Raw genomic sequence first — 140,382 nt, forward strand, 5'->3', positions numbered from 1 at the left:
GTCGGCCGCCTTTTTCTCAGTCTTTATGTTCTTCACCTGGTCTGACGGTCCTTTTATGTTCACCTGTATGGAATTGTTATGTGAAGATAAATTGAAACAGCAAAGTCCTTCGAAGTCCTTGTATCCATGGCCATGGGAGAGCAGCAGAAAGTCGATAGCCACTCTATTCTGTAACGTGGCATTGCCTGGTGGTCTCTTCATCCACAAGGAGATCAGACAGTGCAGCGGACGTTGCATTGGCCTGCTTACTAAGCCAACACCCCAAGTGAGAAAGCTCACCGAGGGCCTTCACAGCAGCGACCCAAGGCAGAAAGATAGATAGCGCGACCCTCTTTGTCATTCCCCAATTGTAAATTTGGCTATCACAATCTGCACCGAATTCTTCAAAGGATCTCTTTTGGCAGGCTAATTTGTTATTCTGCTTCCAGTTGTGCAATAGGGTGGTATTTGGGGTGAGGATAGTCAGCTGGCCAAGGCTGCAGGGACCCTCTCTGATGTTGGAGGGGATTCCTGCCCACACCCTATCGCCACAGATAAGAAGCACTCCCTGTGGGAGCTCCCTGGGGTATGACTTGGACTCAGATGGTGTGGTGCTGGTGTAGTTGCACTACTCAGCTATGTACCGCTTATCGTTTGGCGAGGCATCTTTGCTTTGTGGTTTTGTGGTGTGCCAGTTGGGTCTCGCTTGATGTTTGAAGTTAATATGCAGTACTTTGACCTGGCAGAGCCCAGCAGGTCTAGCTCTTGGGGCTCATGTGAGGCATGAGGAAGAATCTTTGTCCATTCATCCCAGGAGTCCACAGAGTTGGGTTTCTTACCTATGAACAGATAATCATTTTCCAACAGGAGGATCCCCACCAGGCACATAGATAACGGATCGTCCACACTTCCCATGGCCATACAAAAGTTGTCCTACTGGAGGGACTTTGCCAAGGTGACCCAGACATTTTGTTCGGGCTGGGGGATGAGCCAGCCTGGGGTCACCTGGTCAGATGCAAGGATGCAGGCCAAGGTGGCCAGACTGGCTGCATAGCTGGGGATACCTGGGATTGTTGCGACGTCAAGCATGTTCCCCTTCTCTTGTCCACACCGGTGTACCTGATCTTCTTGGGGAAACAAAAGACCCATTAGAACATGTCCCTTTTTTCTTGCGACCTCCTTGAAGACACACAGGCACTGCGTGACATTTCTGTGCTTCCTAATAATTCCAGCTCCCTAACTATGCTGAGCTCGTAATGGAGCTCTTTCATGCCCTGATAGGCATTTATAAAACTCCAGTCAGTGGCATCTCAAGTTCGCCAGACCAGTGTAAAGTATGGACCGAGTAGGAGCATGGACCGCAAAAGGTACTTACTACATGAAAACATGCAACCTCAAAAATACCTTTTATATGAAAGCCACGTGACCTTAGAATGTACTTCATACATGAGAAAACACGTGATCTCCAAAAACAGTAACAAGAGGTGTGCGACCTTGCAAGTTACCTGTGCAACCTCAACCAATCTTAAACCTCCCAGATTTCTCCTTGCGACCTCAAGAACAGGGGCCCAAACAACCTCAACCTATCTCAGACTTTCTTGATTTTCCCTGCGACCTCAAAAACAAGGGCCTAGATGACCTCAACCCGTCTCAAGCTTCCCCTGTTTCTCCTTGCAACCTCTGTTCTCATATACCTTCATTGCAAAAGAATGGTCTTTTCCCCTTTGACACCAACCTTATCTCGAACTTCTCTGCAAACTCCCCCTTGTCCCCTCCTCCCACAGATTGATTGGCTCTTGGATGACAGATTGAAACAACACAGCCCCTCAAACTACTGGCATCCATGCCTGTGTGCCAGCAGCAGAAAATCAATAGCTGCCCTGTTTTGCAGGGTCACCCATCTGGTTATCTCCTTGTCTTCTAAGAGGCTGCTTAAGGCCCTAGATGTTAAGTTCACCTGGCAAGTCATCCAGCATTCAAGATTTCCTAGCTCAGAGCTTTCGCAGCTGCTACGCAAGGTAGAAAAATGGACGCAGCAACACGCTTAGATTTGGCCCAGTGATATATTTAACTGTCACAATGCTCATCGAATTGAGTTGCACCCCTTTTGGCAGTCTTTGAGCTTAATTTGGCACTCTGAATCGGAATTTCGGTCATGTTGGGTGATGTAAGGGATAGGCGCCCCAGGGTGCATGGGCCTCCGAGAAGGCAAGAGGGGATTCCTGGATATGCCCTATCTCCACAGATAAGAAAGACCTGGTGTGGTTGAACACAGCTTGTCTTTGGTCTTACTCAGACAGAGTACTCAGATGCTTTGCAGTGTTGCGTTGCTGGGATTCTTCCTAGTGCCTTCATTTCAACCTGGGCCCTTTTCTGCACTGTGCCAAACCCAAGTGAGGCACGCTCTGAGCACATCTGCTGGGAGGGAGCAGGAACCTGGAGCACCTGGAAGCGTCCCCAGAGCTGCTCTGGGCTTCTGTCGCCACACTGGGAGGACTGAGCCCCTGTTCTTTCTCCCTCAGCCCTGGGAACCATGCTCTGTGCAGTTCACATGGGCAGGGCAAGCCAGCAGAGTTGCAGCCACACTGTGATGTGGTTTGAACACAGCTTGTGCCTTGGGTCCTGCTCAGAGAGAGTACTCAGATGCTTTGCAGTGTTGCGTTGCTGGGACTCTTCCTAGTGCCTTCATTTCAACCTGGGCCCTTTTCTGCACTGTGCCAAACCCAAGTGAGGCACGCTCTGAGCAGATCTGGCTGGGAGGGAGCAGGAACCTGGAGCACCTGGAAGTGTCCCCAGAGCCGCTCTGGGCTTTTGCCATGCTGGGAGGACCGAGCCCCTGTTCTTTCTCCGCCAGCCCTGGGAAGCATGCTCTGTGCAGTTCACACAGGCAGGGCAAGCCAGCAGAGTTGCAGCCATGCTCCTGGTGTGGTGGAACACAGCTTGCCTTGGGGTCCTGCTCAGCCAGAGTACTCGGATGCTTTGCAGTGTTGCGTTGCTGGGGTTCTTCCTAGTGCCTTCATTTCAACCAGAGCGCTATTCTGTGCTGCGCCAGCCCAGGTGAGCACACTCCGAGCACATCTGGCTGGGAGGGAGCAGGAACCTGGAGCACCTGGAAGTGTCCCCAGAGCTGCTCTGGGCTTTTGCCATGCTGGGAGGACTGAGCCCCTGTTCTTTCTCCCTCAGCCCTGGGAACCATGCTTTGTGCAGGTCACACAGGCAGGGCAAGCCAGCAGAGTTGCAGCCACACTGTGATGTGGTTGAACACAGCTTGTGCCTTGGGTCCTGCTCGGACAGAGTACTCAGATGCTTTGCAGTGTTGCGTTGCTGGGATTCTTCCTAGTGCCTTCCTTTCAACCCAAGCCCTTTTCTGCACTATGCTGCCACGGCGGTGTCGATGGCTGGAGTGCCATGACCTTCTTGAAGAAGCGCCTTTATAAAGATGTCCCAGGAGCACAGGCACAATCCTGGCAGTCGAGTGATTTCTCAGCTCTCAGCCTGGTGGCGGTGCCAGCGAGGCAAAGAAAGAGACTCGAGTGCTGTGTGGCAGGTTCCACGGAGTTGGAGGCCTTTATTAGAGCAGGGCCTCTGTGAAGGGAGCCAGGGACAGCAGCTCGTGCCTCACAGGGGAAAACAGGGATTTATATAGGGAAGTGGAATGGTGGGGAGAAACAAGGAACGAATGGGATACGTCTAACTTGGAAGAGTGACCTAGAGGAATCAGTGGGATAAAATGCGTTAACATGGAACTGCAAAGGATCATGAGCAGGAGGGTTTCCTCACCCTAAGTGTAGTGTGCTTCATTCAAGGGTTGGCTCTCCAGGGGAGAGCAACCACTCCTTTGCTGGCCGATTCCTTGGCACCCACAGATCCTTTTTCTTTATTTAATACAAAAGCATCTTGTAGAGACTTGTTAAGCAGTTTTTTAAAACATCCAAACATACATACGTAAATAATGATGACTAAGAAAACCCAGAAAACATTTTGAAGGAGGGAACCAACCCAACCCTTGAGTCCCAAGCTTCCAGAGAAGCTCTCAGACCACTGGGGTTCTTTCTCGTTGAATTCTTTGACCGTGTCCTGAATCTTTTGGATGCGGGCATGGATGCCTTCGCTGTGGCTAGATGGATTGAAGCAGCACAGCCTGTCGAATTCCTCACAGCCATGTCTGTGGGCAAGAAGTAAAATCGGATCGCAGCATAATTTTGAAGCATGGCATGACAGGTGGTCTCCTCATTGGTCAGGAGGTCACTTAACACAGCAGATGTTAAGTTGGCTTGCTTACCAAGCCTGCACGCCAGGTGAGAAAGCTCACCGAGGGCTTTGGTGGCAGAAACCCAAGGTAGGAAAATGGACATCACCCCACCAATGTGTATGACCAGTCGATAATTTCATTGTCACAATTTTCATCTAATTGAGTGAGCTCTTGTTCTTGGCGGGCCAATTAGTTCTTTTTCTGCCAATCAGTAATAGTTGTGGATTTTGGAGTGAGGAGATGGTAAACTGCCCAAGCGTGCAAGGACCTCTTTGCAGGAGGGAGGGAATGCTGGCCCACATTCTGTCCCCACAGATCAGGAACATTCCCTGGGGTAACGCTCTGGAATGATGGGTGGAGACAGAAAGTGTGCTGCTGGTGTAATTGCACCTATCAAATTGATTGTATGTTTTGTCATTTGGTGATGCATCTCTCATATAAATAGATTTTTGATATTTTGCAGCAGGCCATGGCTTACCTGGTGGGCGGTAGTAAAGCTTAATACAATATGTGGCATTGAAGGACCCCAAAAGCTCCAATTCTTGGGGCTCCTCTGGTGTATGCGGCAAAATCCTCATCCACTTGTCCCATGTGTCCACCAGACTGGGCTCCTTCCCTGTGAAAGGATATTTGTTGGGCTTCAGGGGAATCCCCACCTGTTGCACGTCCCAGCTGGATGGTGACGGGGTGGGGGCAGGAGGGCAACAGTCCCCCCTCTCTCGGGCTCCACAGAATCCCAGCTACCAGTGGAGGCACAGTGCGGGACAAAAGGACAACAGCACAGACCTGGGGTGGCACTAGGGTGACTTTAATTGATGGTAAAACTCCCCCGAGTCCAGGGTCCCAGGTGCCAAACTGGGGGCAAACGCCAGCTTATAAACTGGGGGAGGTCTCAGGGGAGGATACAATCTCCAGCTAATCAGGAGAGCTGGGGGTGAAATACAAGGCAAGGCATACAGCGTGTAAACCAATGAAGGATCTCAAGGGAGGGCAACAGCTTGGGATAGGGAGGGTTTAACAACTGGATAGGGGGAGGGGGTTTGAAACTTGGCAAGGAAGTAGCTGAGTAACAAACAGATAAACCAACATCTGGCTCAATTAAATAACAAAGGCAGGTCTGTGTCACTCTAAAAACGGGGAGAAAACCACAAAAGGACTATCAAACCACAAATCAATAAACGTGCCAAATAAAAAACCACAGTACAACACCTACTAGGCATGATGCAAGGGGATTGATGGCACTGCCCACGGACAAGCACATGTCGTTCTGTTGGAGAGACTTTGCGAGGGTGATCCATACGTTGTCCTTGGGCTGTGCTGCTAGACAGGCATCCATGGTTGCCATCATGAGAAGCATCCAGTGGGTCAGGAACTGCAAATGGGCTCTGTTTTCCATGGTACCGACTAGTTGGGTCATCTGTGGGAGGGTTGTTTGTCTCTGTCCTGCTGGGAGCCTCTTGGGAACCCCTGGCCAGCCCTGAGTTGGCAGGGAGCGGGGAGGCAACCCCGACATGGCCGACAGTGGGGAGACAGTTGCTCATGCCCCGAGGGTCCTGAGGGCAGCTAGGCCAGTTGCCTTTGCACCACAAGAGACAGCAGAGACATCGGTAGACGATAAAGGGCGGACTCTTAGCAGGGGTTAATCCAAGGTTTTATTCAGGGGCTCCGGTGAGCTCCTACACCTCAGGGGGCTTCCTGCAGAGAGCCCCAGGAGATGTGCCAAGGTTACATGTAAAGGGAGGTGGAAACTGAAAGTAGGTAACATTTTTCTAACCAATAAGTGACCCTGAGGGATGGGTATGGGGGATAGACATTTAGGACAGCGTATGAGACAAGGCTTGGGGGGCTGACTCCTCACCTCTGGCAATCACTCAATGTCCTGGACCGAAGCTTCTAGATGGAGTGATTGACAGAGAGCCAGGGTGGGGATTTGGGGATGATCTCAGCAAGGGAGAGGGATTGCACAGGTAAAGGGAGGGTGGTACAATCTGAGATAAACCATTTGGGAAAAATACAGGAATACAAAAACGAAGCTACTTCAAAATATTACAAAGTATAAAACACACTACAACAGTTGTTAACAACTGTTAGTCTTGAAGGGGGGGGGGGGCTCCTACGTTCAACTCTCCCATTCTCCTCCCTTCTTTTATAAATTTATAACTGAAAAAAACCCGATGTTAGTAATAGGATAACAATTAATGACGTAGATGATGGCTGGTGGGACCATTTTGTTCAGTGGGGGCATATAGTCAAGCATTGGCTGTTGCAGCTTGAAAATGGCTTGCATTGGTGCATTGGCATCATTCATTGGTGGATGAAATGATGAGGGAGTGGAAGAGAATAAGAACAAAGAGGATAGGGAAGGAGGGTAATGACTATATGAATGAGGAATGTAGCAGTGTGTGGCTGCAATGACGAGATCGTGTCCATATAGGCCACAGCTGATGGCAGGAGAAACAGATAAGACAAGTTTCTTCCTTGTTTGGCACAGGAGTCCATTTTATTTCCCCTCCACCCCATGCCTGGGGGAGGAGGGGGCAGGAGGCGGAGGCCTGGGAGCGCAAACAGAGCCCCAGAGAGCCAAGAGCAGAGAGAAAAGAGAGCAAAGCAGACCCATGGCGGGGGTTTTATCAGGTAGCCCATGGGAAGAGTCTTAGTATCAGATTACAGCTGCCTCAGAACAGGAAAGCTCCACAGAGGAATACTGAACTGGGAGAAAGGGTATTAGAGCATTGAGATTTGGAATTGGGATGGGGAGGTGCCACCCTGGTTTTTTAAGATTTTCTAAGCCTTCTGATGGTTGCATTCTTGTAGTGAACTTTCTCACACACTTTCTGTAAATAATTCATTCTTGGGCATTCCTTTATGGAGGAGGAGACAAGTTAATGGACTGTTGGTTTGACCAGTGTCATTGGAGAGGTGGCACTGTCACCCTCCAATCCACTGTCACTTTTTGTCGCTGTCGAGGCGGTCACAACATAAAGCAGAGACCACAAGCAGTCTCAGTTGGCAACACTTTATTATTGAATATGGCTGATTTTTATACACTTCCCAATTGTTTATCCTTCTTCTATCTTTACTATTGGCCACAATAAATCAACATAATACTTACTATTGGTGAGAAGTTATAGTGACTTAATTAACTTTCTAAAAAGGTTTCATCCAGCTGCAAAGTTCTATCTTTCTTCCCTCGGTCTACTTGGCTACAGCCTTGGAGAGAGCTCCTTATCCGTTTCTTCTTACTTCTCAGCTTCTTCTCGCTCCTTTAGCTAAAAGGCCCGCTGTTAGCCCCTTCCACAACTTTTTGAAAACTATAAATGTTGGAGTCAGAAAATAAACTTCCCTTTTTTCCTTCACCTTGAGAATAGCGGTGTGCGCTTGTGTTCTTTTGTGTCCTATAGTGACAGGGAGGGGGTTTCAGGAGCTTTGCTTGTCTTGGGAAGTGTTGGCGTCGTGGTGGCTTGGTCTTGTTTGGGAGCTGGTGACAGGTCCATTGGCTCTCAGGGGCAGTGTTCCCCTGTGGCCCATCCTGACAAACCCCATGCAGGAGAAGATGTTCCCCAGCCAGTCTGCAGTCTCCTGTTTCAAGTCTCGGACCGTATCTTGCATTTTGTCAATCATCTTCTGCACATTCTCGGTCTTGGTGTCAGGTTTAGACAACAAAGAGCTTCAAACTCCTCGCACTGATGGTTGTGCAGTAGGAGAAGAAAATCTATATAGGAATAGGAACAATATAACAAACGTAAGCTTTGGAAGAACCAAGTAATTTAAATTCTAGGGGCTCATTATTAAGTGGGGTTAATTTTCAGACCATGCTTCTCTAGCCAGTCATTGGGTGAGCTACAGAACTTTGACTTCTTGCATCATGAAGGAAGATGCAGCTCTTTGGGGGGACTGGGGAGTCAGGGAATCAGCTAAAAAAGGGGGAAACTCATTCGGTTTAAAAGGGATCCCCACAAGGCAGGTCCACATAGGGTCTTCTACAGAGGCGGTGGCGAGGCAAATGTGGTCCTGGCCGAGGACTGGTGCGAGAATCCTCCAGACATTGGCCTTTGGCTGGGGAACAATCCATTGGTCTGTAGGGTGGATGTTGGACCACAGGATAATGATGAGGGCAAATTCCGCAGTTCAGATCGGGGCCATTGGCTCAGGTCATTGAACAAAAGCACAAGAAGTTAAAAGGGTAACTTAGAAGGACTTGGTTCTGCCACTGTTTAAAGGGATTAGGGTTTGCGCCTCCTTCTCCAGCAGGCCTCTTCTACCTGCACCACAACTCTGATTTCAGGCTGTTTCTTAGAGAGGTACGGTTTGACCCACTTGGAGGGGACCTCCTTCAGTCCTGAGGGGGTGGGCACTCAGGCATACCCCCTCCCCCAGGTAACCAGATCGTAGGACCCCTCTGTCTTCCAAGACTCTGAATCTTTCACCAGGACTGGAGGCCTGGCATTCAGGTGCAACTGAGAATTTTGTTTAAAGTGCTGGGCAATGAGTGGGTTTCAGTTGTCAAAAGAGCAGTTTAGGAAATGTAAAGTGAAAAGTGCTTTGGAGAGCTGGACCTGAGGGGATTCTACTTTGTCTCTTGTTGCTGTTGGAGGGCTCTTTTGAGACTCTGATGAACCCTCTTGACCATGGCTTAGCCTGTTGGGGAATTGGGGATGCCGGTCTTAAGTTCAATTCCCCATTGTTGTAGGAAGCTCTGGAACTCCCTGGACTTGTATGCAGGCTCGTTGTCCGTTTAGATCACCTTGGGACACCCAACATGCAGAAAGCCTGCACAAGATGTTTTTTCATGTCAGCTGCTTTCTCCCCTGCATGGGCTGAGGCATAGACAGCACCAGAGAAGAGTGTCCACTGAGATGTGGACATAGTTGACTGCCAAAAGACAGTGGGTGATGTCTGTTTGCCACACCTCGCAGCTTTGCAGCCCACGGGGGTTCATGCCTGAGCTTAGAGATGGCAACTGGTGGGACTGGCATGAGGGCCATGTGGCTACAGTCACCCTGGCCTGTTCTCAGATTAGGTGGAACTGCCAAACCAGGCCAGGGGCATTCTTGTGGAAAGAGCTGGTGACCAATGTTCGTCTGCTGGAATACCTTGGGGAGTGGGGCCATCTCGACAGGGGCAGCAAAGGCATTGGCTCTGCAATTGCCCTCTGCAGTGATCCTTGGCAGGTCTGTGTGCAACCTGACATGCATTACATCGAATGGTTGCTCTCGGTTGGAGACCAGAGCTACTAGTTTTGAGAGCAACTCAAAAAGAGGCGTGTTTGGAAACCTCCTGCAGTACCGCGTTTTCTGCTCGGGATACTACACCAGCTACATTTGCTGAATCTGTTACCAAATTGAATGGTTCAGAGAACCTCTCGAAGGCCCTGATGACAGTGGCCATCTCAGCTACTTGAGGTGATCCTTCCACCTCGGCAACATCCACTTCCCACAGCTGAGTTTGAGGATCCTTCCAAGTCATTACTGACTTATGGGGTGCTCTGGACGCATCTGTAAAAATTGTCAATGCCTTTAGAGGTGTTCTATTTTGAATGTCTTTTAGAGATAGGGGAAATTGAATATCCGAATCAAAGAATTTGTGGGCTGGCCAATGAAGGGAAATTTCCCTGGTGCAGCTATCCAATGCAAACTGTAGGGCTTCGTTCTCCTGAAGCAAATGTTCCACCATTGCCTTGTTTAGTTGGCCTGAACCTAACTGAAGTGGCAAATGGATGCAGTCAAGGTCACATCCTGCTAACTCCCTGATCCGCGATGTTGCTTTGTGGATCAATTCCGCCACCAGCTCTTGTGGCCATGTCATTCTTTTGGACCAATGGTGGCTGAGGAAAACCCACTCTTTGATTAAGAGTGGATCCCTCTGGCCCTGGACATCCTCGTCCTTGGATGTTGTGTCCCATTGAAAAATCACCCGATGGAGGTGTGGCAATTTCCCCAGTACAATAAACTTGAAAGTTAAGCCTGGCTGATACCAGTGGGCCTACCTGGCAGAGATGGTTTCCTGGACATTCTCCAGTGTGGTCTTTGCCTCCTGGGTAAGTGTCCTAGGAGAACTGAGCTCCTCTTCCCCCTTCAATAAATTGAAAAGGGGAGCTAGGTTGTCAGCGGGTATGCCTAGCCAAGGTCTCACCCAGTTCAAAGACCCACACAGTTGGCAGATGTCCACCAGGGTCTTGATGTTATTTTTGATAGCCAATTTATGCAGAACAATGGTCTGCTTTCCAATTTCAAGGCTAGGTACTTCCAGAGTGGCATCCATTGAATCTTCTCTTCCTGAAGCTCGAACCCTGCAACAACTAACACATTGATTGTGAGGTCAAGCACATGGGTAAGTAGGTTGTCATTCTGAGCACACACCAAGATGTCATCCATGTAATGTAAAATCACGGCATCCTTTGAAGCTGCACGGATGGGAGACAGCAAGGAGGAGACATACCACTGGCAAATCACTGGACTGTTTTTCATCTCTTGTGGGGAGGACTTTTCAGTGGTACCTCTTCCTTGGGGCTTCTCAGTTGATGGTAGGAACCAAGAAGGTGAACCGTGAGGCATCGTCAGGGTGTCGGGGAATTTGGAAAAAACAATCTTTGATATCGAGAACGGCCAAATTCCAGTTTTGGGGGAGCATCGTGGGGGATGGCATCCCAGGTTGGGGAGAGCCCATGTCTTCGATTATGTTGTTAATTTGGTGGAGGTTGTGGAGGAGCCACCACTTTTCTTCATTTGGTTTTTTAATGACGAAAATGGGAGTTCCATGGACTCATGGTCTCCATGATGTTTCCTTTGCGCAGCTGCTCCTCTACAAGCTCCTCAAGTGCCTTTAATTTTTATTTATTGAGTGGCCACTGTTCTACCCATACTTGTATATCGGTCTTCCAATTCAGTTGTTGGGTAGGGTGCGCTCCAGTGGCCACCATCCCAAAAACCTGGGGGGGTCTTAGGTAGGTCACTTCTGGTCCCTCACTGGGTCATGAGGTCTCTCCCCCACAAGGGTTCTGCATAATCTAAAATGGATGTATTTACGGGTGGCCAGAGTAGCTTCCCCAGGCAGGTGCTGTTGCGGTGCCTGCAGCACCGAGAGCGTCTCCACTTCAGGCTGCCTTGACAGCTCCCCCAGCCCACCAGATGCCTGAGCCTGGATGGTGAAATCAAAGCCTTACCAGAGAAAACGAGAGGACTCCTCACATAGCACATCCAGCCGGGTTCATTAAGGGAAAATCCAAGGGTCCAGATGAGGTGAGGGTGACGAGGGAACCAGGAGCAAGCAGGAACACAACCTCTGCTGAAGGGAACCAGGGGTGAAGAGCCAGGAGCAGGGGTGGGGCCAGCTGGAGTATATATCTGGGGGAGGGTAGGAGGGGTCAGGGTACCAATTATCCAATGGGGAAGGGAGTCAGGGTGGAGTTAAGGTGGGGTGACACGGGACGCACCAATGGGAGAGCAGAGTGGGAGGGGTCTCTCAGGGAAAGCCAATGGAAGAACCAGGAGTACAGAACTTTCTGGAACTGGGGGACGAACAGCAGTCGATTGACAACAGCACATTAACATTAACAAGCAAAGAACCATGGAGAATTGTGCCAGTCTGTCACCGTAACTTAAACAGTGATGTCCTCCCATGGCATTCTAGGTTTGTCTTCTCCATGGCTGTCTCCCACATGTATTGATGCCAATTGCCCTTCTGGCCCATCAGTTTTATACGCTGATTTTCAATTGCTTGCTAATTGAATGCCCCTTATACCTTGCACACGACCAGCCACGTTTTGCAGCTCCCAATGTGATGGCCACTCCCAGGAGGGAATGATCATCACATCTGCTCCCATGTCCAAAAGTCCATCTAGGTATCTATGTTCCCCACCCTTCTGCATTCCGCACGTAATGCGGAGCTTCTCCCTCCCCAGCACCTGAGCCCGTGACACAGTGTGATGAATGTTTTGTCGGAGCAGATGGGCTTGCTCTGGATCCCAGGTCAGCTCAGGCACTGGTATGGCTTGCGCTATTATCTGGCCTTCTGGGAGGTAGGTGGGGGGACGGATGCAGTACAGCCCAAGAGAGAATTATTCTGGGTCTGATGTTAGGAGACCTGGAACAATGTTGATTTCTAGAGGTGTGTATTTTGCGTCTCTGATGACAACATACTTAAATCGGATCCGGTTCCAAGTACCTTGAGATTCGGGGGCACACTGACACAAAGTGGAAGTCGGAATTCTGCAGATGAAGCAGCTCCATCAGTTGCAACCTGAAAGGTTCAAAATTAGAGGAGACAAAATGGGTCTATGTTTAGTAGTTGTAAGGTGAGACAAGTCCCGTTGTCATCTTATTGCAAGAGTACCATACCTTCTCGGTGATTTCTCATAGGCACCTCCTCACAGCACTGACTCCTTCACAGCACAGCCAACAAACTCCCAACTCTCTCCTCACCCAGCTAACTCACTCTTTTCTAGCACTTGTCTTCTTGTTGGACACCGCTGTGACCTATTAAGAGCAGGCCTGTTCCTAATCTTTGGTGATTAGTACAGCTGCAACTCCTCAGGTGTGAGACTACCTTCTGCACTATCTTTATTTTCTTACATTCTATCCCTCCACAAAATCTGGTGAAGTTGTGGTCACAGGTAGGCTCTGCTTCTTAACATTTTCTCCTCTGCTCCCCCTCTGTGGTGTAAATGAGCCCACCTCATTTATATCACGGCACAGGGAGGGACTGTGCTCTTTAGTTAGTTTTTTTGTTCGGCCTCCACAGGAGCTTTCTGCCCCCTTTTAAAGTCTAAAAATTGTTGCCTCAGTGGGCAATCAGGCATCCAGTGTCCCTTGTTCCCACACAAATGGCACAGTTTGTCTGGGTCAGTTTCCTGGGAGGTTTTGGGACGCGAGGCTGATGTGCGGCTGGTGTTGGTGCTGAACCAGCAGCAGAGTTGACAGCAGTGACCCTCCAAGGCATCCAAATCTTGTTGTCGTGTTCCTCCAGGTAACTTTGTGAGCACAGACTTCTAACGTGCTGCAGAGTCGGAGGGGGATCCAGGGGCAGACTCTGGATGGCGGCCTTGCATTTTGCATTAGCATTGGCCAGCACCACTTCCACCAGGATCTCCTACCGGATGTCCTCACTCCACACCTGCAACTCAATCGCCCTGCGGAACCTCTCAAGAAAGGTTAGGAAAGATTCAGCTGGTGATTGCATCATTTTAGTGTAACTGCAAGCCGGTGCCTCGGGTCTCAACATGAGAAAAACTTTCTCTGCTGTCTTGGTGCTTTCCCGCAACACCACCCTGGGAATGGATCGCGCCTGTTTGGAACCCTCTGTCCATTCTCCTTGCCCACAAAGACGATCTATCGAGATGGTATCGCCATTAACATCAGAGGCCATGCAAGGATTATCCCATAATGATGGGAGAATTCTCTGCAGTTCTTTTTTCCTTGCTGCTTCCCACATTGGGAACTCGGTGGGGGAGAGCAGGCATGAAAATAATTGTTTTAAGTTGGCTGGAGCGACCTCTGATGCTGATAACGTTGCCCTGAGGAGCCCCTGGAAGTATTCACTCTGCTGGGAAAACTCCTTTTGGGCCTTACACAACTCCCTAGTCATGTGGTAGGGGAATGGGGTCCACTGGGGCCCACAATCTCTCTTCCCTCTCCAGATTGTGTGTGACTGGAGACACAGAGGGAATGGGGCCTGGATTCCTATCTCCTGACACCCCCCCAAAGACACTGAAGAATAGGAACCGGAAGTTGAAGGGGAAGAGGGGTGGCTGGGAACCTGGGAGGGGACACATGATGGACAGGTCCCTAACTTTGGGCGTGGTCAGGAGGCAGGTCTTGGGAGGAGATGGGAGGAGCTGAAGGAGGAGCCGAAGGAGGAAGAGGGACATAGGAAGAGGAGGGTTCACAGGAGGGGTCTGAGGACAGGAAAAGGTTGGCAGACTGACAAAAAAGGGATTGTGGGAAGAAGAAGGGAAAAAGGCGGGAAAAGCCATGTGACCTCTGCCATTTTGAGCTCCATGGGAGCCATTTTGTGGGGAGTTGCGGACTGGGAGACTGAACTGAACAGAGGGTTTTCAGGACTGGTTTCTGCTAACTGGGCAAGTAGGGGAAGGATCCTGAGAAGTCAGGCCCGGACTCCTCGGGCAGGGGGTTTGGAAGGCTTGAAGGGAGCTGGGGAGGTGGTGGCAACCCCGCACTGAGCAGAAGCAGGCAGCTCCTCTCAAGAGCCCAGACTGAGGGGGAGCAGGTGAGGGAAGAGGGCTAGGACAGGGAGAAATGGGGAACAGGTTGTCAGAGGATGGCCGTTTCCTCACTCTCACAGTGGATTTTCAAACAGTTCTAATTTGAAAACTCCAAAATGTTTTGTTCCCTGATTTGCCTAATTCTGCTAACTTATTTCCCACCAAATCCCAGAAATGCAAATCATAAATTTGTTCAGGGGATGCTTTGGAGAGCTTTGGAGACATAAGAAAACAGCCACTGACAAACTGCTTTAGCTCCTTTTTCAAATATGGAACTCTTCCCCCTGCAAGGACACCCACAACTTGGACAAAAATTCCTTTTTGAGCTGCTGACAGCCTACCACCCATGGCTGAGATGATAAATTGAGCAGCCCAAACCAACCTACCACCCTGGAAAAGGAGAAAGAAAATCAAAACCCCACTGCCGGTTACCACCAAGAAAGAGAAAGCTGCGCACCAATGGGCAAGAAAAGGAGAGTTCCTGGCCCTATACACACAAAAAGGCACTAGGACAGATTTCCTCAACAAGAGGAGTTTAAGAAAAGGCAGGGAAAAGACCCACCCCATAGAACGGGGGATTAACAGGGTAAGTCACGTATCCGGCAGTGAGAAAGAAAATCTGAGGGTGATGGCTCCTACCAGGGAACGACTCCTGCGGTGCCTCCAGGAGCTGCCATTCTCATCCCCCAGGACACCACCACCCACTAAAACTGGGTCTGTTCCCACTGGGAGTAGCTTGCTGACCAGGAGGCTTCAAGGGCACTCCAAGGGATAGATCCAAACTCCAAAGCAGTGTCCAGAGTCTCGCCCGTGGGGTATGGTGCTGGCCTCAGGCCCTACGTTGGGCGTCATCTGTCGCTATGCCCCTCCAAGTGTCCCCTTGGAGTCACCCCAGCTCACTCTGGCACGGGGAGTGGTGGGGAACGCTCTCCCATTCCTCAGGAGGCCAGGAGAGCAGCTAAGGCTTTGCCTTGCACGGAAAAGGCTCTTTGCCACGGCAGCAGAAGAAGGAGTGGACTCCTGTTGAGGGTTCAGTCCGGGTTTATTGGAGAAGCACAGGAAAGGGTCCGGTCAACCGAAGAGCCAGGACTGAGCTGTGCACCATTTTATAAAGAGGGGAGTGAACAGGGGAGGGATTTGCCCACGAGCCAACGGGGATATAGGAGCGTGTGGGGAGCCGGGAAACAGGCAGTTAGGGGAACCAATGAGGGTAATCCAGGGGAGGGCCCTGGTGCCTGAACCTATCACTCAGCGCTCTTGGTGTAAGTTTCTAGAGGGAGGGGATGGGCTGTTGAGTGAGGGACAGGACACTGGGGAGGGGTTGGGGGAATGACACAGCAATTTTATGGAATAGGGGAGGAGGCAGGATGACTCACAATGAAAGGGAGAGAAGAGGCAACAGGGGCAGAACCATTACAATGGCAGCGGGGAGGGGTAAACTGGAACAAACCAAGGCATAACTTATTACAATTAAAATATACAAGAACCACAATATAACATCCTTCCACAGCAGGTATTCAGCTGGGGACAGAAGGCGGGAGAACAACTCTTTAGGGCTTCGATCAGTCTCTTAAAATATTCACTTTCACTCCTGAATTATTTTTGGGCCTTTGTGAAAGATAGTCTGAAGTTCCCCTAATCTGTCTCACAACCAAGGGCAGACATCGGGACCCTGAGGACCCCAATTGGAATTCTGGCCTGCTGGTGGTGGATGAACACCAAAAATCCTGGGGCCCCTGAGCCAAGTCCTGGCCTGCCAAGTGATTGTTCACAGCTGTGTCTACAGTGACTGCTTCTACCAGGGCCTGCCAAGGGGCAACGCGCCCTATATGCTTGCACATGCTTTGTGACAATAGCCCAGGAATTTTCCCACCTCTTGGTCAGATGAACTTGCTGGGGCAACTTTGGTAGCCCCCCCCCATGGAAAATCCTTCATCTGCTCGACTACCACCATGATGGATGGAGATTGAAGCCCCCTCCCAAGGACTGAGACCCCCGTAATTCTGATCTAGGGGTGCTGGCCTGAGTGAAACAGGATGCCTGCTAAGTATTGCCTGCAGATGTGTTCCCTGGACCTAGACTGGTTTCCCATGGAAACCAGTGCTGAAACAACGAGTCCCACTCACTGCTGATATTGACTTATCCTTCTGAGAATGTGGACTGTCTGTACCCATCTTCAATACCTTTTTCCCCTCTCAGCAATTTCAATAGACTCATTCTTTTTTGTTTGTGTTTCCCCTCAATGCTTTCAAGATCTGTTCGCCCCTCAGCAATGGACTATAATATGAACTACTGTCTCAAGTGCCTTCAATCCAGACACAGAGAAACCAACAACTGGTACTGCCACACTGCGCAAACCTCCTGGCATAAGGGAAGGCATTCAGGGAGGCAGGGAAAGGGGTAACTGGGGTAGAACTGGGTTGTGGCTGTTTCTCTACTTCCCCCTTCTCAACTAAGGCACTCCCCATTAGCCAAATTAAAAGATAAAATTTTGACACTGAGGTGTCTCCCTGGTTTAACAGAGATGAAGCCTTTGCTCCCACTCTGTCCCAAAAGGGGGCAAAGACAACATCCATGGGAGACACCCGAGGGAAGTGAAGAAACAGCCACCTAAACAGTTTCTTCAACCCACCCTTAGAAAAACATTTACCCCTACCCTTCAGGATTTCCCCAATTTGGAAATAAATCCCCTTTTGTTGTGTGGACAGGCAAGCACCCATTTTCTGCCACAGAACCCTTCACCCACACCCGCACCAAAAGGAAAACTTAGAGAAATTCAAAAAGAAAGGTCTAAGGAGCAGACCAGGGAAGGGCACCACTTTCACACAGGGTCCCCCCAGTCGCACACACACTATCCCCCCACCTGGAGGATACTTGCCTGCTCCAAGGATGAATGCGAATGTGGTCCCATCCTGGAGATGATCCTTGATGCTGCAGGGGTTGCCATCTCCGTCCCCGCGAGCACTGCCAGCTAAAATGCAGCCTGCTGCAACCGGCATAGCCGCCATCCAGAGACTTCTGCTGGCTCCCTCAGAGGAAGTCAGCCAGTCCTTCGTGGGGTCTTGGACCATTTGGGAGACCCCACATTGGGCGCCAGACACTACTGCCTGCCAGAGCCTCGGCGAGCTCTCTATGATTCTGGAGCAGTGATGAGAGTGGGGAACTCCCCTGGCCGGGGTGAAGCCACAGGCTGAACCTTCGAGCTAGCAAAGCTCCAATCAGAGAAGTGGTGCTCCTGCATGGCAAGACAGGGACTGGATAAAGAAGTAAGAGGAGACTCTCCAGTCTTGAAGTTCCAACGAAACTTTAATGAGGTCGGAGGGATCAGGACAAGGAGAGCCCCAAGCACCTCGGTGCACGGCGTTTTAAAGCATAGCAAAGTGGGATGGATACAAAGCGATAACCAGTAGGGCGACAATCGAGGTGGAATTTTGGGGTAACAACCAACCAGGATGGGGGAAGGAGAGAAGGTTCAGTTAGGGATTGGTTCAGAGAATGAATGACAGGGAATGTTCCAGAACAAGGAGCAGGGTTTGCCTTGACAGGGAAAAAGGTGCAGGGTTGCCTTGATAGGCAGGGAAGGGTCTGGAACAGGGGGAGGGGACACCTTGAGGGACAGCTGGAAGGGAGGGCACAACTTAGGAAGAAACCAACTTGGGGAAAATATGGGGGATAACAGAACAGACATTTAACAATCAACTTAATAAAATAAACATAAAACACAAACCACAAACAAGCGCCAACTCTCCAAAGCTTGCCAACAGGCCCCAGTGGGGACCTGACACTTGCTGGTAAGCATCCTTTCTATCTAATTTGATGATGAGTGTGTGCATCAAATACCATCAGGGAAACTTGGATCTCCTGATAGGCTGCTGAGAGACATTTTAATCACTGGAGATTCTCTCAATGGAGTGGACAATTGCCATGTACTCCCAGTCCCAGAAGTCCAGACTGTAGGAGCGAGGGATGAAATCATTGTTAAGGTTGTGTGTCTGGAGTCACCTTAGCACGCCCCCCTCTCACTCGCATGGAAGATGAATGAGCCAGAGTCTGGGTGGGTCGGTGGCCACTGCCAGAAGCAAAGTTAAGGGTGCTCGAGTGCCTTGCACAGGAGCAATTGTCCAAGGGCCACATTTTACCATCTAATAGCCCTTGGAACACCCCTGTCTTTGTCAGAAAAAAACCCAGCAGAGACAGGTGGCGTCTCCTGCACAACCTCTGTAGGATCAATGAGGTCATTGAGGACATGGGTGCCCTGCAGCCTGAGCTGCCCTCACTCTCAATGCTCCCCAGACACTGGAGACTGGCAGTGATGGATATTAAAGATTGCTTTTTTAACACCTCTCTCCATCCCAGAGATGCCCCAAGGTTTGCATTCTCAGTCCCATCCCGGAGCAGGCCTGCCCCTCTGAAGTGGTACCACTGGCGTGTTCTCCTGGAAGGGATGAAGAACTCTCCATCTGTTTGCAAATTATTTGTCACCCCTGTTCCTTAACCCATTTGGAGGAATTTTCCTGACACTGCAATACTTCATTATACAGATGATATTGTATATATTGATTGGATTCTGTATATCAATAGGATTTGACTCCTATTTAAAAACCTTGTTTAAGAGCACCGTCCAAGCCATTAAGAAGCAGGACTTGAAATAGCAACTGAAAAGATACAGCCTGTGGACCTACCTTGGACTCCAGACTGGCAAGCGAAACCAGCAGGTCACCATCAGAGATGACCTGAAGGCCCTCAGGAATCTTCACTAATTATGCAGAAGCATCAGCTGGGTCCATCTGCTGCTGGGAGTCAAAACTGAGGACTTTGTGCTGCTCTTGAACTTCCTACAAGGCTGCGACGACTTCAACTCACTGTGAGCCATCCTGCTGGAGGCCAGGGTAGCTATTGAAAGGGTTTCAGAAGGATTGTCCACAAGTGTCGTAGTGTGTTTTTTATTTGGCATGTTTATTGTTTGATTTGTGGTTTTGTGGTCTGTGTTTTTCTCCCCTTTTTTAGAGTGACACAAGACCTGCTTTTGTCATTCAGTTGGGCTAGGTGTCCGGTTATCTGTTTGTTACTCAGCTACTTCCCTGCCAAGTTTCAAACCCGGTCCCCCCTATTCATTTGTTAACCCCTCCTATCCCAAGCTGTTCCCCTCATTTGAAATCCTTCATCGGTTTACACATTGTATTCCCTGCCTTGTGTTCCCCCTCCCCAGCTCTCCTGATTAGCCAGAGATTGTATCCTCCCCTGAGACCTCCCCCAGTTTATAAGCTGGTGTTTGCCCCCAGTTTGAGGCCTGGGACCCTGGACTTGGGGATTTTTACCATCAAATAAAGTAACCCCAGTTCCAACCCAGGCCTGTGCTGCTGCCTTTTTGTTTCTGCACCAAACCTCCACTGGTAGCTGGGAGTTTGCAGAGCTCGGAAAAGGGGGGCCCTGTCACACTCCCCTTTATCATCTAGCCGGGACTTAGTTTACTGCAACACACGAGGCAAGCCCACCATGCTGGCCTGACTCTACCTTTCCAGTTTGCTGTCTTAGGTAAGTTACCCAAGTTTCATGGACTTCTCTTTCAGTGGGACCCCACTCAGAAAGACCAGCTCCTTAAAATAGAGTGGGTGTTCCAATCCCACCGACCTGTCAAAACTATCCCTACACCTCAGGAGCTGATGGCTCAGCTGATGATTGGTTCCCTCAGATCAGAGTGTATATATTGCTGTGTTTCTCATATTTTTGGGTCATTGGAGGAAACCGTGTATTGTGTACAGCTTATTTACTTATGTTTTCTCATTATTAAAGTTTATTTTTCTGGGCTACTCCATCATTTCCATCCCTATTTCCTTTTGCCACTCCTGGTTGGTCTCATCTCAGGTTGCACAAGTGGCGCCTGAACAGGGACGCTGATATTCAGGGTGCTGTTGGGATCAGATCAGTGGGAAGTGCTGACCAGTAGACAGTCCCTTTCCAAAGCTGGAGTTTTGGAAGCCAGGCCTGGCAATGATGACGTACCTCGACCAAAAGGGGAGAATTTGATGAGGAAAAGCACCCGCGACAGACTGCAAGTGAATGGAAGGTTGGGGACATTGACCCATCACTATTGGGTTTTATAAAAGGGCGTCACAAGTTTTCATCCCAAATTTATCGTTTATGGGTTTATTGGAGTATCCAAAAACCGAAGCTACGATTTGATTTGCCACACTGATAGCAATGCTCATTAATTGGCAGGATCAAAAATGGCTTTGAGGGTGTTTTCAGCTGCAGAGGGACATATATGGATGGTTTAAAGTACTTTTAGTTAATCACAGGAAAGAAGCTCAGAAGTAGGAACTTAAAACTATCTTATAGTGGATTTTTTATGATTCCCCCAACACCACAGAAATTAACATCTTCACAACAGATTTCTGGGACTTGGTGGGGATAAAGCTTTATGATCTAACTGCTAAAAGAGACTCTGTGGTGCCCTGCATGCTCCGTGTTCCAGTGTATTTTTTCTTTCCTCCTCCTCAACTGTCAATCTTGTCCAAACCCTTCCCCCTGTTCTCAAATGTTCCCTGTCACTCCACCTACTCAGCTGTCAATCCCTCCTTGTGCCAACCCCCTGCTTGGACCACCCCTTTGGAAATCCCCTAATCTTTGAGGCTCCATTTGTTTATTTGAACTCATTCCCTCCCCCTGTGGCTCCCCATTGGCTTAAGTATTGCAAACCCTGCCTGCTCCTCCCCATCCCTTTCCCTACTGGTTAAGAATTGTACCCTCCCCCTGTGATGTCCCTGGTATGTAAGTTCATGTGCACCTTGTTCATTGTCTTTCGTTCCTAGACCCCTCAGAGAATAAACTTCTTTGGAACCCACACAAAATATCCCTCCCTCGTCTTTGCCTCTCCCCTCGATGCTTCATGATCGGTGCCGCAGAGCAATCACTCTAAGCTGTATTCCCATGGGTTTTGAGGAACAGCCTGTTGTAGTGTGTTTTTTATTTGGCATGTTTACTGTTCGATTTGTGGTTTTGTAGTGCCTTTGTATTTTTCTCCCCCTGTTTTTAGAGTAGCGCAGACTTGCTTTTGTTATTTAGTTTAGTTAAGTATCGGTTTCTTTGTTTATTACTTAGCTATTCCCTGCCAAGTTTTAAACCCCCAACCCCCCTATTCATTTGTTAACCCCTCCTATCCTAAGCTGTTCCCCTCATTTGAAATCCTTCATTGGTTTACAGGTTGTATTCCCTGCCTTGTGTTTCACCCCCAGCTCTCCTGATTAGCTAGAGATTGTATCCTCCCCTGAGATCTCTCCCAGTTTATAAGCTGGTGTTTGCCCCCAGTTTGAGGCCTGGGACCCTGGCCTCGGAGATTTTTACCATCCAATAAAGTAACCCCAGTTCCAACCCAGGCCCGTGCTGCTGCCTTTTTGTTTCTGCACCAAACCTCCGCTGGTAGCTGGGAGTTTGCAGAGCTCGGAAAAGGGGGCCCTGTCGCGGTCCCCGTTATCATCTAGCTGGGACTTAGTTTACTGTGACAACAGTCGTCCCTTGGCGTGGTGCTGGGAGCTGGCGGGTGGACTCTCGCACAGCATCACTCCCCTTCTTCTGTGGGAATCTAGAAGCACTGAAATCAGAAGCATCATGGTCCTAGATCTGCCACCACTTTTACACAACCTCTTCCTCTTACTTCTCCCTCGGTCTTTCCTGCATGTAGGACATGGGATAAATCTGTAAAGAGACATGGACGAGTTACGACAACTCTGCTATCCTGTGTGCCCCTCTGCCTCCTCCATCTGGGGCCCAAAATAACGACGGCCATGACATCTTGGATCCTTCCCGCTCTGCCCTACTGGTTACCATGCTTTCTCCTTAACCTCCTTCTTCCACCAACCACCATCTTGTTACGCCATCATCCTATGCTGCCATTTTACCTTAAGGCTCCTCCTCCCTTGGCTCCACCCCTTCTTCTTTGGGCCACACCCTTTCCAGAGGAAACTGGAACCACGCCCACCATGGTTCCAGAAGTACCTCCTTCCAATGTGGTGTGGGAGTTGGGCAGCCAGAGTTGGATGGCAGGCTGACCCTGGTTGACAACAAAGTAAACATGAATCTAAGGCATTGAGAAACATCTGTTTAAGTTATGGAGAGGAAAATGGAATTATGGTGTAGTTATGCTGATGTGTTGAAGCCAAGTAAGGTTATGTTCTGGTTTCTGGAAATGATTGATTGGTTAGGTTTTACATATATGGTTACATTATTGTTCATTGGTTCGCTGCCCTCTGGCAGTTCCCTATCAATTGTTGTGTTCACCCATTTTTGGGGTCTTCACAGGACACCCCATACTGCGTGCAACTTATTTTTTTTTTACTCCTTTATTAAAGTTGTTTTCCAGGCTACCTCGTCCATCCCATCCCTATTTATTTAATTCTTCGCCACCCTGGCTGGTGCAAGGATTGTCACAACACTGGTGACAAGGTGGCAGTGCCCTTGCAGGCCGTGCCGATGCCAATGCCGGAGGCCAAACACCATCGTTGATACCCTGTTCATAATAAAATTGTGTTTGTCTCAAGTCATTCCTCCTCAGAGGAAGACCTAAGTCCTTCTAGATCAGTGACTCCAAAGACCCCTGGGAGAGGATCTGGAGGGGGATTGGGAAATGGCATTGAAGTTTACAGTAGCTCTGGTACGGGAGAGAAGGGGGAGGTATGAATCCAAGATGGGAGTCATTGTCCTACGGGGAAGTAAAGGAACTGTGCAAAGCAGCAAAGGACTATGGGAGGGAATCACTTTAAGAGCTTCGTTTGGGGTATCTTCGCCACCCAGGTTTTGATGCCACATGATTTGAAGTACATAATGACTATGTTGTTATCCCCCACACAATACAACCTGTGAGAAGGGGAGTGAAAAAGATTATTAAATCAGTTTATTGTGGAATATGCTGATGTTGGGGTTGAATAAAGGTACCAGGACCAGAACAGAAGGGTGTAGGAAAATCCACCTTAGTTAGAGTGAGAAATGTAGTCCAGGCCCAGCATCCCCTGCACATGTATGTTAATTACCTCCAGAAACTGCCTTCTTCTCTGTTAGATTATTGTTTGTTGCAAAGTTTTACATATTTCTAATCCCTTTTCCATATTGGACCCTCACCCTCAAACTCCTCCACTACCCTACCCTATATAAATTGTATTCACCCTGGCCCTTGGCCCTTTTGGTGCACCCCTTTGTACTGTGTTTGCCTTCGATCAGTTTGTTATTTTTGCATTAATAAACCATTTTCATTTTTGGGTCACCAATTTGTGCCTGTTCCTCATCTATCAGTGCTGAGTTTGGGGATCACTCACAAATCTCCAGGGTTCTGTCCATCTGACCTGGACCCTGAGTGACCACAAGCTGGTGATCAAGCATGGACAGCACTAAAAATTGACCTAAAAGTCGACCCACAGCACTGAAAATCGACCACCTTGGAGGAGAAGGGGCACAAAGCCAACCTGTTGATCAGGCCCCATCACACCTCCCAAGACCTGTATTAGATAATACCAAAAATGCAACCAGAAAAGTACTCATGCAGGTGTGTGACGACAACAGACTGGCACTTCATTTTGTGGGCATAAGACGAGGGTCCAATGAACATTACATGCAGTTCATTGACTGCCTTAAGCAAGCCCTTGAAAAGCAAGTTAAAGATGAAAGGGCAAAAGACAAGTTATTGAGAATGCTGGGAATTTCAAACACCACCCCTGAATGCAGAAAGGTGTTTTGTGCTCTTCCACCAAGGCCTGAGCCAGCATTGATGCAAATGATTGAGGCTCGTAATCGCCTCGGAAGACCAGAACACTCAGCACCTTTACAGGCACAGGTGGTAGGACAAGGGATTGCAGAGGCTTTAACTGGACTGTGAGTCATCCCTCAAGGGCAACAACACGGTCTGAGACCATGTCAGGAATGTGGCAATCAATGTAGGGCATTTTGTAAAGGGCTGCCCCCAGCGAGGAGCGAAACTTGCTCCGAGGACCTGTGGGTGCAAAAGGGATTGCCAACACACTCACCACATTTGCCCAGAGTCGGAAGGTTGCAGCAGGATGCTGCTGGGAACCTTCCTGTGGAGCACAGGATGGCCCCGTGCAATGACACAAATGCCCCAGCCATCCATGACTGCAACCACCAGAGGCCAGGTGGCCCAGAAATTCAGCATCTCATCACAGGGCTACCAAAAACCTGCCTCCAGGTGCCAGGCTGGACTTGGCAAGTGCCCAGCTGGAAATACTGACTGACTTCTCCACTCATAACTGTATCAACAGGACAGCTTGGGCCCAAAGACCAGCCCCGTGAGCTGTTAATTCTTGGGAATTGAAGGTTGAAAACTGAGGGATTTTTTGTTTTACCCTTGGTGCTGTCATTCATATCACAACAGAAAATTACAGAGTTAGCAATGTGTCCTGATCCACCCTGTTTTATTCCCCAAGGATTTATAATCTCACAAGTGATTTTACTCCCTGATTCGACCAATGACAACACGCCAGAATCCTTAGTGAAATAAAAAAAAAAAAAAAAGGGCAAGGAGATTTTTCTCCTTTTTAATGCTTTTATTAAGAGTGACCAGCTTGGGTGGTGCGCAAGCCACCGCTGCTTCCCGGAGTGGCACAGAGGAGGAAGAGTGGCAGAGCCAGGGATTCCATCCTCAGGGGAGCAGCAGGGGATTCCAATGTTCAATTTGACATTTTTGCTCCTCTTTCCAGCCGACATCTCCCTGGGTCAGGGTGAGAGGTCAGCAAGGTCTCAGCAGGCACTGAACTCAGTTGCCCACCCTTAGACGTCCACCTAGACCTTTGAATTCTGTGGCAGCTCGTCATTTTAGGGGTTTTCTTTGGTGAAGTGTTTCTATATTTGCATACAATCTCTGATGTCACTTCCTCCTCACACTCCCGGGTGCCATTTCCTAGGAAGCAGCCAGGGTGAAAACCCAACCCCCTGGAGAGGGATTTCCAACAGGTAATTAACAGGGGATGAACAACAAGTAATTGATTATCAAAGAGGTAACAATAAAGCCTGGTAACAGTGGGTTTAACTTTATCAACTCTGTAACTTTTAATAAATGGGTGATTTCTTATTCCTAACACTTAGTAGTTGTGATGTGTTTCTCTTTAGGTTTACTTAACTTACCTACTGTCTCCTCCCTAATCTCCTCCTCTCCCAAGCTGTCAATCCTCCCTATCACTATCCTTTTCTCCAGAACCTTCCCTGCCAGTTAAAAATTTGTCTCAAGGTGTACTCCCCACCGAGATAAAACATCTCTTGCCCACAAAACTATCGGGGCTCTTACCACAAAGGGTCTGAGACCTGCTGAGCCACTCAGATGCTCACAGGTGTATAGGATTGGATGGGATCCATCCTAGGGGGATGAGGGAGCTGTGGATGAGCTCCCCAGGCTGCTCTCCATCATTTACCATCAGTCCTGGCTCACTGGGGAGTTCCCAGAGCACTGGAGGTGCCAGTGTGAGCCCATCCCCAGGAAGGGCTGGAAGGAGGAGCTGGGGAACTCCAGGCCTGTCAGCCTGATCTGGGTGCCTGGCAAGGAAATGGAACAGATCAGCTTGAGTGCCACCACAGGGCACCCACAGGATGGCCCAGGGATCAGAGCCAGCCAGCAGGGCTTTAGGAGGGGTAGGTCGTGTTTGACCAACCTGGTCTCCTTTCATGGCCAGGTGACCTCCTGATGGATGCAGGAAAGGCTGTGGATGTGTCTGTTCGGCTCCAGCAAGGCCTTTGGCTCTGTCTCCCACAGCTCCCTCCTGGAAAAGCTGCAGCCCAGGGCTGGGGCAGGAGCACTCTGTGCTGGGCTCAGAGCTGGCTGGATGGCCCAGAGAGTGGTGGGGATGGTGCTGCATCCAGCTGGGGCCAGGCACCAGGGGTGTCCCTCAGGGCTCTGTGCTGGGGCCAGCTCTGATCAATGTTCTTATTGATGACATGGACGAGGGGACTGAGCCTTTCATCAGTAAATCTGAGATGACACTGAGCTGGGAGCTGTGTCCATCTGTTGGAGGGTAGGAGGGCTCTGCAGGGAGACCTGGAACGGTTGGATGGATGGGCAGAGTCCATAAGATGAAGTTTAATAAATCCAAGTGCCCAGTGCTGCATTTTGGGCACAGTAACCCTGCAATGCTCTGGGCTGGGGACGGTGTGGCTGGACAGTGGCCAGGCAGGAAGGGACCTGGGGGCACTGAGGGACAGCAGGCTGCACATGAGCCAGCAGAGGGCTCAGGGGGCCAAGAAAGCCAATGGCTCCTGGCCTGGGTCAGGAATGGTGTGGCCAGCAGGAGCAGGGAGGGCATTCTGCCCCTGCACTGGCACTGCTGAGGGCACACCCTGAGTGCTGTGCCCAGCTCTGGGCCCTCAGTTTGGGATAAGGATGATTTGGTTGATAAGGTGGTGTCAGGTCGCAGCTTGGGACTTGATGATCTCCAGGGTCTTTCCCAACCTGATTGATTCTGTGATTCTGTGAAATGTCCCAACCTTTTTTTTCCTTATGTGGAATAATTTAGACTCTTTATGGAGAATGCTAATTTATAACCAATGATCGTTTACCCTATGTAGTTAATCAGGATCAGTCTTTGTTACTTTTTGTTAATAAGATGGCCATTTGAATGTAAAACAAGTCAATTATTTAGGATTAAGCCCCCTTTCAACTGCATTGAAGGAATACTGAGTTTCTCAGATTTGCACAGAAAAGCCTGGAAAGTAAAACTATACTTTTACAATACTGGATTGTAGCTTTTTAAATCTGAAACATTAGACATCTATGATGAATTTTTCTGGGTTTGTATTACAGTCAGTACTGGTAATTTACTTTATTTTCTTCCAGTTATTAAACTGTTCTTATTTCAATCCACGGAGTTTCGTTTCCTCTGTTCCTCCCTGGTACCCACATGGTACCCAGCTGCCAGCTGGGATTAAACCATGAGAGCAAAAATGACATTTCATACACTGCCTGTGCTATTTCAGGATCTCCTGTAGGCAAATGAAAAACAAAGTAAAAAAAAAATAAATCAAAGCACTTCTCATCTTTCATTAGAAACTTTATTGTATTAACCTACAGGGATGTGAAGTGAAGTGAAATATATGGTAGTGAAAGGGAGAATGATGAACATCAGTCATCTTTGGAAAATATATATATGTTTTCACAACAAAACACTTTTTTTTGTTACAACTAAGAAAAAAGAAAGCCAGGCATACTTGATAGGTTTTCTTTAAAAATACAATACAGTTCAATCATATCAAAGTGAAGTGTTGTGGGCTAAAAAACAGCAAAGTTATGTTCAGTGCTCTAGCACTAGCATGAGTGTATCAAATAACATGATTTTCTCTATAGTAATTGATAAACATACACTCATTTCAGTAATTTCAGATACTGTATATACAATCTTTCATATAAAGCATTTTTTGTCAAAACTAGCTCTGTGATGTTCAGTCTGGACTTTGGAGCTTCGGTGTAAGAATTACTATTTGGACACATATTGGATAAAAAATTGCTGTTAGTTTACTTGAAAATCCAAGATATTTAGAGTAACACATTCCTTGCTTTTGATTTTATCCTAACTTCACTTCAGTATGAACGTGCAGATTGTCTCAGCAGAAAGTGTGAGCACTTTCAATGAAATCTTCCTTCCTGTAATCTGCAGGTGCATCTCCAATTAAAGTTAATGGAAGTTCTCTGGGTAGATCAAGATAAGGACAGATTATATGTGTAACAGTGTGTTGTGATTAAAATCTTGGACATAGCAGAAAGCTGTGGGGTTTGTTATGCCTCTAAGTGGTCTGAATTAATAATGCCTACAGTATTTAAATCCTAAAGTTTATACTCACTACTTTAAAGACAGCTATTGACTTGGTGTAGCTTTTTACTGAAATGGTGACACGTTGCTAGGGGAGAGCTACCTCCATTTTCAATGCTACGTTTTGTCCCTACTGAAATGTGAACATACAGAGAGGCAAGGCATCCCTCTCCATTCCTGCCTGCGGTGAAGTGAAGCCACTTCTCTGAGTGCTGCCTAAAGCTGCTCCATCCCCTGGGCCCTTCAGCCCCCTCCAGCCTACAGAATGCACCTCCAGAAATGTCTGGGTTGTGGGAGGACCTCAGGGGGATCTACACCAGAGCTCTCTGGATTTTCACCAGGATTTCTGCTGGGGGCCTCTGGAGCTGAGAGCAGAGAGCACTCCAGGAAATAAATCAGTGTTCTGAGCACCTCACCAGGCATCACCCTCTGAAGTAAATTCACCAGCCATCTGCTGGTTTATGCAGACACTGCTGCTGCTGGCTACACGGCAGGAGTTGCACCCACATGCAGGAAGGCAGACCTCAGTCATGTGCACATTTAGAACACACACAATGAGCAAAATCGCAGTACACTCATCTACTTTCATTAATATTTGACTGAGTATTTTACTTGAGGATATGCGACGTGTTGGAAATTTAAAAAAACCTCCCAACATTGATTCAGCTCTTCCCTTTTCCGTGTGAAAAGAATTGTTTATATGATGAAGATAGTTTACCTAGTGGTCTTCAAAAAGAGCAAGAAGTTTCTGTGAACTCCCAGTTGCTAAATGCAGTATTTTCTATTCGTGGCTTTAGAGAAGAAAGGTTTTATTTTAAAGTCTGTTTCACACAATACAAAATAGAAAGTATATACCAGTAGCTCTACATTTCACCTAGATGCATACAAAGCCAATCAATACTTCATTTTAGACAGGGATTAAATGGCAAGGAGCCTTAGAAATCTCCTAGCTAATATCTGTACTTTCCAAATCCAAAGGTAATGGAAATCTTTATTCCAAGGATGTACCAGGAATGCCCAGGGAACTGCAGAACAGCCAGGATCCTTCTCCCCATCCATCAGTGACACAGCAGCCCTCAGTGCTGCAGAGGCACTGCCAGGTCACATTAAATGCTGGCACCTCACTCTTAGCTTCCTAAAAATATCTTTTCTCTGGGAGAGGATATCTCACCTATAACAACCATGCAATCTTCAGGTTGATGTGTTTGGGGAAAATTCTGTCCAATGGACGGATCCCTTGCTGAATTTAATTTCCACCGAATTGTGCAGCTCATAATAGATTATTTTGGAAGGACTGAAAGCCTTTTATGGGAAAAGGGGCTGTTTTGGGAAGATGATCTCCATCCACACGATCAGCAGAAGAAGCTAAACTTCAAGGAGGAACTGGTTTTTACTTTGTTTCTGAGTTCCTGTTGTCATTCTCAACAAAAAACACCTTGATTTTCTTCCCCCAAATGAATGAATCAGTCTGAACTGTTGGGTATTTTTTAATCACCCCTGATTGACATCACTGTGAATTCTTACTTTGATCCTCTTGCCCTGCCCAGAGGTCCCCTTGAACCGGACAAACAAAAGGCCAGTTGGCAAAAATGCATAAGAAATGGACACACACACACTAGAATATTTTTTTTTTTCAGTTACAAGCTAGCTCACTAAAAACACAGACACACAGCGTAAAAATGGAGAGAGAGAAGTTAATGAAGGTGAGGGGGGTACATGTGTCACATTATTAGCAATGCAAAAGACCAGCTTAAGCATGTGTTTCCCTACATCAACTATAAAAAAAGAAAAGGTGCCTTTTTAGCAAGTATGCACAGAGTTTGCTTAGTTATTTCGAAGAAAAAAAAAAGAACACTTGACTATCTTTATCCTATATTACAGTAAGTATTACTACCTTTTTATAAAATGTAAACCCTTCCTTAGAGTTAAGATTTACAGAAGTCATCACCTTTGTCCACTCCTTATGTAATCAGTCTGTGGTGACAAAAATAAACTGATTCAATTTACATATTTTTTGAAGTAATAACTGATATGTTTTGGATTATTAGTTTGTGTGTGGCAGAAACAGTGGTCAGAACTGCAATGCATGAAGCTGAACTGTAGCAAAATACTTGTTGAAGACTGGTGCTGGGTCTACAGTGCTAAGAGATCTTGAAGCATCATGTAAATATTGATGTATGCAATCATTTTATCTCCAGAACTATTCAAGCCAAGATACATCCACCACCTGCAATGGACAGCAAAGCTTGATGGTGGATTTCCCAAACAACTGCAACACTGTGCTTTCCTTATCCCCATCACATCTTGTTTCTTGTAATATGTCTTGACTAAATATAAGAATGGAAGGTAAAGTTTGGCAAGGCAGTTTTTCCTTCTACTAGTGAGTAACTGGTGAATCAGATCACCTGTACAAAGTGGTATTTGGTAAATTGCACTGTCCTGGGAGTATTACTACTCTGGAACGTGACAGACATGAAGCCTATATTTGAAGTTGCTAAAATGTGATGTTATCAATACTAATCCGCAAACTACTATTTTTTTTTAAGCCAGTATACTACAGTATAAATGTGCTGCATACCTGTTTCTATAAAATTTACTGCCATGAAAAAGAGAAAAAGAAGAAGAATCAGGATCCCCAGAGTGTGGCATTTGTCCATCTGTCACTTGTATACACAATACAGACCTCGTGCTGAGATTCTGCTTAAGGTACAGCAATTATCTGCAGGACAGATCAGGAGCCGAGAGCGATGGTAAACGAGAGAGGAAGGAGCACGACCGTGCCACTCTGCCCCTTGAGAGAGTCCCAGGGCTGCAGGAATCGGCTCCTTGCGGGGTCATTTGCTGCTGACCCCCTCTGTGGAGGGCGTGGGGCTCTCTCTGACGGGGAGCAGGTCGTAGTGGCAGGGAATGTGGCTGTTTTTTGGCAGGTCGTAGGGATCCTGGCCGAGGCGCCCGCCGCCGAACGCGCCCTGGACGATGCTCACCGTGGGCTCTGTGAGGAGAGAGAGCATGCACTCAACGCTGGGCAAAACACTGAGATTTTATTTCAGTTTCTGCTTCAGCAGGAAGGTTCCTCATCGTACTGAGTCCTGAAATGCAGCTGTAGAAGCACAGGTTGGTGTTTTTGCCTCACGCTTGCAGCAGGGCGCTGCCATGAGTTTACTGACAGAAACAAGACAGCATCTCTTCTTTATGTGCTTTTAATTTCAGCAAATTAAAAAAAACCCAAACCAAACAACAACCTGAATTTGAAGGTTTCAATCAAGAACTTTGTAGCAGTCCTTAAAAGCAGAATGGGTATGTTGATGGATTTCAGTGATCTCTAATTGCACGCAGAAAAGGAAAATACATCCCGTGACACAGGACACAATTTATTACAGCCCAGAGATGATCAGGATAGCTACCACTCCACAGGACCCCAAAGTTCTCTGTAATTAGAGAAATATAGCAGCTAGGTAGGGCCCATATTAGTGGAATACTGTGTCTGTGGGTGAAGATGCTATTTTATTCTCATCAAGAGAAGGAAACAGAACTTCAACCCTCCCATGGATAATTCTTCAGTCTAACCTAGAGCTGGACTACATTGCAATCAAATGCTGAACTTACGCTGTTGGTTAAAGGAAAGCTTTCACACCAGAGTAATTCAGAGGCACCTGCAGGTGACAGAACAGAGGTGAAGGTACTTCACACCCTGTTTGTGTGAATTACACCCAATAAGTAAAAACACTTTTTTACAGCTTTTGGGCAGAACACGGAATCTGAACGCGTAGCTTTGTTCTCCCGGTGGTTTTCACGCGTTTCGATGAAACTGAATCGAAGGTTAAAAAAGCCCTCTGCGCTCTTTGCTCCTGACCCCCAGCATCCAGAGGTGGATTTTGTACCTACCAACTTCGTAGACGTTCCTGCTGGCTGTGGCAGAGCCGGGGATCTCGGCGTAGGGGGAGTCGCGGCGCGCCGGGGACTTCATCTCCACGTAGCCACATTCCGAGGTCTTTGGCACCAGAACTGGTGGGTCCTTGATGGTAGCATAGGGGTTCTCAGAGCTGCTCAGTGAGCAGTTACTTAGGTTGTACTCCGAGTTCTTCACCAGGTCTGCAAAGAGAAAAACATGTTACTGTCTCGGGCATGCTGTGTGCCATGGACATGGCTACCAAAAAAAAAGAGGGTTTTTGTTTCATGCTGAGTTCTAAAAAGTGACTCAGAAGTGAATATTTAAATGGAAACCAGTTGTAATGCCTCAAAATCATCTGCAACAATCAATGAGAACTTCTCAGCTGCTATGCCCTTTAATAGACTTCATTTTGTCACCAGCAAATTACTGTTGCAAAATCCGAGCATCTTCAATTCTGGTTAAAATAGTGCCTGGCATTATACAGAGATAAGCTGAAGAATCAGTTCTTAACAAGCACTTCAGAACAGTTCCTTCCCCTCCAGGTGCTGAACTCAGGACACTTAAAATCTGTTCCCAAGAGCAATGTCTGGGTGAATATTCATGATTTATTTATAGGGATGGCTTGGGTGGCGCAAAGTTTGGGTATCTGAGTACACAAAAAGAATAACCAGCTTCTTCTAAGTTTCTGTAAAGCACATACAGGAAAACTGGCAAAGAAACATCAGGTGGCTTGTGATGTCAGGATTAGACTGAAGGATGAATAACTGGTTTCAGAGATGCATTTGCTTGTGCTGGGAAGCAATTTTGTGGTGTTTGTGTTACTTTTTGTTATGTTATTTAACATGAGACTTCTTCTTAGCTCATTCCTGACTCCATATCCAACATGAGACTGACCTGGTGGACCTGTCAGTGGATGGGTGCTCATGATTTTTGTGACTATTTTGAACTGGGCTTTCTGTAAGCACAGAAGAGTAGAATTGTTTAGGTAATAAAAAACCTTTCAAATCATTGAGTCCAGCCATTTCTGCAACACTGCCAAATCCATCCCTTAACCACATTCCTAAGTGCCCAATGCCAGCAGGGTGGTACAATGTAAATAAAGTCTTGTGAGAAAAGTGGGTAATTCAGAAGATCAAGATACCAGATCGCTACCCTGAATTTCGGAAGCTTTTCACTCCTGTCTGTATTTTGATATCCTTTCCAGGGGCCTGCAGTGGATGTGGTGAAGGTTTGTGGTCATGCAGACCAGGACCAGCTGGAATTGCCTTTTAAAGCCTTTCAGCAGAGGCAGCATGTGTTCTGCAGTCTAGAATTGAGCTGTGCTCTGACTTTAGAATGACAAAAACCATTTGATCCGTGTGACACACAGGGGACTTGAAATGGCTTGGTTTGTGGTTTTCTTGGTTAAAAAAAAAAAAAATCCAACAACCTCCCTTCAAAAAAGATAAAAAACCCACATCAGCAAACAAACCAATCATGCATTTGATTCAGTGTCCAGGAAAAATTTAGTTCTAGAATGATTTTTTTATATTTTCTTCACCTATAAACCAAAGGTAATTTGGAAGAATAAAAGGCATGTCTATGTAGTTCCATATAAATACATCAGAAAACAACCTCACCTTTCAGGGACTTCCCCACATATCCCCTATCAAGTCCAAATGCACCTGAGGAGAAAATGATACCAAAAAGAACAGAGTAGTTTTAAAATCAAAGAAAACAAAAGTGATTAGACAACAGCTTGTAAATGTTTAAGAATTGCCTTGGGACTCATTTCTGCCCTAGCTGAATAATTCTCTCATAAGGGCTGTGGAACTGCCCAGGATGGGGGTACAGAAGCACTTGTGCTATTTGCTTCCACATTTTCCAACAGGAACAGGGGAGGTGGGTCATAAGGGACCATTAAATGATCTGAATTTATCTGAAGTTTGACCTCACATAACACCAGTTACTCATCTTGCTCCAGTTCTCATTCCTCTGCTTCCAAATTTAATCACTCCCAAATCAGCCTGTTCCAGCCCCAGTGGCCTGAACACCTTGCACCTGAATCTACAGCTCTGCAATTACCTGTTACTCTCTGATTTCCCTCAATTAAAGTAAACAGCTGAGCACAACAGCTGTCTTCAGAGACCTGGCACTTTCCTGCTTACTGATCTATTCAAACAGCTTTCATTGATACTGTGGAGAGCTCATTTTTAATTAGGCTGTATTGTGGTACTATGCTGGAAGCATTATAAAAGCCTAAAATGGTTTTATCCATGCACCATCTAAACAAAATGAGTAGTTTTCAAGAGTTAAGTGGTATTATTTTAAGGAGGCCTAAACATAATTAATTTTATTCCTACCCCATCTTTATTTACTAGATCTCATGTCACCTGTGCTGTTGTTTTCACAAGTTTAATGCCCAGGTCACCAGCCTTGAGTGACCCAAGTAATTCCATTTTATTTTCTAGCAAACAGACACAATATCAGCATTCATCCACTCCTCTGGAACCTCCCTGTTGCTCAAGATCTCCTGCCTTGGGTTAACCACAGCAAGGGTCACTTGGGAGCATTTAGTGCAAGTTCAGATGCTCTAAGAAAATACAAAGCTGAATGTTGAGCATTATGACTGAAATCCCTTCCTGAAAAAAAAAAACCCAAAAACCAACAAACAAAAAATAAACCAAATCCCAAACCAAACACAACAGATCTGAGCCTGAACTGTGGTTTAACCAAGGTTGGGGAAGAGCAGTGAAAAAAACAAACGGTGCTGCAAACATTTGTTCTGAATCCCAGGGTCTGATATGTGTAAACACCAGAAATGAAGGAAATTAATTTTTTTTAATTATACTGCCACTGAAAGCCCTTTTTAAGGCTTTCACTGGGCAGTGCAGTCCAGCATTTTTGAAATGCATGAGAGTGGAAAAGGGTGAAAGGCAGGATGTAGCAACTCCCTCACCATTTCTTGGGAATTTCTCTTCTTAAAGACAATTCTCTTTTAGCAAACAGGAGGCTTAGCTGGGAAGATCTACTATTTACACCTGAAGTGGCTCAGGTAATGAAAAAATACTTTTTAAATCATTGCATCTTGTGGTGATTTAAAAAAAAAAAAAAAAGAATATGTGCAATCTTCCCTTTATTTAATAGGAATTTGTAATTTTGTCCAAGCAGATCCTTGCTATAAAAACCCCATTTGTCAATGAAACTAGTGAATAAGCAAATCTTTTAATAAAAATGAGATATTTTACACGCCATGTCTGCACTGGGCATCAAAAACTGTTCCATCATTCCTCACAAGGGGTCACTTTTTAATCTCTTCCTGCCTTAAAGGATGCATCCCACATACAGTGAATAACATTCTCATTCTCCTCCTCCCTTTTTTATTTTTTTTAATTTTATTTTTACCAAACTCATTGAGGTAGCCACCGTGTTTCCAGTCTGCTGGCAGTGTTCCTGTGTAGTCCATGATAACGCTTCGTTTTCCAGGCTCTGCATTTTTCAGGTTCACAAACAGCTGGCTGGTTTTTGCCTGTTCCAAAGAAAGAGAGGCAATAAAACTGAAATTGCAGGGAAGATGCTGAATTTCCAGGTGGTAATCAGGAAGAGCAAAAACAAGCCAGACAGGAGAGATGAGGGAACAATGTAAAATAAACTAAAGCAGTTTCCGTGTTTTCCTTGCTTTACCTTTGCCAAGGTCAGTCTCTCCATGTTGGTGACATGGGGTGGGCTGGAGCACTGGGTCAGAGTGTGGTAACTGGGGTTAGAGAAATAGCGGCTGTTGACATTTCCACCATTGGTATGAGGGATGGTATCTGGAAAGAAAAAGAAAGGAAAATCAACAAAAATATGGAATTCCTTTCATAAGACACGTTTTTGGCAGAGCTGCACTGATTTCCAAATCTGACCTAGGGATCCCTAAAAAAAAAAACCCAACAAACACAAAGCTAAGCATTTTTCATTCATTCCAGGAAATGAGAGATGCAGGGCAGTGAGTGAGAAGTCATTTCTTCACTTTCAGCAAGGAGCATTCACAAGTGTAACCTGCTAACTTAACTCCTCTCTCAGAGCTGTGGTCCCTTGCTCTGTTTTTCCTTTCTAGCCACCATTGCAGTCACTTGTACCATCAGGTCTGCATCCACATTTTCTGGTGCTCCAAGAACACCAGGACCTTTGCTGATTTGCTTTTCCTTGACTCTGACAAGTCTTCCTGCTGCCTTCTTCAGCTGCTGCTTTCCTTGACAGTGGTGTTCAGAAGGCACAATTGCCCCAGGTTTCATGTACCCATTGAATCCCAACTCACAGGCACTACAGTAGGCCAAGAACTCTTGTTTGTTCCATTGCTCCTTCCCTTAGTCAGTTTCAAACCTTTTTCTGTCTGTTTCTCTGCAGAATCTTGCTACTGATAGCACGAAATCCTGATTTGCTAAACTCTTCCTCTATTCAAGCTGTTGGCATTGAATTTGAAGTCCCTTGTAGAAACCAGATTTTCCCACATTCCAGCTGTATATAAAAGCAGGCACAGAGGACAGAAACGTCCATGTTTAATGCAGAAAAAAATTTTCAGGGTGTGAAATGTTGCACAGGAAGGCGAAGTAAATGGTCACTTTTCTTTAGAATGAAGACATTTTGCCAGGGTGTGCCACCTTCATGCTATCAAAGAGCAGAAATATGTGAATTCAAGCCCTGTTAGGGGCAGATCTGAGCACAAAGACAAGAGATGGAGGGGAAAAAAAAAAAGCCAAAAAAACCCAAGTATTCTAAACATGACATACCTGAAATGGTGTAATCTGCATTGATGACCCTCATAGCAGGGGTGTAGGTCACGGTGGGCATGTGTGTCTCCTTCCCTTTCTGCTTCTGCCTGTAAATGATGAACAGCACCAGCAGGAAGAGCACAACCAGGACGAGAATGATGATGCCAGCTATGGCTCCTATCTGGTAGGAGTCAGCAGGGAGGGCAGTGCTGGTACGGCTCAGGCTGTTCAGGTTGCCCACTATAACCACACCAGCTGGAATAGAAGAAGAAAATGGAAATAAATGGCATAAACCCGGGGGGGGGGTGACGTGTAAGGAGCAGGAGACAAAATTTCACTTCAAAATATGACTGTATTTAGTAAGGATAGAACAGAACTCTGTCAGGAATCAATCCTAAATTTAAGGAAGAACACTTAGAATCTTCACAGAAAGGAAAAACACTCAGAATTTTCACAGAAAGGAGATGTTTTCATGAATTTGAAAAAGTAAGAACATTTTCTGGGCAAAGGAACAGGGCTGGTAAAGCCCATGCTCCATCAGCACCTTTGAGCAGCACTGCCCTGTAATTTCATGCAAATCTAAACTCCACTTACTTTGCTCCGGTTAATTATCACTAATCTAATTTAAAGCCTCAAAAACTTACGTGAATTAACAGAATGGGCTACATAAAAAACGACCCCACTTGTCAGATTTATTTAATGAATGACACCAGAGATGGTGTTCAACAGGTGAAGCCAGTTTCTGTGTGAAAAGGTGACAATAAAATTTGATTATGTCTGGGCTTTACCTTGATCACACCTGGCCCCTTTCCAGCCTGGGCTGCAGTAGCAGGTCCCTGTGATGTGGTCACAGGTGGAGTTGTTCAGGCAGTCACAGATCTGACGGCATCCATACCCGTATGTGCCCTGGGGACACTCTGCAAAAAGGACAAAAAGCAAGAAAAAATCTCATTAAAGTTTGGAGTTCCGGGTCTGCAGCACCACGGGAGCCCAACCCCACACGTTCCTGTCCCTGGGCAGCAGGTGGCAATGTGTCATCAGCATCAGATCTCTCCTGGAGATGCTCCCAAGAGGAGCATCCTTCCTCCTCGGTGTGCAGGAGGGAGAGAAATTGTGCTCAGATGTGTATTCATGCTTCACCTGCAATGCCACCAAGGCAGTGCAGCGAGGAATCAAGGGGGGGAAAAATAAAGGCAAAAAAAAGGATAAATTTTTAGAAATTAGAAGGCAGTGAAGAAATGGGCAAGGTGTGAGTAAAGAGCCAGAAGACTCAGATCCCAGTGCCTGAAAAATCTCATTATCATCCAGGTGGAACCAGACACCTGGATGGTGTCCTGTGGTGTGCTGGTGCAAAACAGCAAAAGGAAAGGGCCCTAACAGTGAGTCTAAAATGCACCACACATTTACAGAGAAATACAACTGCTGCCCATTGCATGCTCTGATACTGCAATGTATACACTGAGAAACTACCAACAGGAGAAAAATGCTAAATTATGGAGAATAAGGTGACTGGGGAAGTTGCACTTAATTATGAATTACTTGAACGTAATACTTAATTACTGATCAAAGTGTCTCCCATGTTATGTAGGTGTCCTTGTAGAGAATTACCCTACACTGATAAAAATTATTTCTTTTATCCTGCCAGCTCTTGGTACAGCGTGGCCTGGCACATTACAGTAATTCTGATGGTTTTAGCAAGTGTAGTGTTTCTTCATTTTTTCTGAAATTTCTTGAGAGTTCTGCACCTATATTTACTTCCTTTTGTCTTTTTAAAAGAATCTAACTCATCTTTCATGCATTCCTAATTTGGAAAAATTTAAAAAATAAAGTAAAACAAAGTGTGCCAGAGAAGAGTCTAGCAGTCTTAACAAATGTCAACTCAAGTAAAAAAATTCATGTTTATGTACCTCCTCCTTCTCTTGATTACACTCAATAAAACAAGGTTATAAATACTGAGGTAAATGGGTGGCCAAAACCCATCATGTCGCAATCTATTTTTGCATTTCAAGATGTGAATTAGAATGAATACCAAAACATGTAGCTTAGCATTGCTAAATCATTATCGTCAACTTGTAGGATAAAATACAAAATCCGTAACAGAGTTAGATTTGCCAAATTATTCAAAGCGATGTTTTGACATCAAGAGACTATCTTAAAAAGTTATCTTTTCCTGAACATCAGTGATGTTTTGAGGAGAAACACAGATGTCATTTGAATGCACAAATTTGGAAGCAGAGCCCTGTAAAGTCAGCAAAGGTTGGACAAACAGTCCTGTGCTCATGAGCCTGATTGTTCTTTCAATGTTGCAAAACATTACACCACCAGTGATGTCAGTGGTGTTATCTCTGATCTTCCTGAGGAGAGAACCATACGTGTGTGTGAAAACATGAAAACAAAATGCCACCTACGACGCTTTTACAAACCAGCTGCGCCTTGAAACCACACTGCGAAGGTTAATTTCATCCACCAGCACTGATGCGTTAATTCCTGCCTCCAGTTTTCCAACCCTTAGCTGTCACTGTGGTTTGTACTAATGGATACATTTCATTACTTTCACAGGATTCTAATGACAATTCCTTGGATTCATTTTGTTGCTTTTACACAACGGAGTAAGCTGGGTGTTCCTTTAGCGCTACGCCCAAGGCGACCAAAACGCAGTGCAAAGGAACAGACACCACAATTGTGACAGCTTAATTCTGTGGGGTTTTGAACAGTTTGGAAAAGCCTGTGGCCAGCTCTGTGCCCACCAGAAGGGGCCCTGGAGGCCAGAGGCTGTGTCCCAAGGCAGAGGGAGGGGTGTGCTCACTGTGCTCGCAGTGCCGCCCCATGAAGCCCGTCCGGCACGTGCACTGCCCGCTGATGTGGTCGCAGTCGGCTCCGTTCTGGCACTGGCAGATCAAGGCACAGTCCTTCCCAAAAAAGCCCAGGGGACACCCTGCAACACAAGCAGAGGGAGGGGGGAGAGGGGTGAAGCAGCTGCTCTGGGAGTGGAAGGCAAACATTCTGGTTTGGGGTGTTGCTGAGGGCTGCTCCTGCAGCTCATGAAATGGAGAGTTCCGTCAGCGCAAGGCAGCGAGGCAAGACTTGCCTCGTGTGGAGTGGTCTAAAACACACACCAGGCAAAAATGAATTTGGGAAATGGTGCTGGCAGCAGAGGTTCTGAAAAGACAGCTCCTTGAAGAAATGGGCTTCTGAAGAGATTTGAGGGCACTTTGGGAGTCTGCCCATCAGTCAGTGACTCTCTGGCTGTATTTCCTTCGTGGTTTGTACTGAAGCATTAAAAAAGCCAAAACAGCAACATATTGTACCTGAGCTACTCACAAAGAAACCATTTCAGTATGAAGAAGACACACCACTGCAAAGAGATCATTATTCACCAGCAGGAAGCAAAAAACCCCTGATAGCTGACAGCTGAACCAGCATAGTGAATGTCTCCCAGAACTGCATCCATATGGTCCTGTAATGTATCTGTTATTTCCTGCCACTATGACATTACTCATTTGAAACAGCGAAGTTCTGATTTTATGAAAAAACATGTATTTGAACACTGAATGCAAAACACAGTCAGCAGTCCAATTTTTCTTGAGGTTAAATGCAGGGGTTGTGGCCAGGATCACAGTCAGTGATGGCAACCTGAATTGAAGGTAAACCAAACCAAAAGTGTAATAGGAAAAAGATAAGAAGTCAGCTTTACCCATATTTATTTCTAACAAATGTTTATTTATCAAAGTTTGTATGAACTCTTAGCCTGCATGTAATGAATGACACATATCTACACCCAGTCACTGCACAGCTATTTTACTTTAACAAAAACCTCTTAGAAGAAAGAAACCCAAACAGTATTAATGTATTATTACATGAAAAAAAATCCAGAAGAAATTATGTTACAGTCTAGTGAAATACTCTTTCAAGGCTCCGAATAAAAACATCTTCTGTATCAGCATTTGAATTCCAGGTTCAAGCTGTTCTGGAGGATAACTGTGTCACCGATGTTCAGACTAAGGACGAGCACAAAATTCACTTACTCTGTGTGCAGTAAAGGCCAGTCCAGCCCGGGGTGCACTTGCACTCCCCATCGTAGGCACTGCAGAAAGCTCCATTGTGGCAGTTGCACGTGTGGATGCAGTTTGGTCCCCAGTGGGAAGGTGGGCAAGCTGCAACAACCCAGAGCAATTAATTAACCTCAGATGACAAAGGTTCCTTGATGCACATGAATAGAGCTGCTTCCATTCACACACCAGCACTGCTTTGTTTGCTGTTCGCTGTTTTTTCTCCCGAGTTCATGTTTTGGGTTGCTCTGTTCTGAGCAAACAGCCATAGATTTATTCATTTATTTCAGCTAAGGAATCATTTTACTGCAGGTAAAAAGTGCTTAAAAATATTAAATGGGTGAAGAATGCATACTCAGTACTCAGTAAATAGGGCATTCACAGAAGCTTTCTCACAGAGAAAGCCATTAGGTTTCCTTTCTTATTTTTTACTCTGCAAACAGTCAAGGTGATACAGCTTTTAAACTTCAAAAAGTGAAGGAAAACAGAGAAGGTGGAAACTCCTATATAGCCTAGAGCTTTAGATCCTATACTGAGCCTGCTTCTTGTGCTTCCACTGTTAAATTTCATGTATTTGCCTAAACATGGTGAAGATAATCAGGTCTGTACCTTAATCTGGTTAACTCAGTTGCTTCCGTGGGTCCAATAATCAATAAAATATTTTTAAACACCAAGTAATTATCCAATAATCAATATAATATTTCTAAACACCAAGTAATTATCCACAGAATGGAGATTATTTTTTGCACAATCATGTAGACTCATTACGAGACAGAATTTACTGGCTGCTTTGCAAATGTCATGATGGATGAATCTGATGCTATGTGCTGCCACTAGAACTGTGAAGTGGTTCCAAAATACTAATTACTATTCAGAGACAGCAAATGATAATTTTCTTCATGGTAGATATCACTAAGTGAAGAGGGTACTCTAAGAATAGACCCTTTCTGTTGAGTAGGATTCTCATCTTGAGGAGTTTCTTCCTTTAGTAAAGAAAGCAGTACTTTAAGTAGTAGTTAGTATTTTAAAAATAAATAGTAAAAGAAATAATTCTTTCGTACTTTAAAAATATTGTTATTGAAGTACAGTGTCAGTATTTTGTAGGAGAGAAGCAGGAGGTCAGACACTGAAGCCTTGGTTTTATTCCTGTGTAAATTTAAAAGAGTAACTCCTTATGGTTTTGTACTGATCTGGTTTCCTGAGACCAATAAAACTCTTGAATTCTTTAAACATTTGCATAATCATTCATGCATAAGTCAGCTGTACTTTTCCAAAGTATCACGTTTTTTCCCCAAATTTCAGTTCATTAACAATTATACTATGATGAATTAAAAAACACCCACTAAGTTTGTTTTTTTATTACTTTCACACTTTAGTTGTGCCTTGTAATTATTTTTTTGTTATTTTTTTGTGTTTGAAATTAGTGGTCAGCTAGGAAGGAATGTAAATCACATACAGGCAAAAGGTTAGAAGTTTAAAAAAGGTCGCTGGTTCTGAAAGAAATTAATGGAATCATTATTTTCCATGTGAACGAAAGGCCTTTATACAAAGCAAATAAACTTCCTCTGTTATGGTCTCTGAGCACAGCCTCAATAAACACTTCCATTCATATTGCTGGCACCATTTTCTTGATATTGATGCAGTGAGTAAGTCCCTCCTCTTCCTAAATACCCCTATTCTGCTACTCTCCCAACTACCTACTTATTTTACCATAAAAACAGGGACCTTTGTAGCCACTGGCTTCTACAGGAATGGGCCCAAGATTTATTTTGGTATCATAGTGGGCTGTGCATGCTAATCACTTCACAGAATTTAGCCAGGAAAGTTGTTTTTTGGGTTCTTTTCCCAAACTGACCAGATGTTACCCTGCACTTGTGCAGAGCCTGGTAACCTGGGCCAGTCAAACCGTAAATGATATAAACCAATGAGCCATGTCATTAAAAAATGCACTTCCCTGGAAACCCCAGCACAATGTCTGACATTTCAGGGTATGGTACAGCAGCTTCTTTTAGTCACAAAAGTGGGTTGAGTGAAATTTTGGCATGTGTGTGTTTCAGACTGCGTGGATTTTAGCACCTTATGGGATTGGATATGCTTCTTGTGAGAGTCTTCCTTAAAACAATTATTTCCTCTAATTAGTAAATCTCATAGACCCATGCAGGCATACGGGGAGTGACTACTTAATAAAGTAACTTTACAAAAAAACAGTAAAATTAGGACCTTCCCTTCTCCTTTTTTAGGCAGTAATGAAGAGTCCAGTGAGTTCAGCACAGGAAGACAATACTCACTGAGTGAGGCAGAATTACACTAAAAATGTCTATCTGTGAAAACACTTATAAAAGGAAGAAAGAGGAAAATCCATCACAGAGTTACAAGCACTTAAAAAAAAAAAAAAAAAGGCATAGTGAAAAATTTCTTAACAAAATGTTCAAATGCTTAGTGAGAACAAGGATGGTTGTGCAGCCAGAGCACTAACCTATGTGTGAGAAATTTTCAGCTTTGTTCTTGGCCTGGCCAGAGAAGTTTAGGATTATTTATCTCTCCATTATTTTACCATGAAGTCCTAATTTCTGACTTAAGAGAGTGTTTCTTTACCAAAAAAAAAAAAAAAAAGTGTTTTAAGTAGCTGCACCCTGACTGTTTGTCCTAAAATTAAAGGTGAAGAAAATCCAGGTACTTACGCTGAGAGCAATCACTACCAATCCATCCAGGGTAGCACTGACAGGATCTATCAATAGGATTACAAGTCCCATTATTGGTGCAGGTGCATATTCCAGCACAGTTCTTCCCAAATCTGCCACTGGGACATACTGAGAAAACATTGTCAGAATTAGAACTCCTTAGTGATCAGAACAAGATTTCATTTTCTTCATTTCAGGAGAAAACGACTAATATTTGGATTGAGAGAGGTGTAAGGGTAAAGTGAGGTATTGTAAATTACAGTGACCACAATATCCATATTCACTACACAAACAATTAAGAGTACAGAGAGTCTCACACTGAAGGATGAAACAACCCAAGACTTCTGATTTATAAATGAACACTCCACCAACAGAAAGTGTCTTTGTTTTGACAGCCCCCAAGTGATGGAATGGAAACCATCCCATGGGGGGTCTCTATGGCCAGCTGTACCTTCATTGCAGAGGGCTCCTGTGAATCCAGGCAGGCAGTCACACAGGCCAGTGATGTGGTGGCAGGGGCCACTGCTGTGCACGCACTGGGGGCAGGTCTGGCTGCAGCGGTGGCCGTAGAACCCCGGCGAGCAGACTGGAAAACCAGAGAGGAGACAAGCTGTCCCTGCTGCTTCTCCTGCCACCAGCCACCCTGCAGGCCTGGCTTGGAGCTGGCTCTGCTCTCTCCAGCCCCACAGGTGGTCGTTGTTATCTGTGCAGCTCAGTGATTTACACTCCCAAAACAAGATCTGCTCCCTCTCCTCAAGGATTTGGCGTAATTCCGCTTCATCGCGACTTTGTTGACATTCCGTTACATGTCAAGCCACCCTGAACTTGGATAATGTTTGGAATGCATAGATGCTTTTATTTTTTTGGCTAAACAAGGACATCTTTTGAAGCACATCTGAAGCAACAGAGAGAATAGTTTTATCTCCAGATGTGTAAGGTCATCTTAGACCTTGATTCCTGATGTGTTTTCTAGCTTGGAATTCAAATAGCCACAACTTCGCTGGATAAAAAGCACAGATGTTTTCCAATCAGCCTTTCTTTTACATGGTACAGGGTCACTCTAACTTTCAGGGAACCTGAGACCAGAAATACAGAGTTGTGCAGTTAATTGTGATGCTAAAAGCACGAGTTCTCAAGAAGTAAAAGTAAAAAAGGGGAGGAAGAAAGGCTGCTTCTCCTTCTTTGTTGATCTAATCCCTTTTGGCATTTATTTCCTGATAAATTAGAATATTAGGTAAGAGATCAAGAGAAATACCTGAACAGCTGCAATTAGCACTGACTAAACTACCTTGGAATCTTTTCAATATTTCGATTTCATTCAAGGTTCAGTCTTTTAATTACACACTTGATACAAGTTATATGGCCAGGATCTCTCCAGAGAGATTAACTTCTCCAAGTGAAACAGTGCCAGAAGGTCTTCCTGTTTACTGAAAAGGCAGTTTCTGACCAGGATCCAAATTATTCCTATGACCTTTGTCTTCCCAGCCTGCAGACCGTGCCTCAGAGGGGCACTGGGCTGGGAGCCCCTTGTCCAGGTTATAGGCACAGTTCCAAAACACCAGGGAACATTTTTCCATGGCAGTGCTACACTTTGGATGCACTGATTGACTGCAGGGCCCTCGGAGATTAGATAGTGAGAATAATTAGTGCTCACAGTCAGGAATGCTCAAGGAATACTAATGCCACACTGATGTGGGATTTAGCAGTGCCACGACACAGCCTTCAGCTGGAAATGTTGCTGTTCCTGGACTGACAGAACTTCACCTTCCTTTGGTTTTCCTTCTCCTGACAGTGACCATTTCAGGTAATCTCCTGCCTTTTAAGCTTCTTTTGGAAGAGCCAGGAGCATCTTTGCTTGTCTTTAGCCCACCGGCTCCTGGATCCTGTTTCTGGGAGACCTACTCTGGAAACTGGGCTCCCCTCCAGTTCCAGACAAATCACATTTCTCTTCCCTGAACACCTTTCCCTCACAGCTTCAGAGGTTCAAACTGAAGACAGCTGAACCGCTGGCAAACTGTGACAAATCTTGGGAGGGCAGACTTATTATTTACCTCCCTAATTCTGGCACGATTTTCCTTAGTTCATCTGTATCTCTCTTTGTGAAATTTGTATTTTACCCAGACAAGTTTTTCAAAAGGAGCCATGGGTACATTTGACATTCTCTGCTCATTGTGGGGCCTGATCCCACTGACTATTCTTACAAAACAAGTGTTAAAGCCCCAAATATTAACTAAGCTATTGGTTCCTAGCAGACAATGGGAAGGCTTTTAGTTTCTGAAACTCAAGTATGTTTTATTTACCTGTATTACAAACTTAACACTCATCAATGCTTTAGAATGGAATCCCCTATGACACGTCTTGGAAAGTCATGTTCATAACAGTGCCACAGGACAGACAATAAATAATAATAATGAATAAAGGGAAAGCTGTACCATAACAAGAAGAGCACTACTAGATGGACACATCTGTTAATTTCAGGTAACCCTTTTTTTTTTCTGAATATTCATGTGTTTTGACAAAATGTCCAATCAAGGAGGGTGCCCTAGCCTTTCAGACTGCAATTAGCAAAGCATTAGGATGTTGTATGATATGTTTTCCAAGCAACTGGGGAGAAACAGAGATTTTTGAAGTATTTATGTTGTCCTTACTTCTCTGGCAAGTGGCGCCTCTGTATCCTGGTGCACACTCACAGATCCCGTCATCTGGAGAGCAGGATGCTCCATTTTTGCAGTAACAAGGCAAGGAACAGTTTGGACCCCACTGTCCCTCAGCACACACACTGTCACAGTGAATACCTGCAACCACAAACAAACAAAACATCTGTGAAGAGCTCTCGTGCACAGTTAGGTTAAACCTTTGCTGAACTTTAATACACAGCTCACAAACCTGTTTATCAAAACATCACTAACGTGAGGAAAGTACAAGATAAACCTGCATCTCTGTTCCTGCCTTCCCCAGAACAGTGAATTTCCCTCATATTCCAGTTTTGGTGAGAGGTACATAAATGGCTTTTGCTTCCTCCATAATGGCTGCTTCAAAACAGCAGAAGGTTTTTGGTTTCAGATTTTATGTTTGGGAAAAGCACGACAGAAGGTATTGCAGGAACTTTTCCCTCTGAGCATTCTTTGTGTCTGATATAACTTGTGTATAATAATGGGGTGCGGGACACGGAATGATTTCTAATTAGTGGTGAGCTGATTACTGCTCAGCCTCGTACTGAATGGAAAAATGTAGCGCACACAAAGGGTTTCCAAACACACCACGTGAGCATTCCAAAATGCTGAGCTGCCACAGTGTTAAGGATGCTGGTCAGCCAGTGCTTTGTTTAACCTGTTTCAGTATAAAATTGATTGTAAAATGGCCACAACTTGAATCTCTCTACACATAGATCCTAATACACACCACCCATTACAATCATCCAATCAGAGTTTGTTTGCTGGGTTCTTTTGTTTGTTTGCCTGTCATTTTTCTTCACAATGCAGCAGCATTAAATATAATTTCCCTGCTTTTTAAGAAGCACTGTGCATGTTAAATGCCAGCAGGCACCACCGTGGAACTCAGACCCTATTGTGTCTGCAGCACTTTGCATTAACAATAAAGTTTTATTGTAATGCCTCCACTGAATGAACTCTCCACTAAGGGAAAAGTGGACTGGATCCAACCACAAGCATGTCTTGCTTTGTAAGTACTTCCAGCAAAATATGCCACAGGTTCAATGGCTGCCAGGGTCCTACAAAAAGCAAAACAGTTTTACATGTGACAAGGAAAAAAAAATCTTTTAACTTTGAACCCACAGCTTGTAAAAATCCTGAGAAATAATTACATGGTTTGCTGATAGAGCAGACTAAGAGGTGATTCCTCAACACCCCCAGCATGTGCCTTGCAAAGCTGCCCATATCTAAAAACCAACTCTCTAATTAGAGGAAAGGTAGAACTCCAGACTCTTGAACTGTTTTTCTCTGCAGGACAATCAACAGACTGAAGAGTCAAATATGTGTTTCAACAGATTGCACCAACCTGTGCCAGCACGATAGAAGAACACCTGGCTTTAAAAATCCAGATACTGACAGACTGTACCCAGGCTACCTCAAAGCCCCAACTGCACAATGGTCATCAGTACTGACCTAAACCAAACCTATTGTCAGAAAATGAAAGGCTGCTTACATCACTCCTTCTTCACTTTCTGCCTGCCTAGAGAGCGTCTGTCGTTCTTCTGTCTCCATCTACATTTGAGCGTCAGTGCTGACTCGTTTCCCAGCAGCCTACTTCAAACTTTTCATCAACTCATTTAAGCAAATTAAAGAGAGAGGTTTGATTTTGAGAGGTGCTGGTGCACAAGGGCAGTTGTGACATCAATGCATTTAACTATTTTTTTTTTTTTTTTTCCCCAGAAACAAGACCACTACTACTTCCAGCTGCTGCTTTTCCTGGTGTTCCCAAACTTGAGAATTTGGGTCTCCAAGTCTGTGAAAACACAGGCAGAGCCCCTCAGAGGGTTATCTGCCATATCACACATAGCTGCAGAAAAGACATTTTTCCACAGCCTCAATGGGGTGTCAGCGGTGCCCAGTGTATAATGGTCACTATTAACAAGCCAGTGGTTGCCAAGAGCTACCAAAGTGCATTATCTGAGATTATGTAGACCAGTGACATACAATAACACCAGGCTCAATTATACTGCCTTGATCTGTGCACAGAGGATGCTTTATGACAGCAGAGTGTCCGAGGGTGATGCGGGCACGCTGGGATGGGGAAGACAATGGGTCCCATGCTGCACAGAGCCACGGGGCTTAAAACAGAAAATACCACTAAAAATGGAAAAAGGGGGGGAAAAAGGCTCCTTCAGTACACACCAGGGAAAACCATCCCTTAGGGAAACTGAAAAAAACCTGCTTTTTATCTCCCACTCCCATCCCTTACGAGGAGGTGAAGAATGGCATCATTCTACTTAGCAAATAAACAGTGTGCACTAAATGTCACTGGGTAACAGTGATGACAACATAACACACTGAAAGACTGCTGAACACAATTCTGTTTCACTGTAATTTTATTATATTCACTCTTGATCATTAGGAAAATCAGTTTTACTCCTCTGAGTGTAAAGAACCAATGCAGCAAGGCCGAAATAATTTAGTTATTTACTGCGTCTCTACTTATTAAGATAGTTTTCAGTCTCACTCACTATTTATTTATTTAGGTAAGTTCCCAAGGCACTTAAAAATAACAAGGTGAGTTTTGAATCTTATGGTTGTAAAAACCAAATGTGTATTTTTGAGAAAGAACAGGTTAGAAATATTAAAGCATTGAAAAAAAAATTTAAAAATTAATTTCCAGAGTGATGCTTTCTATGAAATTTCGGCAAAGAAAGCTATGCTTTGATAAAAAAGCCACAAATTATTCAGGGGAAAAAAAGCATTTTTACTAGAACTTGCAAAGCAAGATTAGACTCACTTTTTACAACAGTGTTACCAACTGGTTGATGACTGCCAGAGTTTCGTGCAAGTATTAATCTCCTGACACAATAAAATTGTTTTTATTAAGTTTTCATGTTGGTTCTGATACTGATAAGGATATCTGCGAGAAAATGTTTTTGCCAGAGCTATGGACAAAGAGCTCTTTGATGGCCTTCACAAGTTGCTAGGCAATAGCTGAATGGTCATGATAAACTTCAGCTAAGCTGCTCTGAAGAAATGCTCGTGCATTTAATGCCCAGTGCTTTATGCTGGGGGCCTCACATCCAAATCAGCATTCCCCCAGCATTCGTAATTGCATGAATGAAGTGAAGAATTCTTCAGGGATACCACTCCTTCTGCCCATGCTAGCAGAGCATTTGCACACTCCCCATGCTGTGTTTTTAAGCTGAGACTCGGTGATCCACCCGAGTCAGATCAACAAAGAGCTGATTTGCTTTAGCACTTGAAGCGGGGGGAAAAAAAATTACCAATTATTTCTTACTATCTTCCCAGGCAAATTTACTATTGGAGTAAGTGCTGTTTTACACCTTATTATGTTTCCATTAGTCTGATAAAAGGTTATCCAAACTTTAAGAAGAGTATTTTTTTTTTTGTAAAGAACTTGTATTTGCAGTGCAATTTATGTTAACACACATGGAGCTTTCCAGTATAACCCCTCAGCATTAAAAACTATTTATATACTGTGTACTTCCCACATGCCAGTGCAAAACTGGGTATGTAGCAGCCCAAACTAAAGAAGGAACAAGACTTTCAAAGGCTGGAGGAATCCTGGTGTCATTAAAGCAAATGATGCTTTCTCATTATGGTCCAAGAGCTTGCCCTTCATATTTGAGAAAAACTAACATTTCTTTTCAAGGCAGCTGCAACTTCTGATGGGTGAGAATTACTTTCCTAATTTCTCTGTCAAATAACGGGCAGCCTAAAGAAAGAGAGGTGGTGAAAAATGTCCCAGGCACTATTTTAAAGCACCCTCACTGTCTTTGAGGGAGGGTGGCACCTCACTCCACTGCTGAAGGTAGCAAGAGGAATTAATTTAAGAGTCCCAAACTGAGGAGCTAATGAGAGGATCAGAGATTTTTCTCTAGAAGTTCAGATTTCAGCTGCTTCCCTGCAGCAGCAGGAGAGTCATGGCTGGAAATTTTGGTAGGAAGCCAGCTAGAAAAGGCTGTCAACAAGGACATCTGAGTTTGAAGGCAGAAATCCTTATCTGCAAATTTTAGTAGCAGAGTCCCTTTTGAAGTATTTGCGGTATCCTTCTGAAGGCCACGCTCTTGCTACATACTGTTATCCACTCCAGAGGTGCTCTTCTTTTCATCTATCAATCCCTAGGTAGCCACCAGGAAATAAGACTTCTCCCTTTTTCAACTTCTTCTAGGCAGAAAACAGGTCCACCTAATCAGTGATTTAAAGCTATTTTTTTTTTCTAAAAGGGTGGTATTTCTTCTGCATAAAAATCCACCACAGCAGAGAACAGACACAGAGAACAGCCATACAGACACAGTGAAACCCAGATGTAAGGTGGAACCCAACCTCTTATTGGAGAATTCCTCTCCCCAAGCTTGAAAAGCAAATTTCTAATTTATCATGAGAGAGTGCCCAGAAGTAATTTCATTTTGCAGCTCACTGAGTATTCCTTCCAATGGGGCCTCATCCTTCAGGAGGCTGGGTGGAACTGGTGGCAGTGGAGGGAAAATTATGTTTTCACAAGAGAATCCTGGCTTGGGTGCACTCGTGCTACAGCAGCAGCTCATTTTTGCTCCAAAGGTGAGCAACACCCACAAAAGAACCCTTCCAATTCTGGGTTTTTTTTTTTTGCTTTGTAGGACAGGTTAAAATGCACACTCATGGAAAGCTGAGGGTGAAGGCAGAGCTGCAGACCTGGGTGTTTCCACCAGCGGGGTGGGTGTCAGATGGCAGACCTCCCCTTTATAATCCAGCAACAAATGTGCCTCTCAGGAATACTGTCAGAGGCACATGGAAGGACACAGAAACAACACATCTGGTGATGGCTGAGCTGAGTAATGCCAGCAGGTGTCCAGCACAGAAAAAGTCACTGACACCCCTCCTGCTGCAGCCTGTGGGTGAACGCCCTGCCTGCTGGTCAAATGTGGGCTGGTATTACTGCATCTGTCTTTTCCACAAACCACTGCCATTGTTTTGGTACTAGATAGCAGACTGGTGGTATTTCATAATCCCTGGCATCACGTAGCCTTTAAATCGATTTTGAGAGTAACAAATGTCGCGCCACCCTGACGTGACATCTCCTCACACATGCAAAGGTGCTGCACCAGGGGGAGCAGAGCAGTGATGTCTGATCAGGAACACCCACAACACTGCAATTACACTAATAAACTGTCTGGAGGGAAAATGCTTTTGCCATTTTAATTAATTAATCATATTGCTTTACTTAACTTAATTGATTAATGCTTTAATGCATTTAAAACCTCTGCAAGAATATGAGTTCCTTAATCTTTCAGGAAATTTGGGAGAAATTTGACAGCTGCTTGCAGAACAGGTAAGATTAAGGGATGAAACTATCACGGTGCTTGCTGGTTTGCTTGTTGAGAGAAGTGTTAGATATACCTTTGTAGTGGAAGTTAACCAAAAGTTTTGGTATCATTTAATAGGAGAATTATCATTAACTATTAGGAGAGTATATTTTCTGTGTGTTTCTTCTGCTTTCCATTTTAATAGTTCTTACTCTTTTCCACTCTCTGGCTACTGAGAAATGAAAAAGAATTTTCCCTCCAAATGAAAAAGAAGCTATTTATAAGATGCAGTGAAAATGTCAAGGGATGAGGGAGTTTGGGGCAGACATCATCCTCTGTGTGGGCGGATGTTTCTCATTTGTGCCATCCCGTCATGTGGCTCCTGGAACGTGACGGAATGGTCAGGCTGCCAGGAAAAAAGCATCACCCTTAACTCTTCCTTCCCTAAGCAGAATTAAGCTGCTGCAGAGGGAAAACATTTTGCGAACTACAAAAGGGCACAGGATTTCTAACAGGGGCCCTGTAAAACCTAAGTCGCTTTTGTTTAGCACAAAACAGAACCCCAATGAAAACCAGCAACCCCAAATAAAAACAGAGATCTAATGAAAGTTAATTTTAACTGTTTCTTGACTATTTTTAACACGATAATAGTGTTAAAACTATTTTAACAAAAAATAGTTGTGTCAAAAACCGAACTTTTACTCCTATGTAAGTAACCTAATAAGGTTACTAATATTGTTAACCTAATAAGGAGAACACCCTGGGCATGCTCAAAAAGACACTAAAAACTACTTAACAAAACTAAACCTTAGAGCATCTCTGTGCTGACCCAGTGGGGAGGCTGAGGCCAAGCCCTTGTGCCCACGTCAGCAGCCCAGAGCTCCCTCACACCCCAAGGTCACCAACCCACCCTCCCCATGCAGTGTTTCCTGCTCCCCAGCCTTGTGGGACAACTGTGTCACTCCATTTGCTTCTAAAAAGTTACATAAACTATTCCCTCTAAAGAAATTCCCCGGGGGAAATGCAGATAGCTGTTCTGTTCACAGGGCTGAGGAAAATGCTGCGTTTAAAGCACCCTCTTGGAAAGTCTGCGTTATTTTGATGGCATCAAAACATTTTGGGAAGTTCACCTGGGCATCATGGATTTATCTGTGCTTAAAACCAAAAAATGCTCACAAGCTGACGTTTTTAAGCTTCCTCAAAATGTATTTATTTTTAAAACTGGTTTAACACCAATGGTTTTAAACAACTAAATCCTTCATTTGGGTTAGATAAGCATTAAACTGACCCAAAATCTGGTTTTCCCTCTCTTTGTTTTTCAACTAGGTAGGTAACACTACCCACCCAAAACTAGTATGTCTGATGGTTACTTTCACAAACCCAACCCAAAACCAAAACAAAACCAAAGGCCAAGCCACATAATTTCTTTCATTTTAGAAGCTCCTGGATTTTCCACACATCCTCCACCTGCTTCTCCACACAACCCTATGCACAACCTCCCCTCTTAATCCTAAAGTAGTCTTCTGCTATTCCTGCAATGCACTGTTACAGCACAGCCATTTGAGAGCCCTTTCCTTAAGTATTCCCTCCTTTTTTTTAATCATTCCAAATATAAGCATCTGCACAAAGCCTGGATTCCTCTCTGGGTATTGCTCTGACATGCGAAGTGTGGGAGGAGGATTTTTTTTTTTCCAGACACTGAGTATAAAGTGAGCTATGCTGTGGATGTTGTAAAGTGTGTCTAGACATCACCAACATGTCAAAACTAGTCTGTCACACACATGCTGTTCTGGTGACATCATCCAGGGATGGGGGGCTCCATTTTATCAATAATTAGGCCTCAAGTCTCCTTCTTGTGAAGTATTTTTCCTTTTAAGAACAAAGGTGAAGTAAGATTTCACTACACAAAGTTACTGTATTATGTCTTTATCTTATTATATATTATACAATCTATATTATTGATATATTATCCTTTTCCACACCTGAATCCAAGCACAGTCAAGGCGCACTTGAAGCCTCTGTCACACCCTGGGTTAGTTATATCACACTGGCCAGGTCATTTTTATAACCTGTTATAAAAAATGCTGCTAGATTTTTAATCTGGCCTTTCAAAACTGCCTGTTTTAACCTGGATCCATTCATTAACACATTCTGACCCTGATTGTCTGTCTCAATTTTAGAAGACTCACAGGATGTACTTCAAGCTGTGCCCTTAGGACTTGTGAACCTACCTGCACCATTATGGATCAGCAACTCTTCACATCTTTTTATGGTGGGTATTCTTTGATTAGTACATTTAGTAATTTACAAGATCACATTTTGAGCAGATTCAAATGTAAGTTCGTGGAAATGTGTCCAAACACACACACAAAATTACCTGAAAACTACCTGAAAGTTAAGGACATTGACATCTTAACAAAATAAACATGAAGTAGTGTCTGAAAAAACAGCAATAGCTGGTATAAGGCTAATAGTATTTTTTTGTAATTTACTCAGGTAGCTTCTACTATTTTCTGCATTCCTGAGGCATCTGAGTGGCTGATGGCAAGTCACACTGCAGCCTGTGGGAAGAGAATTGAACCAAAAGTCCTGCCTTAGTTAAGTGAGTGCTGGCTCCTAAAGCTCCTCTCACTCACACTTACAGGAAATGGTGAGACAGGCCTTCTCAAAGAGATAATAAACAGAAAAAATGAGTAAATAGCAGAGAGGTTTGGTCTTCCAGAGCAAAGCAGGAGCTCTTTGTGCCACCTACGTATCTGTATCCCCTAGAGATTTCCACTTCCTACCCCCAGTAATCATAAAAGTCATGTTCATCTGAACAGAAAGGAGAAAAAACAGCAGGTAAGCTGTAATCAGCTACAGTTAATCAACCTGAATAGTAGACACCAAGTATTATGTACTTCAAACAAGATGCTGGCAATCCATCCACAGAGCTAGGAAGAAAGAGCATAGAAAAATAAAGGTTTGGGAAAAAAGCAATAGCAAGACTGTACCTATCTGAGGAGGTTATAAGCTCACCTCTACCTACTTTGTCTAAAAGCACCATTTAAAAAAAGAAAACAATTCTATCATGAACGTACAAGTCAGTTAGGCTAAACATTAGTTTATAGAAGAGTGGAATAGGTCTAAAGTCACAAATGAAACACAAATCACTGATTTTCAGAGCACAAACATGCTTTGCTCATTTAAGGTTTGCTTTTCATGCTGACTCTTCATTACTAAATGGAAGGAGCCCACACAGACAGGTGATGTGAGACCTGTGTGATCCTTGTAACATTGCAGCATCACAGAGAGGCAGCTGGAACACTCCAAGGGGGGAAAACTTACACTGTTAATTAAACTTTACAGAAGATCAAAGGGCTCTTCCAAATTTAAAGCTTAGGAATCCTTGTGAGACCCAAAACTCCCTCCTAGAGATAAAGGGAACATTTCATGATAGCTGCCTTTCTGCACAGCTCCACCACGTTTTCAAAAAAAATCTCTCTCCCCACTAGCAAGAGGGTGCAACAGCAGTGCCCAACAAAAATTTTGGTGAATGATTCAACTGACAATAATCCTTAAAATCACAACGTTAAAAAAAAAAAAAAAAATTGTGAGAAAATTTTTGTAGAGGACGAAGTATCTGCAGAGAAACTTAAAAATGTTTTGAGACACTGAAATGGCAGCACAGTTGTCTTGGTTTGAGACAAGTTAGGAGGTTGACAAGTTGGGACAATGGTTCGTTCTCTTCTTGGCTGCCTGAACGAAGCTTCCTGAGTTCCTGTACACAATGCTTTACCCCAAAGCTGCCAGAACAACCTTGGATATGTACAGCTCATCACCACTTTTGTAAGGAATTGTGTAGTGGAGGTGCCCAAGCTTTAAAGTTTCCCTTTCCATTCCCAGTTTTCTGCAGATCACACTGGACAAAACTTCCCCGCCCGTGAGTCACAGGAGGGACACAGTGGCTACAGAACGGGGGGCTCTTTCCCCTTCCAACCTCATAAACTCTTCCTTTGCCCGCAAAACCAAGTCCCCCTGGGGGGGAAACTCTTGTTTTCGTGCTTCCCAAGGGTGTGTGCTGTACCTGACCATCCCGGGAGGCAGCGGCAGTGGCCCGTGACGGGGTGGCAGCCGTCGGCGTGGCTGCAGTCACAGCGCTCGGCGCAGTCCAGGCCGTAGGTACCATCCTGTGGCAACACAAAAAACAAAACACAACACCCCGGAGATGATGGCAGCTGGGAGTTAGAGGAGAGACAAGGTAGGGTCAGCCCAGCCTCAAAAAGCAGCCACGGACCTCTCCTGAATCTCCAGGCTGTAAATAATGTAAAATATTTGCGGTGTTTGGAACGTGTCAGCATCCTACACTTTCGTTTTTTCATTACAAGGGGGAAGATAAAGAATGAATTATGCTCTCTTGAAAACTCCCAGACTAAAGGAATTAAGTCTCCCTTCTGCATCAAACTCTGAGATCTCTGCTTATGGGTCAAAATGGGTACCACACAGAGGTATAATTTTAAAGGAAATGAGTGAAAACCATTAAATTACAAGATACCTTCAGTGTGAGGTTCACTGCATAAATCAAGCAAACTATCACTTTCTTTTAATTAGAAACATTTCCCTTGATTAAAAACATTTCTCTCTCCATTACAACATATACTCTATCAAAAAGAGATAATCTTTGGCTATGGAACAGTGCACAAAATCAAACTTTTATTTTTACCTATGCAACGTTTTTTGGACCAAAAAGAGATTAAAGTCACAAGTTGGATCACCCTGTTGGTGTATTTCTTTTTTCATGGGAAACATCCAAACATTTGATTTTGCTTTTCCTGCTTCTTCCATAGAAGCTGGCACACAGATTTGTGGATAATTTCACACAAAATCAACCCAAGAAACTGAGAAGAGCAGATGCTTTACAATCTCCAAACAAGGCAAAGTATAACAATCAACTAGTCTTGAATAAAAAGTCAAAACCAAATTAAAAAAAAAAAAAAAGGCATGGAAAAAAGGCCAGTATAATTTACAGTAATACTTCAGGGTTACCCACAGCAAAGGCAAAAAAAAGAAAAAATGTCAGGTTTAAACCCCAATAATTTACATTCAAAGCTAAAAATTTGTGTCAGTCACATTAAAAATCTGAATAAAACCTATATGAAAATTAATCTGCTGTGCTTTGATGTTCATGCATACATTTCAACTGAGTGCCACAGGATTTAGCTATTCAACTGCCAGTCTTTCAAGTCTAAAGTAGAACAAAATCTTACATTTCTTCACTGTAAGGAGCCTTTCACTCATCTCAACAATACATTTTTATATACAGAAAAGAAAAGATTAAGCATTTCCTTTGCATATAATCAGATTTGGAATGAAAGGAAATCCTCAAATATGCTGTTGAAAAGCAGTATTTTTAGCCTGCTATGTACTTGGACTGAAGTCCAAACTGTAGTTCAAATCTTGAACAACAATCTGAGCAGTGATAATAATGTTCTGAAGTTACTGAAACAAACTGAAATACATTGATTTAAATAAAGTCCCTGCTCAGACATGAGAAACATTTCAGACAACTGGAAGTATTTGAACTATTTTTTAATCAATTATTATATTTATTATTATTTGAATAAACAATTTCTGTTTATTCCCCTGTTCTGGAATTTTGAAGCAGAATTTGCATTTGAAACAGGTAAATGCTTATGGACATTGTTTGATACAGATGGAGAGAGGGAGAGGAAGACAGTGAGCTTGGGCGTGCTGAATTATCTGATACAGAAATACTTTTAAGCTTTATTTTACTAAGTTTGGGATAGAGATGCAATTGCTCTGAAATGATGCATCTATTTTTTAAATGTCAGTTTTGGAAGAGCTAATGCAGCTTGGGAGGTCCCATCGCCCTTCAGAATCAGGCACTAAGTGATAAACACAGCTGCTTGAGGAAACAGAAAAATCAGTCTTCTGATGGAGATGCATTGCTGGAAACACTGCACACAGGTGGTACTGCCATCAGCTTTCCAGAATATATTCCATTTTCTTTGCCACTTTACTCACTACAGGAGTGCTTCATCTTAAAGCCAAAAGCGAAGACCCAAAAAATCACTCCTGAGCGTTCCTAGTGCAGTCCAGCAGAAAAAATTTTCATTGAAAATGAGGTGATTTCTGGTTTTCTGCTGTAGTTCAGCTACTCTCATCATGTCATTGCTCAGTAGAGCTTGTCCAAACTGAAAGAAGCCTAAATGTGATATTTACAGGGTGTGTGCTCCTTTCAGGTGATTCCTTTGTAGTTACACCAAACCAACAACCTGCCCTGCAGATACATTGCAAAAATTAACAATTGACAGGGGAAAGAAAAAGAAGGGCAGAGAGCATTTATTTTATTAGTTTTGTTAGAAGTTTCCCAGAGAATTTAAGCCCATCACTGAAAACAGTGGACCCTGGAAAAACCCACTTTTTATAAAATATTCTTTTCAGCTTATAAAATATAATTGAAACTAAAAACTTACACAATAAAACAAATCCACTTGGAATTTTACGATTTAAAAGCTTCTGAAATTACGTATTTGAATTTGTGTATTTTATTTCCCCAAAGCTGCAGATTACAAGGTGGAACAGAACTGATAGGGAGCATGCCATTGTCCTCACAATGATTTCTGATTTTCCAAAGTCTGGGAGAGAGCAGAAGCCAAAGCCCCAGCAGAAAAGCAAAGACCTGGGATGGAACTGGGTGTAAGAGCAGCTTCTCACTTTTGACTGAGAGGGAATAAAAATTCTTTGTTCATGTTGTAACACAGACATAAGGAAAAAAGTAATTAAAATTACATTATTTGATTTGGGGTGTATTTTTTTTGTATTTTTCTCTAATTATTTACGCTTAAAAGTAGCAGTCTGATAGCATTTGATGAAGAAATGTTATAAGAATTTTTAGGGCCTGTCCTTGACCCAGCACCCCATCCTGTGTGCTCCAAAAGGACTCATCCCCATGGAGACAAAGAATGGCAGATGCCCCTCCCTGCCCAATATTCTCCTACAAAAAAACCCTCAAAATTCAGTGGAATTATTAAACTACCTGGCAAGGGAGTTCACATTTCTCTCCCCTCCATCCTGGGGCACAGGTACAGGTTCCATCCAGAGCATTGCAAGCCCCTCCATTAAGACACTGGCAGGTCAGGTTACAGCCCAGTCCCCACGTGCCACTGGGGCAATTTATGGAGCAATCCACACCATGCCAACCTGCCAAAGAAATGGGATTAAAGTCAGAAATTAATCAGGTTTTCCCCCATTCCTCTCAGAGGATGTTTCACGTCTCTAAGATGGGCAATACTGGGGTAAAATTCGCTGCAGGATTTATCAGCTGCTTCAGCTGAGGGCCTCTCCAGGCTGGAACAAAGGTGTTCAAGGGCACCTTGTAACATCTGTGCACAGCACACATCTGCAGATGGGTGCCAACAAGCAAAAGAGACTGATGGAAGATCTGAAATGGAAATAGAGACACCTTGACATTTCACTGAGAAGCTCTAAACTACACTGAGAGTGTTAAGCTGTAGCCTGAAAATAATTAGGAATATTTTCCCTAGGCTCAAGCTGCTGCTTTTGTAATTGTTCCACCAGCATTCAACTCAGACAGTCTGCAACATGGTTTTAACATGTATGTAACCACACAAAAGGAGAAAAAATAAAAGTATTGCATAAACTAGATCCTTTGAGGAAACACAGAAGACCTTTTAGATGATTTTTGTACTTCTCTCCAAATACAAAAAGAAATGTAATGGAAAATAGCTGTAAAATGCAGCATTCACCACTGATCGTGCCCAATAGCAATGGTTTGCAGACTGGATAGACTGGGATGCGAATAGATTTTTTAAAATGTGATCATCCATCAGATTCAAGAGGAACAGTGTGAGGCAGTCAGTCACATATTACCATCACCAGTGACACAGGCCAAGTTTCTAATTTTGTACCTTGTTTACAGTAAGTGGAGGGAAAAATAATTCTGCACTGAGACTGATCAATAGGCTATGCAAAACACATGCACAGCAATCAGGCTGCCTCGTGCTTCATTGATAACTTCAAATTCAGGGGTCATTTCAGGAAAAAATGTAGTTTTTGTAATTTGACTAGGAAATTGAGACACTCTCCCTCTGCTGCCTTCCCAGGATTTACTATCTTCCTTTGTTTACATGACAAGTACCTAGGTTCAGTTTAATTTTACTTTTTGCTGTCCTCTTTCACTGTAGTGTGATTAAAAGTCCATGGGGTACAGGAAGATAGGATTCTGCATTGCCCAAGGAATATTTTTATCCTCACGACCTAGCTGCTTTGCAGTATCAACCTGAACAGGGTTAAAGTAGCCATACTGCCTCTGGAAAGGGCAGAAGTTCCACATTTGCTGCATAACTGATGTAACAGTTATCAGTCTCTGAAAAATTTAGTGGCTGTTTTTCTAGCAAACTCTATTTAGATGGGATATTGGGAATTAGAAATTGTTCTCTGGTAGGGTGGGCAGGCCCTGGCTCTGGGGCTGCCCCTGGATCCCTTTCAGTGCCCAAGGCCAGGCTGGACACTGGGGCTTGGAGCAGCCTGGGACAGTGGAAAGTGTCCCTGCCATGGCAGAGGGTGGAATAATGATCTTCCAACCCAAACTGTTACCAAATCCTCCAAAATCATTGTTATAAATAAACCCCTCTAACACTGTTCTGTGTCAGCAAGTCAGGCATTGGTCTATTCCTGGTCAGGGTCTGTGTGTGTGTGGCTGACAAAATTCTGGCCTCTACACAGATGCAGACACTAAACTTTTTCACTTATTTATCCGTTTTTAGCAAACAAAAGAAATTATTATTCATTGGTTCTAAATTACGTAATTCTCTTTCATTATGTAGCATTCTATCCTCCATTGGTGATAGATTCCTCACTTCTCAGGCTAATCAATCTGTATTTTTTACTCTTTTTATTATCTTTTCCACAGGTAGGGAGCTTCCAACACACATGTATGGAGCGTTAGTTATCTTGCTGTCTTCCTCATCTTCTGGTTTCTGCGAAATGTCTTTGTAGCCCATAAATTCTGCACTTCTTGTATTCATTTTAAACAACACATCTCTCTCCCCCTTCCCCAGGCTTTGTTCATTGAAGCACATCAAAATTAGCTAAGGAAAACTTTAAGTTTCAGTAACTTTTCCCAAGTATTCCCACAACAGCTGCTTATGAAAAACTTTGCTAAATTGTGGCTAGAAGTGATTCAAAACTAACACACTGCTTGTAGTCAACATGCGGGTTATGACTAATTAAAAACAAATTATTAAAAGTTAATGAAAACCATTAATTAAAAAAAAAAAAAAAGAAAAGTTATGTAATTCCAACAAAACCGTTCTGGGATTCTGTATGATTTTGATTAGGAATGCTGACATCAGATAGAGGGTACATCCCACAGACCTCCTGACAGAGCAGAGAACAAATTTTCTTCCCTGAGAATACATTTTCCTTGTTTTCACCTCCCAGAGCAGCAGAAGCATCAAGTGTCTGCTTCTCATTAAGTTTCCTCTTCTCTACTTCAAAAACCCAATTTCATTTTACAGTTACAGGGAAATGAAATCCATCTGAGGAGACACTTACCTGCTTTGCAGGCACAAGAGCCATCCACAGGAGAACAAGCGGCCCCGTTTTTGCAGCTGCACACGGAGGAGCAGTTCACTCCGTATGTCCCAGGGAGACAAGGGGTACCACAAGATGCACCCTGAATTATAAAAGAAGTGTCTAAAAAGAGTCTAAAAACCAATTGAGGAGGCTCAGAAAATACAACTGACTCAAGTGATATAAAAGCCAGCAAAAATACAGACCATGCATGTCCTAGGCTGTCATTTTCTTTAATTTAGGGGAGAAGGACACTTTTTGTGCTTTTGAAGTATTTTAAAGTCTTTTCAATCTTTTCAAGTATTAGTTTTCTATTGCTTGCTGTGAGAGCTCAACTCACATAGCACCTGGTTAGATCAGGTGGATCAGAGGACAGTAATAAAGAAGCTCTTTATGAAGTCAAAACACAGTAAGAAAGAAGTCTAATGGTAAATTATGTGGGTATGTAAAATATTTTTAAGAGCTAATTTGGCTGACGTTTTCAGTTATTACTTTCACAAGAACAGTCGTACTGTAAAATGTTAGATTAGCATCCAAAGCACATGTAACAGCAAATGTGTGTAAAAGTTGCAGAATAATCTGTCCTGAAGTATAAAAAGAAGTGCTTTTGGCTGAAGTTTCTGTGGATGGAGCGTGAGGAGTTGATGACTGAAACCCATCATTCCTGCCTTTACTTACACCTCAACAGCACGCCCTCATTCTTACCAACATCTCAGAAATCAAATTAACTTCTCCTCCTAAAAACGTTCTTACCAACATCTTATAAAGCATATAACTTCTCCTTCTAAAAACGCCTCCATTGCAGCAGTGAGAACCCACCAGAAATGCTGATTTCTCAGCGTCCTACAGCACAAGCAGTGCTACCCAAACGCCCTCGCTTCCCTTGCACCGCAGCGGAGGAGAAAGGGACGGGGTGGCACCCTCAAGAATTTCCTGCACAACTGGGGCTGGAAACTGTGAAACTGTGAAAGTGAGACCCCTTTTACCTTAAATCCGGGGGCACAGGTGCAGGTCCCAGTGACGCTGTCGCAGTCGGCCCCGTTCTGGCAGCTGCAGATCTGCTGACACGACTCCCCGTAGAAGCCCGGCGAACACGTCTCGTTGCAGTACAGCCCAGACCAGCCTGGCTTGCAGGAGCATTCCCCAGACATGGGGTGACAGCTGCCCCGGCAGGGGGATGAAAGGTTAACTCAGTAATTCAGGACTAAACGTGGCGTAAGTATTGTTTTCTCTACATGTGACAAAAAAAAACCCCAAAAAAACCCCCAAAAAACCCCCCAAAAAACCCCAAAACCCCCCCAAAAACATACAAAACCCCAAAAACCCAAACAAACAAACAAACAAACAAAAACCAAACAAACCAAAACAAAAAAAAAAAACCAAAAAAAACCCCCAAAAAAACTAAAACAAAACACCCAAACTGCCCCCCCTGTTGCAGATGGGTTGCGTGAAGGGCCTTGCGTGAGATGATCTTACTTTCCACAATTTGGTGTATTCATATAAAAATATGTTCCAATTAAGATAGGAAATGTAACATTACGCAACATACAGACATTTTGGGATGACACGGAAAGAAATAAAGGGGTATAATTTTTCTCTATGAGAGCAGAAACCTTGCTGAAACACAGTTTTTACCATAAGATAGATATCCACGGATCATGGATACGAACACTAAGAGGATGAAACCATTAAACTCCCCAACCATTGTTGTTAGATTCCCACTCCACCAGGATAATTTCTGTAACCCTGCAGAAGCTCAGCAGCATATTGTCTGAGAAACATGATCAAGAAGAAAAATAGCGTGGCATCCAACAGGAAATAAAAACACAGCACCCCATCAGCAAAGCAAGAACGTTCTCTTCATTAAACTACTTTGGAGGAGGACAACTGAGAATGGTAAAAAACCACCAGCACTGGGCAGAAGCCAGCTATAGCATGAGAGCAGTGACCTTTTGGGGAGAATCTCCCCTCTCTGCTGGCCATACCTGGTGGCAGAGCAGCTGCCTCTATACCTGGAACAGCAGTTTCATTGAAGGGCCACGCAGGCAGCTGCTGCCTGGTAACAAATGGACATCATCAGCTGTGCAAGGATATATAGGCTGGGAGAGGGGACACAATGGGGAGCTCTGTAGCACTCTGGCAGACAAAGCATTTGCTTAATTCTCACCAAAGGAAAGCCTTAGTATCCAAATCCAATGTATTTACAATGGGAAGACTGTTTGGAGATATTTGCCTCCCTTCACTGATTGAAGTGAAGCTCCTTTAAGAGTGCTAGAAGGACCAAAAAAAGAAAAAAAAAAAGAAAAGCCTTCCTCCAGACAAATTAAATGACCCATGACAAGAGCCTGGTTTTGCAAGACTTGCTGACTTTGTGTGTGGGGGTGTTATGGAAACTGAGTATTTTTCTGACCATTTGAAAGTCTGAAAAAATACCTGCTGCACGTTTATAACATTACAACAGCAATCTTTGAAAGAGCTGCAGTGTAACATAGGAGGACAACATTAGTTGCAACTGCTTTTGGACTTGAGGGCTGCTCTTGTCCAAGTAAGAGTTTAAAATTGCTGAAAACAACCACTGCTCATCAGGGAAGGCATGGATTGTGAAAGCTTGGAACATATACATGGAATACATGGAATACATGGAACATCACCATGTATTCTGCTTTCTGCATATTTAACGCACACACTATGGCACCATAAGAATTTGTGGGTCTCCAGAGTATTAAAATACCTTTGACAGCGTTGACATGAAGTGAGAGGAAAGGCCTTTTCCTGCAGAAATGGTTCAAAACTCCTGGTGTTCATACTGAACAGCCCTGGTTATTTGTTAGTTATGTGCATGCCAGCCATGAAACAAGATGAAATTGAGATATTCTCATATAAAACACGGGCAAAACTAAGATGGATGGAGCAAGATAATCAGGTTTGTCTCCTGTCCTAAATTCCTGCAGGACCCCAGAGCTCTCACTAGTGGAAGAATACAGAGCAGGGAAGATTAAAAAAAAACCAAAAAAAAAATCAATTCACAACTAGAGAGTTGTTAGGATAAGAACCAGAATACAATCATAACATAAACTCAGTAGCACTGACACCTGACGACAAGAATCCCAGCGATCACTGGGAATCCTGTAAATTCCCGACCGGAAGCGTGGTTTGTTGTTGGGCTTTTCTTTTCTATTTTTTTCCCCCCTCCCAGGAGAGGGGGAGCCCACACGCATGAGGGAGTGCTGGATATGAGGCAGAGGCATTGATATTCTGTGCCCCCCAGTGAGTGTCACCGAGGCGCCCTTGCCCACGTATTGATTGGCGCTGAAATTAGTACTCCGTGATTTGTAATTAGATGTAGGAAGCCAAAGCACTTCTGGAGGCTTTTGATGGGTTCTCATGCAGTTGTCTTAATTGGCAATAATGTTTAAATATTAAGGTAGGGATATAAAGAGATGCTGGAAGATACTTTCAGTATATCCTCTTTTATTCCTGGTTGTCGGCTCACAGTTGCTGAAAATACAACCCTACTCTGTACAGACAAAAAAAAATTACTGTGCGTAGTTCATTTTATGTATCTGAAGGACTTAGGTGAAAAGAATTATTTCTATATGCTTCATTTACATGTTTTGCTTTCAAAGTATCCAACCAAATTGTGTAGTACTCTAAAAAATAAATATAAACATAAATATGAATAAATAAAAAATTTCCATTAAAAGCTCTTGCACCTGTACATACAGACCCATCAGAAAAACGGAAATTTAAAAAGCCCTAATCTTTACTTTAAAAACAGAGCCAAACTACATGAATCAAACATGAATTCCACCAATAAAACTACACAGGTATCTCAGAAAGGGCATGAGACAAGAAAAAAACCCCCACTAGTGCTCAAGTCATGAATAAATCTTAATTGCAGGCTGAACTGCACCAATGTTATTGGTACAAGAAAGTCTTTACCTGTTGCTGTCCTCTGGGCCCCTCAAACAGATTAAAATCTCTCAAGTATAGCTATTTTTATGCTCTACAGAGCATTTAATAAAGGCTGCTGGTACAACCAAGAGCAAGGAAGGGCTTGCCTTTCATCTCCCGGAGCTGCCATCAAGCAACAGCAGCAGCAAAATCCCTACAGCTCAGCCTACCCAAAATGCAAATAATGAATTATTGTCAGAGCTGTTTTGATGCAATTTTCTGGCAATCATAAAACAGTAATAAAAAACAAAGAATGTGCATTTTTCAACTATGTATATGGAGAAATGTATGAAGAAAACAGTTGTATTCTGGAACTTATGCACACTTTCTTTAGAGCAGTATTTTTTGGAGCTAAGCTTTTTTTTTTTTTAATTAACCTTTCTGTTAATTTCTGTATTGATTAATAGCAATAAACTAGAACTCTAAGCCTACCAATAGCTCCTCTTTGATGATATCTAAACCAGTGATCACACCCAGATGAAAAAAAGCTGTTACGGTATCAAGGGCTCCCAAAACAGAACCCCAGACCTACAGACACACAAAGTTTATTTGCAGAAGGAATTCCACCCCTTTTTTTTTTTTTTTTTTGCATGCCCTGAGATTACTTTGCTGCTAAATGAATTAGTGCAGTGCTTGTGGCAGGCAAGAGAGGGTTGAGGGTATTCCCTGACACGATTAAAGAGTTGCGAAGCGAGGACAACCAGGCACAACTGGCTCCTAAAAAGATTTTCAGAAGATACTCAAAAGCCTCAAGTGCCCACAGGGAGTTTTGTCTTCTACATGATTACCCTGATTCCTGATATTTATGGTCTTGGGCACTTCCTGACCCAAGGGGAAGGAACATATATGTAAAATTCACTTGCGATGCAATGAAAATATTTGTTTTTCTCACACATCATGATGCTCTGGCAAATATGCTCCAGCCAGCACCTTCAGGGCTGTTAAGTGCCATTGGATTTGTCATTCAGAGGGGGAAATGTCCAAAAAAAAAAAAAAGACCAGTCAAATGCTGTTGTTTACTTGTGAACATTTGTGATCTGATTTGACCACGAGCTGTCTCTTCCAGTGGTATAAATGAAGGAACAGCTGTGTGGGACATGAATCAGAAGTAATCCCTGTAACATTAGAAATGGTATACAGTGCAGTGCATTCCTGTCAAACCAGGCTGCTGCAACAGTCTGCAGACAGATTTTCTGTAGGGAAGTAGCTAACTATAATTCATAACACAATAGTGTTGGGTGTGCTAGCCTAATCTGAGAGCTGGAGGGCCCTGCATTATAAAGACATTTATTCCTGAACACACTGCACAAATAATAAATTGCTTGATTTTACATCAAAACAACTCCGTATTTTTTTTCAAGGTATTTCAGGCAAATGGGGTGAGCAAAAGCACAAGTACACAGCTGTAGAAGTATAGGACTGGAAGGGGAAAATTATTCAGCTTGTCAACAAAAGGTGTGTTGGACAACTGCAACAAAACACAAAATAATTTTTCACAAAGAATTAACAGAGTAGCTATTTCCATGCATGGATTTAACATCGCTGCTAAATTCTGACTAAAGGCTTTTGTTTTGTCTATGAGAAGAAGTGCCTCTTATATTAATGCAGAGCAGCATTCTATGTGACACTCAGTAGTTCCTGCAAATTACCCTCACAGCTACTTTCAATAGCAAAAATTTAAATTGTGCTCATGACCCTTCTCCAAGGTACTGTTATTAGCAATGCAATTAAGTGTGAGTGAATGCACACAATGACCACAGTATCTAATCAGAAGAACTGTTTTGTAACAAGAGAAAGCTGTCCACAATTGTTCTATAAATATGCTGGCTTGCCTCAACTGACATCTGACATCCCTCCCTCACAGCTGAAACTCTGCCTGCAAATTACTAGTTTTTATATTTTCATAACAATACACTCAGATGCTGTCAAAATCTGCAAAACCTCATAAAACAGTGCTCATCACTTCCTGAATGAGGAGAGATGTGTAAAAGCTAAGCTAATGGGAAAAATATTTTCATTTGATTTCCAGGGATTGGATTTTACCTGCTCGCTCAAAAAAGCTCTTAAATGACAATAAATGTACTTTTCCCAGATTTACAATATGTAAGACTTCTGGAATTTTGTACTAAAATCAGGCACCCACAGAAATTCTTATATAAAGAGACTGAGAGAAATGTCCAAGCTTCTCATGTCCTCACCAGAAGACCTTAAACATCCATTGATTTAAATCCAGTTATTTCTCATCTACAGTAAACCAGAGTATGTAAGAGGCAGCCCATGTGCACTGACTTTATTCAGTCACAGGGAACAACATAATGATTTATTCAGGTGGCAAACATAGATAAAGGTCATGCTTTGTCTTAATATTTATTTCATGGGTCACAGACCAAACACAGCAGTGGATATCACGATCAAACACGCTTGCAGGTAAAAATTCAAAGCATCTTTTAGGATGGTATTTTCTTTCTCATTGCAGTCAGAGAATACCAAATACTTACAAGCCTTTAGCTGCTTCAGTGTGCATGAAAGTATTAGAAAAATCAGGAAATACTCCTTTTCAGGTTGTATTTGGATTTCTGTGTCCTGTTCAGGAAGAAAAACACAAAGCAGGGCAGAGGGTGCAAAGCCTACCTCCAGGTGTTGGGCATGTGGCAGGGACACTTTTTATCACACTTGAGGCCATAAATCCCCTCGGGGCAGAGCCTGGTTTCACAGTGTTGCCCTGTGTAGCCTGGCTCACAGAGACAGGCACCATTGATGTGGTAGCACTTCCCACCATTCACACACTTGCAGGTCTCTGCACAAAGCAGCCCGTAGCTCCCCACTGGGCACTCATCCTGGCACCTGGGAGGTTAAAAAAAAACAAAACAACAAACAAACAAACAATAAACAAACAGAAAAATTGTTATATTTCCCATAAACGGCAGCTTCTGGAGGTTTAAGGGAAATTTGGTTTATGAGGAATGTCTTCTACTGGTCAAAAGTGCCACTTAAATAAGAGCGAAGATCTGTGTAACTTGGAGAAACCTTCAGGAGATCAAACCCCTCCTTTTCATCTCATTTTTCTGACAGATGAAAATGAAAATCAGTAAAAATTTGAGTTTAACCCACATGGGGGGAAGTAGCAATGATTTTTGTTGCTGCTTAAGGAAAATATATCTTAAGAAAGAGACTTCTTCACCAAACTTTTCCTCTCTCATCCACAGAGTCTTGAGAAGATAGACACTTTAGCCAGATTTATCTCCTTAATTTTTCATAGATGGTACACATTGTTTAACCTAAAAATCAGTCTGTATCATTAATCTGACTACTAGAAAATAAAATTTCAGTATCCTGCTTCTCAAATTTGCAATTCATTAACTGATGATTTTCTGGATAGAAATTTCATTTGGCTATGTCTTATGAGTTGGATGTTTTCAGCTTTGTCTTTCATGTGTTCTAAAAATGAACTGTTAAATACTGAATTCCAGTCAAGTTACATGTTGTAAAAAAATACTATTGATAAGTATCTGTTCTGTTTTCCTTCTTTCTTTCTTCTGTTTTCCTTATAGATTTGGGGTTTATTTTGTTTTGGTTTGTTTTCAGGTATGACTAGTAGTTCATTGCATTAAAATTTCAAAGACACATGATACAAGGAACTGCAAAATGTAACAGAAATTAGCAAAAGCCCTCTGACTGAAGTAAAATGAGTAGACATGTTTGTTTCATGCTTCTACAGTACTTTTCTCAATCTGATGCAGATACCCAGAAGCTTCAAGGTATTTGTAACTCTGTCCTAACTTTTTATCAATAAAATCTTCTTTTCTCCAGAGGTGTAATATAAAAGTAGAGCTAACAGCATAACAATAGAGCAAATTACCCTGTATCAATGTGTCCTGATGAAGTTATACAAATAAAGCTGTGAAAGAATTTTCCTCAAATGGCAAACAGGAACCTCAGCCAAAGTAGACAAAATTTAACCCAGATTTTTTTTTTCCTTTAAATTTAACTTGCAAAACCCATCTCTTTGGAGGAGGTGTGTATGGGCTACCTCAGACAGCGCACACGCAGCTCTCTAACATGAAATAAGGACCAAGTCCTTATTTAAATAATAACCTTGCCACTGACTCCTTCCTGCCCTTGGAACCATCTCGAAAAATGAAAGAATTGAAAATACAGCCTCTTTTGAAGGAAAAGAAGGAGGCTAAGATCTGCAAAAGTGATCACAGTGCTGCAAACTGTAAGGCATTTCAGATGAAAGTCAGATTTAAATTATTACAATACGAAAAATTTAATTACTTTAGAAACACCAATGTGTAGACACTTGTGTGGTAACTCTTTTGATTTTCCCTGGAGCCCCTGTCTATGTCTGCCTAAATGCATCTACCACCTTCTGCACTGTTTCCTCACAGACACAAATATAACTTTGGCATGAAAATGGCTCTGGGCTAATTATTCCTCTTCTTCTTGAGGTCTTTTTCCATATTATGTCTAGCAGAGCACTTCCCACGTCCTGTGAACGCTGGTGTGGAGAGTGCACATGGTTACAAAACCCACAGCTGCTGGCAGGGATCCCCTGGACTGACCCCAGTGATCAGGCTGCTGATGACTCCTGAAAATGAGTTGTGTGCTGCTTAAAATACACGCAGGAAAATGTTCTTTCATCACTTTCCACTGCCTTCAAAAGTGATGTCTCACTCTAGTATCTTGCCAATCTGCCAAAGCTGACATAACAGCCATCAGGAGATGAAATGTTTCATTTCATTTGAGCGGAGCATTTTTAGGAGACAGCTCTCCAGCCTGCAGCCTTTGAAGAGGGATTGAACGAGCCTCCCTCGCTGCCGTGAGTGCCAGACATCTGCACAAACCCACGAGCCTCCCTCCTCACCCCTCCACCTCGGCCCAGGATGCACCATTCTGCACGACTCTCCAAGGGAGGAAGACTCACGGGAAGTGCCAGGGAAACAGTGAAACCCAGCAGTTCCTTCATAGGAAGTGTTCTCTCACATGGACTTTCAACTCGCAACACGGCATCAGCTGAGTGACGCGGCTAACGTTTCATCACCAAAATCAGCACTTTCAATCATATCTCAGATGCTTCCACTGCTCCTTCTACCAGCTTCTGAAGTGGCCCTGCTGTGGCAGAGCCCTCCAGGCTGAGCAGCCTGGCAGGAATGGGTTTTCCTTACCGTTCCCCTGTGTAGCCTGGGCTGCAGTGGCAGTGGCCCGTCACCGAGTCGCAGGTGCCTCCGTTGTGGCACTGGCACTCCTGGGAGCAGTTCTTCCCAAAACGACCCTCAGGACAAGGCTGACCACAGACCAAGCCCTGGGAGTGCAGAAGAGAAATCTTAAGAGTTGGGACGGCAGCTTGAATGGACAAGGAAGAAGTGAGGGAAGATCAAGGACATGCTGTATTACTCTCCCAGTGCTGATCTTGGAAATGCCAGACCCTTTTCCAGCTTTAAATGTGGGGCATGTTCCAGCACTGGAGGAATAATCTTCTAGGGTTTGCATGTTGGAAGTACAATACTCACAAAAAACACTGTCTCTAAGCACCTGTGAAAACACTTACACATAAAAGACTAACTGATGTCAATCTCTTCCCAATTTATTTACCAGGAGTGCTATATATCAATAAACCCAGGAATGCCCTCCAGTGAATAGAGGTGTAAGAATCAGCAGCTGCTCTAATGCCCCAATTATTCCACTTTATGGTAAGTTGGGGTTTGTTTTTTTTTTTTTGATGAATGATAAAGCTGTTTGCAATTTCACTTAAAGCAGCACATCCGAAAAGCTTAAGGAGCATGATTGCTCCTTTCAATGGGTTTTGAATTTCTGCACTGCCTTTTGCATCCTTGGAATTAATTGCACCTGGGTGGTAAAGGAAACATCAGAACCTAAGACTTTTAAGAACCCATTTCAAGAAAAAGGTATTTACAGGCAATTCAACAGACAAAAGACATCCAGGTATTTCATCTAATGTAAGACACTGCAGAATTTGCACCTGGCTACCTTAAACCTCCCTTACACAAAAAAGCAAATAAAAAAGGTTACACTGACAAAATAGTGTTTCACAAAACCGAAAATTCTAAAATTAAAACGTCTACTTAAATAATTACTTGGAATGGAAAATTAGTCAAAGGTCTAAATAGTCATGTATTAATTAACACACCTACTAGTTTTCCTCACTGCTTCTTGTGCTATATCTCATTTTTAGTAGCTCTGTTTAGGCAGATAAAGGGGAGTCAAGAATTTATGCAAACATTTGTATTCCATGACCAATAATTTTGCTCTTCTAGCATGAAATGCAATAGAAAGTAAAAATGGCCATATTACAAGCTGGGTGTGCTACGGGTGTGCTACAGAATCTCACAACTAGAGATTGTATTTTATTACATGCTCTCTAGTTGGTGAAAAACTGGCCTCTACCACAGCTTATTCTCAGTATAATATAATATGTAATTAAATGATCAGTAAATATGAATTTTCACACAAAAGAAACATTTAAATGAAAAATATTATCAAATGCTCACGATCAGTATTATCAGCAAATGCACTTAAAGAATTTATTTGGGCCTTGATCACCTTCCAATTGCATTATTTTCCAACTCAGAGCAGGGAGCCTGATAGCAAGGGAAGGTAATTTGCAGCTGCAAGGTCAGGTCCTAATTCCCTATCCTCTGATAAAAGGGAAAGAAGCCTAAAGATAATGTCAAGGATCTGATGTCCCATCTCCTCCCCAACAGTGAACACACTAGGCAAAGGTTTTGGACTTTTTTTCCATGCACATTGGACATGGAAAAACACTATTTTTTCCACTATTATTAAACACATTGGTGTTATTAAACACAATGGTGTCATCTCCCTATAATATCAACCTACACGCACAAACCAAAGACTCCCAGGCAAGACCTAAAGGATATTGCCTTGTCACAGCACAACTCATGTCTTTTGCTCCCCAGAATCTGATACAGTTAAAAAGGCAGTGCAGAACTGGAGCTTTTTCAGTAACAGATGGTTTCGCAAGCATTTTATTTCAGTCCCCTATGCTAAAATATGTTTCTCATTACTCCTGGCTACAAGCAGACCACATTTGCTATCCTCGTTTGCTACCCTGTTTTTTTTTTCCCCCCCTGTTGAGATGTACAAATATGGAAGTTTTGGGGGGGTTGTGGGGGTTTCAGGGAGCATTTTTTTTTACCATCCATCCCGGCGGGCAGGAGCACTCCCCGGTGATGTGGTGACAGACGCCTCCGTTCTGGCAGGGGCACCTCTCCTCGCACTGTGGGCCGTGCTTCCCGGGGGGACACAGGTCCTCACAGCTGTGCACAGGGTGGGGACAGCACAGACACCCGTTAGCACAGGCCCCAGCTTGGCTTCCAGCGCTATCATCACCAGCTCTTCCAGCCAAAAAGCGTGGAGCACACATCTCAGAGCAGAGAGATGCGCCCTGAGTGCTGTGTGGCACCCACACAATGGATCTAAGGAAACAGACCTGGCATTCCAGGAATTACTCCTTCCTTCCCAAGGCATCTCTTTACACGCAGTTTGGCACTCATTCCCTGCTGCTCACGCAGCTCTGGAGTGACCCAAGGCCAAACAACTCCACAATTCAATGCCATTTCCCAAACCTGTGGGAAGTGGCATTGAATTATGGCCAGATTGCGACGGCCACAAAGAACCCTCTGCTGCTCCTTTTTGTGCGTTTTTACCCATCTGCGTCAAAGACTTTTTTTTCCTCTTGGCCACACACCTGAATGCACCCTCCTCAACACGGCTCTGCCCGAGCCTGCTAGCTCAGAACGCAGAGTCTAAATGGAATCTAAACTCCCCAACACCCCAAAAAAAACCAAAAACCCCACAACACGGGCACTGCTTACAAGGCGCCGGTGTATCCGGGAGGACACTTGCACTCGCCGGTGACGTGGTCGCAGGTGGCTCTGTTCTGGCACTGGCACTTCTGCTGGCAGTCGTTGCCGTAGGAGCCGGGGTCGCAGCGCTCCTCGCAGCGCCAGCCCTTGAAGCCTGCAGAGCAGTGGCAGGCCCCCGTGATGGGGTTGCACAGGGCCCCGTTCTTGCACTGGCAGCGGCTGCTGCAGTGGGGTCCCCAGTGGTCGCTGTCGCACGCTGGATTGGGGGTGGAGGGGAGAAAAAAGTTTTAAAAGGAGTTTTTTGTGGTTACGGCGCTGGAGGTGCTGTGAGATGGCGGTGCAGCGATAGGAAAGAAGCGTAGGGGGATGCAGTATGGGTAAATGAAGGTGGTATAGAATGTAATCTTACCCCCTAAAGAGTTGCAGCTGAGTTAATTATCAAGGATGAGGAGTAGGCCTGATGTTAACAGGCCACAGCTGCAGCCAACAGGAAGAGTGTTATAAAAGAGTAGATTGGTTTGTTAAAGGGGGGCTGGAGTCAGTTGGCTGCTGTGAGGAGAAGGAAGAGTCAGTGCCTAGAGGAGCTGCCTACAAGAAACATCAAGGAGGTACAAAACTCTAGCAATGTGGAACCCTTGCAATGTAATGACAGTAGAACTCCTGCACTATAACGACAACAAGAAATTATGGAAGGGAAATGGTTATTCCTTCTTGGTCCTTAAGGGTTGTGGCAGGCAGATCAGACTTGGTTTATGTGGTTTATGCAACTGATTCTTCTCGAGAAAAGCCAATGTTATAAACACAAGGCGGAAAACTAAATACAAGTTCAAATCTCTTAATTCTCAAAACTCTTCAGTGTGATTGTGTTCACAGGGGTCCGAGGATGAGGGAAGAGATGAGGATCTGACTCCATGTTTCAGAAGGCTTGATTTATTATTTTATGATATATATTATATTAAAACTATACTAAAAGAATAGAAGAAAGGATTTCATCAGAAGGCTCAGAATAGAAAAAGAAAGAATGAATAACAAAGGCTTCTGTCTCAGACAGTCTGAGTCAGGTGACTGTGATTGGCCATTAATTAGAAACAACTCTATGAGACCAATCACAGATGCACCTGTTGTGTTCCACAGCAGCAGATAATCATTGTTTACATTTTGTTCCTGGGGCTTCTGAGGAGGAAATATCCTAAGGAAAGGATTTTTCATAAAAGATGTCTGTGACGCTTCATTATAACTCTTCACCATCAAGCCACGAGCTTCCTTTACAGAGGGAAGTCTAACTAACTTAAAAAATGTACTCTAAATTCACCAACAACTCTCTTAGTCCCACAAGGAACTTGCAAAGCTTGCTCAAGTGTAGACTCATGATTTTGGGCAAATCAAAGAATTCCTACTTGTTCACGCAATTGCAAATATTTCCTTTGCAATCTTCAAATATACTGACAGGGCAAAAGAAAACACAAGAAGTACTTCACCAAGCAATAGGAAATTAACCACTACGGGGTTAAGCTTCATCTGGATGTTACAAATTTGATTATCCAATGTGTCTTTACAATCATTCAAATCCATCTTTTCTTGTTCTTGTCTGCCCCAATGCATCCCATTAAAGCCCTCTAAGCAAACCATTCAGAGGGTATTTCAGCATCAAAAGAAGATCTCAATGTAAAGGAAGAAATTTTATCCTAACAAACACAGGAGGTTCTGTAGAGAGCCAGGAGATTAGGGTCACCTGGAGTTCAACAGGAATGTGTTAATCATATGGTCAAATGATCTGATTTTATCTTTATGTTCTGTTGATAACAGCAGCACAATGGGAAGGCTTCAATTGCAGGGACTGTAAGCCCAGGCTCTCCTCTTGGAGACTGACAACCATTGTTCTCCCAGTCTTCTCCTGGGGCAAAAAAGCCAGGCAGAGAACAGCCACACTTTCCTAGACTAATGCAAAGTAATTCAAGAATGCTCCTCGGGGTAGGAATTATTCAGCTGTAAGAGCTGTTCACCCAGGCTACACTAATAAAAAGAAATTAGGGTCTTTTCAAGAATCTACTCCTCAAGGTTGTTTTGGTTTTTTGTTGTTTTGTTTTTTTTTTTTCTTTTCCCAGTATAGGTCACTAGAACATGCATCCATAAATGGAGATACTGTGAGCACTCACACAATGAAACAGAGAGCCACACAAAGTAGTGTTATGTATTATGAACACCCAGCAGTGCTGCTGGGCTGTAAGGACAACTACCCATCTTATTATTGGCCTCTGTCTTTAAAGATGTGTGGGTTTTGTTGTGGACAAACAACAGGCCTACAACAGTTCTGTAACACACTGCTGCCTACACTGCATCTCTCCAATTGCCTTTTGCCACGATAACTTTAAACATTTTCAACATGTCTGCATAGAGTAGAACGTGTAATCCTCCTGTTCAACTGGGCAGGAAACTAGCTATTTTGGGTATAAAAAATACATGTATGGCTGTCAAGATGCCTGAGACAGTCACGCGTTCTATCATGACAGAGCAGAAACCCCGAATTTTTTTACATATATATATATATATTTAACATATCAGTCTGCATTCAGATGAAAGTCTTCTTCGTTTCAGACAAAATTTCAATTTTTACCATTCCTCATGGAAATATTAATTAATAAATCAAACAAATAATAATAATAGTAAAACCAAAACCCAAAAAGCCCTGTCCAGACACGTCTGATAAACAGGAAAATTCAGACTGTTTGCCACATCACAGCTGTTCCAGTGCAGAGCTCAGGCAAGGATGGAGGCAGCCAGAACGTGCCCTTGCTACAAAGATGGGTCTGGCAAGAGATTTATTCTTGGTGGTGGTGTTCTTTCACCAGCTGCTGGGAATGGGGTATTTGGTGCAGCCAGCAACATTCCTGCAGCTTCCTGAAGACTCAGTGCAACGAGCCTGAGAGCCACGGGGCCCAGAAACTGCTCCTACCAAGCATCTGCCCCTACATCCAGCACCCAGCCTCACTTGGGCAGGATGCACTGCCCAGTGCACAACCATTAATCAGTTTCTTGGCACGGCTTTCTCATTATGCTTGCAGGAAATCATTAAAATAAAAGCACATCCTATGGCTGGCAAACACCTAGCCTCAGGACCACTCTCCCAGCAACGATCAGGGGAATAACAAATATTGATTTTGCAATCTTTCATGACATTCCAGAGGTGGCCCCAGCACGGTGCAGTTTTGCCACAGCCCTTCACACTGGGTCTGTCACCAGCCTTCCATCCACCTGTGACTTACGGGAGAAATGCGCAGGATTAAGGGGAATAAATAATAATACTGAACAAGATGGATAAATCATGTACTTTACCTCTATTCCTCTATTTCCCCTGACTGATCATCAATAAAACTCTCCATAGGAAATCACAGTGATTTGTCAGAAACTGATGCTGAGTTTATTGCTATAAAAGAAGGCAAAGGGTAGAAATATTTCCTGTGGCAAGTTTGGCTTACTTTTATACAATTACTGCATCGGACTAGTTCTAGGATTCAAACACTGAGAAAGCTGGGCTGGAGGTCACACGTATCTGCCAGTTTGGTGGAATGGGATATTCCTGGAGTTAGTTAATGACTACTGCCACGCTACAGGGTGTCAGCAGGAGTTCAATGAGCAGAGCTGTGCTGGCTGCACCCAGGTCACAGGCACACATGCACAGGGCACACACCACCAAGCAGGCATCTGAAAAATCCTCATACACTGATTTTCTAACAGATCCAGAGCTGCGATACCATCTCTCTCATCACAAGGGGAAAGGGGAGTAACACACAGAGACAAGGGAATGTTCAGATTTATTTCAGCACAAGGACAGTGCATCTCAGCCCCAATCAAAGAACCACTCAGAGGTGCCAAACCCAGCCAGGAAACCAGTATTAATTTTCTGTGTTGATCCTGGAGAACTGGCTTATTGTTGCTCTGTCTTACACAGAACACCTGCTTGACAAAAGGCCTCCATTGCCTTTCACACATTATATTCACCCTCAGGTATTTTTTATGTTTTAAACTGAACTAATTAGTTAGTCTCCCTGTCAGCTCTTGTATCAGATTCACAGGGTCCTCTCTGCCCTCACCTTATGCTGTAGGGGAAAAACAAAATACACATAAACACCACTTTTAATATTGTCGTATTAATGTCACATCTTCTCATAATCTTTTCCTTTTATTAGTCATCTGGGAATACCTTTTTTTCTCACCACAGTATGCACTGTGCACGTCACACAATGCCACAGACACCTGAAGGAGAACTTTGCTCTCTGCTTTGTTGAGCAAAAGCAGGAAATGGAATAAGATAAATTCTATTTAAATAAAATTAAATTTAAATAAAATAAATTCTATAAATAGAATTTATAAATAAATAAAATCAATTTAACATGAACACTGTGGTAAGAATCTCCAAGACTATGCAGGTCTACCATAACAAAAATTCTTGGTGACACTGAGGGCCAAGTGACTCGAGAAAGAGGGAGAAGATTAAGGAGTCAATGGTAAAAGAACAATCTTTGAGAAAAAACTGAAAACTCTGATGGAAACTGCTACCAGTTTGGGACCTTTTGTAGCATCTTTGAAGATGTAAAGTACTCCTGTATACCATATGATTTCCTTGTAAAATAATGGTAATGCACATTGTTATTGTGCTGGGCTAAATGTGGTTTTGTGCAAATAGTTTTTCTAATTTACAAACTGGGGTGGTAGGAGCTCTGATATTTAATTTATCCTTTTTTATGATTTTTTTTCTAACAATCTTGAACACATGGGCAGAATTTGGCAACTACTTTATTGTTCTTCATAAACAAAAAACACTTTTAACTAAATATGGTCACACTCTTGTAAGGTTTTTTCCTGCTTCTTAAAAACATTGATTTCATTAAAGGGCAACAAAAAAACTTCAAACAATTCCCAGTCCATCCTGATAAACCCACCCCGATCACCTAAAACTCTGCACTTCTCTAAAAGCTGACCTATAATAAACAAATAAGGCTATTTGTTTATAAAACTAACTCTAACTTGCAACTACCTTTTAACTATGCCAATAGCTAACAATTTCCCTTATAACTTCATACTCAAGCCAGACAATGTTTATTGCAATGCTATTTTTAAAGAAAACTTCTTTTTGTGCCATTGGGGAGGGAGAAGAACGACAGCAAAACTAAGATTTACAGTCCTTGTTGTCAGTTTCTTGCAGGTGTCTCATATGCAGTACCAAGACAACTAAATGAGATTTTAGTCTATCTTGCCCATCTTTCTGCAAGACACATTGCAGTGTGTTCCTGGAAATACATACCACTGTTTGAAAACAGAGGAGATTCTTATCACTTCATTAGGCTTATGTATTTTTATAGCCCTTAAAAAAACTGAAAACAAAACTCCCTACCACAGACAGCAGGGAATAAATACTCCCTCCCTTGGAATGCAATATTGTGAAGTATAAATTTAAAATAACCTAACACTGGCACATATACATATTCCTGTCTCTCTGCCTTCAAAAGTCCCAACACAGTTTCTTCAGAAAGTTTCAAGCAATTGCAGCCTTTAGTAAGTGAAAGGTGATTTCCCTTGCTTCAAGCATGTAAAACAAACTGAAGCTGCCCATAGCTTCAACATCCTTCCCTGTTCTTCCCTTCCCTGTTCTTCCCTTCCCTGTTCTTCCCTTCCCTCACAAATGGCCAACCACAGACAGTGTGTGTAAAAAAAGGAATAATACTGAGAAAACTTTGATTTATCCAAAAGAGCACTCCACTGACAGTCTTGTTACTACAAACAAGATTGCTAATCCCTGGACATACCCCAAGGCATGACTTCCAAAAGTCAACAGAAGGGAAATCTGTTGATTTTATAAGCAAAAAATGACAAAAATATGGATGTTACCGCTGATCTATACTCACATCACACCTATTGGAAAGTTTGGAGAGTATTCCACCCTCTGCTATTTCCATCTGCAGATCTAAACGGATTGCACTTGTTCCCCTTAGGCTATTTCTGCAGGGTAGGAAACAGATATTAATTCTCCCAACTGGAATTAAATCCAAGCAAAAGTAAATTCCTGCTGATTTTGAAAACTATAAGTACTCAAAGCATGTTTTAAATTTGACAAGATGCATTAAGCCCCCAGTGACATCAGCCTGTCTGTCAGCCTGGACAGCAAATGTGGAACATGGCAAACAGAAACCTCAAGATGAGTCAAAAAAGCCAGGAAACAAAGCCAGCTACCCTGAAAACTAGAATAAAAACATCCTGTAGAAAAACTTCAACGTGTTATTTCATTTATTTCATGGATTATTCTCCATGTAATTCTTTTTTATTTTGCTCTGATCTAGTAATCTCAAAATGCTATGAGAATGACACATGCATATTAATAAAAACCCCCATTTTTCCTTCAGATAATCACTCGTAATAATTATAAAATACCAATGTCTTTTAGTGAAAGACCTACTTTACCTACATCCCAGACGCAAAAATGCATGGAATTTTTGGGTTTTTTTTCAGAATGCCATTTCTATTGGATGTGGAATTTTCTTTCAGTCCTTTGTTTCTCTCTGATTGCATTTGTTATACTGTAGGCCTTTTAGCCTGTGGCGTATTTTTCATTGTTACTTTTTGTTTTGTGTATAAGAAAGGATTTTTATTCAAAACGCTAAGCTTAAACTTAATTCAGGGTTTTTTCTTGTTTACTTTATAAAAGCCTTTTGATCCGTGAAGTGGAAGAACAATGAAAATGTGTTTTTCAGATCTTATGAAAGACTGGAACTATATGCCTTTCACATGCCATAAATTTCCAAGACTCTTTAAAGTGCTTTGGACAGCAGAACACAAGGATGGATAATTGATAAGGAAAACACACACAGATGGTTGTTGGTGTTCATTTTATCATGTTACTGAGATAAAACCTGTTAAAAATAATTGTTATTATAGGAAAAATTTTAAGAACTTGCCGGTACTACATCCTTCCCATGACCCTGATTTTGCACAGATATCCATAAGTTAGCTTTTTTCCCTTTTTTTTTTTTTGCAATGACTTGAAGGTCATCTTAATTGGTTTGCTTTTTTTTTAAATTGGCTGCAAATGGTATCCCTCACATCCTTGAAAACCTACTAAGCGAGGCACTGAAAATATATAAGCTCACCAATATATATGGCATATTGAAATGAAATGAGCCCTAAAAATACTTAGGCACTGTTAGTGGAGAGGAAAAAAAAACAACACAGAACTTAGTCAAAAAATCAGCTTAGGCAAACAGTATGAATTACTGGGTTTCCAAAACGTTGAAAAGCAGAAATGAAAAGTTTCTCTGGTCCAGAAAAAATTTACAAAGCAATAAAACTATCACCATTTACTGGAATGCCTTCCTTTAAGTATATCTCAATATAAGTAAATTTAATAACTCTGCTTTGTAGAAAGCAATTTTTTTTGTTTCTGCTTTTGCTTAAAGAGTGATACTGTAATTAAGCAAAATTTTGACACATTGCCATAAAACTTATTAATTTCCCTAGGACTTCCAGGCCAGAACGGTTCACAGCACCAAATATATACTAAACATAAAAATATCATTATTTCAAATGCATAGTTGTACTGAACCTCAAGACAAGCAGAGGTGCTATGTAGCCCTGGAAATTTTGATGCTACCTACCACAGTGACACTGCAGTGACTGTTAAAATTGAAGGTGATGGCAACTGCCATTAATACCTGTTTTTCCTATTTGCACCTCATCTGACTTGCTGGTGGGTTAGTTTCTCAACTCAAAGATATTCAGCCTCCTTAAAGGGGAAAATGAAGTGTTCAGCTGGAAAAACTGAGGAGAAGTCAGTCAGGGAAGTTACAGCAGCAATAATTACAGAAGAATTATGGGCAGTGAACATAGGGAAGACACAATAAATATGAAATTTAAGATTGTCTATGACCTGCTGGCACTTTTGTTTGGGAGCTGGGCTGGGGGGCAGTTCTGCATTACTTGAACAAGCTATTTCTCTACATTTTCCATAAAAGTAAAATAGCTGTCTGCCAGGACACTCTGCAGTTTTGCCTGTGTGTTTACCAGCTCCCCAGTTCTGGGAACCAAGCCTTCCTAATGCAAGGATGTGGTTAAAAACCAGAACTTATTTCTGCAGCCTGCTGGATGGCCTGGAAAACTCAGGGATGAGCTAACTCCCTAAGCGTATCTTGCAAGCTGCATTAGTCAAAAAAAAAAAAAAAAAGAAAAAAAAAGAAAAAGGAAAAATAAAGAAAAATAAAAAGGGAAAGCAATGCCCTGGCCCAGAAAAATCTCAGTTTAGGAGGACTCTGTGCCATCAAAGTGTGGAAGGTGGCTCCAGGCAGGTTCCACGGGGGCCGTCTCACTTGGAAAAGTCACACATCCACCTCTGCAGGGTTAAAGGAAATCCAGGGCTGCACTGGGAAACTGGCACTGCCCGTGGCTCACGTGAGTGTCTCACACACAGCAGTGCCAAGGGATCCAGTTTCTGCCATGGCCTGCCTCTGCCAAGTCCCATGAAGAAAACAGCGAGATTTGCACGGAATTTGCGAACTTTACAAAACACCCACGGCTGTGAAGGAAACCTGATAGTAGCAGAGCTACTGTGGTTTAAAAGTTACCTTAATAATACCCATTTAAAGGTAAAGTTTTCTCTGAGGTGCAAGCCTTAGGCCTGCAGCTTAATGTATTAAGGAAAAATCCTATTTTCTTCTCATGCTTCACAAAACCCTGGAGACAAATTATGTCTTCATGCCACTTTTTCTACTCCCGTGACTTCAGACTATAGTCCCAATAAAGCTCTGCTAATCACCAACAGAATCAAATTACAAATTAAAAGCCAGTGATTCAAACAAATATCAAGATTACTTCAGCACAATAAATATTTAAGAATCCCACTCCCCTTGTCACAAACCAAAGACATGTCACTCCCTTTTTTGCTTTACCACTCATGCCAGCTGGGGGGGATCACAAGGCTATAACCATTTCAGACTAGTCAGTGTAATACTGATTTTTGCCTCTGCTCCAGCTTATCCAGAAAGTGTCCTATTGATTTTGAAGGAATTATCTGCGGACTGCTAGGCATGAGAAGAAAAACAAAGTGGATGTCCTGGTTGTGGACAGGACACCCAGTGAACTGCACACCCACTCAAAACTGACAATCAGGTCCATGTATTACCCATTATAATATAGATAATAATATAAATAATAGCATATATATATATATATATGTAATATAAATAAATAAAATTTATAAATAGATATAACGGAAATTAATCTGAACTTCACACTCACCCAAAAGTGCCAATCAGGTTCATGTATTATCCATTATAATACAGATAACAGTATAAATACTACCATATAAAATATAAATAAATAACATTTATAAATAGAGGTAGTGTTGTAGGAGTGTGAGCAGAAAACATAAATTACAAATGTACAATAGGGTTTGATCATCTCCACATCTACACGGACATTAGCACATAATTCAACTATTAGCACAACTTCTACAGAAGACTATTCTATTCTCAACCTGTACTCAAAAGCATTCTTAAAAACAACCCAATCAGACACGTGCCAGTTAAAAATTTGAGAAAACAGTAATTTAGTTTGGGAGGGAAATGTTGTGTCAGTTTGTTTGTTCTTCAAAAAAATCTATTTGTTTAACCTACATTTAGCTCTCTGTGCACTTTTGTTAGTACTGCACTTGTCCCTAGCCCAGAAATGACCAACTTATATTCCTGGAATTCACAAGTATTTCTTCAAAGGGGAGCTGATAACTTATGGATTGTGCTGATTGACTTGCCTCCCTCACTCAACACATCTTCTGTCCACTCCCTTGTCCTGACTAATGTGTTCAGTCAATAAATCTGTATTAGAATAAATTGTTTTGCATGCCTGTCATCTCTCCCACCAGAATGCAATGTTCTGCAAAGGAGTGATCTCTTAATCCAAGTGGTGTTTCTCTCAGATATATCCACATTATCATCACCACTTTCTTGACCCACCTCACACTGACTTTCAGTGCAAGCAAACACTGCCTAACACACTCTATTTTCTTTAAATAAAAAGAAAATACCTGAAGAAAAATTACACCTTGTGCAGGAAATGTTTCCCAAGGAAACATTATTTAATTAAAACAAAACTCCTAGGCCACAACTCAGGTTTTCCTTGCTGAAGAATAGATCCAATCCTGTGTCCCACTCAGCTGGGATGTAAATTTTTCAGAAAGGCAGAGGATGTGGTGAGGAGCAGAGTTATAGTCTGGGTTAGAATTGAGCACTGAAAAAAGACAGGCTCAGCACTCTGGCCAAACCTTAGGCCTCCTCTGCCTAAACTGAGAGCAGCCACTAGCCTAAACCATTCAGGAATTGGCAAGGAGTCACAGCAATAAGGAGGTAATATTTGCTACAAAAGCAAATGGGAGTCACCCAAAAAATTTATTCCCTCCTGAGAAACAACAGATAACAATCAGTTTGGGGGTTGGCAGACGCTGTAACAGCAGTAAATCTGTTCTCAGATACGTGCAGATAAAATTCCTTTGTAAAGAGAATAAACAATTCCAATAGAGATAGGACAGCAATTTGGAAGAAAATGTTTAGTTTTGCAGTTTTACAAAATGTTTGGTCCCGAGGTAGAACAGTTCCTTCCCATATGTGTGAATCCATGAAAATGAACAGATGACTACATCTGGAAGTTGGCCTAATACCTCACACTTTGAGGATAGTATCTTCTTTTGAGACAGGACATTTTATCTGGTCATCAGAAGCCATAAAATCCCTGAACCTTTGCCTTACAAAGACAATGGCCTGTCTTTCAAACATGGTTCCACCATTCAGTTAAGTAATGAAAATGATTACTTGATAGACATTATTACAGTAGGGCAACTGCAATATGCATATATTCTACTGAATTAATAACTTGCTGTATTAAAAAAGTTATTAAAAAAAAAGCACATATCTTTACTTTGTATCATTGTAGCTTTCTGTGACTAAAACTAAAACCAAGCTGGGGATCATGCAGAAAACACAACTGAAGACAGAAATCAAAATCTTTTACATAGGGCAAGCAACAAGAAAGCTCAGAAAGCCAAGCTCCTCTCGCTTTCTGTTATTTCCATCACTATCCATTATTCCTCAATTCAGTTTGACCTGTGCTGTTGCTCTTCAGATAAGGAAATCATGGACAGATAGCAGCAAATGTCAGCTCTCAAGCTCAGAAGGACAATTTCTCAGAGTGAAATCAGCAACTTTCTTAGGTTTGTCTATGCAGAAGGGGATAAATCCCAGAACAAATGCTCCTGTAGCACATGCACAGAAATATCCCCTTCCTCAGCCTACCCCCTTCTCCTATGGCTACACCAGTAATCCCTAACAAATTTTGGCAGTTCCAGGTAGCCCTAAGGTCACCCAGGAGCCTTCAGGGGATCACCAGCCTCTCCAGAGGTCACTGTTCAAAGGTAACACAAAAGGCAACCAGCTGAGGAAGAAGCAGAGGAATAGAGCTGGAGGTGTACCCAGAGTGAATTATACCAGACAGAAATCCTGTGAGAGGAAGGGTTACTTCCAAAGACACATTTAGATGTTCCTATCTCATCTAAAGCACACTTTCAGGCTTGAAAATCTCAGTAAATAACAGTATTTTTGCAATCTGTGCTGTCTAATGATTCACATTTCTTCTGCATGTTTGATTAGTTACAGAAGAGCTTAATGCATAAGGTTTTCAGAAAGAAAGATAGCATGTTTTGACAATTTATTTTGACAATTCAGTACATTAGATTAAGACCAGTCTTACAGCAACACTCTGTTGTGAAAGAACAATGGCTCTTTCAGTTTGAAGCCTTATGCAAAACTTGGGTGTTTCTTTGGAGCTATACATGAATCCCATGTAAGCATACACAAAAACTACACAACAAATGTAGTAGTTAATTTTAAAATAGTTAAATTCTTCCTCATGCCAACAAATATGCTGCTGGAACAACAGATCAGTTCCAGATGAATTATGATAGCAACATGTTTGAAAACTGAAGAACATTTCCCTTTTTTAAAAAGAAAGATAATGGGAGTTGTTAATTTTATAGGAATCACGTACTAAGTAAATTAGCAGTGTAGCATCTTTGCAATTTATTTGTTAAGAGATTTACAAGGTCTGTGGACTTTAACTTGTAAATACAGTTGTTTTTATTGTTGATTAAAATACGTTTCTTTCAACTGCACAATCACTAGCAGAGACCCACCTTGAACTTGACTGTAAAAAAATATGTGGTTTTATGTTAGCCTCAAAAATACATTTTTAAAGATCTTAAAAAGATAGCCATAAGGCTGGAATAAATAAAGATTTATAATTAATTGGAAAATTACTCTGAGAAACTGTATTTCAACAAAAGGGAAGAAAAGATAATGATTTGTGTTTTGCACAATTCTCCTCTCCTCATCTCCTGCTCATGCAAATGGAATGGAGAAGGAAGTAGGAGAATTTTGACCAGAGTACAATGGAAAGACATTGAGAGTTCAGGGAGTGAAGAGTGAAGGGAAAAATGGTTGAGTCAGTGTCAGAGTGAAAAAGGAGGACAGAGTTGCTAGGAAGGCTTTCCTCATAGCTTTTAAATGTGAACTGGCACCATCAAACTTCACACATTAGTAAAATAAAAACTGTGAGATTTTCTTACATGTAAAATAAAACTATGTCTTTACTCCAGATACTGTGCAATCTGCATGTCTCTGAGCACAAAGAAGCCAAAAAAAGAAAAAAGCTCATTAGTGCTGCTACGTGGGAACAGTGTTTGCAAGTAAATGAAGAAAAATCAGGTTACACAGAGTAACCTGATAACTCAGAAAAAAGCCCTGATCAGAGAGCAGAAGCCCAAGCACAGAAATGATGATTATCTGTCCAAAAGAGAGGACAACACCACGGAAAGAGTAGAAGACAGGCAGAAGCAGGTGAAAACTCACCACTGGAGCAGTTGGGTCCTCCCCAGCCAGGCTCACACTGACAGGTGTTGGGAGCAATGCAACGGCCATGGACACATTTATCAGCACAGTGAGCTGTCAGAGAAGAGAATAAAACAAACAATTACAACTCCTGCCACTAGGAAAAATGTTCTTTAAAATACTCTAAAACAGTCCTAACCCAGTTCTTTCATGTCTCAAGTACCTCTTAAAAGCACAATAAACACCGGTGTATTTGGTGGCATCTATTAAAAATATATTTTACTTCAGTCTCTTCTATTTCCCCTAAGCTTGAAGATTCCAACTAAAATTGTGTTAGTACTACTCAAATACTCCTGAGGAAATGGTCCCAATTTAATGAAAAAAGAGCCAAAGTATGATCCAAGTTGGGAACCCATCTGACCATGGTCCTGGGCAAGAGGCTCTGGTTGGCCCTGCCTGAAACTTGGATGGGATGACTTCCACAGGTCCCTTCCAACCTCAGCCATCCCGTGACTCTCTGCAGCAAACCCTCACACCAAGAAAAAAGAGGGGAACTTCAGCAGGCATCCAAAGAAATGCTCTTTTGCAACAGCATGGATGAAATAAGATTTGCAGCACACTGATATTTTAGTATCAACTTTTCCAAATGATTGCACAGTTCAACTGAAGAATAAACAAACAGTGACAGCGACTGAAGTAAAGCATGACATACAAACCTCACGAATCACTGCAACCTTTTTTCTAAGTGCCAAATGGGTGCACTTATTTTCTTTTCTTTTTTATGATTCGCAAACATGTTTCTAAGGTAAGTCTTGCTTTGAAACAGACCTTTTGTTTGAAACATCTAAGAAAAAACTGAAATGACTTTGATATCCAGCATTATCAATGACAGAATATAATACGCTCAAGAGGGAAAACCTCTGACCAGCAACAATTTGCTGTCATCATATGAATCACAAAGTACCCCTAATTTTCCAAAATACATGTGCTGTAATAATTTCCTTCCACTTTAAACAACAATAAAACTTAGAAAATGTGTACAGGATGGGATTTTTCTTTGTACCAACATTTCCAGAGAAACTGGAAATCTGATTGATTGCTATACAAATGGATGTAAAGTTATCAAAAGGAAAAAGACAAAGCGGATGTTAAAAAGAAGTTTAATGGGGCTACATATGAATCACTGTGGTTCTGAATGACTGAAAATGTTCTGGAGAATTAGGTATTTAGGTAAAACACTTGCAACTTCTGGGTTTTTCTCAGTTAAAGATGATGGAGCACATTGGTCATCTTTACATTTAGTGTGTCCAAGAAAAAGGAAAACCATACAAAGATCAAAAAAATAAAAAATTTTGATTATACGGGATCCCAGCCACTAACTGCTTATTTTTATAGCCTTTAGTTTTCATTCTCAACTATTTCTAACAAGCTGCTTTTCAGATGTACATTAAAATGATCTTCATTAGAAATCAACAGGGACAATAATAATTTTTAAACATTTGATGAAGCAAGGCATTAACACAGAGCGTTGTTGCCTATTTATGTGTTATGGAAAGACTGAGTTTAAATAATACATCACAGCTTTCCATTAGTCTTGTAACTTGACGTGAATCGCTTGTATCTTCGAAGATTCCTTCCTAGTTAGTGCTGCCTTGGGCACTGAGGCTCTCCACAAACCAAATGTGTGAAAAACCTTGCCAGCAAGCTGTGAGGCAGCAGCAGGTCACTGTAAACACGCAGTGTGAGGCCTTGCAGGAACAACCCAGGGAATGCAAACATCCCCAGCCCAAATTTCTGACCACTGAGCCTTAAATACAATGAGGCAACGCTCCACCACCTCCTCTGTGAGGCAGCTGGAGCAGAACAGAAAAACAAAGAACTTGCAAGAAACCAGACCTATCTCCTTGCCCTGCCCCTCATGCCGCGCTCTGAACATGGATCCACATTCTGGATAGACATAAAAAACCTATTCTCTGACCAAAAGAAATTATTCTTTTGGAAAGACACCTTCTGGGATGACTCTTGGCAAGTGAATCCTACAGCTGTAAGAGACAGAACATGTTTAAAAAGAATATTGCAGTGGACACGGGGATGAGAGAACCAAAATTTACCACACAGAGCTACAAAGAGGTGAGGACAACAGAAATATCACCCAGAAGAAGCTGAAAAGACATGAATAACACCAGGAACAGATAAACTACTTTCTCTTGGTTTTCCATGGAATTGTTGGGCCTGGTATTAAAGAAATGCTTATATGCAGGTGTAGGTGAAAAACTTAACATCAAGGGTCTTCTTTTTTTACTGATGAGTGTGTAGAAGCACCAAAAACTCCCTGGCAGAAATTGACATGTCTTCTTTTTTTTTGCAAGAAAAAGCTCAATTACTGTATGAAAAGCAATCTGGGTTTACTCTTGCACATTGGCCTTTACATCTTATTTGCCCTTATTTTTGTGCCTTATTGTTCTTTCAAGATCTTTTCTACACTCTTGCCTTCATTATCTGATGTTAAAAGAAAACTTGAACAAATGTATTTTTATCTTTGATGTAAGTTTATGCACGCATTTTAGGATCTGCTGCTTTTTCACGTCAAAAAGCCAGCCATAAACCAGTTAACATAAAATTGAAACAATTTGGATGTGATTATGCACATAAATTAAATGACTGCAAGGTTTAACTCGAACTTCCTCCAAATTAATTGAAACGAGCATTTGTCATGGGAAAAAATAAATTATCTATTAAACTACACTATAAACATTTTTTTTTCAAATAAATCCTTCATTTTTACACTGTATGCTAGAACATACCCCTTGTTTGATCTTTGTTTCCTGTGTTTGATGGCTATTTGCTAGGAAAGTGAGTGATATATCCAGTTATACCTTAAGATGGATGGTGCATTTTCTATTTCATGTTTTGAGGAAATTCAACAGGCATAGTTCTCCACTAAGGTTCTTAAAAATATACTACAGTGTTAGAAACTAAGTGAGGTAAATGTTCAAGCTGTCAGGAACAACCAACCTTTGCTTGTGTGTCCATCCTCAAGAAAGCCACTAGAAAATGTCTTAAAACCTTTGAAATCTTCCTTTTCAGAAACATGCTAAAAAAAAATTTTGCACTTTTTGGAAAAGTTTCTTGCCTGTACCTGATCCTAGCATTCATATGCCAAATCTCCTAGGGATTGCCACTCATAGTAGCAGACAAGTGGCAGGAAATCCTTCGGAATAAATAAGAAATTTAGTCAATCACTCAGCCTGGGGTGGAGCTGCCAGGAGTCAGCTCCTTAACAGAACTTCACAGAATTACTGTTCTGCCTTTGTATGTGCCTATAAACTGCATTTAGATTATCTCAGAAAGTGCATCAGGTCTAAACATAAGAGTAAAAACAACAGCTTGAGGTCCAGTTAACCTACTGCTCTACAGAGGTGCTGGCAATAGTGGAGACAGAGGTGAGAAATTTGTGTATTATTTATACCCTCTATGAACAGGAGTTTCATGAGGACAGCACAAAGCACATTTTTTTAGTGAATTAGTACTCACTAACAAGATATCTACACTCCTACAAACAGTCCAAGTACTGACCCCATAAAATGCTGGAATTAAAATTAAAATACACTTTCTTGTCAACCCACCTAAAGACAAAATGGCACAGATTCCTATTATTTTCGAGAAGCAGCAATGAAATTTCAATTCACGCAATGTTGAGTCACACCAAAACCATCTAACAGTGGACTTTTCTAATTTACTTTTCTAAATTGAGAAGTCAAATAAAGGAACAGACAAACAACAAAATATCAACAGCAACACAAGGATTTTAGCCTTTTAGAGGCATCTTACATCCTTCCACTAGGTAAAAAAATAATCCACCCAGCATGGAAATAAAATTGCAGTAATGGAAATGCTCCAGCTGGAGATTCTGAAGGTCTCTTTCTTCCAAGGTCAAATAAATGCAAACTCAGCTACACTGAAGGACCTGAATTTTCACATAATTTAAAGTCTAAGGCATTCCACAATCACTTCAGAAGTCAGAGCAGATATGTCCTGAGTATCATTATTAGGCATATTTTCATGTAGTAACAGAAAAAAATTAGCATGTCCAATGGTATTTTAACTTATTTAACTTTTCATGTTCTGAATATCATTGTGTTAACACAATGAATTTACTACATGTGCTATAGCTCTGTAAAAGCTGCTGTCACATAAGAGAATCACCATCACACCTGTCATCACATCACAAGTCAAACTGTAACACACTTCAAAAAATATTCTACCTAATACAACCTACTAAAAAAAATTAAATATCATCATTCACACATGCTGTATAATAACCAAATGTAGTCAGAAATTGGTTCTTGTAAGTCTAATGTGTACAAAATATTACAAAAAAAAGTTAAAATCATTGCCAATCTGCTATCAGATATATTAGTTTTCTAAAAAATATTTTGACCTTGCTTTTGCACAAGCAGAAAATGTTTTGGATCAAAGCTTTTTTGTTTTTCAAATTCCAGGACATAAAAACTGTTCTTATCAAACACCATTTTAAGACCTCCCTAGGTCTGCACAAGGACAAATGAGAGAGAGAAAGAACTGAGCCAAGGTTGCCTCCAGACTCCCCGGACACAAATTTTTCCAGATTTGGGTTAGATGAGGAGACAGAGGAATGTGCCACCCAGAAAAGGTGCTGAGACCTCCCAAGAGCTGTTACAAGCCCCTGTATGCCCAAGAGAGGTTCAGCATGAGGATCTGCTGGGGTCTGCTCCAAGGAGAAAAGTCTTCCACGTCCCTGGTGGTTTTAAACCTTGTGTTCAAAACACTGATGCTTGCACAGTGCACTTTCCACACGATCATTAGCTGGAACCACATGAAAGCTGGCTGGCCACCTAAGACACCTGAAATCCAACCATTCCTTTCACCTGCATCTGCTCAGCCCCAGCTGGCTCCAACGAGAGCTGCGAACGCATCACTGGCGAGTAACTGAGCTCCTGCAACTCTGGGAGCAGCTCTGGGCAGTCCCACCAGCACAGCGATGGAGTTTCAAAGCCAAAAATGGTGACAACGAGAAGCTGAACTTACGGACACACGCTTCCCTGCTCTCATAGAATCCAGGGCAGCACTGGGATTTGCGCCTGTACATCGTTTTCTCACCGTGTCTGTAGGCGGTGCGGTAACTGATCCTAAAGAGAGGAAGGAGTGCTGGGTCACATGCCTTGGTTCAGAAACAAGACAGGTTGTGTTCTTAGACATTTTAAAAAGCATTCAGGTGTCATAAGAAAGGAAAAGAAGTGCTCCAAGTTGTCTTGATTTATCTGTTGCTAATTTTAAGAGTCCAAGGGTTTCCCTGACATGCCTTAGGTTAATGGGTGCCAGGAAACAGGAAAAAATGGGGACTTTTTCACTTGTCATGGTTCATACCCATGGGCATATTCCTCTGAGGAAAATGCTCTTTACAGATGTCACCAGTTTTTATTCATTCAATCCTTGCTTGCTGCTTTCTGCATGCACAGGAAGTTTCCTTCAACAAATCCTTTTACTTTTCTTTCAAGCAGCATACACTCACTTCCCCCAGAACACAACACTGCAAGCAACAAGGGTTCCGTGTGATATTTCTGAACAAATACACCTTGCGGGGTCTGGAGAATTTAGTTTTTCCCAAGCTGTTTGCTTTCTGTTAGCACTCCATGGGACAGAACACCCCAACCTGCTAATAAAATTTATGTGACATTGCTTGGACAGGCATTTTCCACCTGACACAGATCACAGCAGTTAGACAGGGTTGGACACTACAGCTAAAAAATCCTACATATGATGCTTGATTTTGAGTCAAGAATCTTAAACATGTCAGCAAATTGACAATATTAGGATTTATACATCACCTGTGTCGTGTGCACTTGAACCAGTTTAGGATGTCAGTACAACTGGTGTAGTAAATCTGATCAAAAGGATGTGGATATGACTCTTGCACTGTAACTGAGTAACTGGGGAGAGACAGAAAAAAAAACGGGAGATCATCAAGCAAGTCCTTTTAGTACAGTCTCATTTAATTAGGTCTTTTACAGAATCCTGTTACAGAATGGAAAAAATATAACAAAATACTCACGTCAAAAAAAATGACACAGAAAGCTTGCAAAGAAAAATAAGCATGCAGAGAGTCATCATGTTTATACTGTGTAGCACATTTGATGAAATTCCACTACTCGACATTTAAAGAAATGTAATGTCAGCCTAACTTTTTCTAAGATGAGAACAGCTGTAACTCAAATAGGCAGCAAATGGAAGTAGTGCCTATTAGGTGTTCTATAGAAAATTTTATTAATCAACTGGATAATTGAACAACTAGTTAAGGAGACAGAAAATGAGGTTTCTTCTATTATCATTCAAAATAGAAAAAAAAAGGACTTTTTGAGAAATTTCTTGTAAAAAAACTTGATCCCTATAGGATCAAGAAAAAAAAATGGGCCTATAGGAATACACCCAGTGCACTTATATACTAAGTGAATGTTAACACAGAAATATACCTGAGAAGTAATTACTGAAAAATTACATTACAGGCATACCACCAAACAGTCTATTCAGCAATCAGAAATTAATGAATACTGAAGACCATAATTTCTTCTGCTTACTGGATAATTTTTAACAGAGAACCACCCACACCACACCCCCAGAAATACTATACGAAATCCTACTATTATTTTTTGCCAAGTTACACAATTATACAGTGTCCTAGAAACAAATCCATGCTGAGAGCTTCCAAAGCTGCCAGTAGGACAAGAGGAGCAGAGCCCTGTCTCAAAAGGGGAAAATATTGAATCATCCTAGAAAACTCTTTGAGAGGCTGTTTGTGCTGGCAGCCAGTCCTGGGTTGCGCAAGGGAGCTTGAAAATACAGGAATGCGTGGCAAGCTCCTGCAGCAGGGCTGATTCCCAGGACCAGCCAAAACACTGAACAGCTCACCCAGCTCTCCCTCTCCTCCCCTCACACCCTCTCTGAGCTCTGAGCCCTCGGTGCAGGGTGACAGCCACGGTCTCCTCATCCTGCCGTCACCATCTACGCCTAAGGGGAAGCACATCCAGAGCCGCTCACCCCTAAATGCACACACCCTGCTCCCTGTTTTCCTGCAAGAAGGGAAAGCAGGAATTAGCAGCCCTAATCCACCCAGCTGTCCCAGCCCAACAAAATATCAGTGGGATGCTGGCGCTTGCCTGAGGCTCCGTGCTCTTGCCCTGAGGCAGGGCACTCTCTACCCACCCCTTCTCACCATTTTAGCAGTGACTGAGGTCTGTTTTTTATTTAAAGCATACATCAGTGACAGGGGCAGTCAAGAGCTTCTGTCTGGGGCTTTGCCCTTTCATACTTCTGTCCCTTTGTCACCTGCTTTGGGCAGCAGCGTGAATGTTTCACTGAGTTTATTTGGAGCTCTGCTCTGGTTGTGAGCACAAGAAGGAAAAAAAGTTCATGCAACAAAGTGGGCATGCTCGCTGGATACATTTTTGGGTATATTTTTCCCTCTGCAGACTTTGATTGGCTTGTTTTGAATTATATTATGTAGTGTAAGTAGTTATATTTGGGGTTTTTTTTTCCCATTTTGCTTTCGCTATGTTGTAGCTTCCCCCAAAACCACTTCTATCTACAAAAACTGTAAACAAAGCACACACAATACAGGACAGTACCCAGTAACACTGCAGACAAATTGCTGACTACTGCAAACAGGTATTTAATATGGTGACTACTTCATACACACACAGTTGCATGAACTGCACACAGCAGCTGAGGCAGAGGTGCCAAATCCTTTACATGAAGCTGAGGTAAATTCCCAAGGAATGTTCTTATGTGCTGGGTTTGGGTTTTTTTAATAGAGAGACTTTATTAAAAAGTAAATACAAGTTTCAATTCTCTTTGTAAAGATTCAGCTATAACAATCAAAAATAAATGTACAGTGGCTCAGCAGCACTCCCCATGAGTAAACACACAACACAGTTCACATTAAGTGCAGGAAATACTGATGTCCTCAAGTGAACTGTGAAAATTAAGACCTTCTCATGGACCAGCTGATCAATTACAGGCACAACAGTTATAATGACACCAGAAGTCTTGTTTCCACTATCATAACCTTTACACAAGGAAAGAAGTTCAGCAGATGCTTGAGGCTCAGCCTCTCCCAACTCATTGTGGCTTTTTGCAATTCACATGAAATTGGATGAACAAGCAAGGCCAACTACATTGATGATGAATTTCATTTTGCATGTTATAAATTTTTGAACCTCATCAAAATAATTAAACAACAAATCTTAATTCAGATCCTGTGAGTGCTGAATAGGAAGGAATCAGCATAATCAAATTTGGCCAAATTCCAATATGGTTAATTATATTTTGCATATGTAAAACTCCTTTTCACCTAAATTGGAAAGAGCTATTTTTACTCACTCCTAGTACCTAGATGGTTGTGTAACATTGCTAGTACCACTGTAGTGGTTCTTTGCATCCTGACCCCCAAGGCAAAGATGCATTTCAGCCCACTGTTAAATAGTCTTTTACTTACCCATGAACTCACCTGCCCATGCAGTAAAATGAATTCTTTTCCCTTGTTTTTAAACTCAGCTAAAAGCCTTCAATAATTTGAAGCATGCCAAGCAAAGCAAAGCAAAATTATTACATCAGAATTTACATCACTTATTTTTCCAAAAGGAAAGCATTACCTTTCCCAGTGGCTACACACATTGGGATCTTCCAGATTCAAAGACACAGCCGAACCCATCCAGTGGTACAGGAGGAGTATGACAGGGAGGCCAAAAAGGGAGTTGAAATGAAGAACCATCTTTCCAAAGAGGTGACTGCGAGGAGAAAAAGAAATAGTACATTAGCAATACCATACAGAATTTAAAGAAGACAACAATGTTGATCCACCTATCATTAATCTAAAGGAAGGGGCGCCTCGAGGAACACACGCTGCTTTCCCAGCAGCAGCAACACCGTGCCCACTTTGGAAGGAGAGCCCAAAGGGAGCCGTTCCCCACGAGGTCAGCTGGTGGCAAGCTGCCCCTCAGAGGTGCTGCTGTCCCCTGCAGCTGCAGCCACCCAGGCTGGGAGCGCTCAGCCAGGCCCTGCCCACTCCCAGAGCCAGAGCTGAGGTCTGGAATAAAGGCTGGCACTTGCTCAAGACCACAAGAGTGGAGAGGCTCAGCTGTGACACAGCACCAGGAGCCCTGCACGTCCCCCATTTACAGGAAGGGTTTGTGCCTCGCCACGGCCAGCACAGCCTCACCCTGCTCTGCCACTGCTCCTTAAACTAGAATTCCCCAAAATTTAATTCCCCCTCCTCAGCTGGCTGTACGGTTTCCAAACAGAATAAACATTCATCAAAGGAAGCTGTTGTAGTAACAGGAAGGTCTGAAAAGATTATCCTAACACTTTTACTAAGTAAATTATTTTAATTTGCATGCTGGAAACACTCTTAATCCAACTGGCCATTAATCCACAAATGCCAGAATGAATGCTATTAACATGTAATTTATTTGTAATGACTTAAGCTACATTTCTGTTTCAGTGAACATTTGACCTTATTTCCTCACTTACACACTGATTCTAACAGATGTAACAAAAAATTAGATTCTTGGGTCTAATCTGTAGTAAATGAAAACAATTCAATGTAATAAATGAAAATAATTAGAAAATAATTTCTAATAAGTACGTTTGATTTAATAAAAATATTTTTAACAGTGTAAATTAATGCAGAAATAGCAATTTCTTACTTTAAATATTATGGAACAGAATAAAGCAAGTTATAAGTCAATCACTTTATTATATGAGAAAGAAGACCACAAGACCATGGGAAAAAAAAGAGACAAAACTTACTTTACTTAAATCTTACTTCAGAAGTCAATATAAAAAAAGCTCACAACATGAAATTATTATATTTAAGGTACTGGAGGATACAGAGATGATCCTATTTTGCTGAATTGTTCTTTAAAAATCAGGCTGCTGAAAGGTATTTCATGGTCTGTAACTATTTCTCTGCATGCAGCAAAGCAGTCAATGTGCAGTTATTTCAACAGCAGCTGTATTTTCACCTAATAATTGCAGTGAAGTTGTGATTTCATTGAAAATATTCACTCTGATTAAGCAGACTGTAAATGGTATTTTCCCTTTTTTCTTTCTTTTATTCTTGACTTCAGCAACTTTCCTTTTGCAGGATACATTTAACAAAATTTAAAATAAAAAAAAAATTTGCATGAACCCCCTAGAGTAAAACTTGATTGCATTCCAGATCTTTTGCTTAATTATTAAGGAAAATCAAAACAGAAAATCAGTACAGCTGATTAGCATTGCTGAAGTGTTGATATTAGCAATAAAAGATGTAGATGACTCATTTAACTCTTGCTGCCTATGGTTTGCACCAAGAACAACTGTTCAGAGATTCACTTTTCATACCATATATTGCTCAAATTATCTCACCCAATAAAACATGAGTATTTCAATTATCTACACGTACACAGAACCTGTAGTTTAAGTACTGAAAATGCTCATTTTGAGGAATGCCTTCCCTGTGCAAATTAGTATATACACGACACAGGAAAAAAAAAACCCAACAAATTTAAAATAATCCTTGGTGTTTCACCACCAGGACTTCCTTCCACAACAGAACACTAAAATCTTATTGTTTGTTAGTTTTTTCTACAGCATTTGAGGCAAAACCTCTCGTTGACAAAGCTGTATCTTTATTCCTATTTCAGGCAGGAACTTCAAGGCAGTACCAGTGTCTGTTCAGGTCAGACTTCTCTGTTTCCCTCAACTTTAATCCATACCCATGATTTAAAAATTTTAACAGGAAAGCAGTGTATCTCCATGAAACAACTGTAGAGTACTCTCCTAATCTCCGTCAGCTAATTAAGGAAATTTAACTCATTTTATATTTATTTTATTAAAAAAATCAGATAATCAATAACAGTCATTCTAAAAAAAAATAAACTTGATCACCCCAAGGTTTATTATAATTACTAACAAGCTCATTTTAAAATGGTGTAAAAAGTGTACAAAATATACTCCCATAAATTACAGGTACTCCCCTGAAATACATTTAAACTTGAGCAACTACATAAATTGCATTTGTCTCACTAGTAAGCTGATGCAAAATCATGTATGTGCACTATGTATGTGTAAACACAGACAGTTAACCATTAATACCCAATATCTGAGATTTTTAGGCACTTTCTCTGCCACTAGTAACTGTGTTGGCAGTTTTTATTTGGTTTGAGAGTTTTTTTCCCCCATGGAGATTTCAGGATCAAAACCAGAGAAAGAACAGATGACTAAAAAAAGAGGCAAAAAAATTATCCTTCTTTATGAGGTGAAAATTACAACATGCTCACAGAATTATTCTCTCCACCCACCCAGAGCAGAGCCACAGGCAAAGCTGAGGGTGCACAGATTTCTTGTAATAGAAGGTAAATAAATACAGGTGGAGCTGAGGGGGGCAGGGGAAGATATGATGGACACTGTGGAAGAAGTGAAGGTAGCTCAAGGCTGCAAACAAATATTTTTTGGTCAGCAAAATCAAGTGCTGCCAGAGAATTAACCAGGATTAGAACTGCATGAGCAGCAGAGAATAGTACGACACAGTGGCTAACATGACATAATGGACCCAAGACCAAGGGAAATGCTGATGCAGCTTTCCCATTACTGTTGCAAAAGCATTTTTACCATTGAAACATGAAAAATGCAGCAGGAACGGGCCATTTAGTTAGAGGACAAACTCCAGAGCAGTGAGAGTTTGTGTGGCATCTCAAAGGTTTTACAGCATTCAGTCCTGCCTTTCTGCAGTGGTAGGGCACAGGGACATCAAAATGTTTTCTGGGCTGCAAACCCATGGGCTATTCTTAATTGCACTGACATGGCATCAACCTGCATGTATAGCATGTGCTACTTCAAAAGAAATCTTCTCCTCACAGATTTCTTCAAATTTCAGACTGAATTGTAAACCACACAGTGATCTGTTCAAAGCCCCTTGCCGGTGTCCTTGCCCTCACTCTCTCCAGAGGTGCCCACACAGACTTGGTGACTGCAACTGGAAATTACAGCTCCACATGAGATAAAAGAGTTTTTTAAACCACTTTTGGGTGAAGAATTGTTTGGTCTTTCACTTCCTACAGAGTCTTTTCCACAACACTCATCGCTCCTGAAGCTCAGCTCCTCTACCAGGGACACAATTTGCTTATAAAAACATCTCTCTCACGACTGATGTCAGGCAGAGCAAAATTTGAATCTGACCTAATCTTGTCAATGATGATTAATCCCGTGTTAGCTTCTGTGAAAAAAAAAAAATCCACAACTGATTGCTTTTATCGATTACATTAGAGAATTAATGGATGAAGAGCAGAAGGCGTTTTCCCTTTGGAAATCAGTAAATCAGTTTGACACCTTGTCACATGAAATCTCACTCATAAAGCAAATACAAAATAACCTGAATTAGGAGCATTATCACACAGACCCTAGGCTGGCTGAAGATGTACAGTCACAGCACATGGAAACTGACTGGTCTTTTCCCAAATCCTCAAAACATATCACTCCAAAGGCAGCATTGATTGTCACTGTCACGGGGAGCTCAGGACAGACCAAGCTGGCAGGGCTGACAGAAAATGTGTGGGATCTGCACAGCCAGCATGAGAGTTTGCTAAAGGATAACCCAATAGTGCCCTAAACTGAAGGGCCCTAAACTTTCACACACTCTCCATGGTCAGAGATGATAAGAGCCCTTCTTGATGCAGCCTAATCAGATCTGACCCTCTTCACCTGGGCTGCTTTATTTCAAACCTCACTGTGAAACAGACTGACACATTTGTGGAGTCCAAAGATGTTGAGGATGGGCTAAGCATGGATGTGGGAAAAGCAATTCACTTAGATTGGTGTCTGAAGAATAAACAAATCAAAGGCTGAGTGAGCTGGAACAAGTCTCTTTGATGGAGACAGATATGCTGCTACTTTTTTCAAGTTATGCTGCAAAGAAAAATAAATCAGTAATCAGTGACCATTCTTCTTTGGTTATTAGATTAGGTCATTTTTATTTTTCAGTCTCTCTTTAATTATCAGAGGCTTCTAAGAAAATGAGGTTTATGTAATCACAGTGTTTGTCTGTGTGTTCTGGCCTCGTGCCCAATAACTTGTAAATGTATTGGTCACTTAAACAGGAAGCAAGAGAGTGAAAGAAGTCCTGAATTGTGGAGTTCCAGAGAATCCAGAGATAATGCACAAGTCTGGAGGAGACCAGGCTTTATTTGCCCCTGAGTGATGCAATTACAGTTTTGAAAGCTACAGCATCACAGTCCTTTATTTCATGGTAATGCTATAATTTCACAGAATGAATCTCTCTACCATTCCTAGTAAATATAAATGCAACAATATATTACCTGATCTTAAATAACAGAGAGCAGCCTTCAAACTATTTTAAAACTGGAAACTGGAGTAAATTTTTGAGTTAAACTTCTTTTTCCTTCTTAAACATTTTCTGGTAGAAACCTGGAGAGGTTGGGAGCTGCCACACTGCACATTGTTTTGTAAGCATCAAACAACCTCTTGCATTGCAATTACAAGCACAGAATGAATTAGGATAATTGCAAACATGGGAGGAAACAGGAAACTTTACCACCCAGCAAACATGTGGATTTGCACTAGTAAAGCCACACAGTTCCAGATGCAGTGGGTGGCTGGATAGCATGGATCATGCTGCAGCACAGACCCAAAAGCATGGGAATGTTGCAACAAGGTCCTCAAGCACTCTGTCCTTCCCTGCAGAACACTCAGCAGCATCTTTTACAAGACCTGTTCTTACTGCAAAAGATCGTGAGAGTTTCTTCTAGGAACTGTCCTCTTGAAAAGCAAGATTGTCCTTGGCCTGCTGACTTCACTTGCTGCCATTCAGTGAGAGTTTGTGAAGCTGCTAAGCTGGCAGGGGCCATATATCCACTTACCAGTCCTCTCCTCCCTCAAATTAGCATTAAAAGGGCAGGAAAGGACAGTTCAGTGCAAGTCAAGTCTGCACAAGGCTTGGTAAAGGCACGGTAAAGACAGATGCCAGCATGCCAGATACTTTGCAGATGGACTCATTATTATTCCTCAGAGGAAGGCTGCCAAACATCACAAACATGGGGTCACTTCACTGTAGCTGTCACTGTCTGATAAATTAGGGCCCTTTCACTTGAAAGTATTTCCCTTTTTTCCAGGCAGACAAGTACAGGTGTTGAACCATTAAGGTTACCTATAGACCATGGTATTGTATGTTTAAAGATTACTTCCACAGGCAGCCAGCAGGATGACTTGTTGACAAAAATCTTTTGACTAAATACACTGCTTTTTTTTTTTTTTTCCCACCCAAATGAAAATTTACCAAATAAAGACAGTTAAAACTGTGTAGAATCCAAACCAAAGTTTCTGAAAAGCACACTTTGAGAAGATGAAACAGCACCTTGAACATAAATTCTGATTTGCTTGTTTGACACAAGACATTTCAGGTGAAACATGAAAAACTGTGTCAGGTCCATGCACAGATGGCACCTCTCAGCCCTAGGCATCTTTCCCAGGGTGGATGCTGGGAGTTAAAAGTTCTCAGCAAAAAAAGGCAAATAACATAATTTAATAGACTCTGTACACTATAGGCTTGAGACAAATATCATATCCTCCTCTGCTTCCCCCTCCTTCTTTTTTTAAATCAATATATTTTAAAATGTTTTTTTTTTTTTTTTTTCAAAAAATGTATTCCTTACTGAAACATCTCTTTATTTTAACCCCAAGTCTATTTTAACAGTACAGGGCTAGAAAACTATAGAATTAAGTGAAAATGGTTAAATGCATGTCTTAAAGGAGAATTATTTCTGAAAGAAGCTATTACTACCATGTACGAGAGCTTTATTACTGAGTTACCCAACAAAGATATCTGAGTCAAACTTTTGTCATAGTCCCTCAGCCATACAGCATATAGATTTCTGACAATTTTTTTTTTTTTCCTAATGCAAATAATAAAAAAAGGACATTGCACTCATGGATGTAACTGTGAAAACCTTGTGGTTGCTGACAAGTTGCCTGGGACAATCCTGTGGTTGCCTAAATACACCAATGCCCCGGTTCCACCGCTGTGGAAATTATCATTCATGGTTTTACCCTCTCTTGAACAAAGTTTCTGTGACCCCTCTTTTCCTATTACCAGCCTTCCAGACACCGTGTCACTTCCACTTTATTGCCAGGATATAAAAGAGCACAGTCAAAGGACTCAGATAATTACTTAAGCTTCCTATGCAATTTAGGATCAATTTCAAATGTTCCCACCTTCCTTTAAAAGTCTTCTGCTTTCCAGCCCTCTTCAAAGACAGCCTCTGTTTCCTTCCCTCCCCCATGACATGCACTTTCTGTTTTTCCATACACATTTTCACCATACATTAGATTCCTCCCTTTCCTAGACACAGCCTCTCTTATCACTGACAAAATTCTTCAGTCTGCAGCCTTTCTTGTCACAGCCTTTCACTGGACCCTCTCATTATGAAAATCAGACATCTGAACTCCTGCGTTTGTTTACAACTTCTGGATGCTAAGAAGATGCTATAGTTTGTGGAAAAAAAAAAATTGCTGGCAACTCTGCTTCAGTACGTTTGCCCTTGTTAATCATCCAGTGAAATGCCATTTTGCATGTAATGCCCAGCAGAAAACAAAGTTCTCTTTCCAGCTAGATCCTGTTTTCATGATTTACACCAAGCATTACACTTCTGTAAATCTTTACCACAGCTTAAAAACTTCATGTTTCAAATGATGTGCTTAAAAAAAACCAAAATTAATTAATTCTGATACCATTTCCCCCTAACAGCTTCTGAAACATTTCAATGCATTACGGATCAGTTTTTCCACCTCCAGCAATCAAAGCATCTGTGATTCACTGCACAAAACCTCACATGCCACCACAACCACCACCCTACAAAGAAAATTCAAAACATTTTAGCAGAAGAATGGGGAAGGCAAAAGCATTTCCTTTGACAGTTCATTCACTCAGTTCCATCTTTTATTTTGGTGATTTGCAGAGGTTGGAATGGATGTAGTGCTCCTGCACTCAAAGGGGAAAATGGAAGAACATAATTCAAAACTGAAAGTGACTGGTTAATTCTAGCTTTTTAACAAACCCACAATTAAAGGGATAAATCCTATCTTTAAGTCTTGAAGAACTTCTGTCTTGAAGAACTTTCACAGGGATTACAACAAAACCTCAAGAGGCCTACAGAGTGAGTAATATGCAAAGTATGTGGTTTTCATGGTAAACTGGCTTAAACACATTACATCCTCTGTAAACATCAATACAAATTTAAAACATGTTTGCAGTTGTCTAATTCTAGTACCTAATACTAGTACTCCCTGTGTGCCAGCAGAAGAAAAAATATTTCCTGGGGAGAAATTCAACTTTGCCAGGTGCCAGTGGTGTCTGCAAGTTTTCTGCACACTGAGGATATATAAACATGCAGGTTTAGATGTAGAATGTAAAAAAAGACAAAGAATGTACACAGGCACAAACTGGTTCAATACACCCCTAGAGTACCAGCTGCAGCTTTAGGACAAGATGCTGTGCTTCAGTGAATAAACAAAACCTCCAAGAAATAAAACTGCTACCAACACTTGTGGCAGGCATTAAAAAAGCAGATTCTTTCTAGGAATGAGCAAGTAAACAACTTTGTAATTTTATGCCTTTCACACTATCAGAGTAATTTCATATCAAAGCTTCCTGTTGTGATTTATATCAGTATCAGTCTTCTCTAACCATAAATTTTAGAGCACCTCAAACCATTAAATTCTTTAATTAAGTTTGTATAATGATGAATCAGAGGCCTTTTTAGAAAGAGTGCCCAATACATCAGTAGAAGAAACTGATGATGGCAAATGCCTTCAAAGCTCCAACAATCAGAAGACAACTTTTTCAGGTTGCAATTAATACTGTTCATCAAGAAAATTTCTCTTACTTTAATATGTTAATTTACCTGCATTACACAGATTATCTGAAATCTTTTTAAGTGCCTGCTGCTGATTTCAGTTGAGGGCAGTGTAATTTGAACCCAGAAAAATCAAGACCGTGTTCTTATCAACTTGAACACAAGGCCCTAAATCCCACAAAATATCATCCTTCAGGACACATGTTGACTTCTTTAAGCCTGTACCTCTGCAGTGTGCAAAAGGACAGCAGCAGCACAAGCACATATCTGTCATAGAAAAATGGTCTGTCCATATCATTGTCAGACAAAGCACCTTTCGTAACAAGGCACCCTATTCAGAGATCTAATTTTTGCAGACATTTGTATGCCAAATTAAAAAAAAAAAACAAAAAAAAAACCAACTCTATGATGCTGGGTTTAATGAGGTACTCTGTTATTCTCTGTAATAAAAATTAAGCGAGAGAGACAGAATTCTTCAGCTTAATTGCCACATCTGTTATTAGGCACTTTACTTTGATTGACTGCAGTGTATGTGTCAGAGACTGTGCCAGAAAACAGGGAAACTTTGTAAAGTAGACTTATAACTTATAGCCCAACTGGCACTAGCAGCATCTCTGTTACAGCTTCTGCTGCCTCTCAGTTAAAACTACAGGAACGTTGGCCTTGGTTCAGTCATTCATTAACAATTAAACTAAGTGTTGCAAATTGTGCCTCCTTTTTTCTTCCTTTCTTAAAGATAAATTAAAAGAAGTCCCCATTTTCAGAAGGAAGAGCAGTGGTTACCTCAATGTGTGAATGTGTCGTCTCTCATTAATGGATGAGAGGAAGCCAGAATTTGGAAATTGCACCCTGTGAAATTTCACATGCAGTGGTGCATCTGCTGCCTTACCTTGCCAGCAGATGAGAAAAGGGCTGAGGGGACAGTGACAAACAGCACAGCATTTGCAAAGGGACTGGACCATCACAGTGAGGGAAGAGCAAAAATGGAATGGACACTCTCCTCTGATCTGCATGGAAACTTGGGATGAAACCTGAGCTCAGGAACTGTCTTTCTCTGAAATCCACAGATCATGATACCAGGTGAAAATCCCACCTACCTTGAACTGGCCAATAACTGATTTTATGACCAGCTGATTTTCTTTTGGCTCTAGAACCCAAACTCTTAGCACCTACTGTCCTGACATAGCAAAATGACACTTTCTCCCTCAGCTAACTTCTTCTTTCCAATTTCACACAGGCTTTCTACCAAGAGCACAGAAATGTATGTTGCTATTGTAAGCATGAAGACAGACAGGCCAGCTGCAGTATTGCTGAAAACTACTTTTCATCCACTTCACCCAATAAGGAGCAAGGGATTATTTGACCTTCTCTTACCAATTTTCTCTGCTGCTTCAGAGAGTGCAAAGAAAGGTAAAAGTACGTGTGGAAGAGCAACAAGAACTACACCAATACCCACTGCATCCACTCCTGAAAGGCAGAAGGATGGTTCTGTGCTGGAAGCTGAAGCAAAGCTGTCCACCATGGGCTGGGCAAGCAATGGGCACTCAGCCTGACCCAACCTGTCAGCTGCCCACTGAACTAATCCATGTGTAAATCTGTCCTCTCTCTGGAGGGCAGACTGGGATACTGATTCTCCCCCTCCAGGAGAGCAAGTGACTGTTTTTTTGGAAGGAGTCTGCCCCAATGGGTGAGACAAGCCAGGGCAGATGCTCTTTGTCACTGTTTGAAGGTTTTTGTTGCACTCTCAGCAGTTCAAGGCTGCTCCATGCCACACGGGGGTCCAGAAAGTTTCCACAATGGCACTCTACTTTGAGATCTCTTTTCTTTTGCAAATGTCTGTTTTTCCTCAACCTAGTGAATACAGCAAAAAATAGCACTCACTTAAGCACATTTATTTGAGATACACATTATGTAATAATCTCACATACAGTATTTTAATTGACATAATTCCCTATAAGATCTACAACACTTCTTCCAACACTAGCCTTTTATTCTTGAGGCCACACTGTACATGGAAAGTATTCAGCTCCAGTCTGTCTAAGTTTTAATCTTGTTTCACAAAACAAGTCAACAGCAGGGCTGAAACAGAAACAGAATTTAGGTCTGTTGGTCTCCATTTTCAACCCATGCCCGGGATCCATGCCTCCAGTTTGATATCCTGCCATGATGGCAATGACATGAGCATCGTGCTGATGGTACTAACTGGGTGTAGCAAATCATGAAATACAGACTTCTGGGTCCTAAACATTTACAAAGGAACCACCACCGCACCCAATGTCACAACTGAGAGAATTTCTTTACAGATTTGGGTCATCTCTGAAGAGGCCAATAATTCCCTCTCGTCAGTCTGGTTTTTTGCTTGTTTTTCCCTCTGGTTTTCTTGCTGGAAACAGCAGTGAAGAAAAAACACACACATATAAGCCTAAGAGAAAACATCAGTGTACTAAAGCTTTGCTATTTCCCTGAAGATAGGCCATGAAACACAAAGCAGGGTAATTTTCAAAAGTCAATGTAGAGACTCCCACAAGAGAAGAAGATAAAAGTTTAAAGTGTGTATCTAGAAGGCAGGCTCCAGAAACATCACTCAGTGGCACTGGACATTTTTGGAGTGACTGCAATGGATTTCTCCTTAATTGCCAAAAACCTCCTCGTGCAGACCAAGAGGCAGCAGCAGCAACGTCAGGGTTTCTTCACAACTTGTCTCATTGCTAGATGAGAAAGGGCATTTCCTCCCTGCATCCCCACACAACTTCAGCAAACAAGCCAAACAAAAATCTCTTTTCTGAAGTTGATACACTGTCAAAATACACACAGAAAGTTTGGCAATCTGCAAAAGCACAAAAAAAAAAAAAAAAAATCTTCTCCTGCACATTAGTGGTGCAGACCAGAACCCCAAACCACTGCATCCTTTGAGGTTCACTTACCATGAATGCATATCCTGGCTGTCATTATTCATACATAATGCAAATTGGCATGAACTAGTGTTCAGCAAGAAAGAATGTTGCATTTCTAAAAAGTGCATTAAAGTTGCAGAAGAACAATATTGTTCCAGAGATGAGATTAAGTCTCACAGCTCCCTGAAATGGGTTATGCAGATTGAAAAATCTACTGACAAGCAGTGGGGATACTTAAAACAAGGAAGCTTTTCTCTTGCTGTGTTTTTGTTTTACTCTCTCAACAACTACTCACCCTATCTTCTTATTCAATAATTAAAAATACAGACTTTTGAGGGTTCAGAGTATAAACAGGTTCCCTTGAAGTAGTGATTTTTTCCTTCAGGACCATCTTCTCTTTTAAAGAACCTGCAATGTGCAGTGCCTTTAATCCAAACCAACCCCAAAGCACAGAGAGCAAGCACCCTATGCACTCTCAGCAGAGTCCATCACAGTGATGGCAGTTCCACTTTTTTCTAAAAGAAAACTTAATTATCTATTAAATGAGGCCAGTTGTTCTGGCTTTGGTATATTTGGATGACACAGATGTGTGTGTCTTCACAGATCCTAAGATGCACAAACAATGGGTCTGGCATCATGAACTCCACCTCAGCGACTCTGATCTCACTTGAGTCACTCCTGGCTTACTCAATGCAAGTAAGAAAACTGGACTCTCAGCTTCTCTACAGTTACACCTTTTATTTTGAAAGAAATTAAACTAGGTAAAATAATTTAAAAAAAGAATAAAACAACCTAAACAGAAGTGACATTCTTTGCAGACTGATCAAATCTTCATGAACTCTACCCCTCAATTTAAAATACATATTTCAATCTCATTGGCAGGTACCCTTCAGAAACAGTTGTTATCTGCAACATCAGTCTGGGGAGGGGGGGGAAAAAAAAAAAAAGGACGAAGGACAAAAAAAAAAAAAAAAAAAAAAAGATTAAAAGATCAAGTTACTCTTCACTTCCAAACAAGCCCGGCCACAGCTGTACATCAGCTTCCGAGCAACTGCTCTACAAACACACAACAGGGCTTCTGTCTTCCCACAGGGTTTGCTCGGGTCACCCGCATGTGGCGCGGATTAAAAAGGCAGGAAAGCTCCATTACGGAGCGAGCAGAGCCACGAGTTAAACGGGGGAGCCGCTGGTAAAGATCCTGTCCAGGGCTCCCTCCCGAGGGGGCTCCCCCAGATCCGGAGGAGCCCACACACAGCTCTGGAAAAAAGGGCCCCAAATCATCGTTCTGCCTTCATAGTTTCGCTGTCTAAGCAGGAGGAGGTGGGGAGGGAAGGAGACCAGAGAGTTAAGTGGGGTTTTCACAGGCAAGAGGATATGAAAGAGGCAGCCTCGGGTTTTTGGTGGTGACAGAGTGATAGATTCAGGCAGCCTGTGCAGATTGTGAAATTTTTCTTATGGTAGGAAAACAGTAAAGAGGAAAGTGACATACAGCAGTAGTCAGGGAGTAAGGCCAAACCTCTCTGCAGGGTGTGATCACCACTAACTCCGGCCATCATCAGGTGCCGCCTCCCATCTGATGGATGTGCTGGAGAAGTCAATCCATCCCTCAAAGTTGCAAAGGCAAACCAGCTGTTTTTAAACAAATACTTTTCTAATTGAAGAGCTCTCCACTCCAGCTGCTGTATCCTATTTACTCAGTAGACTTCCAGCCCTGCTGCCTTTGGGACCAAGACTGCCACAGCTCACAACTCATCAGGGTCATTTCTTCATGTATCAAGTGCTCTTGAACCCTTTGAAGAGGGTTTATAAGACACCAAACAGATGCTTCCCACAAACACACATAGTCATTATTTGTGCTTGAGTTCCAGTGATCCTGAGATACGTGTATTGACAGACCAATGCGGTCTAAAATTTTGTAAACACTTCAGAGGAAATTAAAACTCAGCTACAGATGCCCAAAAGCACACAGAAGGAAGCAATGGAGGAAAGAAGCAAAGGAAGTGGAAGATCCACTTGGCCTGTTGGCATACTCCATCTGATTCCCACTCCGTCTGCTCTCAATGCTATGTTACATGTTTTTTGCTGATTCCTGACAGCAGCTTCCAAAAAAACATAAACAAACCAATTATGTCATTTTGTACTTAAAACTCAACCAGGCCTTGGCGGGCACACACACAAACACACATGTTCTTTTCTATTTTTTTTTTTTTAATTTATTTTTTTCTTAACACGCAAGTGCTTCCAGTGTGTTCACATTCTCAGGGTGATCAAGCTTGGTCTGACTATTGGCTTTTGGAGGATCTGATGCCAGTCAGCCGTGCATAATGGTCTCTTTGTCTCACTGTCACATGAGCAGCATTGTGTTACAATCATTGTCACTCCGGGCTCAAACTGCAAGGCATGCTTTCGCACAAAACACTCACTTTGGGGGCTCCTTTTGGCAGAGCCCTGCCATCGAAACTCTTTTGCTGCTCTTTAGTTAATCAGCCCAGCAACGCTGAAACTTTAAAAGTCAGGATTCAAAAGCTCTCATCCAAATCAACCGATTATGAAGCTTCTCTATGGGCCACATGAAGAGCGGGGCAAGTAATGTAACATAGCCATCATTTATTTACATCACTTTGAATCACTTTTCCTAAGCCCTATGACAGCAGAGAATTGTGCTCCAAATAAAAGTGGGGGATGGGAAAAAAAAAATCACAAGTCCAAGTTCTCTCCACCTTGAATATTTGTCTGCAAGATAAAATCAAAACATTTTCACAGGACAAAGACAAGTAACTTGCCAGGTGACAATGTTATTTTACTACTTGCTCTGTAAATCTTTTAAATACACCAAGAACACCCAACCCTTTCCCCTGCCAACAAAATATTCTGAAAAATATATAGAGAAGACTTCTGTATAGAAGAAACTTCAAAAGTTGCTTTAAACATGCTGAACTCATTGAAACCCTGTACGGATGTCTCTGTTTTCATTAATGAAAAGTAGTCTCATAGGGCTGAGACCAAACCATATTAAGAAAAACATCCTCCTGCCCATACTGTCTCTTGAATAATTTTGTACTGGAAACTTTTGTCTTGTACTACTCTTGAAATACAGCACTACTCAGTCTGAAGGGGACTTACAGGACCTACCTCTGAAGAAACAGGCACTGTGTGGGAAGAATTCATGACATAATGCCTGTGATGTGCAGGAAACTTCGGGAAGCAGTGGCTTCTTCCCAAAAGGAATGGGGCAAACAGCAAACTAGCAGCTCACGTACCACCTCCTGTCCAGTTCATTCTTCTTTCCTTTGCAGTCCATCAAAGTAATGTTAACTTCTGAGCCCTGCTTTGGTGTTCCACCCTGGTACTGCTCATAAACATGCCCTAAACACATATTACCCTCCTCTGGATAATTTTTCTTTATTAAGCAGCCTGAGCCAGCCTTCTTCCTTCTCCACACCCTCCACTGCTGCTTTGAGCAGACCCTTCCAGATGAGCACTGCCCCAGAGAAACACCACCACAATGGTTCAGGGCCACCCTGACCCTTGCCTGGACAATTCTACCCAGACCACAAACCCCTGCTGGTCCCCTCTCGTCCAGCCTGACAAAGTCATCCTCTGCATCATCCTAAGGTCATGACTTCTCTGAGATGTCCCCTTGCCTTTCAAGGTCCTTGACCATGCCCAGCATTCCCAGTACTTTACAAGATGCTGGCCCTTTGTTTGGTGAGGCCTTGGTTCTAGCCATCATTGGCAATATATCGGCATTACAGAGAAATAGCTCTTCGCTGTCTTTTATTTGAAGACTCTCATCTAAAAAAGAGCTATTATTAATTCCTTTAAATGTAGGAATTTCTGTTGACTTTTGATGAAAAATAGCATGACTTTAGCTTGACACCTGTCTTCATTATTTCATTGTTCCTCTTGCCTTTTGTCTTGGATGTAGACTATAAAAGGAAAGATATTTTTTTGCTATTGTTCTTGCGCTGTTGTGCATCTCCTGTGGCTGCAGTGGTGGACACTAGAGCCATACAAGCTGCAGCTCTTTGTGCCAGTGATCCTAAGTCTAAAATGACACACCGATACGAAGTCTTTACGTTTCTTTGAAAAAATAATTTTGCACACACTTGCACCTCTGCGTGTTCAACAAAAATTATCTGGTAGACTGAGAAGGGTGTTCTTTTACAGCAACAGAAAAATTATTACATTTCTCTCCTGAGGTCACACAGCAAGTCAATGTCAAAGTCAAAATTATGTTTTCTGCTGTATGTTTTCATTGTCTTGCACATCAAAAGAGCTCAGAATTGGTATCTCACTGCTGACTATAGGCTAATTTCTTTGACAATCAGATACAAAACACTGATAAAACTGGAAGAGATGGCTGTCCACATTTTAATATAAACTTAACGTGTACATCCAAAGGCATGAACCACAAATCCTTCCACAGGCAAAACATCAATTACAGACCAGACAGTTTGAATGGGTTAATTAACATGAATGCTGACACAATCAATAAAGCTATTCCAGTAAAGCAAATCCCAGCCCAGAATATTTCTCCTAGTTTTCTGACAGATGGCTTTAGATGATACATACTCTTTTCACAAGTAAAAAAAACAAAAAAAAAAACCAAAAAAACCCAACATTTGGAATATCAAGACACAGATTTTTCTCACAGATGAAAAAATACTGCACTTATATCTACGTTTATGCTATGCTGACTGGAGCATATGAAGTCAGTACTAATTACTGACAAACTAATCTGTTAGTATTAAAAATCAGGATCAAATTCCTGGCAGTGAGTCAGTAACATAACTACTACATACTGAAATCTGATTCCACTGGCATCATTCATCAAGGAAGACACCACTTAACAGGAGTAAGGATGTAAGAACTTTGTCATTTCACTACACCATTCCTGTCTATACCTAAAGAAACACTACTCATCTACACTGTGTTCCATTAAAATAATTTTTTTTTAAAAATAGGATCACATCCATCTTACAGTACTATCTACATAACTTTGGGTTTTTTAAAGCAACACATCTTTGGTTAGACTAAAACTGTGGCATGTACACAAAGAAGCTGGTTTTTAACTTCCTCAAAAGCCACTTGCTCTCCCTAACAAGAAATTAAAATGCCTAGACAAGAAAAAGCAACATACAGAAACCATGCAAAACTCCTGCCAAGTAATCTGAATATAAATTCAAGGGATCCTTACCAGCTGCAGTCAAAAGCCCACTCCAAACTCTGCTAGATGTTAATCAAACTTAAGTATGGTAATGCACAGTTCCTGTGTTCTTTGCATAGATGAATTAATTGCTTTTGTTAACTGCACTTGCTTCATTATGGGGGGGGTGAGTGTACCCGTACAGCTGAACAGCTGATTGTGGAAAACATGGTTATGCAAGTCACCAAAGGACTGTTCACTTGGTTAAACCCTTCTGCTCACCTCAGGATAGCTCATTTAACACTGAAACCCCTGGACAGGTCCTCCAGGTGCCCACTCCCACCCTACCACTCGCATTCAAAATGACGGCATTAGCTATCCCAGTTTTAAGGAGACATCTCAATGGTGAAATTTATATACAAAGGGCTAAGGCATCTTCCCCTAATGCAAGGGTAGTACAGTTTCCATCTGCGGGGACTGAAACCTGGCGTACACAGCCCTGCCCTCGGAGAGCTGTGCCACCTCTGGACCATTTTACCACCTGATACACCAGAAAAGGGGAACTCTATTTCCAGGGAAAGACACAGCCAGCTGCCTTCACACAGGTCACTGAGCTGCCTGCAGTTTAGAAAAATTTTTTTTTTGCCAGATATGGACTATAATCAGTGAGCAAGAACACAAATTTCATAGCCTGTCCTGTGAACTGCTCTGTCAGAGACTTTTAACACTCCAGTCTCTAAACCACACGCCAAGGAACCACACACAAAGCCAGGGCATCTCCACAGCATATTAACAATCACTACTAATATGATGCCACTGATTCACCCCCTGTGGGAGCAACACACACGCTTAAATTTGATTGTATGACAAGGCCACATGGTTGGCTCTGTAAGAAAATTTAAATAAAATTTATTACATAGGGTGCCATATATTGATGCTGCACAGGTGCATGAGTTACATAGGCAAACAAGTAGAAACCTGGTCCTAAATTAGAGTTTGTCCAGCTTATTAAAAATCTGGAGCACACCTGCCCAGCTGGATTTTCTGATTTGAGATGGGAAATCAAACTAGACATGCTAATACTGCTTCATTTGCCAGGCCAGTAACTAGCAAGCAATAGTTATTTGGCCTAAATAGTTACTTGGCTAAATTCTGTCTCCAACTCAGATGGTTGCACCCCCCACTCCCTCCGCTTCAAGAAGAACACACATACCTAATTACATATGCTTTCCTCCAAGTATTGTGCTGTTGGGGACAAATACCGTTTAGGGATGTTGACAAGGCAACTGAAGCCAGCTTTCAGTTTCAGCCTCACATCAGACATGCTGCTCAATCAAAGAATCTAAGACTTTTCAGCAAAGGTCTGCAGCTTATCTGCTGGGAAACAAATGTTACTCTCCAGACTTGTCTTTTCAGATTTTTTTCCTTTGTTCTTCCAAGATGCTGGAATAAAACATTTTTCCTATACAGAGTCATTATGTTAATCAGCTTTCTAAAAGACTGCTGCCAAAGCTCAGTTACCAACTTGATAAAATAATCTATGAAGCATCTTCTATACCAAAGACACGTTCCAAGTGAGGTTTTAAACTTACTCTATAGTGAGAAGCTGGTACTTTGGAAAAACTTCAGAGCTGTGAGTGATTCTAGGAGATGCATGCTCAATTTGACTACACTTCAGTACTCAATGACTGGCAGCAACATTTAAGTAATTAATAAGATTACTGAAAGTTGTCCATTCCCAGCTCATTCTAGGAAAAGCAGCTGCGTATTTTTCCTAATTGATTTGTGCCTACATTTCCAGATTGAACCTACTCCTTGGCTGAAAGACAAAGTAGGAAATGTTTACGCTACTACTACTGTCGCCAAAAGAAAATCTGTGCAGGATACCACACAACTGAGAATTTCTCTAGGCAGCTTCTGCTGAGGGACATATGCTGGAAGGAAATCAAGGTATCAAACAGATGTGCATTTTCACGTGCGGGTCACGCTAATTTACATCTAAACACAAGCATCCCTCTATTCCAGGGTGTACACTCGCTCCAGTCTCTGCTCAGGACAGCCAAAAAAGCCTTCCTTGTAAACGAAGGACAACCTTTAAAACAGGCACTTTGCGGAAAATAAATAAATAAATAAAAGTACTCTGAGGAGAACCTAAACCGACTCGCCCGGGCTCGGGACCGAGCGAGCGCTCCCGCATCCCGCCCCACCATCCCGGTCACCCCGCACGAACGCGGGGACAAACACGCCGGGATGCTCCGCAAAGGCGGAGGCACCTCGGGCAGTACCGCATCCCAGCGGCTCCCCGGAGGATGCTCCTGACGAGGGCAATCCCCGCTCCGGGAGGGAGCGATACCGCCTCACCCCCGCTGCCGCACCCGGCACCTGCTGCTCGGGACGGGGACGGGACGGGTCCGGTCAGTGCCTACCTGTCCCGCGGGCGCCCTCCCCGTCCGACCGGCCGCCGGGAGCCGCCGCCGCCGGGAGCCCCCGCCGCTGCCGCCAGGAGTAGAGCGAAGGGCGGTGTGAGCGGCGGGGCCGGCGGGGATCGGCCCCACCTCCGCCTGCCCCGGACCGCCCCTGGGCAGACCCACGGACTTTTTTAACCACTTACCCGCGTTCCCAGCGCCACTCTCGCTCCGGGCGCGGTGCTGTGCGGACAGTGCGTTCCCACAGAGCCGGACTCGCCGCTCTTCACTCAAGTGCGAGCTACGTAGGGACCCCAGAGGTCGTTCTATTCGGCCTAGTGAAAGATAGATAGTACCTACCTAGCAGATGATCGAGGAGAGAAATCGTTTTTTCAAAGAACTGAATGCTTAGGTTCCGCAATGAGGGGCTGAGCCTCCCCCCTCTCAGGAGACGCATTTTTAGAGAAAGGGAAACGTCATGTGCTCCTCTCCAGAGCTGCTACGGAGAGGAAGGGCATGGTGACTTTTGCACTTCAATATATTAAAGTATATTGAAGATTTTTGCTCTGCAAGAAGCATTGCTTCTTTTTTCGGTTTATTTTTTCCATATTCGAGCGTAGTGTTGGCAGAGGCGTTAATGGGATCGCTGCTTGGCTCACTCTGGGCCCGCGGCGGGCCCGTTCTGGAGCCGGCGCCATTGGCTCTGCGGGACAGGGAGGAACATTCCAGCACCTTCCCAGAGAAGCTGAGAACTTAAACCAGACCTCACGCTGTTAAACCCGACCATGCCGCCCCATACAGCTTTTCCCCCATGCCCATGAGGCGTGGGGGGGGCTGAGGGTGGTGTGGGGCTCCTGGGATCCGGGCTTTCCCCGGCCCGGGCTGTGGGGAGGCCGAGTGCCCGCGCCTGTGGGCGCTGCCTCGGGGCTGCGAGTGTCCGCTGTGCGGGTGCCTGGGTGCGGCTGCCGCTTACGATCCCCGTCCCGTTCGGGCTGTGGATGGGCACTGCTTGCAGCAGCACGGGGCAGGAGAAGAGGCACAGGCGGGAATCGGAGATGGCCCTTTGAGCTCCAGGCGGGCCTGCACAAGGAGGACCCCGGCAGTGGGAGTCGGTCCCCGCCATGGGACAGTGTGCAGAGGTGCCTGAAAGAGCTGCGACTGTCGATGGCTGGTGCTCGGGGTCAAACCACATCAAACCCGAATGATACTTCTATTTGCCTATGCCGTTCTCCGATCCATCCCAAACAAACTAGGAGGCGTACTAGCCCTAGCTGCCTCGATCCTCGTCCTATTCCTCACTCCATTACCGCATACATCAAAACTGCAATCAATAACTTACCGCCCCCTCTTACAAATGTTACTGTGAACCCTAGTCGTTAATTTCTAACCTGAGAAGGCAGCCAAACAACAAAGGTGCTGGATGTGAAGCACCTTTGCTGGTGCTTCTGGTGCCAGGGTGTGAATCAACGGGCTGAGGCTGAAGCAGCTCTCAGGAGCTTATCTGAGGCAGAATGAGCAGATGCGGTGTCAAGGGAGATGATGGCAGCTACACCATAGAGGTGTGGGGACACCAAGTGGCCGGACGGACTGCATAGGTTTGGGATGGCCGTGGGGTTCAGTTGGCACTGAAGTGTCCTGCATTTTGAGGGGATTGCAGGCACACGGGGATGTTGAGGAAAGTGTTCTGAAGCAGGTTGTAGGTCCCATCCGGGTGCAAAGGGGTTGTGGATCTCCCAAGATTTCTTGCAAGGTTGGGGAGCTTTTCAGAGCTAAGTGTCATTGAGGTCTGTGAGTCCCAGTGCTGCCTGGTAAGGCCAATGGCCATGAGATGGAAACCTGACCACCAAGTCCGTGTTTGCAGATCAGGGGGTGACTGCTGCATCCCCAGTGTCCATTGCTGATGGATTTCTATCCTGAGATAACTCTGACTCTTGTATAGCATTACTGTTTTAAATGACTCGGACACCAAGTGAGAATAAGTTATAAAGGTTTTTATTGAGAACTCACAAAAAGTCAACGAAGCAAATGGGACAGTGTTGGGAGGCTTGTCCACATAATACATAATGGCTGTTCCACCTTTTATAACCATGGTTTTGCATCAGCCTTTAAGGTTTTAATCAAATTACACTAATTGGTACGGCAGTCAGAGTTGGTGTGTCTTGTATTGAGATTTTACTGCCTTTATTTCAGTTTGTAACGGTTTCATCTATGTACCCATTGTCTCCCAAAGATGGCTTACCCCAAGTTGTTTCCCTCCTCCCCTATGTCAAGCCTCTCTACTCTCCAGTTACCACCCCCAATTTTCTGCTGAATTAATTCCCCAATCTCCTCCCTGGGCCTCTCTCAGTCACTTGCCTCCCCCCCCCCCCCCCCCCCCCCCCCCCCCCAATCCCCATCCCCTTTCCAGAACCTTCCATCAGGGTCATAGAGTGATTGGTCAGAGGTCAGGGCCCTCCCTCAAGGTGCTTCCCAATTTGTGCCTCCTGCTATCTATCTCCCCGTTTTCCACCCCCACAGTTTTCCCCATTGGTGGTTGTATGAATCCCTCCTTTGTTTCCACCCCTCTCTAAAACTTGTTTCGAGAGCTCTGCCTGTGCACTCCGTACCTAGTCATGCTGAGGTGTGGAGGAACTCCCCCCCCGGAGTTCCCAATAAACCTTGGATTAAACCCTGTGAAGAGTCAGCTCCTTCCTCCTCCACCATCATCTGACAGTGCCTCCTCTAATTTCTCGCTCACAACCCTAATCCCCCTCCTGTACCCCCTGGGCATGGGGGAGTGTCCCTGCCATCCATCATGTCAGGGCTGATTGGGAGTGACCGGATGGTCTCAAAGAGGACACGGGGACAGGGGTGCCTCCCCCCGCTTTGAAGGGTCCTCCCTCCGCTTTGAGGTCCTCCACCTCCATTTGCTGTGTACACAGCCCCACTGTAACTGGCAGCTCTTCCAAGTTTGAGTGTCCCCCTTTATGCACACCAGGCCCATTTTGGGTTCAGCATCAGAGTACTGTGTGAGACCAGCCTGGAGCAAAGCGCTGAGCAGCATTTTGCTCCTTTGTTGCTGGCTTGGTTGTTTCTGGTTTGGTGGGGATCTATGTGGTGATTCTTTCAGACCATGGGGCACTATTGGATGTCAGAGATATGTTTGTGGGTCTTTGTGGGTTTGGTGGCTGACAAGTTGCAGGTCTGTTGGCTGCTGCTACATTTGTGAAAGATGTCAGGGTGTGTGGATGTTTCTGTGTGTCTCAGGTGTAAAGTGAGTGAGGTGGAGTCAGTGTGCCTCCTGTGTGGAACCAGTGGGGACAGGCGGGGCTGTGGGCACCTGCTGGGCCATCTGTGACTGCCTTGCTGTGCCCTAATCCAGCATGGCAGGGACAGAGCAGGGTTGTGGGATGATCCTGCATGGACACTTGCCTGGCCCTGCAGAGGGACTCAGGCCAGTAGCATTGGCTCTGTTAATTTCTGCATGTCTCCAGTTTGTGTGATGTATTGGTGAGGGGGACGATCTGCTGGGTATTTGTGAGTGCACAGACATGAGGAACAAGCGCTGTGGCCACACCTCCTGCCAGGTGAATTCTCATGGCACTCCCTAAAGCTTTGGGTCGAGAGGGAGCTGGGGCACCAGGCGTGTTTGGGGCTGTGCTGTGGCAGTGCCCCATCCCTGCCCCAGTGCAGAGCTGTGGGGTGGCCATGCAGCCCCGAGCGTGCTGCTGAGGGGCTGCTGTGGTGTCTCCAGCGCTGCTTCGTCGCTGCAAGATGGGTGTGCCCTCGCCTGCAAGATGAGCGGGTGAGGCAACAGCCGCTGCTGCCCTGTGGCTGTCAGGTTGTGGGTGCTCTGCTGGTGTCAAGGGGCTGGGGGTGCCTGAGATTTCTTCCAGGGCTGGGAGCTCTTCTCAGGCCAGATGGTCACTGGGGACTGTGGGACACAGTGCCAGCCTGGTGACCCCAGTGGCCCTGAGATGGAGACCTGGCCTGTGAGTCCCCACTGGGAGATGAAGTGTTGAGTGCTGTATCCCCAGGAACAGGCAGCAGCTGGTGGCAGAGGTCATGTGTGAACTGCAGGTGGAAGGGGATGTGTCCTTGCTGAGGCCCTCTACGGGCAGAGTGGTAGCTGAGGTGCTGATGTAGCAGCAAGAGAGATGCAGTTGGAGATGAAGACGGGATGTATGTAAGGGAGACTCAATGGGAGTGAAGATTTAGTGCAACCATAGTGTGAGTGTAGGTCTAAAAGGGAATGGAATATCATTTTTTCTAGACACAAAATTGAAACATCAACAGTGACAATAAAAGTGATATGAGCTCCTGTGGCCAGGCCATGGCTCCTGGACAGCATCTGTGGTCTCCTGGGCATGGCAGGGGCAAGTGCCAGAGATCTTGGCACTTGTCCTTCCTTTCTGTGTGCCTGCAGGTTCTCGTGGCGGGTGCTGCATTCTCAGCAGCGGGTGCAGGCCTGGCCAGAGCAGGAGAGGGCGTGCATCATGTACCTGGGGCTAGGGGGCAATGCAAGCTCTTTCTAAACCCTGGTGTGCCCAGCACATGGTGATGCCTGGTTCCATCGGAGCTGCAGCCAGGGACAGGCTCTGCATTGTGGCATGCTGCTGGCATGGCATTTTATCTGGGCCATGCCAGTGGCAGGATGAGCGGTTGGTTTGGGCAGTGCTCACCATGGGGATCCGACTCTCTGAGAGCTTGGATTGTTTTTCTTCCAAGTGGTCAGGTGTCAGGCACAAAGGGCAGTGTCAGCCCAGGCCCTGGTGCCTTCTGTGCTGAGGCTCTTGTGCTCTGTTCCATGGAGGAGGTGGAAAGGGGATGTTTAGAGGAGCAGGCAGTGCCTGACTCCGGCTGTTGCTGGGGCACTTGAGGCTGTGTCTCCTCGTTGTCCAGCAGAGCCCCAGCCTGGGAGGGCGCCCAAGTTCAGAGGCATGGCCAGGGCAATGCTGGCACGTGCCTTTGCCAGGGAGGCAGGGAGGAAAAGGAGGGAGAGGGCTGAAATGCCAGATGCAGCAATTTTGGGCTGTACACAGGCTGTGTGTTTGCCCATGGGCTTGGGGAGGAAGGCTGAGCAGAAGGACCCATCTGAGGCACATCTTGCTTGGTGCACTTAGTGCTCACAGCCACTCCCTTGTTAGCTTGTCCTGGGAAGTGCTGCTGTGCTGATGCTGAGGTGCCCAGGTGAGCTGGTGAGGCTGCTCCTGCCTGTTGGATGTTACAGATGTGCCTCTGGGCTTGTGTGCGTTGGTGGTACATTTAAACTGTTCCCCTTGCCTGTGTCTCCCCAGTGACTTAAGTAGTGTAAGCCCTGCCTTGCGTTCCTTCTCCATCTCCTCCCTATTGGTTAAAAAATGGTACCCGCCCGTGTATATAAACACTGTATATATGTGTATATAAACATCCTCTGTATATAAACCCCTTTGCACTCGTATTCTTGGTCTTTCATCCGTGACCTTTTATGAGAATAAACCCCTTTGAAAATCACACCAGAAATACCTCTCTCATCATCACTGCCTCTGTCCTCAGCAGTTGTAGATATTAGTATGCTGTAGAGAGCAAGCTCTGCTCTATGGCTGCTCAGACCAGTCTTGGTCAGAGAGTGGCCACTCTGGGCAGCTTGCCATGAGCTGGCGGGCAGACTTCGGCAGCACAGCAGCTGTCGCCCAACGTGTGGCCCCTCAGGATGGAGGGGCAGTTCCCTGGATTTTTTGGGATTTGAGCCTTTAGGAATGTCAGTGTCCCACGTGTGAGCACAGCACTTTCTGGTTGGGGGTGCTCTCAGGGGTGACGTGTCAAATCTCCGACGCCCAGGAGGGTCACTTGGGGAAGAGAACCTCTCCTGTGGCTTTTAGTTCCAGGGACTGACTGTGGTGAGTTTTTGGAGGGGATGCAGGTACACTGCTCCCAGGGATAGGTACCACGAAGCAACAGGCTACGCAGTTAGCTGCATGTAGCAGCCTGACACCCCAGTCTGGTCCTTGGGCCGTTCTGTTTTGTGTTTACATTTTTCCACAGGAGAGGGCGCATTGTTGCTCTGCAGACAAGGATGGGGGTGTGACCGTCAGTACAGCAGAGGGAGTTTTATGTCCAAGTTGTGGGTTCCCTGGCGGGAGGTGGGAAGAAGTTTTCAAGGCACTGGTTCAAGTGTTTTTTTTCCTTGGCTGTTCCTCTGTTTTCTGGTGTGTCTGCTCAGGATGTGCAGACTACCTCCTTTTGGGACACTCTTAGTAGAAAATTAACTGATATGACAAACTGTGCAGACTACACAGTGGCAGAGTTTTGTGGGAGGGGGGGACCACAGGGAGAATGGGGCAGAGATGCCCTGGGAGGACTCTCCAGTCTGAACGTCAATCAGCTATGGCTCACTCCCCCATTTCCAGACGGTTCACTCATTCCCTCATTGGGTTGTGCTGTGAGACCACCCTCTCCTCCCACTCCCATTGGTGTACCCTTTATCACCCCACCTTGACTTCTCCTCTGATCCCTCTCCCTGTTGGTTGTTCTGTATCCTGGCCCTGCCCACCTTCTTCCTCTTATAAACCCTGGCTCCACTGCTGTTCTGGGCTCTGCCACTGGCTCCCTTTCAGCTCTGGTGTTGTCTCTGCTCCTCTCCCTTGCCGGACCCTCTGACTCTCTTATAATAAACCTAGCTGGACCCTCAGCAGTGTCTGGAGCCCTCCTTCTTCATTTGGTGGGACAGAAGACTATCCATCTGGGCCTGAGTGCAAGGTGGGCTGGGAGGGCTGCTCTCTTGAATCCCGAGGAGGTTGCTCTGACTGCACCTGTCCAGGAACTCCATTGCGGGCAGGACAAATCCTGAAGCTGGCGCCCGAACAGGGACCTGGGTAGTTCTACTCGTCCAGGTCTCGGAGAGCGACTCCTTGGCGCTGCAGCTCTGTGAACGGCAGTGTCAGGAAAACCAAGCGCCGTTTGGATCCAGCCCCAGGAGGAGCTGCGCCTTGATTTTTCAAGGACTGTTCTGCCTGGCTTGCCAACACCCCTCTGCATCTCGCCTCGGATCTGTCTGCAGCTCTGGGGGGAGCTTTGGCGAACTGGAGGGACTGGCAGGAGCCGACCAGCCCCCACGAGGCTCCTTCTTTTTGCCCAGGTCTTCATTGTGTGGTGAGGGACTTGGTGCTGAGAGGCACCCCACCTGGGCTCGTTTGTTTTGCTTTTATCCTTTACTTTGTCAGGGAGAAAAGCAGTGGGCAATGGGGGGAAAATTGTCCCGTGCCCAGAAGGAGTTCTATCTCCAGGTTCAGCGTATCCTTGTTTTGGGGAATGTTTCGTTTTCTAAGAGGTATGTTAAAGCTTTTGATTTCTGTTTAAGCACTTTGCTGAGATTTCTGAGGAAGATGATTTTTCTGTTTCATTTTGGGGGAAAGTAGGGAAATGTATTTACACAGAACAAGTTAAGGGGAATTTTAGGGTGGGAAGATTTAAGTTGGTTAAAGAAAGGGAGAAAGTTGGGGCCCCCAGTTCTCCTTCCCTGTGGTCCTCCCCACCCATTCCTAAGCCCTCTTCCCCTATGAGGAGGACAGGACACAGATCCTGCACAGCAGGATTGCCACCTGCTCCCTGCTGCCTCCTGCCCCATTCAGTCCCTTTCCCGGCTGGACTCTACCCATACCCTCTATCCCAAAACCCCTGTCCCCAGTTCAGACCCCAGTTTATGCCATTGCAAGTCGAATTCCTAAGATGGTGTCAGCTACATGGCACTGCAAAATGGCGCCTTTCCCCCTCTCCCTAGTCCTCCCCATAGTCCTCCCACCTCTCCGTCGGCACCTCCCTCCGCATTGAGTTCTTCCCTGTGTTGGGTCCCTCCCTCTCCTGCGTGATGTCATCACGCGTATCAGGCGCCACCCCTTCCATCCCTCTTGCTCCTTCTCTTTGTGGGCCTTCTGGGGGTGGATCCACTCCCCGAGAAGGCCATGTCCCAGTGCGTGAGGATGGCCTTCCATCAGGCCACGCCCCTCCATCTCCCACACCTTCCAGTTCCCATGATATCGGAACCGGAGGTGGGCGTGGCCGGAAGGCAGCCATCTTGGCCTGCTGGGACCCCAGTCGCTGCGTCCCACCAGTCAACCGGAGACTCCACTCTCTAGCCTGCGCGGTCTCATCCTCCAAGGAGGATGAGATCTGTTGCACCCCCAGCCGTAACATCAAGCCAGGCAGTAGCTGGGTGCGGATCCTGGAGGAGGTGGTCAGGGATGGGGATTTAAAGCCGGCAAGGAACCTTGACTGGATGGTCGCTCTGGTCATCCTAACCCGGAATGGTGATGTGCAGTGGGAGCAAATCCCATACACAGAGATCAAACAGCTGCGAAAGGCAGCCAAGGAGTATGGGAGGGGTTCCCCTATTTTAAAAACTTACTTGACCTAACCTTCACTGGACGTACTTTAATCCTACACGATTTCTGTTATGTAATGATGGCTTTGTTGTCCCCCACTGAATTCCGCTTATGGGAGGCACAGTGGAAGAAGCTGATAAAACCGCTAGTAGAGAAACATCAGGTGGAGGGGTTAGGAGAGGACGCAATGAACGCCTTTTCAGGCAACGAGCTCTTTGACAAGCCTGAGGACCAGGCCATGCTGCCTCTTGATGTGTTAACTGATATCAAACTAGCTGCCAAAACACCATTAATGACAATCCCAGACAGCTCTGTCCCCCTGCAAAGCTTCTCCACCATCCACCAGGGAGTTGATGAGCCTTTCATCAAATTTGTCAACCGCCTGCAAGAAGCCATCGAAAGACAGATCGACAACGTGGAGGCCAGGGATGAACTCTTGTGTAAGATGGCCATGACCAATGCCAACCCCGGTGCCAAGAAAGTGCTCAGGGCCCTTCCCCAAGACCCTGAGTCATCCATCACTCAGATTGTAAGGGCGTGCATCAAAGCTACGTCCATGGAACAAACGGTCACAGTCGCCGTGAGTAAAGGTGTGGTGGAGGCAATGGTCAACTTAACATCCAATGCTTAAATTGTAAGCAGTATGGCCACTTCTACGCAAATTGTCCCTCCCCCGTCCGAAAGCCGCATCACGTCTTCAGTGCCCGCGCCCTCTGCAAGATTGTCCTCCTCCATTGCTCCTTGTCCGCCTCAGTTCCAGCAGTTGCCTCGTCGTCCAGGAAACAGGTGGTCGAGTGCGCCCCAGCCCTGCGCGATGACACCAAATGGCAGGCTGCAGCAGCTCCCTACCATCCTGGAGACCCAGTTCCCAGACGGCACATTTTCAAGGATCGGAGCCACGAGGGCGGTTTCTGATAGTTCCCACCGGACAGGGAATTCAGACCAAAACCTTTGCCGAGTCCTCTGTAGTTCGGTGCGCGTATTGTTACCAGATGAAGATTTAGTCAGCGTCCCAGCTTGCTACATGAGGCCTCTCTTCCATGGTTGGCCCATCGAAGTGCTTTTCTTGGGGGACAATAAACATACACTGTATGAGATCACCATCATACCCGAGGTCATCACTGTGTACCCCCATAATGAAATCACTGTTACAATTTCATGTACCATGCCACCGTACACTCTGTGTAAGCATTCCCTGTTTGCACAGATGTACGTGTTACCCAGACAGGACTATAATTCTAATAACTACGACGTTTATCTTACCCGCTTCAAGCAGCGAAAGTCCTAACATCCACGCCACCATCTCCTGAGAGGAGAAATGCTTTGACCTTAAAATGATGGCAGACATAGGAGCAGACATTACCATCATCCCGAGAGCAAAGTGGTCCCGCGGCTGGGAGTTGGTATCCTCTTGCGGCACAGTCTCCGGCATCAGAGGAGCTGTCAGCTCTCTCAGGAGCAAACATCTTGTGACCATAGAGGCCCAAAGGACAGATTGCTATGGTAAGACCATTCGTTACATCCTGTGACATTGCTCTGTTAGGCAGAGATGTTCTATCACAATTGGGGGCCCGATTAGACATTCCCAATGCCAGCTGGGATTTTTAGCTTGGGACACTGCAGAGTGCACCACCCCACCTCTCACCTGGAAATCCCACGATCCTGTGTGGGTGGAGCAGTAGCCCCTCCCCAAAGAGAAATTAAAAGCACTCAATGAGTTAGTTGAAGAACATTTGCGCCTGGGGCACATTGTTCCATCTGATAGCGCCTGGAACACCCTGATATTTGTTACAAAGAAACCCGGCAAGGACAAGTGGTGCCTGTTCCAAGATTTACGTAAAATCAATGATATCATCAAAGATATGGGCCCCCTACAACCCGGCCTCCCTTCCTCCTCTATGCTCCTTGAGGGATTGGCAGCTCGCAGTCCTTGACATCAAGGACTGCTGTTTTAACATCCCATTACACCCCGGCGACGCTCGTAGATTCGCCTTTTCGGTACCGTCCGTCAACAGGAAAGAGCCGTATAGGCAGTACCATTGGGGCACCTTGCCGCAGGGAATAAAAACTTGCCCTGTGCTCTGCCAAACCTTTGTGGTACAAGTGCTTTCCCCGATCTGAAAACTTTTCCCCGAGGCAGTGATTTTTCATTATATGGATGATACTCTTTGGAGCGGTGTGGCCGGTAGAATGAGAACGCCCAGGCTAGGAAATGTCCAGCCCACCTCCAGCCAGTGGGGCACTTCCCCAACTCGAAGTCAGGTCGTGTGCCTAAGGCGATGTTGTGCCTTGCGGACGTTGGGCGCAGAGATACTCCAATGCCGCAGGAGAGAAGGAAGAGGTGACTCTCAGGTTCTTCGGGGTAGGAGGGTTTATTGGGTGAGGGGAAGAAGAGCCAGGGAGAAGAGACCGAGAGAACCCCGAGGTGGGGAAAACCTCAGATTATAAAGGGACTAGGAGGGGTAAAGGTAGACAAATCAGGAGAGGGGAATGAAGGATACATTTGGGATTGACATAACAGGGAACCAATTGAACACAGTTGCGGGAGGGGCCCCGGCCCCGTAACCAATCACCCGACACCCTGACCAGAAGATTCTGGAAAAAGAGGCAGGGGTGCTGAGTGACAGCAGGCAGCCGGGGGAGGAGAACGAAACGATACATTTTGTAACTATGGTGACTGGGGAGGGGTTTGAGGATTGACAGAAACTGGGAACTGGGCAAGACCCTCAACTTGAACAACGGGGGAAAACCGAACAAACACGAAACAAACCACAACACATGGTCATGGGTGTGAGGACATGGAAGGACTCTGCTGTTTCAACTTGTCCTCTCACAGCACATCTATACAAGTGAACATCAAGGGACTTCAAGCTGAGGTGAAGGACATTCAATCTGAGAAAAAGGTGGCCAACTGGCTGGACAGACTTTTTGGACACTAGGGAATTCCCGAGTGGGCCGCCTCCATTTTAAGAGGCCTTCTGTGGATTTTTTTTATCATTGCAATTGTTATAGTCACCATCGCCTGCCTCAAGAAGGCCATCCAAAAGACGGTGGGTGAGGCTTTTTTAGTAAACAAAAAAGGGGGAGATGTGGGAGGGGACCACAGGAAGAATTGGGCAGAGATGCCCTGGGAGGACTCTCCAGTCTGATTGTCAGTCAGCTGTGGCCCACTCCCCCATTTCCAGAAGGTTCTCTATCCCTCATTCCTTCATTGGGTTGTGCTGGGAGACCACCCTCTCCTCCCATTCCCATTGGTGTACCCTTTATCACCCCACCTGACTCCTGCTCTGATCCCTCTCCCTGTTGGTTGTTTTGTATCCTGGCCCCGCCCCCCTTCTTCCTGTTATAAACCCTGGCCCCACTCCTGTTCTGGGCTGTGCCACTGGCTCCCTTTCAGCTCTGGTGTTGTCTCTGCTCCTCTCCCTTGCCGGACCCTCTGACTCTCCTATAATAAACCTAGCTGGACCCTCAGCAGTGTCTGGAGCCCTCCTTCTTCATCTGGTGGGAGAGAAGACTATCCATCTGGGCCTGAGTGCAAGGTGGGCTGGGAGGGCTGCTCTCTTGAATCCCAAGGAGGTTGCTCTGACCACACCTGTCCAGGAGCTCCCTCGTGGGGAGGACAAATCCCGCAGAGTTTCTTCTGTTGTTCATATTAATTTGGTCAGCAGTGAAAGATCAAGGGAAAATGATGAAACAGCCAGCACAGTTGTCCTTAGTTAATCCCCGTGTCCCTCTTTTCCCATCCCGTGCTGTCAGGGACCCTTGCCTGATCCTCCAGTCTGTTCCTGTTTCCCAGTTAATAGTCCCCAAACTGTTCCCCAAAGTGGTTTATTCCCTGATCCCCAAGATGGTCCCTCTAGGACACATGATGGCAGTGGCCACACGGCATAGCCCCCCGCTTGTGCTTCTTCCGAAAATCCCTTTCTCCTTACCCTCTCCCACTCATCTGACCTCTTCCTGTCCGTTAAGTCCTCCCACCCATTGGGTATCTCTCTTCATGTGGGCTCTTCCGTCAACCCCTCCCTCAGTGTGTTTTGTCCCTCCTTTTCCTGTTGTAATCCCACCCATGTCTCCTTCCTGTGCCCTGCAGCTCTGCCTACCCTCTTCTGACTTCAGTTCCCACACTCCTCATTCCAGTTCCTACGTCACTGGAACTGGATGTGACAGGCCCTGGAACCCAGAACAGGAGGCCTTTCTTCTCGCCGCCCCAGTTCCTTACAATCGCAGGGAAGCGCACCCTACCTGGGAGCCTTTCTCCTACCAAAATAAAAGAGTTCTGCGGGACCCAGAGGGAAATGGGGTGAAAAACTGCGGTGCACAGAGGCTGTGGTGCAGGCAAACCTTGGGGCGCCAGGTGGGTTTTGGCTGTGCTGTGGCAGTGCCCCTTCCCTGCTCCCAGTCGGTGTTGTTTTGTGTTCATTTATGTCCTGTTGTAATGTTTTGTACTTTGGTTTGTTCCAGTTTCCCCCTGTTGGAATGGTTCTGCCCCTGGTGGAATGGTTCCGCCCCTGTTGCCTCCTCCCTCCTCCTCCTTTTCAATCTCCTTGCCTCCACCCCCTGCACCCTGGAAAGTGCCCCCAACCACTCCCTGGCGTCCTGTCCATTACTGGGCAGCCCATCCCTTCCCTCTAGAAACTTCTACCAGGTATTGAGTGATAGGTTTGAGCACCGGGTCCCTCCCCTGAGTTACCTTTATTGGTTCTCCCAACTGTCTGTTTCCGTACTTTCACCCCCCCATATACCCTCATTGGTAGATGGACAAGCCCCTCCTCTGCATCCTCCCCGTTTATAAACTGTTGGCACTGCCCAGCTCTGGGTCTTCTGTCGCTTGGCTCTGCTGGGTTGTGGATTCTTTTGATACCATCCTACAGTAAACCCAGAATGAACTCCTGACAGGAGTCTGCTCCTTTACTTCTACCAGGGTTGTTCAGTGTCTGATCCGCGCAAGACAAGAGCCTTAGCCGCCCTCCTGGCCTCCCGAGGGAACAGGAGAGCGTCCCCTGCAATCCGCTGTGCCGGAGCAAGCTGGGACACTTGGGAGAGGCACAGCGACACTGTGGTGCACAGAGGCTGTGGGACAAGCAAACCTTGGGGTGCCAGGCGTGTTTGGGGCTGTGCTGTGGCAGTGCCCCATCCCTGCCCCAGTGCAGAGCTGTGGGGTGTCCATGCAGCCCCGAGCGTGCTGCTGAGGGGCTGCTGTGGCGTCTCCAGCGCTGCTTCGTCGCTGCAAGATGGGTGTGCGCTCGCCTGCAAGATGAGCGGGTGAGGCAACAGCTGCTGCTGCCCTGTGGCTGTCAGGTTGTGGGTGCTCTGCTGGTGTCAAGGGGCTGGGGGTGCCTGAGATTTCTTCCAGGGCTGGGAGCTCTTCTCAGGCCAGATGGTCACTGGGGACTGTGGGACACAGTGCCAGCCTGGTGACCCCAGTGGCCCTGAGATGGAGACCTGGCCTGTGAGTCCCACTGGGAGATGAAGTGTTGAGTGCTGTATCCCCAGGAACAGGCAGCAGCTGGTGGCAGAGGTCATGTGTGAGCTGCAGGTGGAAGGGGATGTGTCCTTGCTGAGGCCCTCTACGGGCAGAGTGGTAGTTGAGGTGCAGATGTAGCAGCAAGGGAGATGCAGTTGGAGATGGAGACGGGATGTATGTAAGGGAGACTCAATGGGAGTGAAGATTTGGTCCAACCATAGTGTGAATGCGGGAGTGTGGTGTGCATGTATTGTGTTCTTACACGTTTTATTTGCCTTAAGCTCTACTTTGGTTTATCCCAGGTTCCCCCTGTTATAATTGTTCTGCCCGTATTGCTTCCTCCCTCCTTTTTCATGTCAATCTCCCTGCCTCCTCCCCCTGTTCCCTAAAAGTTGCTGTCATTCCCTCGACCCCTCTGCATTATCCTGTCCCTCGCTTGATGGCCCATCCCCCCACCTCTAGAAACTTCTACCAAGGGTGTCAAGTTATAGGTTCAGGCACCAGGGCCCCTCCTTTGAATTGCCCTTATTGGTCCTCCTATCTGCCTGTTTCCCTGATCCCACGCCCTCCTGTATCCCCATTGGCAGGTGGGCAAACCCTTCCCCTGTTCACTCCCCGCTTTGTAACACCTCGCACATTCCCATCCTGGGTCTTCAGTTGGCTGGAGCCCCTGGGTTGCAGATCTCCTTGGAGCTCTCTAATAAACCTGGACTTTGCCCCCAACTGGAGTCCACTCTCCTTCATCTACCTGCATCATGTTGGTGTCTCGTCTGCAAAGCGAAAGCCTCAGCCGCTCTCCCAGGCTCCCAAGGAACGGGAGAGTGTCCCCCACTGTTGGGGAAGATGAAACAGGAAAGCCTTATAAATACGATTGTCCGACAAAAGATTTTGAGAATATGGAAGCTATAAGAGAGATTGAAATGAAAGCAAGCTTTGAGATCCCTTAGTTACTGAACAGCTGGAAAACAATGGTGTGGCCGGACTAAAGATAAACCTCTTTTGATGAAACAATACCCTCTGCTTGTAGACAGGTCCAAGGGGCAGAGCAGACCCTACTAGCTTGGCAGAAGGGGTCCAAAGGGGTGTTTTTAGGGTTTAAAATGTAACACAGTATGGTAACGTAATGATTCTTACAGGCTGTATGTAAATGTTATAAGATTTGTATATTGTACTAGATTGGTTAGTGAGAATTAGAATATTCAACACAGAAGAACATTTATTATATTGTAACGGGAACCTTTCTCTCTTACCCTTTTACTCCCTTATGCTCTTACTCTTTACCCTCTCATCCTCTCTACCCCTCTGTCCTCTCGGGCATGGTCCGAGCTGTGCCTGGCAGCTCCCAGCAGGGCCCTGCACCCAGGCCCCAGGCAATAAACCCCAAGTTCCACGCCCTGGCTGCAGAGATCTCTCGTCTCCCTCTGTCCCGACCGTGCTGCCCCCCGACACTCCTACACCCCACCACTCGCTGTGCCAGAGTGAGCCAGGGTGACTCCAGGCACTCACTCAGAGGGGCACAGCAACAATTGACACCCAACGTGGGGCCTGAGACCAGCATCAGACCCTGCGATGAGACCTCGGACACTCCCCTGGACTTTGTACCTTGGAGTGCCCTCAAAGGTTTGTTGGCCAGCAAGCTGCCCCCAGTGGGAGCAGACCCCGTTTAGTGGGTGGTGCTCCTGGGGAATGGGAATGGCAGCTCCTGAAGCACTGCAGGAGTCGTTCCCTGGTAGGAGCCATCGTTCCTGGATTTTTCTTTTCCGGTAACGAATCCTCTTTCCTCCCCTTTTGTGGAGTCAGGTTCCTTCCTCCTCACTCTCCCTGCCATTTGTGTAGGTCCCCTTCTTCTAAGGGAACCTGTCCTTGTGCTCCTTTAGGTTTGGAGCCAGGATCTTTCTTTTTCCTGCGCAGCCTTTATTCTTTCTCATGGGGAACTGGCAGTGGCGTTCTGCTTCTTTTTTGGTTTTTCAGGGGTGGTGGGTTGGTTTGAGCTGCTCAATTTGTTATATCAGCCATGGGTGCTAGGCTGTCTCAGCAGCTCAAAAAGGAGTTGTAAACCAAGTTGTGGGAATCCTTTCGCAGGGGGGAGTTTGTTACTCAAAAAGGGAATTGAAACGGCTTGTCCGATGGTTGTTTCCTCACTTCCTCAAGGTGTCCCCTGAACAAATTTATGACATTCATTTTGGGGATTTAGTTGGTAGTAAATTAACAGAACGGGGCATGTCAGGGGACTCCTCCTTGTCTAAATTTACTTTCTGGAGTCTCCAAATTAGAACAATCTTAAAATCCAAATTTGAGGTGAGAAAACAACCATCTTTCGACAGCCTGTTCCCCAGTTCTCCCAATTTTCCCTGTCCCAGTGTGCAGCCATAGTGTGAGTGTGGTGTGCAACTGTGGTGTGAATTGTGGCAGCACGATTCCACAGCAAAGCTTCTGCTCTTGCAACATCCTCCCACCCTTCCTGGCTGCCTCCAGCATTGTGTGCTTGCTGTCCCACACCTGAAAGCTGTCCAAGCTCTCATCCACCACAATCACACTGGCCACCAACTGCAGCCAAGGCCTGCAGCTCCTTAGCTCAGTGAGAGGGAGTTATGCCTCAACCCTTGGCACAAAGCTGCCCTCAAGGGCACAGCAAGGCAGCCATAGATGCCTTAGAGTGGACATCTGAAAGGGATTGGAATATAATTTTCTTCGCACACCTTCAGGTATTAGCAATGGCAGTAAAAGTGATATCAGCTCCTATGGACAAGCATGAGATGTCTTCATAGTGCTACATCTTTGTTACTTTCCTGTTGAGGCTGTCCTTGGGTCTGGGGTCTCCAAAGAGGCAAGAGCAGTTGTTGGTTGCTATAAAGTTGTTTATTGCATGAATACATCCCGTCTGGAAGGGAAAGAGTTCTTAAGTATTTAAGTCCATGCTAAAAACTTCCTGGCATGCAGCAAAAGCTGCAGCTGCAACAGCTGCTCTCTGCCACAGAGTCACTGGCATGATGTCCCAGGTTCTGGGCAGGAACAGCAGCAGCAGCAGCAGTTGTTCCGTGGCAAAGAGTCCAATGTCCTGAGCAGCAGCAGCAGGAACCACAGCCTTTTCTTCTTCTTTCTTCTTTCCTCCTTCTTCCTTCCTTACTCCGTGACAAAACACCTCAATACAGGGTGTTTTTATTCATAAAACACTCAGTCTGCTAAAAGCACGATTCTAAAACATTCTTTTTAAACCAATTTAAACTTAGTTCTAATGTGCAAAAGTAGTATGAAAGTAGTGTCAGTTCTCACCTAAAAAAACACATGTATAATATTACAGTCAGCATTGACCATTGCAGAAAAGCAGCTTCTCACTAGCTTCAATTCCACAGCTGGCAGAAAATGCAGAGTAATTCTGGAATTGAGAGAAATGTTCTTGCACTTACTGCCCAGGAGTGTAATTTTGCTAAACTTCTGCAGCTGAGAGAGCAGACTGCAGTCTGATTTTCTAACCAAAGTCTCTTATTTGCGGAATTTTGCAGTTCCCATATAACTGGCAGCTTTGTACAGACTAAAGAGAGACAAATTGTTTGTGCCAGAGATCAAACTCTTACCAAGTTACAAAACACAGGGGTCATGGTAAGACTTAAAGCCAACCTCTACCACCTCAGTTAATGTGGAAAACCCTCCTCTGACTTCTAGGCAGTGCTCCTGCTTGCTGGCAGAAACCACCTCCTGATGACTTTCTGACAGTTTGCATGTCTCACATCATATCTGGTTCTTCCTCAACCTGAATTGCACCATTTCGGGCATCTAAAAAATAAATAAGCCGCAAAAGAAGGAATTGAACTGCTAGACTTAAAAATCTAGAAGTGGACCTCACTGATCAGTTTCCCTGGAAGGGATGTTTGAGGAGGGCGAACTCATGGTGGACAACATGCGTGAACAGTTTCACAACTTAAAAGTTGTAACAAGTTAGAAGAAATATAAGGGTATTCCAGCCTTCCACGAAAAAAGCACTCTGTTCCCTGTTACACATACCTGGTGCCAAACGCTGCCCTGCCAGCTGTGCTGGGAATCATCAGAGATCCCTCATGTAAGTGTAGCTCACAGTTAAAATATAACATCCTTCAGCATTTAAAAGGGTGGAGGATTTAACCAACACCCCCCTTCTCAAGGATTTAGTGCTTTCTTATTTACTTTTTCAAAAGATAATTGGGGTTTGGGATTGCTTCTTTTGCATTTTGAATTCAGTTTAAACATTAAGGGCATGTTCTTCCAATTTAGCACAACTGGTGTGTATTAGCAGCTACATTTTCTGGCAGAGCTGAAAGTCTGAATGACTAGAAATGCCTGCCAGGCTAGGGAAGCAGAAGTAGGAAATACTGCCACATTCCTTCCACCAAAATTCAGTAGCCTGAAGTTCAGTTAGGTGCCACAGGTTATTGGCTGCCACAGCTTTGCTTTATCTCAGAGCTCATGGAAACGGGATTGCAGGGAAAACGTGGAGATGCTGCTGGAACTCTGAGGCATTGCCAGATGTGCCTGTGCTTAGCACAGCTGTCCTCTGCTGCTGTTCACATTGGTACCTAAGGGGAGGAAAATCAATAGGGCAGTTATATTTACAGCTATGCATTCTTGATAACAAAATCACTGTGCTCTTGGGGGCAGTAGATCAGGCACAGAGTGTGTGTCTGGACTCAACAGGTCAATATTAATTTAGAACTTTATTTATTACCCATAGGGGTTTGTTTGTTTATTTATTTCATCCTGGCTTAGTGTTTTGTTTTTTTTTAAATTATGTATTATGCTCACACCACTCTGGAAGCTAGGCTATTACCTTTGCTTTCTCCCACATAATAAAGCAGAAATTACCAATTATTTTTACACTTAAGCATCTGAAGAATGCAGAAGCTGATGTGGTGCCTTGCAGGTCCACAACCAGAAAAGATAAAAAAAAACCAGAATGGGAACACTTGCATGGTACTTTTTTGTGTATTCATGCTGTCCCAGGTAGGACTGTGGCCACTCCAGGTGCTGTAACGCATAAAAGTACACACAACAATCAAAATTCATGGAAACCATTTAGAGGCAAGGGAGACTCTTTGTGTAGTTTCTCCAGGTGAAGGGAGTCAGGGCTGTTGTGTAGAAAATACCACTTCCTCCCCAAGGCTGCAGTGAACAAGTCTAACAGAGGAAATAACATCAACCTGTACACCCCTGCGTTGAGTTTTAGCTCCAGGTGCTGCAGTGGCAGCCAGGTTTTAGGCTGAAGCTGCTCTCCTCTGTGCTTGCAGTGCGCAGTTCAGAGGGGCTCTGGATGAAAGCGGGAGCATGGCTTCCAAAATACACTCTAAAGCAGACATTCCTGTCTCATGGAGAAGTCCAGGTGAAAAAAAAAAATAGATATTTAAGACAAAGAGTTCTTGTTTTGAAAGACATTTCTTAGTGTTTTTACATCTACAGCAAAAGGATTCTTTTACAGCTTCAGTTTTTGTTATCTGGAAAAGTCTATGAGCAGATTATTACTATTGTTAAATACATTATTAGATATTACCAGATACTAATTTTTTATTACATAAATACAATAACCACCCTAATATTGAAGCAGAGATATCTGTAGATAAATTATGTTAAGCAGCTATTTACATTTACTTATTTATTTATTTATTAATGAAGTGCAGACTTCTACTGAGTAGAATTCTTGAGGAGTCGTTTTTCAAATTAGGACAAGAATTTTCCAAGCTGCCAGAGTTTGAGGAGTTTTATTCCCCTCCTTCAGAAAAAGAGAGGATAAAAGGGGATTTTTTTCCTTTCCAAAAATAAAAAGTGCTTTTGCCTAAGATGTTTCTGTGCTTTACCTGACCCGAGTTTCCGATGAAAAATCAATCTCTCATTATTAGCTTTCCTTAAACTGAATGTCCAGATTTGAATGTGAGCTACTTTCCACAGATTATAATTAGGTTTCTTCCAGTTATGATATGTATAACTCCAATAGCAGTGCATATTTTTGCAAACGAACTGGTGAAGTTGTGGTACTTTACATACCTCAATATTTTTTCCATGGAATAACATGTTAAAAAAATCCCATAAAACAGATTATGAAGGAAGAAAAAGCAACACTCCTTCAGTCTTATTAATCAGGAAGTTTTCAGAGAGAACATATAAATCAGAGTAAATTTAAAGTTAGGATTCTCTTTTATTAAATACTTGATGGTTACAAAGCAGCTATAAGGTCTATGAGATTAATACAAACTCCTCTACATACATAAATCATTTATAATGAATTTTTTTCTTTTTTTTCTTTCTCCCCCCTCCCCCCCCCCCAAAAAAAAAAGAATCTTTTTGTGTTAGACACTGGAGGAATCTTCATTTAAGTTTCTAACAAATTTTGTAATAACCTAGCCAGCCTGTCTACCAGTTACCCCTTATATGTTGCACAACACAGGAAACTCTACATGGTTGCTAAGGGTAAAATATATTTTAACATGGAATATAACTTTTAATTTTGAAAAAAAACCACCCAAAAATATATATCTACTGTGTACTGTATTTTGAATATTTGGAGTTCTTTTTGATTGCTACTTCATTATCACCTTTGTACATTCTACATTAATTGCAAGCAGATTTGACCTAAAAATCTTCTACACCCTTTTCAGACTTTTGGTGTATATTCAGAGGACCTAAATATAGAGAGTTTTGAACTGCTAATGATCCCACATTATCTTCAGACAGGATGGAGCACAGCTACTGAAATGTCATACTGACAGATTTCAGTTTTCAGATTTCACTGTGCTTTCTTCTAATGTGTCAAAATCATTATTTCTGTTCTGCATTAGAACCTAAAGTGGATAAATGGTTGCAGATGTATGTGTGGAAACTGATGTTTATTTAAAAATCACGCCTTTCTTTGACAACCCCGCTTGGAAATTCAGGAGAATGGAATTTGTTTTTCAGGATTTCTTCAGTAGATTTCCTGCCATGGAGTTGTTTCCTAAGCCTCTGATGGAATATCCAACAGCTCAAACCTGAAAGATGTCACTGGCATCATTGATTTTTGAAAATACGAACCCGTGAGTAAATACTGGCAACAACATCAGCAGCTGTTAGTATTTAAACATGCCAATTAACTTGTCATTAGGGCAAATTACCCCCTGAGCTCTGCGGTGTTGTATCTCACCTGCTACAGATCCAGTGCGGTAATGTTAAAGCAAGTCAGGTATCTTCACCTTTTGCTCTCATTTTTCTGCATAATCTGATTACTTCAGGTTCAAAAAAAGAAAAACAGAGTCAAAAAACAAAGACAAAAATAAAAGGATCTTCTTTCTTCTCCCTTACACAGTTGTACACCCACCAGCCATTCTCTCTGCACTCTTCCTCCTTGCTTTCTTACATTTGTTATCTGGTTGCTCTGGGATGTCTTGCCTTAGTAGTGTTGCCTCCACCCCAGCCCCAGGTGAAGGGGCAATTGCTGTTCTGGAATTGTGATTCTCATTTCAATATATCTGATAAAAAAATGTCAGCTAGCAGGGGCTGCTCAGCTGCTGCTTCAGTGTGTGAGACGAAGCGCTGAAATTCGGGTGCAAAATCAGGATGGGGCACATGAGATAAGCATGTATAAGTTACATAACAACCTGCAGATAGAAGAGATTCACAGGCTGGTCTGGTTCTGGGCAGCATGGCCTTAGTAAAGCCCTGTTTTGCCCTACAGAGCTGAAATTCCACCCAAAATGCAGTAGAAACCCTCTATACTTCTCTGCATGGTTTAGTTGTAATTTACTCTTCTAGAAATGCTGATCATTGCTTTTATTGCATGGCCAAGGCACACATCTGTGCTGCTGGAGCAAAACCCATCACCTGGGACTTGTGCTGAGCCCTGCTGAGTGCTGAAAATTTGGTGGCCAGCAAAAACTAGAAAACACATCAACATTTTCACTTCTTTCCAAGTAGAGCACTAACCTCTGCAGAGATTTATTATTAAAGAAATAGCATCACATAGGCTGTGGAGCAAATGGTAGTGATACTAGGGTTGGTTGACAAAGAATTAATTAAACCATAGAGAAGTAAGAGTTCAGACTCCTTTTGTGGCTTATTTTGTGTCGCTGCCTCAGTTTTTTTTTGGCAGGTGTGGCAGGATTTTTTGAAGTTGCTGTGAGTGACAGTGACACTCAGAGGTGTCACAGGGGGCACAGGAGGTGTGCTACTGGAAGGTGGCCAGGTCACTGCCTCATTTTTGAGAGTCCTTTGCACCAGCAGAACACTAATTTCAGCAGGGCCTGCGTGAATTAGCAGCAGGCTTCTTATTTGAGAAATAAATTGAAATAATACATTAGGTTCCTAAACATTAGGGTATCAAGTTCACAAAACCAAGGCACTACTTGAGGTCCAGGCCAGTTTGAATAATTTTACTCCATACTGTAAGACACATAATTGCCTCTAAATACCTCAGAGATGGCTTCAGGGCATTCTGTGAATAATGAAAATAAATACACACAAAATTTGGTTTTAATAGCATTTTGAAGATAGAGCCATATTCTTGGTCCCCGTACACTCTTACCTCATATGCAGAGCATCAAGGTCTCTGAAAAGAAATCTGCTACCTTTCGTGGGCTAGAATAACTTCTAGCTTGTGTTACAATAACAACCAGCGTGCGCCAGAGAAGAAGTTGGAGGGATTTTAAAAATTTCAAAGCAAAGTCGAGGGCGAGCCACAGGGTGCCGCTATTCTGCCAAATTACAGCATTTCCTGCATTTTGCTTGCCCGGTGAATTTGGGACCACAGGAAAAGTTGCGGTGATAACCTCGCAAAAGCTGAGGAGTGGTTTTTGCATCCCGATGACTCCCCTCGAGTAATTACGGGGTGTAGTACGGCTGCCTCAGTGCTGCAATCAGTGAATTGATTAAAATGAGGAGTGAAGTTCGTCATGAGCAGAACAGAAGGGAGTAAAACGCAGAGGCAGAGCCAGACAAGCTCCAAACAAATCTTTTCCTTCCACTCTTAGCACCACACAAAATTCTGATCAGATGCTTTAGTCTGAGGTTTAATTAGCGTGTGCTGTATTTAGACAGGCTCCTCACATTTTGAAGTTGATCCCCCCCCAAGATCTTGAAGCTCCACCTGTTCTGGTGTTATGCAGAGAGTTCCTAATTTAAAATCTGCCCAATTCCTGAGTTGCAAATGCCTTTTTTTGGCACCCTTGTCCTTCTGTACCTGGGACAGAGAGGAGGTTAAGTAGTAAGTGGCTCCTCCCAGAGTTGCTTCAAGAAAAACTGGTCTGCACTGACTGAGCAAATCTGTACTGAAATGGCCTTGGCAGAGATTGACTCTCCTTGGTCAACAGAAATTATTTATTCTATTGCTTTATAACCAAGTACCTGTTGGGGAAATTGTGGTGCCTTGCAGTTGCTTCTTGTAGTAAACCCCGAAGTGATGAAGTGCTTCCTCATCTTTATACTGATTTTGTAATGCCTTGCAGTGATAATTCTCAGGAACAGCAGATTCTCCTGCTTTTTAATAGCTACCTTGCTGAGGAGAATGTAATTACTTTTCCATAACCTGCTGTAAAAATATGACAAATAGAAGATTGTCCTACCTCAGCTCACTGCAGTTCACCTAAATTTTTTTGGATTTATTTCTGTTGTTTACACTTGTCAGCTAAGAACTGGAACCTATCCTCCCATGCCTTTTACTGAGGTTCTAAAATAGGAATGGAAGCCAGGCCTCAGCACCTCCTCATGGCATTTTTTAAAATTTTTAAATTAAAAAAAATTACATTCCAAGTAACTTTACTATGGGTAGAACACTGCCATATTTACTTCCAAAACAGCTGCTAGGAAGAAGTCATGGAGTGCAAGAGAGTGGGATTAGCTGGGCTAAAATATACCAGAACCACCTATGTGGTATTTGGGAGTTAAAACTTGAGGGGTGGCAAACACTAGAATAAGAATTGAAGCATAAACAGATAAAATTACCGTAATTTTGCACTTACTCCTATTTAAATATATAATTATCTTCTTCATGAACTTTTCACCTGTCTGCACAATTAAATATAAATATCATTAAGAAAGATTTTATTTGTTTGTATTCGGTAACATCCAGTATTTCTAGTACAATTACCTAAAATTCTGCAAAATTCCCCACTCCTCCAAAACTCATAGGCAAATGTTAGAGCAGTACTGCTAAAAATAATGAATGTAGCAAATAACAACCCATTATGGATTCTATGGGCACACAATTTCAGCCACTGACAGTAGTCAGAGATGCAAAGACAGTGGGAAAAAAAAATGTTATTCCACTTAGTTAATTGACCAGTTTTTCAGACAATGTTAATTTACAACCGAAGAAAATGTCTGCAAGCCTGATGTCATTCTGTACCCATGCTAGAGCACCATGGTTATGATTAAACCTAATATTCAAGGTACTTAAAACTTCACATGGTCATGTGAAAACTCAGCAAATGCAAGGAACATTTGGAGGCTCATTAGACTGAAGATCTGCTAATTAAAATTACGTATTACAACTACAGAGTGTGATTCCTTGATGGATTTATGCTGAATGGCTGAAGAATCCTAGGCACATTTTAAAAGAATTAGACCTGTGCTGGATGTAAAGTTTGAATTGTGATTATTGTTCTGTTCTGACAAACACTAAGTCCTCGAACAGATAATTACACACAATTTTTGAGCCTCACTTTTGCCTCCTGACAAGATTCCACTTAGCTCAAGCCAAAGGGACATCACAGCATCGAAACTGGACTTCCCTGAAATCGAAGGGAAAACTTTTAAAAAGAGACCCCAAACGCCGTATCTCAGCAATGTCAGTTTAATTTTATTCTCCAGTTAAAATAAATAAATTACTGCCAACACTGCACTTTATCATCATCAGCATCAATGCAGATTTATTACCTTATCTGTTATTTTGTTTACAGCAACATTGTATTGATGAAGTGCTTAATGCACTTTTCTTAGCACCCAACTCTGAAATTAAAAATCTGTAAAGCAGCATGAACTCTTAACACTGTTTTCCCAAAATACTAGTTTTCTACTAGTTAACAGGGAGGCAGTAAAAAATAGGACTGTAGTTCTTCAGCTTTTGCCCAAGAGTGCAGCCTAAGGAATAAGTTTTGCAGCAAGACTGAAGTATTAATAAATCAGCTGAGTCAGGAAAAGAAAATAATTTCTTTACAAGGATGGGGCTCCTTTTCCATGTAGGCTGACCCACAGAATTACAGTGAACCCAAAATACGAGTTCTGCATTTCCTTCTAAAACTTCCTGCTTGTATTTCTCAGATAAAAGTTACCTCATCCTTTGCACAGCAGCACTAACCCAGAGTTCAGTGAATATTCTTGCCTACTTAGATACCTTTTCTACCTTGTTCAGAACAACGGTCTCAGTGTCTTTATCTCACCAAAGAAATAAACCCGTGCATCACACGACGCTGGCATAAAACATTGAAATGTAACTGCAAAAAAAGAGCCTCTGCAGGTGTTGTCAAAATCCATTTTGTTGAGTATCTACTGCATTATTTCAATGCCTGGGCAGCATGCAGTCACATTCCAGATATGCTTCATGAACAAGAACTTCTCTTGAAGCTACAGGCTGCCAGACAGCAGGGTCCTTTTGCTTTTCTTGAATATGAAACTAATGGTGGAAGTAGAAGAAAATCGCAGAAAATCAGGTGAATATATATAGTAAACAGTAAAGGTACCAACTGACTACTGTTTTGTGTCCCATTTCAGTTTCTGAAATGCTGAAAATAGCTGTCTCCAACACAAACAGAAAGTAGCAGAAAGTCTTTCTAATGAGCTGTAGCATTGCAGACAAGAATCTTAGGTGCATAAGTATATAGTCAACAAATTTATTTATAAATAAATAAGCGATAAAAAAACATTAAAAATTGTTTAGAAATGTTGTATGACAAGATCTAGGGTAGACCAAAGAAGAAACCAGTGAAAAATGGGGCTGAGTTTGAGGGTTTGCCCAGTTGTCAGCCTGACGAGACAAGCTGTGGTGATATTCCACAATGACTGAATAAAACAAGGTGGCAGTGGAGAACCCAGAGGGAGGCAGATGATGCCTCCTGCTGAACTGGAAACTAAACAAACAGGAGGAAAAAAGAAAAGAAGAAGGAAAAAGGGTACTTAACTAGCTGCATTTTCATTTGGGCAGTAGAGATGTCTAGAATATGGAATTTTCAGCAGCTGAACCTGCGTTTGAGGAGTTGCTCACTGACAGAGGAAGTGCTGAGAAAGAAAAGAGGTGAATATTCTGGAATCCTCCCTCCTTTTAGCTGTTTACAACCCAGTAATCCCCACACCTGCACAAACAGAGAGCTGATCAGGAGATAAAGGAGTCATTAGAAAACAATAAATTCTTTCTGATCTATGCCTACTGAGAGCTACGCAGTGTTGTTAAATGTTACTTCCGGATTAAAAATCGACTTTTGGGTAGAAAGGACAAAATGCCTGCACACTGCTGCTTATTTAAATTGTGGGAACTCCAGTGTAACCTCTACAGGAGAGTGTTGAATCTTCAGTGAAGCACTGAATGAAATACCCTGAAATTAAATCAAACAGAAGGAACAGAGGCAGTGAGCAGGATGATGTAGCTGCATTGATTAGGAATAAAATGAAGAGTTCATCTTTTATAGCACCTGTGCACAAGTTACAACAGGGTTGCTTTAATTGGAAATGCTGCTGCAATAAAGTTGCCATCCTTTCCGGCTGTTTATTTTATGTAGATCTCAGAGCAGTCGATAAAGTATGATGAGACACTTTATGTCATTGTCTCTTACAGCTTTCCTGCTGTGGGATCATAATTACAGCAGCACCCCAGGCAGGGGTTAGCCCATCGTGTCTCTCTGCAGTAAAAACAACATTGTTAGAAACTTAGCTCTGAATAGGGGTTTGAGATCAGCCCCAATCTGAGATCCACACAACAGTCCACAATGGATTTTTACTGCTGTCAAATGAAGTTCTTGAGATGTTTAGGCAAGGATAATCTATAGCTCAATAGTTTTTTTTGGTAATTAAAGGTTTTACATAGAAAATCAGAGCTCATCTGTGGAAAAAAAAAAAAAAGTTTCATATAACATCACATTGTGCTCTATCTCATTCTGGGCAGAAAAATAACCCAGGTAAAGGCCTGGCAGCAAGTGAAGATATTTTGTTCATGACTTTAGGTTGTTGTTTAAGAAAAGAACAATAAATCCACAAGGAAGTCATTCCCATGCTTTGGAAAAGTCCTCTTCAGGGAACAGGCTCTGTACGAATTTTGAAGCTGCGCCCATTTGCCTTTGTTCATCTTCCACCTCACTGATAAAAAATTTATAATACAAATCACTTG

At 43.7% G+C, this 140,382-nt stretch overlaps 1 protein-coding gene across 1 annotated transcript; it reads right to left on the reverse strand.

The window, feature by feature from the left end:
- Window positions 1–27,477: 27,477 nt before the first annotated feature.
- On the reverse strand, window positions 27,478–113,408 carry MEGF10 (multiple EGF like domains 10). The gene is made up of 25 exons (XM_054653396.2): window positions 113,295–113,408; window positions 94,570–94,704; window positions 91,750–91,851; window positions 90,950–91,050; window positions 85,904–85,996; window positions 72,975–73,221; window positions 72,296–72,416; window positions 70,284–70,420; window positions 67,747–67,959; window positions 62,148–62,322; window positions 61,144–61,264; window positions 58,604–58,767; window positions 55,631–55,733; window positions 46,250–46,396; window positions 44,053–44,187; window positions 43,602–43,730; window positions 40,897–41,025; window positions 39,678–39,806; window positions 37,660–37,788; window positions 36,890–37,126; window positions 35,802–35,929; window positions 35,523–35,646; window positions 33,758–33,802; window positions 32,132–32,338; window positions 27,478–31,238 (listed from the first exon to the last, which is right to left on the reverse strand). The coding sequence occupies exons 2-25, from the start codon at window positions 94,686–94,688 to the stop codon at window positions 31,081–31,083; spliced, it is 3,393 nt and encodes a 1,130-aa protein (XP_054509371.2). The 5' UTR covers window positions 94,689–94,704; window positions 113,295–113,408; the 3' UTR covers window positions 27,478–31,080.
- Window positions 113,409–140,382: the final 26,974 nt, after the last annotated feature.

This window comes from Agelaius phoeniceus, chromosome Z (genome assembly GCF_051311805.1).
Source record: "Agelaius phoeniceus isolate bAgePho1 chromosome Z, bAgePho1.hap1, whole genome shotgun sequence".
Classification (NCBI taxonomy): domain Eukaryota; kingdom Metazoa; phylum Chordata; class Aves; order Passeriformes; family Icteridae; genus Agelaius; species Agelaius phoeniceus.

Coding starts and splice junctions, on each gene's coding strand:
- MEGF10 (XM_054653396.2), bottom strand. CDS start 94,688: ATGGTTCTTCATTTCAACTCCCTTTTTGGCCTCCCTGTCATACTCCTC. Junction 91,852..94,569: donor GTGTGTAGCCACTGGGAAAG/GTAATGCTTTCC, acceptor GTCTCTCCCCAG/TTACTCAGTTACAGTGCAAG. Junction 46,397..55,630: donor CTGCCTCCCGGGATGGTCAG/GTACAGCACACA, acceptor TTGTGGTTGCAG/GTATTCACTGTGACAGTGTG.